Source organism: Pinus tabuliformis, chromosome 6 (assembly GCF_031772625.1).
Source record: "Pinus tabuliformis cultivar Carrire ecotype Pingquan chromosome 6, CPIR1, whole genome shotgun sequence".
In the NCBI taxonomy this organism is placed as follows: domain Eukaryota; kingdom Viridiplantae; phylum Streptophyta; class Pinopsida; order Pinales; family Pinaceae; genus Pinus; species Pinus tabuliformis.
Window position 1 is genome coordinate 17,951,863 of NC_142292.1, and position 144,179 is coordinate 18,096,041.

Consider the following 144,179-nt stretch of genomic DNA (forward strand, 5'->3'; position numbering starts at 1 on the left):
TTCGCATAGATCCTTTGTGCATAAATGCTGCGGAAATTGGTTTCTCTGTTTTGCCAATAGATAATCTGTCTACTATATTTACCAATTCTGTTAATTTACTTGATGTAGAGTCAATATGCTCTACCACTTTGTCTTCTACGTTCTCTACTTTGTCTAGAGATTCTCTCATATAATTCTTGACGACTGAATTATCAAATTGTACTTTATCTAGAGCATTATTTACAGTATTCAGGGAAACTTGTACAGTTTCAAACTGATCTTTGACTACGGAAGCTTTGGAAATATTCATCAAGGCCTTTCAAAGTAGTGTTCATCCAGTTCAACTGCTCTGTTGCTTTCTGAATTCTGCCTTCAGTGCCTATTGCATTATTTATCCTTTAAGACTAAAGGAACTTCTTTGGCAGAACTTTGTCCTTCTCTAGGTACGATTCCCTTATAAGGTGGAAATGTGGTTGGAGTCTGAACCTTAAGGCCATCTAGAGCTTGCCAGAGATGTTGGGATGGAGGAGATGCTGATGAGTCAGTCATTAAAACATTAACAATCTGTCTTCTTTCTAACCAGGTATAAAAAGAAATCCAAGTATTTGTGGATTCCATGTGTTTTTTCCATTCTATAGATAGTGCTATTTTCTGAGGAACAGTATGAATGCTTCCAAATTCTTTAGATTTTGGGTTTGTGAAAATATCCCAATTTAACATTGCTTTCATCCATATTTCTGGGATTTTGGTTTTTGGGAAACCATCCATGAGCATAAAGAACTTATGCATCTCTATTGTACTAAGCTTTTTACAATCTTCTGGAACTCGGCCAAATCTGCAATTTGGGATCAATCCTTTTGATTGTTTAAGATAACCAAGACCATATCTTGGTTTTTCTGGTCTCATATATGTAAACAATTCTGTAAGCCTTGGATCTTCTTCTTCAAAGGTAGGAACTGTATGTATCATGAGAATAGGCTTAGAATCACATGGGGATGGAATTTCAAAGCATTTAGGATTTGGACAGGGAGTAACAGAAGTAGAAGGAGGTGCTTCACCTGTTTTGGGATTATGGTTCTCATTCAGGACTATATTTGCAAGTTGGCTTAAATTGATAATATTTTGACACTTAGGACATTTGACTTCTAAAGAATTAAAATTCACAAGCTGGCCTAACTCAAAAAGAGAAATATGTTTACAAGAATTCACAAAGGAACTGGAGCAAGCAGTATCAGCCAATTCTAGAGAAACATAAAAACGAGACATTCTGCAGTCTTCATCAATTCTTTTTCTATCAATTGTGGATCTATGGGGAAAGGAGAGAATGGCTTTAGATGATTCCTCATGAATATTTACAGAGGTTATTTTCTTGACAGAAGGAGGCTTGGGATTTGAGACAACCCAGTGTTCAAGGAAAGTCAGATCTTCCCATTTGATTGTTTATTGCTCAATCTTCTGGTTTCTTGCATCTGTGAGTACGACAACACTGGCTTTTGAATCCTTTCTTTTGGCATGTAGAACTGCTGGATATAATGTTTTAGTATGTCTAAAACACCCTCGGGTATGGATTTCTATATTATGTCGTTTTCTATTCATGTTAAATCCAGTGGTCTAAATTTGTAATTGAAGGATGTCTTTTATGGTTTCATCAAAGACATAAACAGAGAAATTTGGATAGCAATCAAAATATACTGGCCCATTCGATAGAGGAGCGACTATCCCACCTATCAAGGAATCTGTGTATTTATTATGGGTAAGGTCTCGGACAGTAGCTAATACAAATGTATTTAGACCTTGATGAGTAAGTGCATGTATCCCTATTCTTATACAACCCAGATGAAGATATTGAGATTTTAGCCATTTGGCCTCAGGTCTAAATACATTTGTATTAGCTACTGTCCGAGACCTTACCCATAATAAATACACAGATTCCTTGTTAGTTGGGATAGTCACTCCTCTATTGAACGGGCCAAAAACCAATATCCCAGAAAAATGGATGAAAGCAATGTTGAATTGGGATATTTTCAGAAACCACAAAGCTAATGATTTTGGAAGCAGTCATATTGTTCCTCGAAAAATAGCACTGTCTGTAGAATGGAAAAAACACATGGAATCCACTAATACTTGGATTTCTTTTTAACCTTGGTTAGAAAGAAGATAGACTGCAAATGTTTTAATGACTGACTCATCAGCATCTTCTACATCCCAACATCTCTGGCAAGGTCTAGATGGCCTTAAGGTTCAAACTCCAACCACATTTCCACCTTATAAGAGAATCGTGCTTGGAGAAGGACAAAGTTCTGCCAAAGCAGTTCCTTTAGTCTTAAAGGATGATAATGCAATAGGCACTGAAGGCAGAATTCATAAAATAGCAGAGCAGTTGAACTAGACGAACACTGCTTTAAAAGGCCTTGAAATGAATATTTCCAAAGCTTCTGTAGTCAAAGACCAGTTTGACACTGTATAGGTTTCCCTGAATACTGTAAATAATGCTCTAGATAAAGTATGATTTGATAATTCAGTCGTCAAGGATTATATGAGAGAATCTATAGATAAATTGGAGAATGTAGAAGACAAAGTGGTACAACACATTGAATCTACATCAAGTCAATTAACAAAATTGTTAAATAAAGTAGACAGATTATCTATTGGCAAAATAGAGAAACCAATTCCTGCAGCATTTATGCACAAAGGATTTGTGCGAATACAAGACCTTGTCAAACCCATCAACAAGTTTCCATTCTTACTCCCCAAGGAATCTGCATCCCAAGAAATAAAAAGGGAAACAGACAAAGGAACATCTTCTAAGGTTGCAGAAACACCAAAAGATGAGTATATCTCATTCTCAGCTTTATTTAAAGAAGAAGAAAAGACAAAATTTTTACCTATATATGAGCCCCACTAGGAAGTCAATACACCAGGTGTGTTGCACTTGATATCCGTGGCAAGGGTAAAATTCCAGAAACTCACACATTCTTTGTTGATTCTCACAGAGAATGCTCTATAGACAACCTCAGTGTAGGACAAATCAGAGAATTAATAGATATGATGTACACATAGTATAAACTCATGTGTCTCGGAGGAAAACCTGAGGTAGATGCTTGTAAGACCATTATCCAGTGCTTTACAAGCACACTTCTGAGATGGTGGGAAACAGAATCTTCTCCTGCTTTGATTAAGCAGATGGAAGAGCAATTGCTCAAAGATGAGCAAGGTAACATAATCCACAATCCAGATGGGATGGTACAAAACAATACGATTGGAGCTCTAACTCCATGATCATTGAACATTTTTGTGGTTCAGAAGCTGATATGGCTGACAAAAATGAAGTTGTTCTAATGAACCACAAATGTTACAAGATTTCTCAATGTGAAGACTTCCATAGAGACTGGATGCAGAGGATATATGAGACGAAGGACTCCAAAAATCTGTTATGGAAACAGGTTTACCTGGCAGCACTTCCATCAAAGTTTGTAGACTATCTTTGATTACAAGAAGTCTTCCAGATGCCATTTGAGTCCTATACATGGGGACAGATTTATAGTTTGATTACTAAAACATTGGTTGGCCTTTGTACTAGCAATTAGAAAAGCTGTCGAGATTTCCGGACAACAAATCCTTTTGCAGCAAATATGGCCTATCTCTAGAAGATCCACTAGTTAAGATAAGGAAGCTCAAAAGAAGATCTAAGAAAGAAAAATTGCACACAACCAGAAAAAATTATAATAGATTCAGTAAGAAAAGGCCTCCATCCAGGCCCTATACACAACGGAAAAGAAATGGATATTACAGGTATATCCCAAAAACGCACTATTGTAGGCCATCTGATATCCACTTACATAGTCATAAACAAGAAAAGTGGAACAAACTAACTTGTTGGCTCTGTGGCCAAACAAGACACACTGCAAATAACTATCCTGTAGGAGAAGAGTCGAAAAGAATCGTCGCAAGAAATCTCAGCCACAAAATCAAAAATTAAAACAAGTCAAGACTGAGACCGAATATTTTTGCATGAAATGTGGGTCCAAATCTCATAGGATAGAGCATTGTCCTAATATTACAATTGGTGATCGCCCCCAAATTCAACAACAAGAATTGTTGTACTCATCTGATGAATTCTCAAATTCAAATAATAGTCCTGTCTATTCATCTGAAGAATTTGAAGAAATAAATCTTCATGCTAATGCCTGTAATTGCTCAGATTCAGACAATTGTAAATGCATTTTTACTGACAGTGAATTTGATTCTACAGAATCATCTTCAAAAGAAGAGGCACAATATAAGAAACTCAAAGAAAAAGTTCTTATGGCTCAAACAGAGGAAGATGAAATAAAAATCTTATCTCAGATCCGTGCAATGGAGGATGGAGAAATGAAGACCCGCCTCACAGAAGCCTTCATGGATCAGCTAAAGATTTCAACTAACAGCAAAAATTCTGGAAAGAAGCCACTTTTTATTGATGCCTCATATGCAAGAAATGCAAAATCTTTTCAAAGACAAAGACAACAGGACAAAGTCCACCCACTTACCTTGGGGGAAGTAAGCCATGAAATACACAATCTCAAATCTGAAATTTCCCAGCTAAAAATTCAGGTTCAAGGATTAGAAAAAGGAAAAATACATAAAGAAACAAAACTAGAAGAAGAATCTGATCCAGAAATTACTATAAAGAAAATGTCTAGATCTATGAAGGAATAACAGATAATATTTCTGGTTTTCAAGAAATGCGGATACTCGCAGTCAAGTATCAACAACACCACGTAAAGGTACAAATTTGTATACAGAATGAAATTTTTAATTTGACTACACTTATTGATTCTGGAGCAAATGTGAATATACTCAACAATAAAGTTATCCTAGCAAACGTTTGGATGGCAGCTAAAAGAGAAGTTATTGGTCTAGGCAATAAGACATTGAATTATGAAGTGCCCAAAGCTTCTATATGTTTTGACAGACATTGTATAAAATTGAAATTTGCTATTGCTGACATCCCAGTTGACTGCATCCTAGGAAACATTTCTCTAACCGTTGTAGAACCTCATGGTTCATACAGGACAAAGAACAACAGAGGTGGATATTTTATCAATCTGCCTACTTCTAGTGGCCAATGCAGAAGGATAGAATTGCCATATGTATCAACCCTAAGAATCTCGACAATGGCCCAAACTATGAAAGAACTGGAAAAAGAAGAAGCCAAGTTATCAGACTTAAAAGATTTGAAATCCACTCTCAGCATCTCAAAGCAGTTAACTTCTCCAGCAGTACAGAAAAAGATTTCAGAGCTAAAAGTCAAGATTGAAAATGAATGCTGCGCTAAAGAACCAAATGCATTTTGGCATAGGAAGCAACATTCATTTGAGCTCCCATACAAAGAAGAATACACAAGCAGACCTTGTAAAAGCAAGGCAATCCCAATGAATAAAGAATATAGAGAACTTTGCCGGAAAGAGGTCTAGAACCTGCTAGACAAAAAACTAATCAGAGAATCAACCAGTCCATGGAATTGCTATGGGTTTTATGTCAATAAAAGATCAAAACAAATCAGAGGAATCCCAAGACTGGTCATAAATTACAAGCCTTTGAATGCAGCACTATCAGATGATACATATCCAATCCCCCACAAGGGTGACCTGATCAGTAGAATTGCAGGAGCCAAAGTATTTTCAAAATTTGATCTAAAATCAAGTTTTTGGCAAGTCGTCATTTCGGAGAAAGATAAATTTAAGACCGCCTTCGGTATCCCAACAGGGCACTATGAATGGAATGTTATGCCATTTGGCCTCAAACATGCTCCGTCAAAATTTGAGAAGGTGATGGATAATATTTTTAAGCCATTCTTTGATTAGTTAATCATGTACATAGATGACATTCTGATCTTTTCCAAAAACTTGCAAGATCATTTCAGGCATATCTAGATCTTTGTAAATACCATCAAAAGAAATGGTTTAGTCCTAAGTAAGAAGAAGATTGAGGTTTTCCAAACCTCCATTAAGTTTTTAAGCAACAATATTTTTAATGGCCAAATTTCACTGCAGAAAAATGTTCTTGAATTTTTGAGCAAATTTCTAGATATAATAATCGACAAGACTCAGTTGCAGCGTTTTCTTGGCCACCTCAATTATGTCAGTAATTTCTATCAAGATTGTGCAAAGGACAAAAGTCTATTAAACCAACGTCTACGCAAGAATCCTGAACCCTGGACTCCAACTCATACCAGAGCTGTACAAAATATCAAGTCTAAGATAAAAACTCTCCCCATCTTATACATATCAGATGATGTTGCATTCAAAATCGTGGAGTCAAATGTCAACAATATTGGCTAGGGAGGTATTTTGAAACAAAGAAAAGGGTTAGAAGAGAAAATTATTCAATTTTCTTCAAGAACATGGAACCCTACTGAGAAGAATTATTCCACCATTGAAAAAGAAGTTAAAGCTGCATGGAATTGCATTGATAAATTTGAAATTCATCTTATCAACAGAACATTCCTCCTCAGGACTGATGCATCAGCATTAAAGAAAGTCTTGACAAAAAATATCAAAAAACCTAGGGAAGCTAAATTCGCAAGATGGCAAGCATTGTTTGCAAATTTTTATTTTCAAGTGGAACATATAAAGGGTAATGAAAATTGTCTCCCTAACTTTTTAAATAGGGAACACCTTCAAAACATCCAGGATCAAGAACAAGATCATATTATGGTCATAGTAACTGAATGGGATCCAACTCAAAACCAAGAAGTCCTCAGAACAATAAATGAATATCAAAGTTGGAATGAATACAGAAAAAATTGGAAACAAACATGGCAGCTCCGAAGCACAAAAGTCTTGGATGCTAATCTACAGCCACACACCATTCTCCTTCATCTTGTGCTAGAAATAAGAGTCTTCCCAAAAGGCAATAAATGGATACATGACATGATTTACTCAGATAGTATGGTTAGAGCACAAAGGGTAGAAGAAGTACTACAAAATGTCTTTAAAGATATAACAATGATATGGAATGAAGGAGGTGATAGAAGAAAAATATATCATATATATTTCACTACAAACAGAGCCCAGAATATAGAATGGCCAATTACTAATCCAGTCTTATGGCCCCAAAATGATCCTAAACTTATTTTCCCTGACACAGTCTTTGATTTTGCAGGTTATAAGCAACTATGGTGGGATCTGCCTAATGTAGATGGAAGAAATGAGACGCACTACACTAAGCTTAAGTTTGGAACTATCAGAATTGCACAAAGATCACAACAGTCAAAATGGCTAGAGGATTGGTGGGATGACTATGGTGTTAATCGTACAACCATTGATCCAATCTACTATGAGGCATGTTTCCACTTAAATTGTGATAAATGTTTTCACAAAAATAACATGGAATGTATTCATGAACCATTTAGAGATGTAAGACACATGTATAATTAGACAAACCATCATATCTTACAACAATTCATGTGCTGTCATGATGAATGGTTGGTAATGATAAAGATAAAACACCAATTTGTGTTTAATAAACCTATGATTGTAAGAAGGATCTTTACCAAAGCCTGGGATGGTATATTATATCCCAGAGTTTATCCCGGAATAACGGCCCTTGGTGGCCCCAGTACTTTTGGTTCCCGTGGGCTTATGCCATAAAGTCCCACATTGTACAATGGTCCAGTCATGAGGACTATTCATGACCAATTTTTTTGTGGGCCTTCACTGGTTAAAAGGCATCCAAAGTGTACAAAGTTTTTACGATTGATTCCACAAGTCATGAGACTCGGAGCACTTCTCCGACTTTTGGTGGATATTGAACCTTATCTCATACTGAAAGATTCCTTCGTGCTTCAATTTGTCAGTCCGACTTTTGAATGGTTGTCCCCTCCTTTTGCTATATATGCAAGGAGTATGGGCTCATTCGGGCATCGGTTGTTAGTCATTGTGAGTTTGTAAGTCTTATGTTTTTGGAGTCTAAGCTCCTTACCTTCTCTGCAACTGTGGATGATTTGTCTGATCTGCTTGCATCACATAAAGAACTCGAGCCTTTAGGTGTTTTGAGAAGCATGCGCATCATTGTAACCCACTGGTGAGAACCTAAAGTGGCTAGAATGTTAGAGTGTTGGGGCATTTCTGCGTTGAGTCTTTGTTCACATACAGAGCCTGTGTATTCGCTAGGTAGCCTCCAGTAAAGCTCATTCAATATTGGATAGCTCAAGTATGGTAAACGCAAACATAGTCAAACTCTAGTTTGAACAGATTTGTTATTACTGTAATCCATTTCGAGAACAATAAAGAGTGTTATTTCATTTTCCGCTTCCAAGTACTGTGTGCTTTAATTTGTGCTACTGAGATAATAATTCTTGCATAAAATTTCGTCACTACATCAACTCGCTGAAGGGACGCCAAAGACCGTGGAAGGCCATGGATGCTGTTGTGAAGGTATTAGAGTGCGTGAAAGGTTACTGGTAGTTTTGAGTTCATAACAACAATAAAGAAGAGGCTCAACAAGGCCAAGAGAGAGGAGACTCAGCGAAGCGCACTACTGTAGCACTAATGTAGCACACTGTAGCACTACTATTGCACGCTTCGTTGAAAACCTAGAGCTCCAATCATATTGTTTTGGACTGTCCCATCTAGATTGTGGATTATGTTACCTTTCTCATCTTTGAGCAATTGATCTTCCATCTACTTAATCAAAGCAGGAGAAGATTCTATTTCTCACCATCTCAGGAGTGTGCCTGTAAAGCACTGGATAATAGTATTACAAGCATCTACCTCAACTTTTCCTCTGAGACACATGAGTTTATACTCTGTGTACATCATATCTATTAGTTCTCTGATTTTTCCTACACCGAGGTTGTTTATATACCATTCTTGTGAGAATCAGCAAAGAATGTGTGAGTTTCTGGAATTTTACCCTTGCCACGGATACCAGGCGCAACATACCTGGGGTATTGACTTTCTAGTGGCTCATATATAGGTAAAATTTTTGTCTTTTCTTCTTCTTCTTTAAATAAAGCTGAGAATGAGATATACTCATCTTTTGGTGTTTCTGCAACCTTAGAAGATTCTCCTTTGTCTATTTCCCTTTTTATTCCTTGGGATGCAGATTCCTTGGGGAGTAAGAATGGAAACCTATCGATGGGTTTGACAGGGTCTTGTATTCACACGGATCCTTTGTGCATAAATGCTGCGGGAATTGGTTTCTCTGTTTTTCCAATAGATAATTTGTCTACTTTATTTACCAATTCTATTAATTGACTTGATTTAGAGTCAATGTGCTCTACCACTTTGTCTTCTACGTTCTCTAATTTTTCTAGAGATTCTCTCATATAATTCTTGACGAATGAATTATCAAATCTTACTTTATCTAGAGCATTATTTACAGTATTCAGGGAAACCTGTACAGTGTCAAACTGGTCTTTGACTACGGAAACTTTGGCAATATTCATTTCAAGGCCTTTCAGAGTAGTGTTCGTCTAGTTCAACTACTCTTCTGTTTTCTGAATTCTACCTTTAGTGCCTATTGTACTATCATCCTTTAAGACTAAAGGAACTGCTTTGGCAGAACTTTGTCCTTCTCCAAGCATGATTCCCTTATAAGGTGGAAATGTGGTTATAATCTGAAACTTAAGGCCAACTAAAGCTTGCCATAGATGTTGGGATGGAGAAGATGTTGATGAGTCAGTCATTAAAACATTAGCAGTCTGTATTCCTTCTAACCAGGTATAAAAAGAAATCCAAGTATTAGTGGATTCCATGTGTTTTTTCCATTCTATAGAAAATGCTATTTTTAGAGGAACATTATGACTGCTTCCAAATTCTTTAGCTTTGGGGTTTGTGAAAATATCCCAATTCAACATTGCTTTCATCCATTTTTCTGGGATTTTGGTTTTTGGGCAACCATCCATGAGCGTAAAAAACTTATGCATCTTGTTGTACTAGGATTTTTACAATCTTTTGGAACTCGGCCAAATCTGCGGTTTGAAATCAATCCTTTTGATTGTTTAAGATAACCAAGACCATATCTTGGTTTTGCTGGTCTCATATATGAAAACAATTCTGTAAGCCTTGGATCTTCTTCTTCAAAGGTAGGAACTGTATTTATCATGAGAACATGCTTAGTTTCATGCCGGAATGGAATTTCAGAGCATTTAGGATTTGGACAGGGAGTAACAGAAGTAGAAGGAGGCGCTTCACGTGTTCTGGGATTATGGTTCTCATGCAGGACCAGATTTGCAAGTTGGCTTAAATTAATAATATTTTGACACTTGGGACATTTGACTTCTAAAGAATTAAAATTGACAAGCTGGGATAACTCAAAAAGAGAAATATGCTTACAAGAATTTACAGAGGAACTGGAGCAAGAAATATCAGCCAGTTCTGGAGAAACATAAAAACAAGACATTCTGCAGTCTTCATCAATTCTTTTTCTATCAATTATGGATCTACGGGGAAAGGAGAGAATGGCTTTGGATGATTCTTCATGAATATTTGCAGAGGTTATTTTCTTGACAGAAGGAGGCTTGGGATTCGAGACAACCTAGTGTTCAGGGAAAGTTAGATCTTCCCATTTGATTGTTTGGTGCTCAATCTTTTGGTTTCTTGCATCTGTGAGTACGACAACACTAGCTTTTCAAGCCTTGTTTGGGGCATGCATAACTGCTAGATATAATATATTAGTATGTCTAAAACACCCTCGGGTCTGGATTGCTATATTATGTCATTTTCTATTCACGTCAAATCCAGTGGTCTAAATTTTTAACTGAAGGATGTCTTTTATGGTTTCATCAAAGACATAAACAGAGAAATTTGGATAGCAATCAAAATATACTGGCCCATTCGATAGAGGAGCGATTATCCCACCTATCAAGGAATATGTGTACTTATTATGGGTAAGGTCTTGGACAGTAGCTAATACAAATGTATTTAGACCTTGATGAGTAAGTGCATGTATCCCTATTCTTATAAAAACCAGATGAAGATATTGAGTTTTTAGCCATTTGGCCTCAGCTTGTAATGTTTTGGGATCAAGGAGGGATATACTTTGTACGCAGTCAAAATTTTCCTGTATCTGAATTATTGACTCCTTTATACTAATACACGTAGCAGCAACTAGATGAAATGTTGATAGATCTGCATAGACTTGTGAATCATTAATGATAGGTAACTGCCATCTAGCAGTGGGTTGACTTTCCACATATTCAAGTTTAGCAAAATTAAGAACTCGACTGGAGGCAGTGACGAACATATCCCACAAGGGATTTTCTTGAGAGGATTTTTCATGCTCTTCAATATCTCGGAATGAAATGGATTTGCGGAAGGGATCCATTATAAATTGAAAGATGAAAAGAGTGATATTTATTGAGTACTTACTGGGCGAACTAGAAATTATTGGCTCTGAGTGTCAAAATATTATCAATTTAAGGCAACTTGCAAATCTAGTGTTGCATGAGAACCATAATCCCTGAATAGGTGAAGCACCTCCTTCTACTTCTGTTACTCCCTGTCCAAATCCTAAATTCTCTGAAATTCCATTCCCGCATGAATCTGAGCATCTTCTCATGATACATATAGTTCCTACCTTTAAAGAAGAAGATCCAAGGCTTACATAACTGTTTTAATAAATGAGACCAGCAAAACCAAGATATGGTCTTAGTTATCTTAAACAATCAAAAGGATTGATTCCAAACTGCATATTTGGTTGATTTTTAGAAGATTGTAAAAAGCCTAGTACAACAGAGATGCATAAGTTCTTTATGCTCATGGATGATTGCCCAAAAACCAAAATCCCAAAATTGGGATATTTTCACAAACCCCAAAGATAAAGAATTTGGAAGCAGTCATATTGTTCCTCAGAAAATAGCACTATCTGTAGAATGGAAAAAACACATGGAATCCACTAAGACTTGGATTTCTTTTTATACCTGGTTAGAAGGAATACAGACTGCTAATGTTTTAATGACAGACTCATCAGCATCTCCTCCATCCCAACATCTCTGGCAAGCTCTAGATGGCCTTAAGGTTTTGACTCCAACCACATTTCCACCTTATAAAGGAATCATGCTTGGAGAAGGAAAAAGTTCTGCCAAAGCATTTCCTTTAGTTTTAAAGGATGATAATGCAATAGGCACTGAAGGCAGAATTCAGAAAACACCAGAGTAGTTGAACTAGACAAACACTACTCTGAAAGGCCTTGAAATGAATATTGCCAAAGCTTCCGTAGTCAAAGATTAGTTTGACACTGTACAAGTTTCCCTGAATACTGTAAATAATGCTCTAGATAAAGTACGATTTGATAATTCAGTCGTCAAGAATTATATGAGAGAATCTCTAGACAAATTAGAGAATGTAGAAGACAAAGTGGTAGAGCACATTGACTCTACATCAAGTCAATTAACATAATTGGTAAATAAAGTAGACAAATTATCTATTGGAAAAATAGAGAAACCAATTCCCACAGCATTTATGCACAAAGGATCTGTGTGAATACAAGACCCTGTCAAACCCATCAATAGGTTTCCATTCTTACTCCCCAAGGAATCTTCATCCCAAGAAATAAAAAGGGAAACAGACAAAGGAAAATCTTCTAAGGTTGCAGAAACACCAAAATATGAGTATATCTCATTCTCAACTTTATTTAAAGAAGAAGAAAACACAGAAGTTTTACCTATATATGAGCCACTAGAAAATCAATACACCAGGTATGTTGTGCCTGATATCCGTGGCAAGGGTAAAATTCCATAAACTCACACATTCTTTGCTAATTCTCACAGAGAATGGTCTATAGACAACCTCAGTGTAGGACAAATCAGAGAATTAATAGATATGATGTACACAGAGTATAAACTCATGTGTCTGAGAGGAAAACCTGAGGCAGATGCTTGTAAGAACATTATTCAGTGCTTTACAAGCACACTAATGAGATGATGGGAAACATAATCTTCTCCTGCTTTGATTAAGCAGATGGAATATCAATTGCTCAAATATGAGCAAGGTAACATAATCCACAATCCAGATGGGATGGTCCAAAACAATATGATTGGAGCCCTAACCTCCATGACCATTGAACATTGGTGTGGTTCAGAAGCTGATATAGCTGACAAAAATGAAGTTGTTCTAATGAACCTCAAATGTTAAAAGATTCTCGATATGAAGACTTCCATAGAGACTGGATGCAGAGGATATATGAAACAAAGGATTCCAAAAATATGTTATGGAAACAGGTTTACTTGGCAACACTTCCATCAATGTTTGTAGACTATCTTCGATTACAAGAAGTCTTCCAAATGTCATTTGAGTCCTATACATGGGGACAGATTTACAGTTTGATTACTATAACATTGGTTGGCCTTTGTACTAGTGCAAAGGTAAATAATTCATTAGAAAAGTTGTCCATATTTCCGTACGGAAAATCCTTTTGCAGCAAATATGGCCTATCTCTAGAAGATCCACTAGTTAAGAAAAGGAAGCTCAAAAGAAGAACTAAGAAAGAAAAGCTGCACATAACCAGAAAAATTATAATAGATTCAGTAAGAAAAGGCCTCCATCCAGGCCCCATGCACAACAGAAAATAAAGGGATATTACTGGTATATCCCAAAAACACACTATTACAAGCCATCTGATATCCACTTACCTAGTCATAAACAAGAAAAGTGGAACAAAATGACTTGTTGGCTCTGTGGCCAATTAGGACACACTGCAAATAATTGTCCTGTAGGAGAAGAGTCGAAAAAGAATCGTGGCAAGAAATCTCAGCCACAAAATCAAAAATTAAAACAAGTCAAGACTGAGACCCAATATTTTTGCATGAAATGTGGGTCCAAATCTCATAGGACAGAGCATTGTCCTAATATTACAACTGATGATCGCCCCCAAATTCAACAACAAGAATTGTTGTACTCATTTGATGAATTCTCAAATTCAAATAATAGTCATATCTATTCATTTGAAGAATTTGAAGAAGTAAATCTTCATGCTAATGCTTGTAATTTCTCAGATTCAGACAATTGTAAATGCATTTTTACTGACAGTGAATCTGATTCTACAGAATCATCTTCAAAAGAAGAGGCACAATATAAGAAACTCAAAGAAAAAGTTCTTATGGCTCAAACAGGGGAAGATGAAATAAAAACCTTATCTCAGATTCGTGCAATGGAGGATGGAGAAATGAAGACCCGCCTCATAGAAGCCTTCATGGATCAGCTGAATATTTCAAATAACAACAAAAATTCTGGTAAGAAGCCACTTTTTATTGATGCCTCATATGCAAGAAATGCAAAATCTTTTCAAAGGCAAAGACAACAGGACAAAGTCCCCCCACTTACCTTGGGGGAAGTAAGCCATGAAATACACAATCTCAAATCTGAAATTTCCTAGCTAAAAATTCAGGTTCAAGGATTAGAAAAAGGAAAAATACATAAAGAAACAAAATCAGAAGAAGAATATGATCTAGAAGATTACTATAAAGCAAATGTCCAAATCTATGAAGGAATAAAAGATAATGATTCTGGTTTTCAAGAAATGCAGATACTCGCAGTGGAGTATCAACAACACCACGTACAGGTACAAATTTGTATACAGAATGAAATTTTTAATTTGACTGCACTTATTGATTCTGGAGTAGATGTGAATATACTCAACAATTATCCTAGCAAAATTTTGGATGGTAGCTAAAAGAGAAGTTATTGGTCTAGGCAATAAGACGTTGAATTATGAAGTGACCAAAGCTCCTATATGTTTTGACAGACATTGTATAAAATTGAAATTTGCTATTGCTGACATCCTAGTTGATTGCATCCTAGGAAACATTTTTTTAGCTGCTGTAGAACCTCATGGTTCATACAAGACAAAGAACAACAGAGGTGGATATTTTATCACTCTGCCTACTTCTAGTGGCCAATCCAGAAGGATAGAATTGCCATATGTATCGACCCCAAGAATCTTGACAATGGTCCAAACTATGAAAGAACTGGAAAAAGCAAAAGCCAAGTTATCAGACTTAAAAGATCTGAAATCCACTCTCAGCATCTCAAAGTAGTTAACTTCTCCAGCAGTACAGAAAAAGATTTCAGAGCTAAAAGTCCAGATTGAAAATGAATGCTGCGCTGAAGAACCAAATGCATTTTGGCACAGGAAGCAACATTCAGTTGAGCTCCCATACAAAGCAGAATACACAGGCAGACCTTGTAAAAGCAAGGCAATCCCAATGAATAAAGAATATAGAGAACTTTTCCAGAAAGAGGTCCAAAACCTGCTAGACAAAAAACTAATCAGAGAATCAACCATTCCATGGAACTGCTATGAGTTTTATGTCAATAAAAGATCAGAACAAATCAGACGAATCCCGAGACTGGTCATAAATTACAAGCCTCTGAATGTAGTACTATCAGATGATACATATCCAATCCCCCACAAGGGTGATCTAATAAGTAGAATTGCAAGAGCTAAAGTATTTTCAAAATTTCATCTGAAATCAGGTTTTTGGTAAGTCGCCATTTCGAAGAAAGATAAATTTAAGACCGCCTTCAGTATCCCAGCAGGGTACTATGAATGGAATGTTATGCCATTTGGCCTCAAACATGCTCTGTCAAAATTTCAGAAGGTGATGGATAACATTTTTAAGCGATTCTTTGATTGGTTAATCATGTACATAGATGACATTCTGATCTTTTCCAAGAACTTGCAATATCATTTCAGGCATATCTTGATCTTTGTAAATACCATCAAAAGAAATGGTTTAGTCCTAAGTAAGAAGAAGATTGAGGTTTTCCAAACCTTTATTAAGTTTTTAGGCCACAATATTTTTAATGGCCAAATTTCACTGCAGAAACATGCTCTTGAATTTTCGAGCAAGTTTCTAGATATAATAACCGATAAGAATCAGCTGCATGGTTTTCTTGGTTGCCTCAATTATATCAGTAATTTCTATCAAGATTGCACAAAGGACAGAAGTCTATTGAACCAACGTCTGCACAAGAATCTTAAACCGTGGACTCCAGCTCATACCAGAGATGTACAAAATATCAAGTCTAACGTAAAAACTCTCCCCATCTTATACATATCAGATGATGCTGCATTCAAAATTGTGGAGTCGGATGCCAGCAATATTGGCTGGGGAGGTATTTTGAAACATAGAAAAGGGTCAGAAGAGCAAATTATTCAATTTGCTTCAGGAACGTGGAACCCTACTGAGAAGAATTATTCCACCATTGAAAAAGAAGTTAAAGCTGCATGGAATTGCATTGATAAATTTGAAATTCATCTTATCAACAAAACATTCCTCCTCAAGGCTGATGCATCAGCATTAAAGAAAGTCTTGACAAAAAATATCAAAAAACCTGGGAAGCTAAATTCACAACATGGCAAGCATTGTTTGCAAATTTTTTTTTTCAGGTGGAACATATAAAGGGTAATGAAAATTGTCTCCCTGACTTTTTAAGTAGGGAACACCTTCAATACATCCAGCATTAAGAACAAGATCATATTATGGTCATAGTAACTGAATGGGATCCAACTCAAAACCAAGAAGGAGGAGATGGGTAAGAAGGAGGAGATGGGCAGGTTATATCATGACAACCAAAGTGCCATTCATCTTGCAAAGAACTCAAACAATACATTCCAAGACTAAACATTTACAACTCAAGTACTATTTCATATGGTTAGTGTTGGAAGATGGATAATTGATGCTGGAAAAGATACACACTAGGCAGAATCATGCAGACCTGTTAAAAAAGGTTGTAACCAGGGAGAAACTGTGATTCTACTCAGTTTCACTTGGTCTTCAAGTATGATGATGAAGATGAGAAACAACCAGGTCCAAAGTGGAAGCATTGTCCAACAAATAAAGTTGTGATGGAGTTGCTATAATCTGTCTCCAAGTGGGAGATAGTTGGGTGTGGAGCTTGATTATGTTATTTGTTAAGAGGTATCGCCGTGTTGGACCCCAGTTTAACGGGGTGGTAACGCCGTTCGTTTAATCTTCGTTAAAGGGGGTGACAACAATTTTATGAGGTCCCCCTGGCAGGGATTTGGGGCAATGCCCCCGAAGCTAAAAATAGATGTAAAATTTCCTTGTAAATTATTGTAATTTCATAGTCAATCTAGGTTGTTCATTAGGCAGATGATCTAACGGTAGAAGTTATGTTAATTTAGGAGTTTTTTCTGGAGCCGTTTTGAGGCCCTAAACGACATTTTTTGGGAAAACTGGGAGCAACATGGGTCCATGGACTAATGTTGCTCTTCCCAAAGTTATATTTTTTGGATATATCTTTCTAACGAGCTATTGTACGTGTCAAACGAAGATCGGGTGCGAAAGTTATGACCTCGGGAAATTGATGTACCAATTTACCCAAATGGGGCCCACAATTTGGCATTTCATCTTCTAGGGTTAGGTTTTGGGATGTTAAGGGTTTTCCATTATTTCTAAACAATAAATAGGCCTTCAAGCCTCATTGTAACATAGTTCAGAGGCATGTAGCCACCACATCTCTTCTCAGAGATAAGCTACCATCGCCCTAGTTGGTTTGTTTCCATTTCTGTTTGTAAGCATATTTCAATATTTTACTTTAATGAAATGAAGTATTATTTCCGCTGCATCTTTGTGTATATGGTTATCTCTGTATTTTTTTGCGTTCCTGTTTAAATCCAGATCAGTGGTATCAGAGTGGTCTGCTTTTTCTCTGTTTTTCTTTGCATGTCCCCAACGAGGTCGGGATATAAAGAGTTAGGGCTTGAACTGGTCGAACCTTTACAAGACCAGCCTCGCAAATCCGGATGGCCTCCCATGGCAGATGAAAAGAAAGACGAGGGGTCAGGAGATCCTATCAAAATCTTGCTCGAAGAAGCCCTCGAGTGGCAAAGGAACGTGATGATGGATAGCTTTGCACAGATCCTTCAGCGGCTACCCAGAGAAGATGCATCGGCTTCCAACAGCTACTCTGGAAATGCCACACCGTTTAAGGTACAAGTTAATTTTGAAATCCCCATCTTTGAGGGTCAAATAGATGCAGATGCCATAGATAAATGGTTAAATATGCTAGATGGGTATTTTTATGTTCATGAATTTTCGAGTCGGGAAAAGATTGTTTTCGCTCTTCTCAAAGCAGTCCCCCACGTCAAGGACTGGTGGGAAACATACTACGAGTAGAAGAATGAAAGTACAGGCTCACTATTTTCAGCCGCACCCACTTGGGATTCATTCCGGGATGTCGTCAAGGAGCAGTACAACCCTGTCAAAAGCTATGAGGAAAAATACATCAAATGGACCACATTGCGGCAGCGAAGGGACCAAGATGTGTTGGAGTTCATAAACATTTTTCATACCCTTCACACACAGTTGGGTATCAAGGAATCTGAGCTGCATTTGGTACCCAAATACCGCGGCTTCCTACATAGATACATCCAGGAAGAGATGGAGTTCTTGAACATCTCCTCGCTTAGCATAGCATACTAATACGCTGTTAAAATAGAGAAAAATTTCAAACAAAAGAAGCGAGACTTTGGATCTGCAAATCCGAAGACCAAAGGAAAAAGCCAAGGTGAGGTGACCCAAGACAACTCGTCGAAGCCGCAAGAAAATAACAACACCACGAAATTGAAGAAGGACAGAGGAAAGTGGGGTGAGTTCCACAAGAGTCCCACTCATAACAAAAGTGAGTGTTAGACCAAGCAGTCGTTGGTGGCCAAGTTGAAGGCTTCAAAATCATGTGCATGTTCCGACCTTGAGTCAGAACCTGACAAGGGGAATGGAAAAGGGGAGCAAATCATTGATGCGGAGCCTAGCATCACTGTTGCTATCGCTAAGATCCAGAAGAATGAACTCGAAGATCCAGAGGAGGGGGAACATCTTTTCCACTCACAGATGTGGGTTAAGGGTTCGCTGCTGCAATTCATTGTCGACAGTGGCAGCCAAAAGAGCCTCATTTCAGTAGAGGTCATGAAGCAGTTGGGCCTACCGACTACACCACACCATCAATGGTACAGTATCGGGTGGCTTCATGAAGGACGAGATCTCAAAGTTTGCCAGTAGTGCCGCCTTCCCTACAGCATCAAGCCCTTCACAGATGAGGTATTATGTGATGTTACACCTCTGGATGTTTGTGATGTATTATTATGCCAACCATACTTGTGGAAGTGACATGTTGTGTATGAGTCAAGGCCTTTCATTGTCATTATTTCTTTGGATAATTCATTATATAGGATACCGGAGATAGCCCCACCTACCGCCACCTCTTTGATCTCTATTAAGAAAGGCAACAAGCTCATCTCCCAGACTAGGAAATTCATTTTCTGTCTGATTTGCTCCCAAAGTAAGGGGAAGATCATCACCACATCCATGACCCCTACGAAGGGTTCCTCCACGCAGCAGCAACAGCAAATGAATATGGTCATTCCATAACATAGGAACAACTTCTCCTCACCCATAGGGGTACCACACAATCTTCAGGTGGGCAACAAAGTCTGGTTGCATCTGCAGAAAGAATGCCTTACAAGAGCCCATCAGAAGCTCCGACCACGCCGACATGGTCCTTACACCATTACTAAGGCTGTGGGAAATAATGCTTTGGAGCATAGCATTCCTCCATTCCTTCGCCTGCACCAAATGTTCAATGTGTACCACCCTCGACCATGCTTCCCATAATTATTGGACACATCCGAGATTACAGAACAACTCACCAAGGACGAAGTTCAGCAGATGGAGGAACTCAACACAATGGGGACCATTGCTTCCTAAGGGGGGAGGAATGATCCAGGTGGATGTTGGTGGTCACCCACCTATCCCATTTGGACCCCCACAACTGTCTCTTTCAGTTTTTCAGTTTCCGTAATTTTAGCACAATTTACTATTTTTAGGCGTTTTTCAGGTCCTGAACTTCGAGATCCATTTTGGGGCCCTAAAAGACATTTTTTGGGAAATATGGGTTCCCAAAGTTATATTTCTCCGATATATCTTTCTAACGAGCTATTTTACGTGTCAAACGGAGATCAGGTGCCAAAGTTACGACCCTAGGAAATTGATGTACCAATTTACCCAAATGGGGCCCACGATTTGGCGTTTCATCTTCTAGGGTTAGGTTTTGGGATGTTAAGGGTTTTCCATTGTTTCTCAACAATAAATAGGCCTTTGAGCCTCATTGTAACACAGTTCAGAGGCATGTAGCTGCCACATCTCTTCTTAGAGATAAGCTACCATTGCCCTAGCTGGTTTATTTCCATTTCTGTTTGTAAGCATATTTCAGTATTTTACATTAATGAAGTATTATTTCCAATGCATCTTTGTGTATATGGTTATCTCTGTATTTTATTGCATTCCTGTTTAAATCCAGATCACGCAAGTCGATACATGGATCCAAATGCTCAGGGGGTAAATTAGGCCAACTTCAAAGAGAAATGGCTAGTTCTGGTGGTCGACAGACAATAACAGGAAGCTTTATATTGAAGTTTTATTAAAGGTGGAGAGGAGGAGAAGGAGGGAAATAGATGTTTAGGGTTGTAAACGAACAGAATCCTAAGCAACAATGTTCTGGGAAAAAGGTGGAATTCGATGCATAGGGTTGTTAGCAACACAAAATCCTAAGCCACGATTTTCCAATATAAATATGGAGGAGGGAGGAGATGAAAGAGTAGAAATAGTGGAATGAAAATTAAGGTTTCATGCATATACATCATGGGTACTTCTTTAACCAAACAATGTGAGTAAATATGTGCTCATACAGGTACTGTAGGTTAATCTAATAACACAAGTAAATCTGTAATTACTACAGGTATTGTAGGCTATTGAATAACACAACTAAATCTGTAATATACACAGGTAATGTTCTCTATTTAGCAGCATGGATAAATCCATGAACCAGGGAGAAACTGACAGTTTCATTACACTATTTCAGAGAAGGAAAAACATATATGAGATGATATTACAAAGGGGAAAACATACTACGCATTGATCTGCTTGGAATCACCATAATAGATTCATTAATACTTGAAGGGTCCTAATAATTAGTCCATTACATTCAACAATCTACAACTCAAGTCCCTCACGAACAAGCCTTTAGAACCAAAGTGGAATCACAAAAATTGACCACTATCAGGTGCAAAATTCTAGAACCCGTATTAAGTGTTTCTTCCCCCTATTTATTAGAAGAGGGGGAGATTGGAATACAGTTAAAAAATATCTCAGCCAGAGTCCAGCTATCTTGGCGTGCGAGAACTCTGCTGGCCCAAATGATTACAATCGGGACTTGATTCCATTATTGGAAATAAACCGAAATTATAGAATAATCAGAAATAAAGAAAATTGAAAGATGATGGAGGAAGTATCCCTATGTTGTTCCTGTGATCGCCCTTGATCCGACCACGTCTCTGCCATGAGGTGCATCTCCTGTTGCTCGACAGGTTCCTTTCACTTTCACCTTAACTACTTGAGTCGCTCGTCCTCCAAAGCTGTGAGTGGTTCGATTGTGTTTGTCTGTTACAGACTAGAAGTAGAGTTTATCTGGGTAGTCCTTTACATTTACAACTGAGTGGAGCTTCACGTTGAGGCGTTAAGTCTTCCGAAGCTTCCCATACTGTCATTTACTCACAATGGATGTGTAGTGAAGCAGTCGAATCCATTTTGGCGACCCATGTAGTCCTAGGTTTCTTGTTGCAGGGGCTTCTATAGAATTAACCCATATCGATGTGTCATTGCCTCATGCCTTCATTCAATGTCTCAGCTGCTGACCCATCTGCCTTTAAAGCTTTGTACAATGCTATTAGGATGAGGATATGCCCAGTAACATCGCCTTAACTCTAAATCGAGGGTTCTCGTTATTGGCCTTTTGCACTTAAAAATATTACAAAACTAGCAAGCTTCGATCTTCCTTGTCCCCTTATGATTTAGCCCCTTTCTGTAATTATCTTCATTTGACTGGGGGCTGCGACCAAGCTTTTACTCCTTGGGTTCTAGGACCGTCGGTAGGAGAGACCGTGAGGATGAGTGGTTTTCAGAGGGGGGCATGAGCGATAAGTGTAAAGTGAGGGGGGTGAGTGCGAAATGATATGAGAGGGACATGTAGCGGCGTGGCCCAGTGGGGAAACCATTTTTCGGACCCCCGCCCCGCTGATAAATGGAAACATGTCGGTGGGGGGGGGAGGCGAAAAGGCCAGGGAGCCATCGATCTGGGCGGAGTTGATATGGGTTGTCCAGAGATGGGGGGCGATTAATTAATCTATGACCTTTGAAAAGGGACAGACCTGACAACCGTTTAAATCTATTATATAAAATATTGCATCTGGGAGAGTTCCTGCATCTCCAAATCGCAAGTCGGGAGAGTTTTTGGTGGAAGAGGAACTTTGACCTGTGCGATCACCAATGTGCAGTATTGGCCCCTTTATTGCTTAGCCCTTGGTCATTTGGCCCTCCAAGTGGTCGCAACTAACCCCTATAATAGGGCCCCTTTATCGGCGGTTTCCAATCGGCACATTCCTTATGATGTCCAATGCGTTGATACCTCTGATTGTTGATTTGTGAGATTGATGATGTCATCAGTCTCACGTGGAACTTCTTGAGTGGTGACGTGTATCACCCGGATATGCCCCCATAGGACCCCTAGAAATGCAAAATCTACGTGCCATGTGTCCCCGGTATTGCCACATCATGTTGACATCAACTGCCACATGTCTTTATCGGGACCAATCCTGCTCTACCACATGCCCCCTAGAGGAGAGAGAAAAGGGGCCACCTGCCCTTGGATTTTCACTGATTTTCTTTGTTAATCTTTTTTCAGCCCTCCTGGTGCTTTACACTATCATATCGCAACATTGCGATGTCGCAATGTTTTGGAGTTGTAACCCCGCCGTCACACCAATTCACCGATATGCGATGCCCCAGACCTACCGATCACCAATAAGCCTTAACCTTCAAATCACCAATTACAATTTGTGTTGTGCTCCCGGAGTGTGATATCGACGATCTTTATTTTACCCCACTGATATGTCTTGATTGATGGGACCTATGATCGCCGATTGCGATGAGCCTGGGACCTCTGTCGTTTGTGATCATTGATTGTAAGTTTCTCTGTCATTTCCCCTGCCGCTACTCTTAGGAAACTATGATTGTGATTAGCCTTCCCTTGGTCTCTTCCTCTTTGTTTTCTACATTTCAAAGGGTAGATTTAATCTGCTCTAACGTCTGATCCAGAAGTCCATTTTTGGACTTCCATATACCATTGGAAATATTATCACAAGCGCTATGCAATAGAGAGGGTCCAACTTAGCTTAGAAAGCTTCTATGGCTTGGAAGATGGCTTCAAAATTCATTGTTATTTCTCGCCCTTTTAACAGCTGAAAACACATTTAATAGTGGGTTACAACAGGGTCATTTTTGAGTAATGTTGTAATTGATGTCAAATGCCTAATATTAGGGAGGGTGGCTAGCTTTGGGATGATCAAAGCATGTGATAATAGTTCAAGAAGCCCTAAAGATAAAAAGGGTTTAAGCCCTCAAATGAAAAATTGATAGTCAAAAGAAAATCAAGGAAAGGGTCGTCAAATACAAAGAGAATTGAAGGAAGGACTATATCATCATGTAGCCATCATCATGACCTTCACAATTCTATATGGTACTCCCTCTAATACTCACGGTTGAAGAGAAATGATTTTTGGATTGTTTATGCTCAATTTGTATACCCTACCTTTGAATGAAATTTTTACTTCGTTTCCCTAGATCAAATGGAAGTATAACATATATGGTTAGAAAAATATTTTGAGGCCTTTCCAATGGTATATGGATCTCCCCTTAACTCCTCATAGTTGAGGAGATATGCTTTTCTAAATATTCATTATACATTCTACTAGTTGCACAAGCTAGTTCAGCTAGGGGACAAGTTGTCCTAGTTTAGACCCCAAATGCACTATATATAGGTGTGGGGAGGACGCATTTTAGCAATTCACTCAAGAAAAATTCAGATTTGTTGAAAGAAGTTAAGAAAATAAGTGTTTTTAGGGTTCATATCTTATCAAATGAAAGTAAAGAGATGCTGGATTGGGGAGGCTATCTATGTAAAGAATTTTAACACATTTTTAAAGGATTTTGGCATGGCTTTTCAAGTCATTTTTGGAATCATTCTTATAGGATTTTGGATTAGATCTTAAAGTTATGCTTGTTGAAGTTTGGAGCTATCCCTGATATCGTCCTTGTAGAAGTCTTAAAACATATTCAAGTTACATTTTCAAGGCAAATCAATAGTTTTTTTCTGACGCAGACATTTTGAGGGAGATTTGAGCTACTAAAAGCACAATTTGTGGTCTATTCTAAGGCATATATAATGCAGTTGATTCAAGGTATAATTAGAATCTATTTTGTTGCATTGGAGTTCAAAGTTACAATTGCATACTTAATGGAGTAGATCTCAAGTTAAATATGTTTAGGAAGAGGTAGTAGTGATTGTATATTGTTGTATTTGGGTCACTATCCCTGGTACAGGAGCCCAAGAATTTTTTATTTTATATTTTATTCTAGAGGGTGGCAGGGTGGTGCTAGGCAACGAATTTGTAGCTTCCTTCAGGAGGTTGTTGCCTCCTTCCAGTAGGAGATGGTAAATCTTGGGTTTGTAGCCCTTCTAGTTTTAGTTGGTAAATGAGAAGTTGTAGCTTCCCTTGTAATATAAATATATTGTTCATATATATCTTGTGTTCCTTTGATGTAATGTTATTTGTAATTGTTTTAATGCTTAAAATTTTGAAAATTTTGAAATACTGATTTACCCCCCTCTCAATATTTCCAACAATTGGTATCAAAGCAAGTTACCCTCTAACATTATCTTGGAGCATTTCATGGGTTGTAGTCACATCCAATATCATTTTTGGAAGGGACTAAGCTCCAATTTAGTAATGTAGCTTTTAGTAAGGTAAGGTAGGTTATGAAATCGCAAGGAAACCCGTGATATGGTAAAAATAATTTAGAAATAAATTCAAGGTGGGGAATAAATAGACTTGGAAAAAAACACGATAAAGGAAAAGTAATAAAAATGGTTGTTTTTTTAAACCATGAAAATTGATAACTTATTGGAGTGATCTAGGCTAGGCTTGAGATCAAACCTACATGTTTCCACTATAACCCAAGAGTTTATCCAACAAGGCACATTGGAGTGGACATCTAACCAAAGGATCATCTACCCATCTAGCCTTATGAAAACATGTCAACATTTGAGAATTGAACCTATGTGGGGAGGAGAATGATGAGTCAACCCAACCACCCTAGTTATGAACCCTAAATAATTAATTTAACAACTTAAATTTTGATTGAAATAAGGAAATATGGATGCAAAAGAGTTCAAAAATGAATATGTAACAATTAGAAGCACAAAATCCAAAAATGATTATGTAAATTTATGTCAACCTTAAATCTACTAAACATTAATAAAAATTAAAATCTAAAATTATTTTATCAAAATTGAAATAATGATAATAACAACAACTATTATTATTTTCCAAGTGATTTATTAACTTCACATATATGAGGTTTTCATTTAGTCATATAGTGTCAAAATGAGCTAAACAAAGCATCATCATAAAATTGTTGATGATTATTCTGAAAATGACAAATGAGAATTTTAATTTTATTCTGCAATAACTCAACTACATAGAGAATCTATTGGGCATGTTGCATAGGCCATAAACTTAAACTAATCCAGTGATTTTTGATATTTGTGACAACTCTTAGTGAGTCATTCTTGATTGTAATGAGGGAAAGGTTATGCAATTGGAAAGGCCTCAACATAAGATATCATCTAAAATGTCTAATTTTCGATTATGGTTAAAAATAAATAATGTTTTTAACTTGTGAAACTCTATTATTAAACTACTATACTACAACTAATCATGATTTTGTGAAAGTTCATTATTAAGTCAATAATTGAGGGTAGAAATTACATATATCATATACCATTTCACCACCATGCCTAATGTTTCCTTTGAGTTTGATTTAAAACAATATGTGTTCAAAGAAGTCATAACTATGAAATTGGGCCACGGAGAAACACATTATTTGTGCACTTTGTAGATTAGGCATACAAACTCAAATTTTGGCAAATGATGGTTTCTTGAAAATCTTCCTATAAATTCTTAAAAGGAAACTAAATTCCTTTTATATTCTATGCACAGCCTAGCTCATATGGATCTTGCCTAGTGAAAAGTGAAATGGGTCAAGATCAAATGTTTTTCACACTGCACTCACATTCGAAAAAATATATTCTAATCATGGTAGAAAATTATTTTTCTAAAATGGGAGTGTTTCAAACATACAAGATAAGTTTGGTATGAGCTCCCAAAAGGCTAAAATATTGGAATCCTAAAAAAATCCAAACAAAATTGAATTCAATCTAGTTGTGTGTTAACAATATCTTGTTGGGCCCTCTAGTTTTAATGGGTGACTAGGAAAAATTTTGGTGGGTGATAATAGGCCAGGTCAAACTATAAATTTGGAAATAAATTAGCCCTACCAATCAAAATTAAATGAGGAAGGCCTAACCAATACGAATACTAAAACACTATATCCATTTTCAACTAAAGTCAAGTGAAGTAATATTAATGACAAATACTCTTCTAATATTTGATAAGTCACTATGAACCTGTTGATGCCTCAAAAATCACTGCAGCAACAATGGGGGATAACCACCCGGTCCGGACCTTAAAGCAGCTCCTTTTCCGTTTGGTGTGGTGGCTCCAACTGGTTTAACTAGGTCCAGTTACCTTCTCCCTATAGCTATTGGTTTATGATATATCTTTCACTACCAATAGTTAGGGATAAGGTAACTGGACCTAGTTAAACCAGTCGGAGCCACCACACCAAACGAAAAAGGAGCTGCTTTAAGGTCCGGACCGGGTGGTTATCCCCCATTGTTGCTGCAGCGATTTTCGAGGCATCAACAATTTTGGCGCTAGAAGGAGGGCCTGAGATTTTTGTCTATTGGAGTCTTTTCAATTTTAATATTTTATTTATTGTGATGGCTCCTCTTAAACTTCCAATTTGGAGTTGCATCCATGGACGTGCATCCTCCAATACTCCACCCGAAGTGGTAAGACTCTTGTCTTAGGCAAAGTTTAATGGTAAGGGAAATTCTTCTGCTTTTAACCATGTCTTTCAGTTTACTCAAAATGTTTCAAAATATGATTTTCAAGGAATTGATGAAGGCATTTTATATAGGATTTTTACTCTCACATTTGCGGCAAAAGCCAGAAGCTGGTGTAGAACTCTTCCAGTTGCTTCAATCCACAGCTGGGATCAATTTGTTACAATTTTCATATGTAAATTTGACGGCTATAATTATGAACAGGTATGTGAAGAAATTGAATATCTACGAAAGTTTGAAAATGAATTTGTTAATGATTTTAATATTCGATTTCATTTGAATTGCTTAAGATTTAAAGACGAAGATAAACCTACGGAAGAAGAATCATTAGATTGGTTTGAATATATTTGTTCTCTTCCAACCATTCCCAATCCATATGAAATTAATTCGAGCTTTGTTCCATCCCCTTCTAATATAAATGAGAATCCCAATTTGGATGTGCAAATAAATTGTGATGAAGTGGTTTCACAAAGCTTGTAAAATATTTCCATTCAAATGCAAGAAGACAACAACAACAATTTTGGAGAAAAAGCCGCCTCGAAATCTGAAAGCTACTTTGAAGTAAATTCAGAAAATCAAATCGTAAATCAGCAAGTACAAGCAGCAATCAAAATGAAAACTGCTGTACAAATTTCTGAATTTCTCCATGATGAGCAAATGCCAAAATCAGAGCAGCAAAGCAGCGTTCTTCAAGAAAGCATACGCATGCAAAGGAATGATCTGCAATCTGAAATTTACAATGAGCATAATGCACAAGAATTCTCAAACAGAGACAGTTTTAAATGCATTGTTTCAGGTTCACATTTTTCCCTTTATCCTGATATTTTTAATGATGGTAATTTTTTTCCTCTTGGTATTAATGATATTTCAGAAATTAAAGAGGATGATTTAAATGAATTGCCAATAAATTTTTATCAAGATAGAGAAACAATGATTGATCATTCTTTTGCCATTGATGAATATGAAATTCTTGTTCCTCCTTGTCTGGATATATTGGATGAGATAGAAGGGAATTCTAGAGAATATTGTGAAGTTATTTATGATGATTACTCTGACATTGAGGATGTTGATTTCTATTCTTTTCAAGAGAATCCTCATGATAAATTTCAAATAACATCTGAGGATGAGGAACGCTTCAATTTAGGAATTATCCCAACTAATCCTCATTTTAGAGCAGCAAATTATCTTCATGATTTCACCATTCAAGAAAACATTCCAATTTATGATTCATATGAGGATCAAACTCCCATTCCTATTCATAATCATAATTCGTTTTCTATTTCACAAGTTGGAATTCGAAATTACCCAAATTTCATAATTCTAGCCAATCCTTGTGAAAGAGAAATTATTTCAAAACAATCCCAATTGTGCTGTAACATTAGTTGTACAAATAGTGATTTCATTTTAGTTTTTCTTTCACGGTTATTTTGTTTAAATTTAGATTTATTTTCTGATTTTATTTTGCAAAATTTTCACACTTTTTGCTGGCATATTGAACACCTTACTATCAAACACTCAATTGATGCATTGCCCGATTGGGAAATTGAAGTTTCATATTATAATCATGAGCATCAAAAGATATTAATATTTCAATTTCAATCAATGCTAATGTTTCATCAAAAGCTTCTATTTTTTCAAAGGCAATGTCAACAAGAGAATGTATTTTTGCAATCTGGCCAGCAATTCAATTCAATTAATAATTTTCCATTTCATTTGAAAGATTTCCATCCATTTTTCATTAATTCATTTGAAAAATATTTGGAAATTTTTCTCTCAAAGGAGATTGTTAATAGCTTAACATTTGTACATAACGCTAACAATTTTTTCCAGGTCTTTGAATTTGAAAACTCATATCCACAATTCGGCCTATCATCTCCTCTTTTGAACGTTTCCCAATCATTAATGGAAATCCATCCAGTTTTTTGTGATTCAATTGGTATTGAATTGGAAAGCAAATTTCAAGAGAAAGAGATTTTAATCAACTTACTAACAATAACTGTACATTCTGATTTCATATTTAATTTTCTTAGTTTAATTAGATTTGTATTTTTATTACTAACATTTGAACTGTACATACATGCAGCGATTAAAATGAGAAAATGGCTACACTGGAAATATGACTATACCTAGTCATTTCCATGTATATGGTTAGAATAGGAGTAGAATTAATTTAGTTAGTTTTATGTAGATAATTTATTTTCAACAGTTCTATAGATTAAAAATAAAACAAAGCAATCAGCCATTCTCATACATGTTCAGGGAAAACATTTTTCTCCTTATCAGAAAGTTTTAATTCTTGCTTTCCTTTTAAAATTTCTTGCAGCAATACCTCTAGTCTGCTTATTTTGAATAATGTCTTGATTAAATTCAATTGATGTTGCACTTGGCATCGATCGCCTCAAAGCCACTTTCTTCATTTCGAGATATCCTTCTAAGATTTTCTTTTGGAATTTATATGATAAAGGTTGAGGATATAAGAGCTTCATGATCTCATTATCCCATGAAATGTATGACTGTCTATCATAAGCTTAATTCTAATTCAATCATTATTAGTCAGTCTAACCTTTCACGGTAATCATATGAAGTTCATATTATCTTCCTCGAAATTTGTTAAGAATGTCCATTCTGCTGTGTGCACACTTTCAAAACTGTTTTGATATTTTTCCACAAGTTGTGGCTTTATCCCATTCTGATCTTTAGTTTATTATTTGATGCTACAAAACGCATCATATTCATTTACTAAAGGTATTACTGAATAGTCGTTATAACAATAGAGATTCTTCTCAAGTTATTCAGAATAAGTAGAGATAATAAATTGTTGTTTCAATTCAAAAGGGGAGCCTATTTTTATATTTATTTCTGGTAAATTTTATATTTCCTGAACATGAATAAGCAGATTTTATTTAGGCTGATTGCACACTTAGATTTAGAATAAATGATGAGATGATTTTTGAACAAAGTCGAAATTTTGATAAATCAAAGGAAGAATTTGAAGATTCATAAGGTAAAATTTGCAGACAATTTCCTTCCAGGTACGCATTTGCAAGTTCGTTCTCATCTCTTATTAGTTTCTCTTTTCCTTAGTTTATTTTTTTTTATTTGTGTTCTATTTTATTTACAGGTTTTCATTTGTTTTCGAAACTTGAGGTAAGCAGCAAATCCATTTCAAATTTGCAACAGGTTCAAGGAAATTTTAGTTTTGATTCATTAGAATTTAAACATTTTTTAACTTTGCTTTTATTCACTTAGAAAACCCATTTGAAATTTCATCGGAAGTAGTTCTTAGCATTTATTTTGATAAAAAATTGTTCATCAAAGATCTCCAATGTATTATCTTACTCATATGCCATATCACATTTTGCATATCGGAGCTTTGCAGTTGAAGTATATTTCCATTATCATGAATCGCCGATCTCTGATAATCAACTTTACCAATATTGCGATAAACACATAATTCTGGACCCGATATGAAATTCAAATCAAAGTCATAAAATTATCGTGTCCGTTTAATCGCAATAATGGTAAGAGCATAACTTTTAAAGGGTCGATGTCTCGGATCCGATATGTTATCAAATTTTCATCATAAAATTATCGGGTCCACTTTTCATCGCATATCGGCGTATTGAGAATTGTTACATCATGCACTTAAGATTGCCGATCACGATTGCCGATTAGCCACGTCATTCATCGCATATCGGCATCGCAAGAATCATATTGTGTTACATCGGGTACCAAAAGTCCGCTCATCGCCGATTAGCAATCGCCGATATCGCAATCATCTCATCGCATTTTTATTTATGCTCATATCATATCTCTGAATCTGCGATGTGCGATGTGGGAAGCACAGTGTAAATATGCCCCGACCCCCGATATAATATTTCTTTAATGATGCGATCGCTTCATCTCATAGCACAACTTCTCATCGCATGTTTTCATATCAGCGATTTGCCATTGCAACCTTTGATGCGAGAACTTCCAATGCATGCCTCTAAGCCATTAACATTTAATAAATATATGGCATAGCAATAAAGTTGAAGTCTTGCAAATTAAACTTGAAGCATGGTGAAGAAACATGTTATGCGAATCATCCAATACGGTAATATGTTATTTTAAAGCAAGCTTCGATGGTAAGAAAGCAGTTAATGACCAATTTGCAGTATATTTAAACCATTTTGATTTCTCATACATTTCAGTTTTAAATATATAATTCCATAATTAAAAATGGAATTCAAGACCTCTCTATCTTCATATTTAAATTTTATTATCTTAGATTTGGTCTTGATTCTGGACAATTTATAAAATCATGGAATTTATATGAAACTTATAATATTTTGAGAAACAGTCATTACTGCAAATTTTCATTCTCATTTTTGATGTATTTGTTTTAATTTCAACTCCCTTGAGCACTAAGCATTCTATTTTTACATTTTACTGCTTTCTTTAGTTTAAATAAAATAAATAATGATTTTGGGTTATAGGATTTTGGTTAGTGTGACTTCTTCATGTTTTTAATGTTAATTAAAATAATAAGTCAGCTAGCTTGGAGAAACTGATACCTTTCAGGTAAGATCAATAGAAATTATCCAATGGTAAGATTCATGTACCCACTTTCATTAATTTCCATTTCGCTACTTTAGTTTCAGTTTTGTTTTTGCTGATATAAAAATCTGTTTTGCAGTTCTCCATTTGAAGCTTTCAATCCTCGGCCAGATCATATTTTCGAAGTCCATACTCTTCTCCTGGCTTAATTTCATGAAGCAGCGATGATCTTCGTTGAAACAACTACACCAGGAAGTTTCTGAACCTTTAGTTTGTTTCTTTAAGCATTCCTTTTTAGAAAATGATTAAGATGATGCTTGGAAACAAGAAGATTCATATCAAACAGAAAGTATTCATTGTGGCTGAATTTTACAATCACTGTTATCTAAAAGCCTAAAGCATTCACAACTCTGCAAGGTATGTTTTTCTAGATCTCAACATAAGAAGGAATGATTACATGCTTATTTTCTTTTTCTTCATATTGTTGGAGACATTGGTATAAACATTCTTGTTTGAGTTTATCTTGCGAAACTTGGATTTTCCTTTCCATTTTTAGAGATTTCTTTGTTTTTATTTTTGTTTGCTGATTTCTTTTCTCATTTTAGCATAAGAATTCTTTTTCTTTGGATTTTAATTTTGATTTTGGTGACTTTGTCATTATTTATATGGAAGGCCTATTTGTTACCTAACAATTGTCAGGATACGTGGAGAAAAATTGTTAATAGTCATCTATTAGCTTTTTCTTAAATCTCCTAGTAGAGTTTGATTTTCTTATTATAAAGGTAAACATATTTAAGGAAGAGATTACCACTCAAGAGAAGTTGGCAAAGTATCATAAAATCTGAAAATTTCTTTTTCATTAAATTGTAATCATTTTGAGATTTCAAAATTTTATTAAGATCTTTCAAAGTTTTATTATCAGTCAAGAAAAGTTATTTTTAACCAAGTAAAGTCACTTTACAGCAAAGCACCTTCAACTCTGAAATTGTCATTCTTAACTCTTAAGGAGTCAATGGTTCTCCCCGTCCCAAAGGGTTTTATTTTTCTAGAGTATAATCCAGAAATATATTTAAATTTAAAAGATAAGAGGTCTCATCATGAGCCTGCTTACCATGATCATAGGGGAAAAATAGGCTGACATTACCAACACTGCTAAACAAACCATGGTAATGGATTATGATTGCAAACAATTATAAGACAAGGGGTTTCATCACGAGCCAGCTTGTTCAGCCCAATTTTAACTAGTGAATGGCATTGTCAACTATCTGGCTACCATACCAGGACAATGGCTTTTAAGATTTACTTAAAAAATAAAAATAAAAAATAAAATTATATATATATATATATATATATATATATATATATATATATATGAATGGATTTATCTCTAGGTCAATAATTCTTGAAGAGATGGGATTCGGAATCATTGATGATTAAAAGGTAACCCTGTTGAGACTATAGATGTTTGATGGCAGCAGTGGCTCTACCTGTGACAAACGAGTATATTTTTAAAGCTAAGCTGTAAAGTGACCCCTGCTTTATCTATACAACTAATTAAGAACTGATATAGAGTTTTGAAATATTTTAATTTATGAGAAGTTTTAAGAAAAATTACAGTTAGATGATTCTTATTTTTATTCAGATTAATGAACCTGGTCAAGTATTCCAAAAATAATTTTCTCTTCTTTAATTATTTTTACTTTAATTTTAGGAAAATCTCATTCATATCAAAGAGAGATAACTGGTTCTTCTCCCGTGTGTCGCCATTGTTGTGGTGAAAACACAACCCCCCATTATTGACTTGCTCAACTCAAATAATGGGGACCCTTTCTATAAAATTTTGGCTAAACACCTTTTTGGATTTTTATTTAGTTGATTGCCATACGCATTTGTTAATTTTTCATTTTCTTTGAATTCTTGTTTTGATTGCTTTGTTAGAATCGATTTTTTATAAGCTTCACATTGACGCTTGTTTCGCCTCATTTGGTCAACTGGTTTGAAAATGACACTCCTTTTAAAGTCTGATTATTTATGTAGCCTGGGTTAAAATTGCATAAAATGTACAAATATTGCATTTTGTAAATAAATTAGTTCAATAATGCATTCATTTCAAATATTAACCCATAGTGAGCTTTTACTAACATTTTTCCATTTTTAGTTATGCAACCAAATCATTAATTATAGGGATTTTAAAAAATATACTCCAATTTCCAAATCAATTACTAATCTTAAAAACCCATAACATTCAAGTGGCTCTAGTTTATTTTTATTCTTTTTATTTATTTATTTTTTAAGTGGCTGTAGTTTTAATAATTTCACAACTTAACTCAAATAAAACCAAAATAAAAAATAATATTAAATCTTAATTTAATTAAATTAATATATAATTAATTTAATTAAATTAAAATTTAATATATAAAAAAATATATATATAAAACTTATTTCGCAATCGAAAATTCGCATCGGAAATTTTGATCGCACATATTAACAAATCCCGATACTTTCCAAACCCCCGATCGCCAATAAACATAAGTTAGAAGGCATCGCATCGGGGCTTTTCAATGCATACATCATTTAAGGACCCCGAGGACCTCTCTTCTCCCGATCCCCGATAAGCATAACTCAATGGGGCATTAACTTAGGTTAAAAAGTTTATAGTCCATTTGTTTTTCTTAACTTTCACTCATACGTGAGTGGAGCATATAAAACAAAGTTAGGTTAGTTAGTTTTATTAATTTAGATAGTTTAAATATTTAATAATAAATTTTAAATTAATTAATATATAAAATTTAATTAATTTAATTAAATTAAAATTTAATTTTTATTTAGTATTAATTAGTTTATAAATAGATTATATTAATTAGTTATATTAAGATTAATTAATAATAGTTTATTAATTAATTAGTTTAGTTCATAATTAAGAATTAAATTAGAATTCTAATTTAGGAGTAGATTTTTAATTAAAAATTATGATTTTTAGCCCAGCAATAGAATTTCCAGATTCATGCCATATTTGACCCATCAACTTTGGAGGCTCATAGATTGGGTTATACTTGGCCAAATGAGGCCCAGGACGGCTCATTGGAAAGAGAAAATCAAGGAGAACATTTTTGAGGAGGTTTCACTAACAGATTTAATCATTTATTGGGTCAAAAATCAGGCAGAAGATCAAGCTCCGAATTTTGAAAACAAAATCAATTTTCTGAGTTATTTTCTTCATTTTCATTTGTCCAAACCTCTTCTAATTGCAGATCCATTGGTTAATAATATCTTTGGCCAATCAAACCATCCCATGCATCAATTGAAAGCTTACATTTTATTTTCAAGTATTTATTTAAATAGAATTTGATTGGATTTGATTTAATTGCCAGAAATGATATTTTGATTGTATCTTAATTTATTTTGATTTCTTTTGCAGGAAAACAGTGGAAGAAATATGGAGAAAAAGATTTCAATCAATGAGAAGGCTCCAACAATTAAAGATTGGAATTTCAAACAAATAAAATCGTATTTGGCAGATTTCTCTTCAACAAACTCTCCTCTCCAAAATTCCTTTGCAAATAGTATAAATAATAGATTGCAGAATGTAATTAGGGGCTGCTCTCCTCTGCAATTCTAGACTTCTAAAAGCACTACTGTAATAGGAATTTAGAGTTGTAGGAGAGAGGAGAGAAAATCTCAGATCTGGGGATTATTGAGGATTTTTCCTTTGTATCTTGAATTATGTATGAGGGGCAAAGTTTGCACTATTGTGGCTCTAGTTTTGAAGGCAGAAGTTCAAGCAATGTAAAGGACTGTTGGAGACCAAGATCAGAGAAATGGATGCAATAAATTGGTATTTCTAATACTATTGTTTCAAATATCAGTTTCATTTTATGGTAACAGGAATGTCTCATTTTATTCATGTTTGCGCATCATTGTCAATATGGGTAATTTGTCTCAATATTGTTATTAGGTATCTCTATTCCTATGAATTAAAATCTGATTTCTGAGTAACTATTTACTCAGAAATCTGTCTTATAAAACTGATTTATTGAATGGTAATGTGTTGTGAACCATTTCCACATATTATCGTTTAATTATTGGATTTACTGATATGATAATCAATATCATTCATGTGAACTACTTCCTGAGTGTTGTTGGTTTATTATTTCAGTTAGAGGTCTCAATATGATTTGTTTTGATATCCATAATATCAATTAATTGAACTACTTCATTAACTTGATATTCATCATAAGCAAGACATGTTTAAATCCCAATACTTTAATTATCTTGCTCTTAGTTGGGTTAGATCTATATCTGCCTAATTAAGATAGGATTTAGATTAGTTTCTTTTGCTTGCATCATATAATAAGCTTGCATTTAGAGTAAATTCTACATTCTTTTAAGTCCTCTCCTCAAAGAGGCAAAACTTTAGTTGTGGCTTGGCTGAACCCAAATCAGCTTAAGGGTCATTCTCTTGCCTGATCAACAAGAAGTGATCTGATATCCCTGTCTATTGGTAGATAAAGATACATCATAAACCAATAGCAATAGGGAGAAGGTAACTGGACCTAGTTAAACCAGTCGGAGCCACCACACCAAACGGAAAAGGAGCTGCTTTAAGGTCCGGACCGGGTGGTTATCCCCCATTGTTGTTGCAGCGATTTTCGAGGCATCAACAGAACCTAAAATAACCACTCACTTTGTCTCTCTAATACTCTTTGAAATGGTAAGAGCAATACTCTTAGTGACTCCTCTAGTCTTCTTTGATTGAAATGATTGTTTGAAAGGTTTCTTAAAGAAATTTTTTTATTTTCATAGGAAGCCATGTAATGTGAAATTTCATGCTGAATAGAAATCATATTTTTTTGTCAACAATCATATCAAGTCAAAATTATATAACTAATAATGAATAGAAAAATACAATGAGTCCCCAACAACAAAGCTTTAAAATTATGTCCGTGGAGTGAGACAATCTAGCATGGGAGGATAAATTAAAGTGAGATAATATCAAGGAAATAAGTAAGGCCATAGGAGAGGGTTCCTAAAAGTTATAAAATGAACTAACCAAGTCCAAATACCAAGATCGTGTTGACGGTGATGGACCCACCAACAAAGGGATCTCCCCGGTATGAAGTCGCAACTAGATCTCACACCATTTTTGTATGAATACCATCTGGTACAATGGCTTGGTTGTCATTATCTTAGAGATTTTCCTTAGCTCTTGATGTTCAACAAATGAGAGTGTTATGATTGTAACTTCAAAAAGCAAGGTGAGTATGCCTGGTGAGTGTGTAATGTAACTTGTGTCCGAGTTCTCCTACTATAAAGGGAGAGAGTAAAGTGAGCCTCTAGATGAGAGCTAGTAGTACCACCCATGGAGAGACACATGTGAACCAACAAGGGTCTATCTGACATCCATCAGAGTAGTTAACAACAGATGCGGTAGTCGTTAAAGCTAAGGTGAAGGGGACAACATGTACACCACCTGGTGGATTAGTCCACACAGATGTAACGGTCGTTATTACCAGACAACAATGATAAAAATACAACACATCTTCAACAATATAAGTACCAAAATAACTGAAGTAGTTCAACTATATTAGTACAAGTTAAGCAAACATGCATTACAAATGTTTAAAGAATAGTCTTATAAATGGATACAAAACATGTGTTAAAACGTGCTAGCTTAAGATAGGCTTCTGAATTAAGCAAAAGTCCCAAGACACATCGATACACCATACATCACTAGCCCCAATAGTGGGACATTGGAGCCACTCCTCGTTCCTTAAAGAACAGACTACACACTCTCAAGACTATGTGGGACGACCCAAGGTGAAAAGTCCTTTTCTCATACTATGAGGGGGTATATATAGCCAAGGGGAATAATTGACCCTTGTGACCCTTTGACTTCCCTCATGACTATTTGAATTCCTATGACTTTTCGACTTACATGACTCTTCAACTTCATATGTGCGTCTCTTAGACTTTCACATTACATTACATTTTATTACAACAAGTATGGCCCATAATAGTGATGTGGCCAAGACAACTCATGACACAACTTGACATGACACTAGTGACATGTATTGGTTTATTGTGGTGCCTGTGTCGAGTTGTTATGCTATTGAGTAATGGGTGTGCTCTCGATGTATGATGTCTTCACCTCCGCATGGAAAAGTGTGTGGGGTCTTCGATGGTCTTGGTCTTTTCCTGATGGTGCATGTGTAAGTGTCCCTTTCGTTTTCTACTCCTTGTGCTTCGTACATTCATTCAACTGCGAGCAAGTCTTCTAGCATGTGCTCCTTCTTCATCTCGTTCATCATCACGCCATGTTTCATCAATGTACCTATTCCTGTAATCACTCATGATGAGACGATGTCAAATCCAAGATTCTCCTAGTCTAACATGATGCATTTCTTTGAGTTTCGGGTGCAGGTGGCCAGGAGGGAGGACAAGGCACTGAAAATGCACAAAGCACAGCTCAGGCCGGGAGGAGAGGCTAGAGAGCAGTGACGAGAAAAACTATGCAGATGTCACTGGGAGGCAGAGTTGCACAATCTAAGACAAAAGTGACAACTGTAAGGTATAACATAGTTGGGTAAAACTGCGTAGTTCCTGGGAGGAAGACAAGGCAATTGTTGGGCAATTCTGTGTAGTTTTCAAGATGAGGACTGGACATGCCATCTAGAGGTCCAACTGGGAATCTATGCATTTTCTCTGAGGAAGACAGAGTAGGAAATAGGAGGCATTGGCAGACATTTCTGCGTAGTTTTTAAGAGTAAGGTTGGGTCAGGCTGTGAGGAGTTGTTGATCACAACTACGCAGTTTTGAGGGATAGTGTCGGACAGGAAAAAAGGGTCTTCTCAACACAACTACGTAGTTTCTAGGATGAGTGCAAAGTGGGGTAGTAGGGAGATTTCCAGTCAAAACTATGCAATTTTTAGGGACAAAGAACAGCAAGCCAACAGGGGGGCCTAACAATCAAATCCACGCAATTTATTGGAACAATGTAGTGCCAGGAAGCAGAGGCCTGACTCACATGACTGTGGAATTTATGTAGGCAATGCAAGGCAGGAAGTTGGGCATGTCTGCGAAGTTTTGGAGAGTAGTGTAACCCAGGGTCACAATGCAGTTTAGGTTTCCAGTAGACCAGAGGGAGGCTTGATGAGTGATCATGCGAGAAGCAGAGATTGAATCAGGCTTGGGGACAACTTCTACGTAGTTCTAAGAGACAACCATCTTATTCACTTCCAGGATTGCACAGTGCAGGCTGCCCTGGAGGAAAACCTCAAGCTTTGCGTAGTTCTGGGCAGCAAAGTAGGGTCACTGAGAGATGAGACTGTGTAGTGCAGCTCAATCGAGGTCTGGTTGAAGAAGGGTTGTCCGGTAGAAATATTTTTAGGAAAAATGGCTAAGTGTGAGAGCAACTGAACTTATGCATACATGACATTGTGATCACACACTTAGCACGACTCGATGACAAGACACCTCAAACCAAAAATACAAACATGTGATCAGTGAGACTATCTTAAAGGTTAAGAGCGACAAGTGTGACAGTTGAGATAGATCTTCGAACAAGTGTGACAACACTTGCGCGACAGTGCTTGAAACTTTGTGTGTGAGTACGATTGATGTTCACGGAGTGAAAAAAACTCATGCACACAAAGAAAAACCTTCAAAATTTCCAGAACAAGATCACAAGCATGACATAGAAATAAACATGCCAAAAGACAACCAATGGTCAATCAAGCAAGAATGGTGTAAAGATTCAACAAGAGCTCATGGAATGAGCCCAGGTATTTGCAACAATCATGGGAAAAAACAAGGAAGGCTTCAAAATTTGGATGCAGGCCAAAATTTTGGAGGGTGTTTGTTACAGGGAAAAGTGTTTATATAGAACTGCTCTATCCCACTAAGGTGTGACAGCTGCCTTAGAAACAAACAGAGTAAAGCTACTTTCATTTTTCCTTTATGAATTATAAATAGAGAGGAACAAGAAGACCAACCTCTGTCTTGCGCTAATCTTCGGATTTGATTACTCTCTTCTTTAATAGTCTTTCGCTACCTGCTCCCTTGCACGCCCAGCTTCTCAGAGTACCTGTAAGATCACAGTAGCATAGTACTATACAAAGACATGGATCTATAATCATAAACAATCTAGGATCAGATGTAAATTGACCATACAAATGCAACAAATATCAGTGACACAAGAGTATGGAGGAAAACTAGAATAGCTTTTTATTGATAAACAAGAAAGAGCCAAGAGGAGTTACAACCAGTTGTTCTGACCCAGCATCAACCTCTCAACAAAGAAGTCCCTCTTCACCTCATACAAAGCTTAGATCACCCAACAATCTGATGTTTGTCTCAAGAAACCAACAACAATTCCTTACAATATGCAAAATTCCAACCTCTGGATCTCTGGGATGAGGGATCCATATATAGATATCTATAATGGAAATGAGTCAGCTCATGATTTGATTAGTGTCTTCCCTCTGATAGTTCTTGCTTCCACTTGGAGATTGATGATCTCTTACTCATCCTTGGTCGAATTCAGTGAGGCAAGTGTCAGAGGAGAAGTTTCTGGAAGCTTCCATTAACTCTCCACCTCGGGGAATGACACTGCCATTTGTCATTTCTCACCCATCGCACCCCATAGAAGGGATTTTTGAAATGCAACGCACCCACATAGTGTATTTAGGTGAGATGCAACGCACTTGGCCAGTGGAGCACCTGAAATGACCCTGTTTTGACCAATTCTGAGCAGTTTTTCATGGAGAACTTCTGGGAGAAGTTGTAATATGTTGACCTTGTTCCTTTAGGGGTTAGAACAACACTTTTAGGGACTTATGAGCCCTTGGTTTATGGACATTTCATGCTTGGGGTTGTAGTGCCCAAAAATGTCTATAACAGTTGCCCCCTAAAGTATGAGGTCATTAATCTTTTGATGTCGGGTGAAATGCTTTATTATGAGGATCCGAAGTTCTTTCAATATTGGGAGGAGACCTGTAATAAGATACAATACAATACATTATCTTCATAATATTTTCATGATATAGCTGAGGTGGGCATTCCCATGCTCAGATTTATAAATTCATTTTCATGTACATAGGACAGACAATCGTCTGAGTGAAGACTGATGATTCTGATAGAGCCATCATCCCTTCAATGATTGGATGATTATCTGTGCAGCCATGATGTACATTTGATGTTTTTATTTTCCTGAATGTATATCACAGCCCGGATGGATGAAACTAGATCCGGGGTCTTCAATCTTGTTCGATCTTCACTCGAAGTACAAGCCTATCCATGTGAGAAATGTTCTGAAGTCGAACATGGAAAGACATCGCTTGTTTACCAGACAATGATGTAAGCTGTTAACAAGCGCGAGAGGAATCACCGATAATGATAATGACCCTCAAGGTACTGCAGCACAATTCACGTGGTGTGAATAAAGGACTTGGCATCGAACACCACACAAAATCTCTCGGTCGAAGGTCATTGATGTAAACCTGTCGCCGGAAGTGAGAAACTTGCCATTGAGGCATGCAAGCTTCAAAGTACTGAATGGGGTGTTCCTAGATCAACTTCTTGGATAATGAGCTGATGTCGACAAGAAGTGATCCGTCATAGGAGGGCCTTAATGAATCCCACATCAATGACACGGAATGGAGCAAATGATTTTAATGGAGGTGAAAACGATCTGGTGATATAAGGTTCAGGGTGGCGGTCATGAAAGAATGGAGTATAAATGTATTGTAGTGGGTGAGACACAGGTGAATTCTCTGAATGACTTCTCTTGAACATATCTGCGACACTGACATGATGGATTGGTAGCATTACCCCAAATGTGGATGTGTGAGGGGACCATGGTGATGTGACCGATGAATGAAACAACCCAACCCGACTTGGATGCGGAGCGAAATTCTCATGTTCAAGAGCGACTTGCTACCAACAAAGTTTCTTCAAGTTTTCTTCCCAATTTTCCCCAGTCATTGCTGACCAGTACCTCTTTATTTTTATCAAGCTTGAGGAGGATAACATATGCTTGTTCTATAGTTTGCCCTTCGGGCAAACCCATCGCTATGTTTTAATGAGCCTAGCGATAGTGAAACTCATTCTCGTCTATAGACAAGTTTGTCGCTATTAAAATTTTAACGAGTTTAACGACAAAGATAACTCGGTCCTTTTCAATTTTAGAGAGTCTGAAAAGGAACATAAAGATAACTCCAAAATTCCTTTTTCGTCATCTAATCCCTTAAGTCCGAAAAAGTATAAAACAATACAGAAGGGATGAATTTTCAATAGTTTTAACGAGCCGAACAAAACAAGCGCTCGATCTTTTTCTGTAATAATTGTAGGAATTTACAGGGTAAGTTCCTCAGAAAGAACACCAAAAGGACACCGCTCACAACCAGATCTCAAATCAATACACTAGTATTTTTGACGTGGTTAAAACCCTCAAAGTGCAAGGAGGGAAACAGTCCACGGCCTGTCCCAACGTGGGTACTACAGGCAATTTATTAATCAAAGAATGAAAATTTACATAAGCTTCTCTCATGCACGGATTACACGAACAATGACCCTCCATGCGCTTTAAATAGAACTCATGGACCAATCGGGTGTCAAGCCACAGATCAAGTGTCGGTAATACCGAGGTGAGAGTGAACCATCGGATCACTTCATATCGTGACCGTCGAATTGTAAGTTACAAAATGTACAACGGTAAAGAAACACACTTTACCTAACTCTAACCTAACTCTATACTAGACCAAGTTGAACTTAACTATATCCTATGTGTCGGAATATCCTAACATCCCCCCTTAAGAACAACTTGGGATAGGATTGAAGGATTTACAAATATGACACAATAGGAGAAGGAAGGAGGCACTAGAGCCTATCCCCCCTTAGTGACAACTTCCTGAACTCCAAGCATATATCGAAGTTTAGTGAACTTCGCCTCTGTGAGAGCCTTTGTGAAGATGTCTGCAACCTGATCATCTGTTGGACAATATTGCACTTCAAGAACATGGTCATGAATGAGCTTTCTGATGAAGTGCATGTGTAGTTCAATGTGTTTGCTGCGCTGATGCTGGACTGGATCTTTGCATAGCTGAATGGCACTTTGATTATCACACCAAAGTGTGGTTGGATGCTGCTGCTCAAAGCCAAACTCTGATAGGATCTGACGAAGCCACAAGGCTTCCTTACTAGCTTCCACGGCCCCACGATACTCTGCTTTTGCTGACGAAAGAGAAATGGCAGCCTGTTTCTTACAAGCCCATGTAATAGGTCCTGAACCAAGAGTGAAGACATAATCGGCAGTAGACTTCCGATCATCAGGGTCACCAGCCCAATCAGAATCAGTGAAACCAACTAACAGAGGAGCTGCTTTGGCACTGTAATGAATCCCAAACTGCACTGTACCTCGAACATAACGAAGTATTCTTTTAGCTGCTTTCCAATGACTTTCACGGGGGTTTTGCATAAAACGAGCAACAAGGCCAACAACAAAGGAAAGATCAGGACGAGTATGGGTTAAATACAAGAGTTTTCCGACAAGTTGACGGTATAAGGTAGCATCAACTTCAGGAGAAGTACAAGAGACTGAAAGTTTGACTCCAGACTGAAAGGGAGAAGGGGCTGGCTTACAGTCTTCCATATGAAAAAGACGAAGAATATCACAAGCATACTTGGACTGGGAAAGGAAAATACCCTCTTGAGATTGCAAGACTTGAAGACCGAGAAAATAGTGTAAGTGTCCTAAGTCTGTCATTTCAAATTTCTTTTTAAGGCTGGACTTCACATGGTTTATAAGGTTGGGATCACTACCAGTAAGAATAAGATCATCAACATAAAGAACAAGGATGATAAGAGAGTTGCCCACTTTCTTGGTGTAGACAGTATTGTCAGAATGACACCTAGAAAAGCCAGATTCTAAAAGAAAGCTATCCATTTTGGCATACCAAGCCCGAGGAGCTTGCTTGAGGCCATAAAGGGATTTCTTAAGTCGACAAACAAGGCTGGAGTCTGTTTGTATGAAGCCAATGGGTTGTTCCATATAGATTTCTTCCTGCAAGTCCCCATGCAAGAAGGTAGATTTAACATCCATCTGATGGATTTCCCATTTTAAAGAGGCAGCAAGGGAAAGAACAAGGCGGATAGAGTTCATTTTGGCAACGGGGGAGAAGGTTTCAGTGTAGTCAATGCCTTCATCCTGTGAAAAGCCCTTAGCAACGAGACGAGCTTTATGTTTATCAACTTTCCCATCTGGTCCATACTTGGTTCTGTAAACCCATTTACATCTAACAAGTTTGCGTCCCTTTGGTAGAGGAACAAGATCCCATGTATCATTTGTCATCAATGAATGATATTCTTCATTCATAGCTGCTTCCCAATGTGGATGGCCTAAAGCTTCTGTAAAAGTGTCAGGATCATGATTTACTGGAGCTTGAGCCAGTAAAGAAGAGGCTCTTTCAAACTGAGAACGTGTACGTCGCTGATCTGTAGGATCACCGGCAAGATCACCTGCTGCATCCCGAGTAGTACGGACCCATCGTGGAAGTTGAGGATCCTGAGAAGGTGGGGGAGGATTATCATCCTCGCTTTCATCATCTGAAGAAGAAATGTTTTCAAAAGTAGAAGAGATAGGAAAAGGTGGCACATCCGCCGGACTAGGCTCGCAGGCCGATTTATTTTCATCAAACTTTACATCTCTTCTAATGATAACATTTTTGGACTTAAATGGAATAAGTCTATAACCTTTTACATCTTCAGAATATCCAACAAAAGTACATTTCTCACTCTTAGGTTCTAAAGCTTTATGCTTTTCATCTGGAATATGGGCCCATGCTTCACTTCCAAACACACAAAAGTGACTTACATCTGGTTTAATGGAACTCCAAGCTTCTTCTAGAGTGATATTCTCTAGAACCTTAGTAGGAGTGCGATTGATTATATAATTTGCACAATTAATTGCTTCGGCCCAAAAACTAAGACCGAGTCCTTTAGATTGCAGCATACAATTAGCCATTTCCTTTAAGGTGCAATTTTTCCTTTCAGCTACACCATTTTGTTGTGGAGTGTATGGAACAGTATGTTGCATTTGAATTCCATTTTCGGTGCAAAAGTTGATGAATGTGTTTTTAACATATTCTCCACCATTATCAGTTCTTAGCTTAAGAATTTGATGTCCAGATTGTTTTTCAACAAAGGCTTTGAAGGCCAAAAAGGTGTTAAATACTTCGCTCTTGAGTTTTAAGAAGTATACCCAAGTGCGTCTGGAGAAATCATCAATGAAAGTTAAGAAGTACTTGCAGCCAGAGAATGAAGCAACAGGAAGAGGACCACATAAATCACTGTGCACAAGCTGTAAAGGGGCTGAGGCGTGCCAAGAGGCACGTTTGTCAAAACTGTCCCGATGATGTTTTCCGAGTACACATCCGGAACAAACACCATCTCTGCAAGATACCATAGGAAGACCTGTCACCATATTTTCTTTACATAGATGCTGAAGGGAGCGATAGTTTAAGTGACCAAATCGCTCATGCCAAAGTTTGCTCACTTCATCATTATGAGCAATAAATACTGAGGGAAGATTTGATGACCCAAAGTTGTGAAACTTATACAACCTTTTGGAATCATCAGCAAGACCAGTAGCTAGAATCTGTTTAGGATCTTTTAGATCCTTGATTACAACATCATGAGGTGAAAATTCAACAATTTTACCTTCACCTGAATGAGTTATCTGATAGACAGATAGAAGGTTGCAGGATAAGGTTGGAACACATAATACATCATTAAACTGACCATTGTCTAGATGAACAGTTCCAGTCCCTACAACATTAAGAGATCTATCATCACCAACATATATATTTTTGGTGTTACAATCATTTAAAGAAGAAAACATGGCTTGGTTTTTGGCCATGTGACAAGAGGCTCCAGAATCAATGAGCCACTCATGAGAATGAGAAGAAGAAGAAGATACATTTAATGCATAACCAGACTGAGATGATTGATAATGACATGCAGAAAGTGCCATTCCGGAAGTTGAAGTTGAAGTAGGCTCCACATGGATGTTATGTTTCTTCATTGCGGCTTCCAAGGCTTCCATCTTCTTAAAGCATTTAGATTCTAAGTGGCCATCTCGATTACAAAAGTTACAATGTCTATCAGTCTTCTTCCATTTGTTTTTATTGGTCTTATCATTTTGCTGAAATGATCTTTCATTTTGAGGCTGAGATGGTTTAGGACCATTCTTTTGAGGATATGACTTCTTAGGATTCTTTGAATTTGGTTGCTGCTGGGTGGCTAACGCTTTCGTGGAAGAGTTTCCAAGATTAAGAAGACCAAGGTGTAAGAGTTTTTCTTGTTCTCTTATTAAGGAATCACAAAAGGAGTCAAAGGAAGGGGTCTTGTATTCTTGTCCTTAACAAATGAAAGCTTCCCTTGTAGAATGGAAAGTGGAAACAAATACAGAGTAGGCTGGTCCCAACTTAGTAAGGATGGAATAAATAAGGTTACCATCTTCTTTCTTAACTTTAACACCTTCCAAGAGATATCTAAGGGTCTTGAATTTGGACAAGAAATCTTCAATGCAAGAAAAATTATTAGGATCCAAAGTAAGCAGCTCATTTTCAAGTTGATGGGCTCTAATTTCATTTTTAATCCCAAAAACTTTAGCGAGTTTTTCTAATACTTCATGAGGAGTCTCAAGTTCTGCAATGTGGAATCTAAGATCAGGAGAAATAGACATCCCTATCAAACCACGTGCTTGATCTTGTCTATTTTCCCATTTTGCAGCCTTGTCTTCATCTTTTGGTTTCTTCTCTTGGTCTGTGGCTATTCTGTAGAGACCTTTACTTCTAAGTAAATCTTCCATGTAGGCTACCCATTGGAAGTAGTTAGTGCTGTCAAGAATGACTTGGCATGGACTTTCCATTTTAAAAAAAAACTGAAGCTGAAGATGCTAAAAGTAAGTGTTCCAATGGATAGATCTCGAAAAAATAGGCGGTTTTAAAAAAAACGGCTCTGAAAAAGGCTTCCGGATGAAGAAGTTATGGCTTTTTGAAAAACAATTGTTGACGTTGCCGGCAAAGTGCGCGAATGTGCGGGAATGAAAAAATCCGCCCCCACAAAATGGAGACTTGAACCCAAGACCTCTACTCTCTTAAAATAGCTTTGAACCAATTGATCTATACAAAAAATTTGAGAGAGAGAGAGAGAGAGAGAGAGGGGGGGGGGGGGGGGGGGGCCTTGGTTTGCGTGCTTGCCTTGAGAAAGCTCTTTTTTCCTACAAAACACAAAACACAAAACCCAACACGAATATGCAAAAAAAAACGAACCTTGCGGCTCAAAGTTAGCTTTAGCCAAAAAACTAGAAATTTTAAAAAAAAATCTCAAAGTTAGGTTTAGCCGAAAAACTAAATATTTTTCTCAATGTTTCTGATTTTCCAAGATCACACTATGGTGTAGGGAAAAGAGCATACGCATGAGAAAAATCTTTCCTTTCTGTTTCTGATTTGCCCAGATCGCACAGAGTCGCAGGGCAAAGAGCATACGTAGAAATGAAAGGTATAGATCCGGTTAAAAAAAAAGGCTAAATAATCTGAGACCGAAATAAGCAGAGAGAAAATAACAGTAAACTGCAAAAAAAACACTGTATACCTCCCGATCTGAAAAATGACGCAGCTAGGGCTACCGGAAACCTTTTTGCGTGAAACGAAAGGGGTTCCTCACTGGAACAGATGCTCCGAACGCAACAGAGCAGTCCTCTCGGCCCGAAAGCAGTCAGAAACAGTAGATCTAGGAAACAACAGCCGCATGCAGTTCTACCGGCTTCAGATTTGGATCACCAACGGACGCGACCCTCAAATAGCTCTGATACCATGTAGGAATTTACAGGGTAAGTTCCTCAGAAAGAACACCAAAAGGACACTGCTCACAACCAGATCTCAAATCAATACACTAGTATTTTTGACGTGGTTAAAACCCTCAAAGTGCAAGGAGGGAAACAGTCCACGGCCTGTCCCAACGTGGGTACTACAGGCAATTTATTAATCAAAGAATAAAAATTTACATAAGCTTCTCTCATGCACGGATTACACGAAAAATGACCCTCCATGCGCTTTAAATAGAACTCATGGACCAATCGGGTGTCAAGCCACGGATTAAGTGTCGGTAATACCGAGGTGAGAGTGAACCGTCGGATCACTTCATATCGTGACCGTCGGATTGTAAGTTACAAAATGTACAACGGTAAAGAAACACACTTTACCTAACTCTAACCTAACTCTATACTAGACCAAGTTGAACTTAACTATATCCTATGTGTCGGAATATCCTAACAATAATCCCTCAGGTCCAAAAAGATTAAAATTTAGAGGAGGGATAGCACTTCCGGTCCCTTTAATGAGCTGGAGAGGCTAATGGCTCGGCAATCTTTTCATATTTTACGAGTCAGTTGAAAAGAGATTAAAGGAGACTCGTCTTTTGAGGAACGAGTGATAAAATGGGTAGCAACTGATTCTAGGTAAGGTTTGGAATTTTCCAATCACGGCAGTGTTACAAGGATGGCTAGTGAGATCACTCTTCGCAGTTGTTCCTCAAAATGGGTAAATAATCAAATGGAGGTGAATGATCGGCCAAAGCAAAAGTGGAGGTGACGATGCAAACACGACCAAGGATTTAAAGGCTGAAGTATTACATTCACGATGGTTATTTACCAGAAATTGGTTCATTTTTTAATGAGCTTAAACTCTGGGGAACATGTGCTCATTGCTTATGTTTATTTTTTAACGAGCATGAACTCCGCGCTAAAACTGCTCGATTGAATGGTCCCTTTTTGACTTTTACCATAAATAGCTTTGTTCTTTCAAAGATTGTACTGTATTTTCAAATGCTTCATCAAACTAGTCAGAAATGAACCATATATGCTTGAAAAATGAGTTAGAACACTAATATTTTACTTCGAACTACGTAAAAAGTAATGAAAAGTGTTTTTACCTCTCATTTTACCATTTCATTTGAACTTTGGTTTGTTGGAGCTTTGGAGGTGCTTTCCCCCTTTGATTTTCATCAGCTGATTTCGGGAGATTCTGTGGACGATTCTCGGCACCGTCTGGACCAGGTAGGAGCTAAACCTGAGCTCTTTCATTTCATGCTTTCCATTTTGCATTCTGAGCTTGATTCCTGGTTTTTCTGGGCCTCTGGGGTTTGAAAAACTCGTTCTTCCTTCAGCGCACCCTCTGTGTATCGAAAGGTGCGTTGGATGTTGGCCTGTCTAATGGCCATCTGACATGCAACGCACCCAGAGCACTACTGTAGGTGCGATGGGCGCAGAGAAGGAATTTTATGCACAGTTTTTTATGGAAATTTTGCCTGTTTCTTACCAAAATCAGGATCTAACTCTTCTCTTGTTTGTTTTTCAGAGATATTTGGAGTAAGATGACCATTACATGGCGAGAATGTGAGCATGAAGAAGAGGACATGCTTGCCCTACATGATCCGGTTACAGTAAACGCACTGCGGAACTGTGGCTTGCTGAAGTTTTTCTGCATTTCTAGCATGAGACAACAGATCAACTTACTGCAGTATTTGCTCGATGCTTGGGATCCTACCAACCAGGTGTTCCAGATTAGGGGAAAATCTATCCCCTTGACTGTAGTAGACATCTATTTCTTGACTGGCTTGTCGAGGCGGGGTGCCCCCATCTCTTTATCAGGTTCGGCCCGAGGAGGTGAATCTGTGAGAGATTATGTTCGCCAGTATTGTAGAGAGGGATCTCAGCCGAGTAAAGACGGCAAGATCATCATCCGTGATGTCACTGACAGGTCCCTCAGGACTATTCTGTTTACTTTTGGTAGGATGGCCGGTGGTGCGGCTCTTCATGTAGCCAACCGATCTTATATGCAGTATGCCTTGGAATGCCTCCAACCGAAGGTGTTCAACTGGTGCAACGCAATACTTCTTGTGATGAAAGAACAGTTGACCAAGATAAAGAGCGGGAGGTTGAAGAACTTTGGGTATGGTTCTATTTTGACCGCCTTTGCCTTGGAGAAGATACCACTGATGCAACCGCAGTATATTGCACTCGATTTACCTTCACCTACTTAACCACGTATGTAGAGATGGGTTGACCATATTTCTAGGCATGCTGGTCAGTCTCAGATTTCATTTTCTGATACCTTCTTCAGGTGGTTTTATCGTCAGGAGATGGTTTATTCCGAGTATCCATATGCTGGCATGGACTTCCGCGGTGATCCAGATTTAGTACTGCCGGATGGCGAATAGTGGGGCGCCATTGGTAAAATCCTTGACCATATTCCTGTTTATCGTTTTTCATTTATAATGTCCTTGTGCTCTATTCTATCAAGACTTTAATCAAACTCATGTGTTCATGCAGATGTTGGTCCTGTTCAGCCAGTAGTACGCCTGAGAGTGCCAGCTACTGCCCCAGCAGGAGAGGCTGTTGGAAGGGCTATCCTTCGTGACCTCGATGTGGCCGAGACTCTCACAGCGTTACAGGAGCAGGTTGAGGGCCTCACTCTTGGTATTCCAGATGTGAGGACTGACGAGCTGCCCTTGAGGTTGCAGCGGCATACTACTGGTGTGCCAAGACGATGGACTCGTCTCTTACGCATGATCACACAGGCTGTGACTTGCTATCACGAGCATCATTAGACTAGGGTGCCCCCTAGCATTTTGAGTTTTTGGTCACTTGACCGATTTTGTCTTGGTTACAGAACATTATGTGTAAACCATAAACAGTTATATATATTTTTGATTTTCGGAGTTTTATTTTGGTTAAGTTACATGATCCAAATGCAAACATTGATGGTATGCTTCTCTTTATAAATGTTGCAAATGTCTATCTAACACATAATTTGTCAATGAGTCAGTTAATGTGTTTAAGTTTCTGGAAATATTTTGATATTGAATAAAATCAAATCGTCTTTCCAAAATCTTAACTCTTAGGAACATGCGATAAATAGCTGGATTTCGGACAGAATAGATACCAGTGAGTTGTAGTATGACGAGCTGTGAGTCTAGCCTGACAATCAGTCGGCGTATACCATGTGTGATGGCATCAGAGAGAAGTTCTATCAACGCACTACATTCAGCGATGTTATTTGTTAATCGACCAATACATACCCCTCTAAAACTTATTAACTCGCCGCTTGGATCAAAAATGGCCCAGGCCGCGGAAGATAGGTTCCGCGAACTACGACTCGCTCGGTCGGCATATCCAACACATGACTCCAATAGGTTTGACATCTGCAATAAATGTAAAAAGTGGATTACTTGACCAAAATAAACACTTTAGCGAAAACAAAAACATAACAAAAGCATACAGGTTACCATTACGCATAGTAACGCTTGAGGTACAACCTGTTATGAGGTTGCGCCAGTGGAATTCCGTCATAATCCATTAACTCATAGGCTCCTTTTGCTAACACTCGTTTAACAATATAGGGGCCCATCCATAAAGACTTAAATTTACCTACTCCCAATTTATCGGATTCTTGGTCATAAAGCAAGACCAAGTCACCTTCTCAGAAGACACGGGGTTTGACATTTTTGTCGAACTGTGCTTTGACTCGTTTCTTATGGGCTTCCTTAGCCAAAGCGGCATCACGACGGGTTTCATCCAATTAGTTCTAAGAAACGAGCTTCTTCTTATGAAGTTCCGGGGAGGAGATCAATTGCGAGTTTGAGAGATGAGATTTCGCACTGGATTGGTAAGACTGCTTCCAGGCCATATACCAGTTGGAAAGGTGCAAACCCGGTTGCATTCCTTAACGATTTTCAGTAAGCCCACAAAGCTGAGTACAGGATTAGGTGCCATCTTCTTTTGTGCACTCCAATCATCCTTTGCAACATGCATTTCAGGACCTTGTTGATTGCTTCAACTTGTCTGTTGGCTTGTGGATAATACGGAGTAGAGCTATCGTGAGACAACCCTAGTTTGGCAGCTAACTCGATCATCATGTGATTGCGAAAATGCGATCCATGATCTGTGACTATAGCTTGTGGTACGCCGAATCTGGCGACTACATGATTGAAAAAGAAGAGGGTAGCTATTTCACCAGTATTATCTAATGTAGGCATCGCCTAGGCCCATTTGGTAAAATAGTCAACAGCAACTATGATATATCCATGCCCCCCGGTCGAGGGGGGGTTACATGTCAGAATGGCCCGACAGCAACTATTGGCTGCAGAGGTGCGGGTGGTCTTCTGGTTTTGCTATCGAAAATTTGACAAGCATGGCAACTTCTGACTGCGTTTATGCAATCTTTAAACATTGTTGGCCAGAATTATCCTGCTCATAAGATTTTCTGTGCTGTAGCATAACTGGATTGATGCCCCCCACACGTGCCTGAATGGCAATCATTCAGGGCTTTTTCGGCCTCCTCATGCGTGAGGCACCTTCTCAGAATTGTATCGATATCGCGACGGTAAAGTGTATCACCGACGATCATGTAGTCTTTTGCTTGGTATCGAATACGTTTTTGTTCGGAGCAGGAGGTGTTTGGCCTATATTTTTGGGTTTGGAGATAAATTATTATATCTCCATACCACTCATTTCTTGAAGATATCAAAAACAAACTTTCGTCCACGATTGTTTCTTCGGATGTTTCATCGTTGGACGACGATGGGAGATCGCATAATAATTCTGCGAAAACCAGAGCTTTCTTTGACTTGGATTTTACAAATTCCATATCAAACTCTTGTAGGATTGCTATCCATTTTGAATATTTGCCCCCCAGCAACTGTCGCGACAATATATAAGTCATGGGGTTGCAATCTGACAGAATGGTAGTTTTTCGAAAGAGGACATAGTGTCGAAATCTCTGTATCGCTTGAACAACTGCGAGCGATAGCTTTTCAACATAAGAATATTTGCTTTCTGTATCATTTAAGTTCTTACTTAAATAATATATAGGATGTTTGATTTCGTCATCTTCTTGAACTAAAACCATTGCGATGGTCGTATCTGCTGCAGCTAGATACAGGTTAAAGTCTTTTTGATAATCGGGGGCGTACATTAATGATGCTTTCATTAGGGAATCTTTTAAAGCATCAAAGGAAGCTTGCGCAACCTGATCCCAGACAAAGGGTACTTCCTTTTTCAAAAGATACGTATATCCTTTAGCAAGTTCGGCGTAATTTGGAATGAACCTCCTTAGAAAGTTTGCTTTCCCTTGGAGTTTCTGAATCTGAAGCAAATTCGAAGGTGGAGGCAAATTTATGATTGCCTGAACCTTACATGGGTCGAGACAAATCCCGTCCTTTGAGACTACAAAGCCAAGTAAACGACCAGAACTGATGCAAAATACACATTTGTGTGGATTGAGTCGTATCTTGTAGTGTCGGCAACGTATAAATATCGCTCTTAAATGCTGTAGGTGATCAGTCTGCTTTCGCGAATGAGTCGGAAGGTCGTCGAGGTATGGTTGAACGATGTTTTTGATGTCATGGAAGGCATAATTCATTTCCCTCTGAAACGTCACCCCTGCGTTCTTTAAACCAAAGGGTAATTTTCGATATGCGAATGTGCCCCATGGACAAATAAATGCAGTCTTTGACTGGTCCTGTGGGTGGATATTTATTTGATTATACCCGGAGAATCCATCCATGAATGAAAATATTTCGCATCCGGCGCATTCATCAATTATCTGGTCGATGAAGGGTGTAGGGTAGTTGTCTTTTGGACAAGCTTGATTTACATCCCTATAATCAATGCACACTCTAATTGTCCCTTGTTTTTTCATAACAGGGACAATATTCGATACCCAATCGGTTAGAGGAACCGGGTAAATGAAACCAACATGGAGAAGTTTCTCAACTTTTGCTTTAATGGCAGCGGCTTTCTTGGGGTGCACCTGCCGTAGCCGTTGTCGTACTGGTTTGACATCTGGATACATCTTAATTTCGTGTTCAACGATACTCGAGTCAATGCCTGGCATTTCACTATATGACCAAGCAAAGACATCTCTGAATTCACGAAAAAGAGCGTCATATATTTCCAGTTCTGAAGGAGAACAAAATTTGCCAACATAAATATTCTCTACAACATCTGTTTTGGTCGAGATATTTATGGCGATAGTCTCTTCAATGTTGGACAAGTTTTTCTTGGAATCCACCGTGTTTACAGTATTTGATAGAAAATCAAAAACTGAAGGATGATAAAGGTCATCTGGGGTATCTTCTCCACAATCTGGAAGAAGGGAACGATGGTGGGAATCATTCCATGGTGCTCCTTCAATTACCATTGATTGAACAATTCCTTCGTCGGTGATATGCACTCGCGACCAAGGATCTGAAGGGGTACCATATTCCTCAGACCTGTCTATCCAAACGCTTGATGAGCGTTGATTTGGGTTTGCCTCCCATGCTAGGAACATTGATTGCTACAATATTTCCGTTGGGCTTGGAGGCAAAACCATTGCATGATCCATGTCGATATCGTTTTCTGAGATCTTTTTAGAAGATATCATATTGCAGGTTCCTACCGATGCTACTTCCGCCAGATTGATTGGAGGTGGAAGGGTGAAAGTTCCCATTAATATAGGATCTTTTAGTAGGCCTACTCCGATATTTTGAAGCGAATGGGGGCTTCCATGGATCATAGGAATGCTTCCCGTAACTTGAGAACCATTGGGGAGGAAGTTTTGTTGATCGACGATTGTAATCCCTCCTTGGAAGGGAAATGCAATCTTCCTAAAATAGGTCGACACAACGGCAGCCATAGCATATATCCATGGTCTTCCTAGTAGGATGTTGTAATCGAGATTTCCATCGATTACTTCAACATCTATTTCTACTTTTTTCCCTCCTAGTTCAACCTTCAAGTTACTTAAAATACCATATGGGGTATATGTCCTTCCGTCGAATGCTTTTAATGTCGTCGAAGATCGCGACAAGGTTGGAGATCCTAAATTTTTCCAGCAACTCATCGACATAATGCATGTAGATGCCCCCTCATCAATAATTGTTCGATGAACAGTTTTGTTGAGGGCTTTCACTTGAACAAGGAAAGCTAGTTGAGCTGGTAATTGAATCCTTTATGATCGAAGGATACAAGATTGGAATCCTTTGGGTCTATCCCACCAATGGCTGATAATAAAGCCTGCTTTTGGCGATTGGGCCAAATCTTCCATTATATTATAATGCTGTGCCACTCTAGCGCAAGAATTAAACGTCGAGTTGTGTACTAATCCCTTTAGTGGTTTTATTGTCAATTCAGGAATGATGGGTGGCACAACTTCTATCGAAGTTGTTGTCGAACAACTAGGTTGATCTTTATCCTTGTTGTTCGACAGCTGTGGATTCCCATAATCTTTGTTCCTTGTCGATATCAAAGCATCATTTTGTTGTTTTGAAACCGACAACATTAGCACTTGAGATGGGGAAGCACTTCCACTTTCAACCAGATTTGTTCCTAGATTTGGAAACGGATCAGTTAACACTGCGAAGGTTTTTGAATTCTTGAAGAATTTTTTAAGCTCAGCTCTGTGTGGACAATATGCAGTCCAATGATCCTCATCGCATATAAAGCATGGACTTTTTGGTTTCCTATTTCCAGGAGGGTTTGCAGAAGATTTTTCAGGTGACGATTCTTCGTATTTCTTCTTCTTCCCTTTGCCTTTCTTCTTGCCCCCTGGTTGATTGGTTTCTTTTCCTTTATCTATCGATATGGCATTTACTTCCGAGGCAAGAAGTTCATCTTTTACATTTTGACCTGAAATCTTACGGGCCTTTTTGGATGTAGCCTTTGTCGATTTCGTGTCTGGTGAGCCAATCACGCCATCGCCAGCATGAGAGTCATTGTTTGATTTAGGAGGAGGAGGAACTGAGAATTCTGGTCTAGGGGCGTCAGGTATTTTATCATAGAGCGTGCCGAACTGAGTGTAAATCAAGTCCAAATATTTCGCACGAGCGATAACTTTCTCTTCTGTTACGACTCCCCCTTTTGCCACATCTTCCGTGATGGAAGGTAGTAATGACTTGATAAACCATTCAGCTAAGAGCTGATCGGGAACATATGTTTTTACCATTCTACGACGACGTCGCCACTCATGTATATGATCATATATGTGAGTGGCCGTTGTCTGTTTGAAGTTGGTAAGGAGTTCTGTTCCTGTTTCATACCTTATTGGTAATTGAAAATGGGTTAGAAAGGTTGTGGATAGGGTACTGAAGTTGTCGAATGAAGCTCTAGGCAATTCGATATACCATTTTGCCGCCGAACCAGTTAACGTCCTCTAAAAAAGGCAAAGCCTAATCGAATCATCATTTAGGGTGTTTGATGAACACCACAGATGAAAGGTCATCACATGATTCGATGGATCTTCACCCGAATTTCCATTAAATTTAGGAATATCTGATGGAAGTTTATGCGGAATCGCTGGCCACCAAGGGGCGTAAGCGATTGGATCGTTTGTTAACTGATTTAAATCAGGTAACTCTAAAGTTGCCACGAAGGGTAACTGTTGATTCAGGTTAGGTGAAACATACCCAGGATAAGATGGGATTGCCTGAGCAGTTGGTCTTTGCATACCGGTATAATGCATTTGATGCTGGTAAATTTGGTAAGGTTGGTGGGCATGACCATTGTAAAATGGTTGATTTTGACCGTTTTGAATATACAGCTGTCCACTATTTGCAAAGATTTGTTGCTCAGAACCTTGGTATACTTGTTGGAATTGCGTTGTTGGTATTGTACTAGCCATGGTTGTGAAGCCATGTGTTGTTGCCCGATACTAACAGTTTGACCAAGATGAGGAGTAATTGTACCCGTCTGAACCTATGTCATTCCACCAGTCAGTGATTGTGGTTGAGTTGCAGGGTCAAGGGGCTATTGCATTACAACCTGAGAGACCTGAGGTTGGCATACAACAGGCAGCGCTTGAACTTGCGACACCGTCACAATAGCTGGCGTAGTTGGTATATTTGACATAGGTAAGCATTGTTGCATCGAATATACAACTCTTGGTTGTTGAGGTAGTATCAGTACCCAACCGCTTGAGGTAATTCCAGTATAACCCGAATGTTGTTGTGAACTCCCGTATGGATATCCTCCCGGAGGGGATAATGAAAGGGTATACTGCCCCCCATACGGTGGTAATCCAGAACTCAAGGGAATGGTTTTCCCTTGAGGGTCGGACTGCCCAAATTGACCTCCAAATGGATCAATTTGTTGACACTCAACATAAGAGTTTCCGGATATTATTCCGGATGAACAAACAAGAATAGACTATACTGTCGAAATGGCCCCTGAGTGGGCTCCTTCTAGCGGTTGAGAGCTAGTTGGGACAGATGGTATACTGGCGAACATTGTTGGAGTGATAGCAGGGAGTTCTGCCATCGCTGTGTCAGATGACACAATCCTAGATGTTGACGGTTGTTCAGACATTTCTAGTCTATCCAAAAGATTACTTAGCGATTCTACAGGAGCTTCCGCTAGCGGTAGACTAACTTTTGATGAAGAAGGATACAGAGCGATCCCCACTCCAAATTGTGATGGAGTACTAATTGGAGGATCTTCCACAATATCTTCTATGGCAATCAGACCAGGTGGAAGGGGTAGACCGTCAGGTCCATAGAATATTTCTGGTGCCGAAGAAGGTATGGAATCGGCAGCAACAGATGTTTGAGGGGCAAGACTCTTCGAACCGGTTGTAAATGGAACTAGTTCGTTAACACAAGTGCTTACCCTCAGACTAGGAACAATACTACTGTCCTTCTGTGGTTGCTGAACTTCTGTAGAGGCAGGGATTCCAGAAATGTTTGGAGTAACCGGAGTCTCTGATGTTGTTGGAACACTTGTTCTAAAGTTAACAGGAGATTTGGAACCGGTTAAACGAGTTCGCTTTGTCCGTACTAGCTTCGATTCCAGAGACAAAGACAGTTGACTCGTAAGCCTTCGCGAACGACGGGGTTTCAATTGACTTTCTTCCACAATTGCGGATTACTCGATCAACTAAAAATAAAGGGGAAGTATGTTTCCAAATTAAATGAATTTTAGACGCTTTGACACAACTTGTTTTTTCAATTTTTAAGAGTCGAGAAAAAACAAAAGATGACTCTAGTCTCCTTTGATTTGTAATGAGCCTGAAGTGACAAGTGCTTAGATGGACCTTTTCTGTTAAAGAGTCTGAAAAGGAACGAAAGGGATTGCTCTGGAAATCTAGTTAGAGGGATTACCAAACCAATCGCAAAACTGCAGAATACTTTTTATGGTACGGCAGTCAATCTTCCCGAATGTTGTGTTTAGTGCATTGTGATCGATAGGGCGACAGACACGGCTTCCTATGGATAAAGGATTAAGCCTATTGGGGTCTCCTAAAATATACTCAATGGTACATGGGAGCACAAGTCCGTACTGGCACTTATCGTCTCAAAGTGGAGGAATCACCCAACCATTAGTGAGAACAACAGTTACCAGGCTTTACGACGCCGGAATACGTCTCTAGCCTAGACTTCTAAATGTTGTGCGTTAAGTTCCAAAGTGTTGTTAGATTCATTGAATTTATTTTATAGTTGATCTTGTTTATGAAGTTTGCCTTTCAGGTTCACCGCAAGATGTAGATGTAATTCCTAAAGTGCAATCTAAGATGATAAACAATCTTTTTATCTTATTTGTGCAATGAAAATCCTAGCTACTAAGGAAAGAAAGACAGATTCTTTTCACAAAGATCAAAGAGCACACTCTAAATGCACATTCCTAAATCAAACCAATCAGACTGTCTATATGCAAATGCACATGCATGTATTTGTTTTCGACTTTCCCAGAATATGAATGATAAAAAGAAAGTTGATGCACAAATTTGAATTTCTTTTCAAGCGACAAATATCAACAAGTTTCTTTTCGAAATAAAAAATGGAGACGATCACAACACCTTACGATTTTGAAATGAATACTTGTTCTTGACACTAGAAAATTACAAATTCAGACCAAAAGCAATAGTAATAGGATAATCGACCATCAACAGCAATCAAACTCTTTCCTACGATTGAAATCGACACTTGCGACAGTTTCAAATCAAAGGACGACAGTACGATTATGCTACTTTTGCAAAGGAGAATTGAAAATGACTCAAAAAACACACAAAAACATTTACAGTTCTTTTGTACAAAGGAGGCGGAATAACAGCAAGGAAAAGGGGTTTCAAACAGACATATACTGATCAAAGGCAGCAAAATTCAGGAATAGAATTGGAAAGAATGAATCACAGAAACCAACACTGCATAAAGCCTAGTCTGATCAGCGCACCTGCAACACAGAGAATTTGAAATGCAGCGCACCTTCTCCACTCATGAAGTGCGCTGAAGTTCAGATTCTCTAAACAGTACCTACGTTGGGCCAGAAACGAGACTCTGTTTGGGTTCCGGGTCACAGTTTGCAGTTCAGTTCAAGGGTTTTGGCCGAGCAAAAGGTAATCAGTAATGCAACAATCAGGGGTAGATCTAAGGAGGATCTAAGAGCTATCACAAGGGCAATCAGAGAGTTTCTGAATCAGTTGTTTAAATCATAAACAGATCCAGTAGATGGACTGAAGTAGCAGTTATCTACTTTGCATTTGCTATGGAAAATGCAGTTCGAATGCTACCTGTAAGTTTATGAAATAGACAACAAAGAATGATAAACAAACAAACTAATATCTCCCCAACGGAGTCGCCATTTTGTTGTAGGGAAAAGTGTCTATATAGAACTGCTCTATCCCACTAAGGTGTGACAGCTGCCTTAGAAACAAACAGAGTAAAGCTCCTTTCGTTTTTCCTTTATGAATTATAAATAGAGAGGAACAATAAGACCAACCTCTGTCTTGCGCTAATCTTCTGATTTGATTCCTCTCTTCTTTGATAGTCTTTTGCTACCTGCTCCCTTGCACGCCCAGCTTCTCAAAGTACCTGTAAGATCACAGTAGCATAGTACTATACAAAGACATGGATCTATAATCATAAACAATCTAGGATCAGATGTAATTTGACCATACAAATGCAACAAATATCAGTGACACAAGAGTATGGAGGAAAACTAGAATATATTTTTATTGATAAACAAGAAAGAGCCAAGAGGAGTTACAACCAGTTGTTCTGACCCAACATCAACCACTCAGCAAAGAAGCCCCTCTTCACCTCATACAAAGCTTAGATCACCCAACAATCTGATGTTTTTCTCAAGAAACCAACAACAATTCCTTACAATATGCAAAATTCCAGCCTCTGGATCTCTGGGATGAGGGATCCATATATAGATATCTGTAATGGAGATGAGTCAGCTCATGATTTGACTAGTGTCTTCCCTCTGATAGTTCTTGCTTCCACTTGGAGATTGATGATCTCTTACTCATCCTTGGTCGAATTCAGTGAGGCAAGTGTCACAGGAGAAGTTTCTGGAAGCTTCCATTGCCTCTCCACCTCGCGGAATGACACTGCCATTTGTCATTTCTCGCCCATCACACCCCATAGAAGGATTTTTGAAATGCAACGCACCCACACAATGTATTTAGGTGAGATGCAATGCACTTGGCCAGTGGAGCAGCTGAAATGATCCTGTTTTGACCAATTCTGAGCAGTTTTTCATGGAGAACTTCTGGGAGAAGCTGTAATCTGTTGACCTTGTTCCTTTAGGGTTTAGAACAACACTTTTAGGGACTTAGGAGCCCTTCGTTTATGGACATTTCATGCTTGGGGTTGTAGTGCCCAAAAATGTCTATAACAGTGTTGCAGCCGCTACAACAGATGGTAAAGGTAAGGGTGACATGAGAAGAAATAATTTTCCTAGAGAGGTGAGAGAAGAAGGAAATAATCCCTTCAATATGTCAGATTGGTATGAGTGATATTTGAAACAAGAGGATATAATATGGCAAAGGCACATGAATCATGAGAAACTTACCATTCATATCTCATTGAAAGGTCAAAAAAATATAGAGGCAATGAAGATCAAAAAATAATAAAAACTTGTGTATAAAAGGTGGGAATTAGGGATAATGGAAAATCATTATTATCTTGTGTCAAGAAAGAAGATGTAGGCCATGACACCACAAAAGATAAATTGCATTTTTCCTTTATCAAGCAGGAAGACATAAACCTTGACATCACAAAAGGTAAAATCGTTTTTTTCCTTTACATATGAAGATATGACCTCGATGTCACAAATTCATTGAATATTATAAAATTTGGCATGCACTATGGATTTCTGGGTGATTGTTTTGAGGGAATTCCTACACTATTAATTTTCTCTTATATTTGTGTGAAAAAATGACAATGAAACTAGTACTAGATGATTCCGTGTGAAGAAACATCCGTGATGAAGGGGAGATTTTTGAATTTTAATGAAGAAAAATGCAGAAAATGAAAAGACGTGGATGATCCTAACATTATCTTGGAGCATTCCATGGGTTGAAGGTGCAACCAATTTAAATTTTGGAGGAGGCTATGCTCCCATTTAGTAATGTGGCTCTTAATGAAAGGTAAGGTAGGTTATGAAATCACAAGGGAACCCATGATATGGTAAAAATATTTTAGAAATAAACTTAAGGCAAGGAATACATTAATCTAGATTTGAAAAAAAACATGATAAAAGAAAATTAAAATAAATGGTTATTTTTTTAAACCATAGAAATCAAGCTAGCACTAAGATCAAACCTATATGTTTCCACTATAACACAAGAGTATATCCAACAACCACTATAACACAACAGTATATCCAATAAGTCATATTGGAGTTGACCTATATATATATATAAGAAAAAGTGGAACAAAAATTGTCAAATCTGATACCAATAGAAACATTAGGATTTATTTAGTTGTGTTGTTTCCATTGCACAACAACCCACTATTTAATATTCTTGTACAAAAATTTCATATTTGCAACAATAAGTAAGCTAAATCATAATGCTAACTCCTTATACTAGCGAGAAAAGAAGCAACTGTCTATAACCGTAATAAAAATAAAAAATTATGAGTTAAATGTTGACGTTGGATATATATGTAGTTTTAGGGTGCCAGTTCTATGGAATCAGGTTATTTGTGATGATCACTTTATCGTTGCAAGGAACATCCACTACTTCACATGGTTGGCATGAATTGCACTTGCTTTGGCATCTTGGCAGCCTGGATATTATTTGAGACTTCATTTTCATAAGCTAATTTCATTCATATGTTGTCTTCTGCACATGCATGACACAATAGGTAATTATGGATTCAATACTTTACATCTATGGAACGAAATGCTTAATTGAATTTACCAATTAAAATGAACATTTTGTTTTATAGTAAAAAGGTCAGACTTATATCATTTTCAAAATTTAAGATTTTAAAAAATGCAATAAGATTCATAACTTTACTGGTGAATCCTTAGTGTTAAGCTTATTCAAATTATAGGAATATCTAGGAATCTTAAGAATAGTAGTTAATTCCACCCTATCACTAAATTGAAGATCCTAGACTTGAAATGTATACCTTGTTGTGAAGATGTTTAGATTGGCATTGAAAATATCTATTATGTATAGAATTATGGTTTTGGTATTCAATATTACTTCCATGTATAGGTGAGGACAATCTTGTAGAGAATAAAAATTGCTATGTGAAATGGAGAAATGATTCATGACATTCAAAGAAAAATCGTCCTTTTTTCAAAGATAAGTGCTCACCATCTACAATATGGAAAGTAGAACAAATTATTAGTAGCCAAATGAGGATAGATATAAGGCAAACTTTAGCTAGGATGACTCCTCTTGGTATAAAATTCAGAGGCCTTGTGCCAAACAACCTTTTGTATTGAGACTTGCAATATGTTTTATACACTAGATAGGATTTGTAATAATGTTCATAATTCTTAAAAATGAACCAAGCTTATGTAGGAACTAATGGAAAACTTGTAGAGGAGAAAAATCCAATCGAAAAATTAAATGTCGCATGGGGTTTCTAAAGATGTTAATGGATAGGCCTTTAAAAAACAATTGTACTCACATGAAATTATTGATACTTCATGCTCACACCATCTATTGCATTTGAGCATGGTTTTTCTAAATATTATGAATATCAATGAACTCCATTCCTCCTCACTACTCATGCATTTTTGTCTGTACATACTACAATATTACTCTTCAAACAACACAAAAGGTGAGGTTGGAAAGCAGGATGTTGGTATTAGGTAGGCTCCTGATACTGCAAAGACTTGTTTTTTCAATACCTGGCAAACTAATAGAGGTGAAAGAATCAAAGGTTTGGAGAGTGGGGTGACTAGAAAAGAAGGAATGCCTACAATTGTACTTGATCAACAAGAGAAGGAGATGTGCTTCCTCAAACTTTCAGATGAGATTTTTGATATTTCACAATTCACATGCATGAAGCATAGTTAGCTTAATTGTTTTGGCAGATGAAATGTAGACTTGAGGCCCATAATCAATTAGTTAGGAGTATCTAATTGGTCCATTTTAAAGGAAAAATCCTGGTCACTCACTCACGGATTACTTAACAAGGCACTCACAGGTCTTAAAACTTAACCAATTGGGATTAAATTGGGAGCGGTGACACTAGAGATGTTAGTAAGAGCTAAGATATTTTTAAAATCATGGTGAAAATAAATTTTTAAGGTTGAATTTTGAAAACATTATTTAATGGTATAATTGTAACGGTTCTCAAAATTATTTGTAAAAAACTAGCGAGACCTGTATTTGTTGTAATTGTTTCAAAAAATTATTGTCAAAAAATTGTGAAACATATATTAGTTGTAACTATTTTTTAAAATAATTGCAAAATATTAGTCAGACAATTATCCACATGGTGAATTCTTAGACTTAGAAGAGTTTTTTGGTGAGAATGAGACAAATGGTGTTAAGGCTGAAATAAGACATTAAACTTTTGGTCCAATCAAGTGTCTACAAATTAATTTTTAAGATTATAATAAAAAAACATTATTTAGTTCTAAAGTTTAACATTAGGTTTTGCATAAGTCGTTAAACTAATTGCAATCAAACTGCAAATCAATTGTTAGAGTCATGACTGGGTAGGGACTAATAATTAAAAATTAGAAACACAAAATCCAATAATGATCATGTAAATTTATCTCAATCTTAAATTTATTAAACATTAATAAATAAATATAATACTTTAACAAAATTGAAAATATTGAAATAAGATAAATAATAATAATATCCCATTAGGTTAGGCCAAACATACGTTCTGCACTAGGAGGCATTTTCAACCAATATAAGAGCCCTGCCTGTTGGATGTGGAGCCTGATTATCTTCTTTATTCAGAGGAATCGTCGCGTTGGACCCCAATTTGTAACGGGGCGGAAATACCACCCATTTAATCGCAATTAGGTAGGTTTGGGAGGGGAGGGAGGTGGGGGTGACAACAATTTTATGAACCCCCCCCCCCCGCCCCCCACCCCCCCCCCCCCCTCCCCCTTGTGGGGGTTTAGGGGAAGCGCCCCCAAAGCTAAAAATAGATGTAAAATTTCCTTGTAAAATATTGTAATTTCATAGTCAATGCGGGTCATTCATTAGGTGGATGATTTGACGGTAGAAGTTGTGTTAATTTAGGGGTTTTTTCCCTAGAAGGTAACCCTCAGTTTATATGAGGGAACTGTATTACGGCTGTATATGTGTATTCTAAGCAAGAAAGAGAGAGGAAACTGTGTGAGAGTGAAGAGGAAATTACAACGAATCTGTTGTAGGTTGTATCTCTTCATTTTGTTGGATAATATAAAGGGAATGAATGGTTGTTTCTCCATTGGACCCATCCCAAACTGGGTGAATCACGTATATCTATGTCTCTCTTATTTTATGCATTTTTTGTGTTTTTGTTTCTACAATATTTTATGTGTACCATTGCTCTGTAATATATATAATTTTCAAACAACTGGTGTCAAAGTCGAAGGCCTATTTGGTTGATAAAATCGCATGAGAGAAGGGTTCCTGGTTTGAGTGGGAGAAATGACAGAAGATGGTATGTTTAGGGTTGAGAAATTTAACAACCAAAACTACTAGCTGTGGAAGATGCAGATGGAATATTGTCTATATCAAAAAGATATGTACCTACCATTGAGTGAAAAAAAATCCGACGAGTATGACAAACACATAATGGGAGATTCTCGGTAGAAAGACACTTGGAACAATATGATTACGCCTGGGGGCATCGATAGCCTTTAATATTTCAAAGGAAATGACAACAGAGAGCTTAATGATGACATTGACCAAACTATATGAAAAACCCTCGGCCTCAAACAAGGTATTTCTTATGAAGTCTTTATTTAATATGAAGATATTAGAAGGTGGATCTGTTGCTGATCATTGAAATGAATTTGATACGGTTACATTCAATTAAGTTCTGTAGGGGTAAATTTTCATGATGAAGTTAGGGCTCTATTATTTATGTGCTCATTTCTAGAAAGTTGGAATGGTTTAGTTATGGCCATTAGTAACTATGTCTCTAGATCTAGTACTTTAAAGTTTGATGATGTTGTCAGTGCAATCCTTAATGAGGAAATGCGACAGAAAAGCTCCGGTGAGACATCAGGTAATTCTTTGACTACATATACTAGGGGAAAGAAAAATGGAAAGAGGAAAGAGCCCAAGATATCACAATAAGTCAAGGAAAGGAAGATCCAAGTCCAAATCGGGGATAGTGTGTTAGACATGTGGGAAGAAAGGACACATGAAGAAAGATTATAAGTCTCAAAAGGGAAAAGAAGGAGATGCACAACAAGAAAAAATCATGAAGTGAATGTGTTGCAAGATGCTTTGATTCTTTCATTAGAAAATATTATTGATGCATGGGTGGTATATTTAAGGGCCTCATTCCATGCCACACTTCTTACGAAACATTTTCATGATTATGTTTGAGGAGATTTTGGGCAGGTTCGTTTGGGTGATGATAAACCCTATGAAATCATTGGAATGGGTAAAGATTTCATTAAGCAATAAAATGAAAACCAATGGATATTGAAGGAGGTAAGGCATGTTCCATATTTGAAGAAAAATTTAATTTCAACAAGGCTATTGCGAGGTGAAGGTTGTGTAACTACTTTTACAGATAAACTAGAAGGTCACTAAAGGAGCACTGGTAATAGCAAAAGGATAAAAGGTTGGTACATTGTATTTATGTAATGGTATTTCCAATTTTTTTAATGCTTTAACCTCTACAAGAGGAGATACAACATTGTGGAATCATAGGCTCGGGCACATGAGTGAGAAGGGGATGTAGATTCTTCACTCAAGAAATTTGTTGCCAGGTTTGAAGCATGTTGATTTGGATTTCTATGAGAATTGTGTTTATGGAAACAAAAGAGAGTCATATTCTCAAAGTTGGAAAAGAAAAGAAGAGCAAAAAATAAGATCTTTTGCATACGGATGTATGGGGACTTGCTAAGGTATCATCTCTCGGTGGCTTTCGCTATTATGCTACTTTTATTGATGATGCAATCAAGAAAACATGGATTTATTATATTTGAAATAAATATGATGTATTTGATACTTTCAAGAAATGGAAAGCTAAGGTTTAGAATGAGGCAGGAAAAAAATTGAAGTGTCTTAGATTAGACAATGGAGGTGAATATTACAGCAAAGAGTTTGATAAGTACTGTTCAGAGCATGGAATTCGCAAAGAGAAGACGGTTCCAGGAACCCCACAAGAAAATGGTGTGTCAGAAAGGATGAACAAGAAAATCATGAAGTGTGCAAGGTGCATGAGATTGCATGCATGATTTCCTTTAAAATTTTGGGTAGGTGTTGTAGATATTGTTTTTTATCTAATAAGCAAAGGGCCTTAAGTTCCTTGGATGGTGGTATTCCATGGGAGGCATGGACAGGTAAAAAGGTAAACTACTCATTTTTAAAGACTTTCGGTTGTGAAGCTTTTGTCCACATTAATAAAGAAAATAGAATAAAGCTTAAGACAAAATCAAATAAATGTACCTTTATTGGATATTGTTGAAATTTGGTACCGGAGGACAGGTGGTTCCCTTAGGCTTTGATCTTTGGCCTAGGGAAAAGTGTCCAAAATAATTTAATTTTTCTCCTAAAGTGACTTTATAATTTTATAAAGTTAAATCTAATTTAAAAGTGACTTTAAGTGATAAAGTTACTAAGTCTAATTTTAAAGTGACTTTTATAAAGTCAATGAAAATTAGAAAGGAAAAGTGACTTTGGAAATAAATGACTAAGTGGGTCTTTATTAAAGTGGGGTGAATTAAAAAATAAAAAGTGAGAGTTAAATGAACATTTAATCTCAGCCTTAGATCTCAATCTATTTCATCCATTGGATTTAGGGATCACCCAAAAGTCACTTGGATTACCCAAAAGTCACTTGGGGTTAGATTAAAGGAGGAAAAGGTCATTCATTCTTTCATGAGCAGATTGGGAGAAGGAGAGCAAGAGAGCAAGAGAGATTTCTGAGCAGGGAGAAGAAGGAGACAGCAGCTTGGCACACATTCCAAGGCAGCAGTTGAGTAGATTTGTACAGCTGGTTCAGCACACAGTGAAAGACAAATTTTGGCACGATTTTCGAGGAGTGGTTTGCACAAAAATCGAGGAGCAGTTTGCTGATTTTTCTGCATGCAAAACGAGGGCCGTACAGCTAATTTATTGCAGTCCGTACAATGCATTTAATGTTGGTCATACAATAGCATTTAATGTTGAAAGTGGGCACGAAAATCGAGGAGGTCGTACAACATTTATTTCTGTCCTGTTTGCTGTGAGGCATGGGAAAAGAGATAAGTTGTAAATTTGCTTGCTAATTTTTTTGCTGAATATTTCTCATTGTGAAAAAGGCAATTTTCAGAAATAAAGAAGAGCTCTCAAACTGGTTTTCCCCAAGAGTTGTAGGGGGTTTTTCAGGGTCAAGTTGACCAAAAATCTCAGTGTTTAAATGTGTTTTAATAGTTGTTTATTACTGCTGATTTTTATTTCTGCAATTTCCAGCATTCTGTAAAATTTCCAGAATTTGTGTTTTCAGCAATATTTATTTTTTTCAGCTTGTTAAATGTATGGTTATGGGAAAGGGCATTTAACTACATGGAAGAAATAAGGTGAAACTGAAAACCAAGGTGGGAAAACAGAAATTTCTACATGGTATCAGAGCTTGAGTGCTGAAGGACAGTTTGGGATAGCAAAAGGAAAAATTACAATTGCTGATTTTTCACTCAGAAAATTCCAACAAGCTGATTTTTTCATAAACAACAGTTTTACCTTTATTACAGCGGTGTTATTTTCCAGTTTTAGGACAACAGGATGTCATTGGGATTGAGGGTGGAGGATAGGTTGGTTGGGCATACAAATTACAGCGTTTGGAAGGAGAGAATGCAGAGTATCTTTGAGGAGGCAGAAGTCTGGGATATCATGGTGCATACCACACAGAACCCTGTTGTTGTGCCTACTGATGCTACTCAGTTGACAACTTATAATAAAAAGAACAACAAGGGTAAGAGGCTGATTCTAGACGGAATCAAAGACCATTGCATTCCTCATGTGAGAGGAAAGAGCAATGCCCATGAGATGTAGACAGCATTGTCCAATCTCTACCAGAGTACCAATGAGAATCGGAAGATGGTCCTGAAGGAAAAGCTGAAGAACATTAAGATGGGTAATGATAGTGCAGCTGAATATCTCACAAAGATTACTAATGTGAGAGATGAGTTGGCAGCGATTGGAGAGGCCATTCCACCCACTGAGTTGGTGCGGATTACAGTGAATGGCCTCCCCCATTCATGGTTGAACTTTGCTCATGGGGTTCGTGCACATGAGACCCTTCCCACATGGGAGAGGTTTTGGGATGATTGCATTCAGACAGAGATCAGGAAAGGTCAGCTTGGGGCAGCCAAGCCAGTTGACCAGGATGAGGATGTAGCACTGGTGGCAGGAGGCAAGAAAAGCAAAGGGAAGAAGCAGGCTTCCACAAGTAGTGGTGGGGGCAAAGGCAAAGGTAAAGGTAAACAGGGGAACACATAGAAGGACTATTCCAAGGTGAAGTGTTGGAATTGTCAAAAGATGGGACACTATGCAGTTGTGTGTCCGGAGAAGAAGAAGAAGAAGAAGAAGAAGGGGAAGAACCAGGACGTGGCAGCTTCAGCAAATATTGAGGACTTTGCAGGTCGTTTTGACCAGGAGTTTGCGTTCACTACGTGTAAGTCGTCTAGTGCAGGATCACCTACCACATAGGTTCAGAGGGAGCATGCTTTTCCCTCGATTAGCGGAGCATCTTCAGGTATCTGGTATGTGGACAGTGGGGCTTCACGTCACATGACAAGAGTCTGTGAGTAATTCTCAGAGCTTTCAGAGAGTGGCACTGATATAGAGGTAGTACTCGGTGATGACAGAGTTGTTAGAGCAGTCGGGGTGGGGACACTGACATTTCAGAGGGAGTCCAAACCTCCCTTGAAAGTGTCAAATGTTCTTTATGTGCCAGGGATGAGGAAGAACCTCATATCCGTCTCAGCTTTGGAGGACAGAGGATCTGAGGTACTGTTCAGGGGAGGACAGGTGTTGATGTATCCCAGGGGCACTCCAGCTGATTCAGCTAGAGTGATAGGTGTACGCCATGCAAAGGTGTACAAGTTTGCATTCCAGCCCCTTTTGGAATTGAGCAGTAGTAATGACAGCAGAGCTAGCAATTCTGAGCTGTGTGAGATTTGGCACCGCAGGATGGGACATATGTATCATGGAGCCTTGAGGACATTGCGAGAGATCACTACAGGTGTGCCAGATTTCAGTACTGATCACTTTGATACTTGTAAAGGTTGTGCGATGGTCAAGTTTGCCAAATCCCCTTTTCCCAGCAGTGACAGTAGAGCGACTGGGATACTTGATTTGATTCATTCCGATGTGAGCGGTCGGATGTCTCATGTTTCCTTGAGTGGATATGAGTACTATGTTTTATTCATTGATGATCACACCAGGAGGACCTGGATTTATTTTTTGAAGACCAAGAGTGAGGTCTTCAAGCGGTTTCAGGAGCTCAGAGCTCTTGTGGAGACACAGACAGGTCGGAAGATCAAGTCCCTAAGGTCGGACAATGGAGGGGAGTACACCCTTGGAGAGTTTGTTGATTATTGTGCGGAGGCAGGCATTAGGAGGGAGTTCACTATTCCTTACAACCCCCAGTAGAACGGGGTTGCAGAGAGGAAGAACAGATCCATCATAGGGGCTGCCAAAGCCATGTTACATGATCAGGGGTTGCCATTGTTCTTGTGGGCAGAGGCCTGCAACACAGCTATTTATTTGCAGAACAGGAGTCCGCATCGTGCCTTGGGGCACATGACTCCGGAGGAGTATTTCTCTAGGAAGAAGCCTGATATTGGTCATCTTCATATCTTTGGATGCATTACATACTCCTATATACCCAAGGAGAAGAGGACCAAACTAGAGCCCACTGCAGAGAAGGGTATCTTTGTGGGCTACAGTGAGACCTCAAAGGCCTTTTGGATTTACATTCCTGAACAGAGGAGAGTTCTTGTCAGACGGGATGTGAAGTTCGAGGAGGACAAGGGCTTTAGGAGGTCACGGGAGTTAGAGTATCTGGATCAGCCAGACCCTCAGCAGCAGTTGAGTCAGTCGCAGGGATCCAGTGGGCAAGGATCAGGAGGATCAGGAGGTACATCTATGAGGATGTCAGGTCCATCAGTGAGTAGTGGCTCACCGAGCCAGAGGGGTGGTGCTCCGGGAAGCATGCAGAGCAGTTCACTAGGGAGTCCACTGATGGACAGTTCACACGGTACCTCAGCTTCTAAAGGTTCAGGTGCAGGCAGGAGGACAACAGACAGACAGTCAGGAGTTCAGGCTCCTGATGATGATGATGAGGAGGAGTTTCATTCTCCGGTGGGAGAAGTGTGCTCAGGGAAGAGGAAGCCCAAGTGGCTTCAGGACACCTTGAGAGATGCCACATCTGTTGCTGAGCCAAAGAGGCCGGTCAGAGAGAGTAGACCACCTGAGAGGTTTTGTAGCTATATGGCGATGGTTACCAGCATCCTTGACTCTGAGCCTTCTAGCTATGAGGAGGCAGCTAGCCAGCAGATCTGGAGAGAGGCCATGCAGGAGGAGTATTCTTCTATCATGAAGAATGATGTTTGGGAGGTGGTGCCGAAGCCTGAGGGCAAATCCGTGGTTACTTCCAGATGGCTTTACAAGGTAAAGCATGCTGCAGATGGCAGCATTGAGAAATTCAAAGCAAGATTTGTGGCTAGAGGGTTCTCCCAGGTAGAGGGAGTTGATTATGAGGAGACCTTCACTCCCGTGGCCCGATATACTTCGATCTGCTCCATTATATCGATAGCAGCAGAGAAGGGTTGGAAGATCCACCAGATGGATGTGAAGACTGCATTTCTCAATGGCTTCATACAGGAGGAGGTGTACATTGAGCAGTCACAGGGCTTTGAGGTGCATGGGAAGGAGTCCCATGTGTGCAGACTGAAGAAGGTCCTTTATGGCCTGAAGCAAGCTCCCAGAGCTTGGTACTCTAGGATAGATACATATTTGCAGGGGATGGGTTTCACAAAGAGTGAGGCAGATCCGAACCTTTACTTTATTGTGATTGGTGAGGAGCCTCTAATTTTGGTGTTTTATGTGGATGACTTGGTCATTACAGGTGCAGAGAGACTCATAGAGCATTGCAAGAGAGATCTTGCGACGGAGTTTGAGATGAAGGACATCTGCTTGATGCATTACTTTTTGGGCTTGGAGGTGTGGCAGGAGGAGGGGCATTTCTTCCTGGGGCAGGGGAAGTATATTGTGGACATCCTTAGCAGATTCCACATGGAGGATTGTAGACCCATGTCGACACCGATGATCACCAACTGGAAGAAGCTTCATGCTTCAGATTCCGAGTTGGTGGATCCCACATTGTACAGGAAGCTGATTGGTTCCTTCATGTATTTGGTCAACACTAGACCAGATATCTGTTTTGCAGTCAACACGATGAGTCAGTTTATGTGTGAGCCTAGGAAGGTTCACTGGGTGGCTGCAAAACACATTTTGCGGTACTTGCAGGGGACAGTGGATTATGGTCTGGACTACAGGCAGGGAGATGGAGTGAGATTGGCAGGATACACTGATTCTGATTGGGCAGGTTGTGCTTCTGATAGTAAGAGCACTTCAGGATGTTGTTTTGGGTTGGGTTCAGCAGTAGTGTCATGGTTCAGCCGGAAGCAGCAGTCAGTAGCACTGAGTTCAGCAGAAGCAAAGTATATGGCAGCCAGTCTAGCTAGTTGTGAGGCTATCTGGCTTCGCAAGATATTGTTTGGCTTATTTGGTCAGCCGTTGAGACCTTCAGTGATTTACTGTGATAATCAGAGTTGCATTAAACTCACGAAGAATCCAGTATTTCATGATAGGTCAAAGCATATCGGGATCATATATCATTTCATCAGAGACTATGTTCAAAAGGGAGCTGTGAAGCTTGAGCATATTTCCACTGATGAGCAGGTTGCAGATATTCTTACCAAAGCCTTAAAACGGAGCAAGCATGTCTACTTCAGAGACAAGATGGGTGTGGTGAGGAACACCTTCCTCGGTAAGAGGGAGTGTTGAAATTTGGTACCGGAGGACAAGTGGTTCCCTTAGGCTTTGATCTTTGGCATAAGGAAAAGTGTCCAAAAGAATTTAATCTTTCTCCTAAAGTGACTTTATAATTTTATAAAGTTAAATCTAATTTAAAAGTGACTTTAAGTGATAAAGTTACTAAGTCTAATTTTAAAGTGACTTTTATAAAGTCAATGAAAATTAGAAAGGAAAAGTGACTTTGGAAATAAATGACTAAGTGGGTCTTTATTAAAGTGGGGTGAATTAAAAAATAAAAAGTGAGATTTAAATGAGCATTTAATCTCAACCTTAGATCTCAGTCTATTTCAGCCATTGGATTTAAGGATCACCCAAAAGTCACTTGGATCACCCAAAAGTCACTTGGGGTTAGATTAAAGGAGGAAAAGGTCATTCATTCTTTCATGAGCAGATTGGGAGAAGGAGAGCAAGAGAGAAAGAGAGATTTCTGAGCAGGGAGAAGAAGGAGACAATAGCTTGGCACACATTCCAAGGCAGCAGTTGAGTAGATTTGTACAGTTGGTTCAGCACACAGTGAAAGGCAGATTTTGGCACGATTTTCGAGGAGTGGTTTACACAAAAATCGAGGAGCAGTTTGCTAATTTTTCTGCATGCAAAACGAGGGTCGTACAATGCATTTATTGTAGTCCATACAATGCATTTAATGCTGGTTGTACAACAGCATTTAATGTTGAAAGTGGGCACGAAAATCGAGGAGGCCTTACAACATTTATTGCTGTCCTGTTTGCTGTAATTTCCAGTTTGCTGTGAGGCATGGGAAAAGAGATAAGTTGTAAATTTGCTTGCTGATTCTTTTGCTGAATATTTCTCACTGTGAAAAAGGCAATTTTCAGAAATAAAGAAGAGCTCTCAAACTGGTTTTCCCCAAGAGTTGTAGGGGGCCTTTCCAGGGTCAAGTTGACCAAAAATCTCAGTGTTTAAATGTGTTTTAATGGCTGTTTATTACTGCTGATTTTTATTTCTGCAATTTCCAGCACTTTGTAAAATTTCCAGAATTTGTGTTTTCAGCAATATTTATTTTTTTCAGCTTGTTAAATGTATGGTTATGGGAAAGGGCATTTAACTACATGGGAGAAATAAGGTTTTTTTCAAAACCGGGGTGGGAAAACAGAAATTTCTACAGATATGTTGTTAATGATTTTGGTTATCGCTTATATGATTATGAAAATCACAAAATCATTAGGAGTAGAGATGTCATATTCAATGAAAGGGTCTTGTATAAGGATCAAATGTAGGAAAAGAAAATGGAGAATACACAGTGTTTGATGAGATCACAAAAAATGTAAAGGTGTCTGAAAATCAAAATGATCAACAACCACAACAACAACATGCACCTCAAACACCTAAAAGTGGTCTTAGAAAATTTATCAAGATAAGTAGACCCCTTGAACAATACTCTCCTTCATTATATTATGTATTTTTGATTGATTCTGGTGAATGAGAATATTATGAAGAAGCAATGCAGGTAGAAACCAAGAAGAAGTGGGATCTAGCCATGAAAAAAAAGATGGACTCCTTAGTACATAACCAAACTTTGGACTTAGTCAAGTTGCCTACAGGTAAAATAACATTTTAGAATAAATGGTTTAGAAGTTGAAGGAAGAAGATGGAGGTATAAAAATGTATAAAGATAGAATTGTGGTGAAGGGGTTTGCATAGAAGAAATGTATAGACTTTCATGAAATATTTTCTTCTGTTGTTAAAATGACTTCAATTAGAACTATTTTAAGTCTAGTAGCAGCACAATATTTCCATCTTGAGCAGTTGGATGTAAATATGGACTTTCTCCATGGGGATTTGGAGGAAGAGATCTATATGCAGCGACCGCAAGTATATGAGGTCAAAGAGAAGGAGAAACTAGTGTGCAGGTTGAAGAAGAGCTCATATGGCTTAAAATAGGCTCCAAGGCAGTGGGATCTAAAATTTGATAGGTTTATGTATGAACAAGGTTATACTAGATGTCACTTTGATCATTGTGTTTATCTCAAAACGCAAAATGGTGGCAGCTATATTATATTGTTATTGTATGTAGACGACATGCTTGTTGCAAGGTCTAACATGCAGGAAATAAATGTGCTCAAAGGAAACTTGGCAAACTCATTTGCAATGAATAATTTGTGTGTTGCAAAATAAATCCTTGGTATGAGAATAACTAGAGACAGGAAAAATCGCAAATTAACATTGTCTCAAAGTGAGTACATAAAAAAGGCGTTGGAAAGATTTAAAACCAGTTTGTACACCTTTGGCTCGCCATTTCAAATTAAGTAAAGAGATGTGTCCCAAGATTGGGGAAGAGATGGATAACGTCTAAAGTTCTACATGCATCAGTAATTGGAAGTTTAATGTATGTAATGGTCTATACAAGGCCTGATATTGCACATGTAGTGGGAGTTGTAAGAAGGTACATGAACAATCCAAGAAAAGAACATTGGATGGAAGTGAAGTAGATTCTCAGGTATTTGAGAGGTACCACAAATCAAGCATTATGCTTTGGTGGTTCAAACATTACTCTATAGGGATATGTTAATGTAGATATGGAAGGTGATAGAGATAACAGGAGGAGTACCACAGGGTATGTGTTTACTGTAGGTGGAATGGTTGTCAGTTGGGTTTCAAAAATTCAAAGTGTTGTTTCACTTTCAAACAGGAAAGTGGAGTATGTTTCTGCTAAAGAGGATAGTAAAGGAATGATTTGGTTGCAAAGGTTTAAGGATGAATTGGGTAAGAAGGAGGAGATGGGCAGGTTATATAGTGACAACCAGAGTGCCATTCATCTTCTAAAGAACTCAACAATACATTCCAAGACTAAACATTTACAACTCAAGTACTATTTCATATGGTCAGTGTTGGAAGATGGACAGTTGATGCTGGAAAAGATACACACTAGGCAGAATCCTACAGACCTGTTAAAAAAAGTTGTAATCGGGGAGAAACTGCGATTCTACTCAGTTTCAATTGGTCTTCAAGTATGATGATGAAGATGAGAAAGAACCAGGTCCAAAGTGGAAGCATTGTCCAACAAATAAAGCTGTGATGGAGTTGCTATAATCTGTCTCCAAGTGGGAGATAGTTGGGTGTTGAGCTTGATTATCTTCTTTGTTAAGAGGTATCACCTTGTTGGACCCCAGTTTGTAACGGGGTGGCAACACCATCCGTTTAGTCTTCGTCAAAGGGGTCCAAGGGGGCCGGCAACAATTTTATGAGGCCCCCCTAGTGGGGATTCGGGGCAACGCCCCCGAAGCTAAAAATAGATGTAAAATTGCCTTGTAAAATATTGTAATTTCATTGTCAATCTAGGTCATTCATTAGGCGGATAACCTGACGGTAGAAGTTATGTTAATTTAGGGTTTTTTCCCTAGAAGGCAACCCTTAGTTTATATGAGGGAATTGTATTATTATTGTATATCTGTATTCAAAGTGAGAAAGAGAAAGGAGACTGTATGAGAATGAAGAGGAAATTACAACGAATTTATTGTAGGTTGTATCTCTTCATTTTACTGGATAATATAAAAAGAAGGATTGACTGTTTCACCGTGAACGCAACCCAAACTGGGTGAACCACGTATATTGTGTCTCTCTTGTTTTATGCATTTTTGTGTTTGTGTTTCTATAATATTTTATTTGTACCATTACTATGTAGTCTTTATAATTTTCTGACACCGCCAAGGTGAAAACTTCATTTACTTTTCTAACAAGTCAATGACAATACCAATAACTCAATCCAAAATATTATGAGTTACAAACTATAAATCCTTAATAAATAAACAATTATTGTTATTATTTGTCCTAAATAAAAAATAAAAAATATTATTATTATTTATGTAATGTGACGAAAATGCAATGGCAAGTCAGTTTTCTATACAAGATTCCAAGAGTCACAAGCCTCCATTGTTCCCTCAACCAGGCTAATAAGATTCAAGGGTTCAAAAGGCTTCAATGTTACCTCAACTAGGGTCATTCAATGAACCTTTTTAGGAATCGAAAGTGTTGAAAAACCTTGGGAACTTTTTGTCAAAAAGAAATTATTTCGAATTTGTTAGGTCTATAATGATATTACTTATTTGACTGACTTTTTGGAACTTATTTGAGTCCATATATATGTCATCTACCTTATGGAATAATATTTCATTGACCAAAAGAGTTCAAGAATCTTGCCACTCTGACTCAGCCTCAATCACGTATTAATGTCATAGAATTTAGGGTTTTTATCATATGCGATAAAAGATGAAAAGACTCATCACTCATGAGCTCATTGCTAAAGTTCAAGGAACACCACAAAAAATGGTGTGTCAGAAAGGATGAACAGGAAAATCATGAAGTGTGCAAGGTGCATGATATTGCATGCATGATTTCCTTTAAAATTTTGGGCAGGTGTTGTAGATATTGTTGTTTATCTAATAAAAAAAGGGCCTTCAAGTTCCTTGGATGGTGGTATTCCATGGGAGGCATGGATAGGTAGAAAGGTAAACTACTCATTTTTAAAGACTTTCGGTTGTAAAGCCTTTGTCCACATTAATAAAGAAAATAGAACAAAGCTTGAGGCAAAATCAAAGAAATATACCTTTATTGGATATGTTGTTAATGATTTTGGTTATCGCTTATATGATTATGAAAATCACAAAATCATTAGGAGTAGAGATGTCATATTCAATGAAAGGGTCTTGTATAAGGATCAGATGTAGGAAAAGAAAATAGAGATTACACAATGTTTGATGAGATCACAAAAAATGTAAAGGTGTCTGAAAATCAAAATGATCAACAACCACAACAACAACATGCACCTCAAACACCTAAAAGTGGTCTTAGAAAATCTATCAAGATAAGTAGACTCCCTAAACAATACTCTCCTTCATTATATTATGTATTTTTGATTGATTCTGGTGATTGAGAATATTATGAAGAAGCAAGAAACCAAGAAGAAGTGGGATCTAGCCATGAAAAAAAAGATGGACTCCTTAGTACATAACCAGACTTGGGACTTAGTCAGGTTGCCTGCAGGTAAAATAACATTGCAGAATAAATGCGTTTACAAGTTGAAGGAAGAAGTTGGAGGTAGAAAAAGGTATAAAGATAGAATTGTGGTGAAGGGGTTTGCATAGAAGAAAGGTATAGACTTTCATGAAATATTTTCTTCTGTTGTTAAAATGGCTTCAATTAGAACTATTTTAAGTCTAGTAGCAGCACAAGATTTCCATCTTGAGCAGTTAGATGTAAATATGGTCTTTCTCCATGGGGATTTGGAGGAAGAGATCTATATGCAGCGGCCGCAAGGATATGAGGTCAAAGGGAAGGAGAAACTAGTGTGCAGGTTGAAGAAGAGCTCATATGGCTTAAAATAGGCTCCAAGGTAGTGGTATCTAAAATTTGACAGGTTTATGTATGAACAAGGTTATACTAGATGTCACTTTGATCATTGTGTTTATCTCAAAACGCAAAATGGTGGCAGCTATATTATATTGTTATTGTATGTAGATGACATGCTTGTTGCAGGGTCTAACATGCAGGAAATAAATGTGCTCAAAAGAAACTTGCCAAACTCATTTGCAATGAAGGATTTGTGTGTTGCAAAATAAATCCTTGGTATGAGAATAACTAGAGACAGGAAAAATTGCAAATTAACATTGTCTCAAAGTGAGTACATAGAAAAGGCGTTGGAAAGATTTAAAACCAGTTTGTACACCTTTGGCTAGCCATTTCAAATTAAGTAAAGAGATGTGTCCCAAGACTGGAGAAGAGATGGATAACGTCTAAAGTTCCATATGCATCAATAATTGGAAGTTTAATGTATGCAATGGTCTATACAAGGCCTGATATTGCACATGTAGTGGGAGTTGTAAGAGTTGTAAGAAGGTACATGAACAATCCAAGAAAAGAACATTGGATGGAAGTGAAGTGGATTCTTAGGTATTTGAGAGGTACCACAAATCAAGCATTATGCTTTGGTGGTTCAAACATTACTCTACAGGGATATGTTAATGGAGATATGGAAGGTGATAGAGATAACAAGAGGAGTACCACAAGGTATGTGTTTACTGTAGGTGGAATGGCTGTCAGTTGGGTTTCAAAAATGCAAAGTGTTGTTTCACTTTCAAACAGGGAAGTGGAGTATGTTTCTGCTAAAGAGGATAGTAAAGGAACGATTTGGTTGCAAAGGTTTAAGGATGAATTGGGTAAGAAGGAGGAGATGGGCAGGTTATATAATGACAACCAGAGTGCCATTCATCTTACAAAGAACTCAACAATACATTCCAAGACTAAACATTTACAACTCAAGTACTATTTCATATGGTCAGTGTTGGAAGATGGACAGTTGATGCTGGAAAAGATACACACTAGGCAGAATCCTATAGACCTGTTAAAAAAAGTTGTAACCAAGGAGAAACTGAGATTCTACTCAGTTTCAATTGGTCTTCAAGTATGATGATGAAGATGAGAAACAACCAAGTCGAAAGTGGAAGCATTGTCCAACAAATAAAGTTGTGATAAAGTTGCTATAATTTGTCTCCAAGTGGGAGATAGTTGGGTGTTGAGCTTGATTATCTTCTTTGTTAAGAGGTATCGGTGTGTTGGACCCCAGTTTGTAATGGGGTGGCAACGCCATCTGTTTAATCTTCGTCAAAGGGGTCCAAGGGGGGCAGCAACAATTTTATGAGGCCCCCGTGGTGGGTATTCGGGGCAATGCCCCTGAAGCTAAAAATAGATGTAAAATTGCCTTGTAAAATATTGTAATTTCATAGTCAATCTAGGCCGTTCATTAGACAGATGATCTGACGGTAGAATTTATGTTAATTTAGGGTTTTTTTCCCTAGAAGGCAACCCTCGATTTATATGAGGGAATTGTATTATGATTGTATATGTGTATTCAGAGTGAGAAAGAAAGAGAAAGGAGACTATATGAGAATGAAGAGGAAATTGCAACGAATTTGTTGTAGGTTGTATCTCTTCATTTTACTAGATAATATAAAAAGAAGAATTGGCTGTTTCACTGTGAACGTAGCCCAAACTAGGTGAACCACGTATGTTTGTGTCTTTCTTGTTTTATGTATTTTTGTTTGTGTTTCTATAATATTTTATTTGTACCATTACTCTGTAATCTTTATAAAAAACTTCATTTACTTTTCTAACAAGTCAATGATAATACCACTAACTCAATCCAAAATATAATGAGTTACAAATTATAAATCCTTAATAAATAAACAATTATTGTTATTATTTGTCGTAAATAAGAAATATAAATATTATTATTAATATTTTTTTAAATGTAACGTGACGAAAATTCAATGACAAGTGAGTGTTCTCTACAAGATTCCAAGAGTCCCATGCCTCCATTGTTCCCTCAACTAGGGTCATTGGATGAACCTTTCTAGGAATCGAAAGTGTTGAAAAACCTTGGGAACTTTTTGTCAAAAAGAAATTAGTTCGAATTTGTTAGGTCTATAATGATATTACTTATTTTGACTGAGTTTTTGGAACTTATGTGAGTCCATATATGTCATCTAACTTATGGAATAATATTTCATTGACCAAAAGAGTTCAAGAATCTTGCCACTCTGACGCAGCCTCAATCACGTATTAATGTCATGGAATTTAGGGTTTTTATCATATGCGATAAAAGATGAAAAGACTCATCACTCATGAGCTCATTGCTAAAGTTCAAATATTGGAAAATATCGTTTGACAATAACCCGGCTGCAAAGCTTTAAATTCTCTGCATCATCGGGTGTCGTATCCAACGGCCCACACCCGAGCATGCCGGGAATATTTGAAGCTCTGCAGCCACGAGCATTACGGTTCGAATCTCAAATCTCCGAATATTCACCTGATGCCTATTGCTAGTAAGGATTCCGTGATAATTTGTTTGTATTCACCTGATGCCTATCGCTAGTAAGCGAGCCAGTTGTATTGCAATGGCAAGTATCGGGCGGACCACCGCGTTTCGTTTAAAGGAAATGCCTGCCCGTGAGCACCAACATGCCCTCCTACGGCTACACTGTACGTTGTTGTCTATGCTTCATGTAACATACAACATTTCGAGTAATATGGCCTTTCGAGTAATATGGCCTCTTCCTCCGCCTCTGGGGATTCCGCTACATCAAATTTTAATTTCAAACTTCTGTGATTGCAGGAGGAAGTGAAGCAATCCTAAACATATCTACTAATTAAGTTCACTAATACGCTGATTCAAATTTTTGAATGTCAATTCAACAGCCACATTATGTAATTATTGAGACTCAATATTGTCCATACATCCCCAACAGCTCTAAAAAGGAGACTGGAATTGAAATTACACAGATGTAGACCATTCGGATCTTCTGCATCTTACAGTATATTCATTAGTTGCTTGAGATTGACAGGTCTTATGAATTGAGGTGAACCAGCATATTGAGTTGCAGCCAGAATGGCATTAAGGGCTTCCGTGGGATGAAAAGCGTCCCAGAAGACATAGTCTCCACGGTGGAAACACAATCCTGAAATTGGACTACAAGGGAACTCCGCTCTCAAGTGTCACCTATTTGAATCCTGCATTCACATATTTGAATCCTGCATTCACCACAATCTCATAAATATGACATCTAATAAGAAAACAAATTAGAGAGTGGAGAAGCATATAATATAGACCCACCATGTGCAGATGGATTGTTGATTATTTCACTGAAGATGGCGTAGTTGTCGCTCAGAACAAATCGTGCGTCAGAAAACTGATTCTGCAATTTATTTCTCACCATATTTTCCAAGCCTCTGTTGAAATCTGAGATGATGCCATTGGCGTAACCGACGCAGCTACCATTATCGAGATTTTCTAAACTAATCATCAAAGGTGTGCAGCCTAAAGGACCTAGATTCGATATTAGAAATTTTCTCGCTCCCAATTCATATATTTTCTGCACCCAAATATTCCATATTTAGTAAGTTAGGGTTTTATAGACAGGTGGTTGGGTTATTCTGAGAATATATATGTAGGTGAGAAAAAGTTTTTTCATCGTTATAAAATTTACATTTTATATCAGAAATATTTAGTTGGTAATTATGCTATAAAGTATTGGGTAAACAATGAAATTCAACATTCACATTCGACCAATAAAATTAAAAGTCGAGACCAAAAAAATTAAAGAACCTACCTTGAACTGATCTCCAAACCTTCTGAGGAGCAGCTGTTGATATTCGGCAGCGCTATAGAGCTGAGAAACTTTGGAGTCGTGGAGAAAGTAGTTAGAAATGTAATCCAAGCTTCCAATGTTGATGTAAAAGAGAGCTTCAGATATAAATTGATGATAACTTTCGGCTTGAGGATCCATCATGGAAGCCAACTTTGTCTTAATGTCTTCAAAATATTCGATCTGCCTGTCGAAAGGAGTTCTACCAATCTGCAAACCAGTATTGCATCAGAGTTTTTACATTTACAGTACTTGCAGGAACATAAACATGAGTTACAGAAGTAGTCTAGACTCGACTCTACTCACATATTTGTAGCCAGTGGATGGAAGAATTCCAGAACCTCCGGAAGCAAAGTTAACCCCTCCGAGTAAGTTGGTCCCATTTGCCTGGGGATCTAAATAGGGAATTGGAATTGATAACCCCATGATTTGGGCTGCAACCAAAATGAAAACACAGTTATTCGATTGACTGCAGAGATGAAATTTCACAGAACAAGAAAGAATGGAACGAAAATATATGAAGGTTCAAACTTCATACCGAGAAAATCAGGAACAGTTCTACCATTGCAGAACCTGCCAGTGGGGAAGCGATTAGCGAAGTCGATGCCATTGTACCAGATGTCGGCCCTGGCAAGCGTGGTGATGTGGTTGTTGTTGCCTGTGTCCACAAGCGAATCTCCGAAGATGAAAATGCAAGATGCAGAAACAGCAATTAATGAGTGCATCATCACCACCACTGTAACAAAAATTGCAGATGGAAAACATGCCATACTTTTGTTATCTGTTATCACTCGAATTATGGAAGGAGCACTCGACAGAGAAATGCAAACAAAGACTCACGAGAAACTGTCTACTAAATTACTAATCTCGTAGGTGCTGTCATTTGTTGAGGTATGATTGCTTTAATAGATGCTAGTGCAGAAAAAGGTTGCCTTCGAGACTGTGATTATCAGAGTCACGTGAATGCCGGTCTTCTAATTACGATGGATTATGATTCGTAAAAATATTAATTTATGCAATGCGTCTATCATGCCCTAAAATTATAAGCGGTGCATTTCCAGTCAGCCATCACGTGGTTCATATGATTATAAATTTAAATGGAATAAACTTTCACATCGACCATAGGAATAATTAAATTATTCAATTTAAATGCCGATAATTTAATATTTTAATTATGTTGTTATGCCATTCAAATGGTCTGGTAACTTAGAATTTTGGGTAAATATTAATTCCTAAAAATATTATTATTTTATTTTTAAAAAATCAGTATAATCAAATCACATTTATTTATTTATTATTTATATATATTTTTTAAAATTTGGTATAATTTTTTTGGGTTAGTCAAAAGGACATTATATTATTATGAGTAATATAAGTTGCACGAACTTCTTAGCTTCGTTACATTTAGAGGGGAGAGTAAGGGGGAGAATAAGGGGTGTCACAGATAACAAAAGATGTAACTATTATTTCTGATAGGCTTACTAGCCTTACATAACAAAAAGATGACAAAAAAGACCAAGAACCTGAGATAATAATGTCATGGAGGGTTGTCATGGAGGGTTGTGAGGCAGGTAAGCCGACCCACTCATGCATATGGAAATTGATGTGTTCCACTTAGGTCCCCAAATCACTGAGGCAATCATTGAGGCGTATCTAGTTTCAGCGGATACTCTCGAGCAGCTCAAGAGTCTCATTGAGGCAAAATTGGATGTCATTAAAGTAGGCCACCAATTTGTTCCAGTCTTCATAACAATGCTCTCTCATGATGTCCAGGTTGGCATCGATGCCTCTCAATTGATTTGTAATGGTTCCCAGTGAGGTTGGAGCCTCCACTCTACCTGGCAAATGCTCGTGAGCTCGAGCGGCCTCATCCACCCGTTCTCTGTTGACCGCATCCTCAAAAGCTAAGCTCAAATCGCTAATTTGTCGTCTAACATGGCCCTAATGCCCAACTCCATGACAGGGATGCCCACGCTGGCAGTCCATGGCTAGCCACTCCTGAATACTGCCAATTAGAATGACCATAGAGGATACAACCTCCTAGAAGGAAACAACCACCTACACACACCCGAGAAACCACAAATAATGCCACACTCGCCTCGCTTTGGCCTTACAACTTTGACCAAGTAAGGCCACCCAACAAGTCTGCACAATTACCACTTCGCTGAACCCCCTGGATGACCCTATTCCTCTATCAATCCTCAGCCATAATAGGGGAAGGCTAGCTATAATTCTATACCCAAAAGCACACAACCACATTCCCGATAGCTCACTCAATACCTCAACATACACAACCAGAAGATAGATAACAAGGAAATTATAAACTACCCCACTACTAGAAACACCCCCTCCTTCGTGGAATTTGCTAGAGGGACACGGCAAAAGTTGGTGCCACTGTAGACCCTAATTGTATGTAAGAAATTTGTCTTCAGATAGAAAGTGTTGCCACAGACAAGGCTACTTCCTCCATAGGGAAATGGGGAACATCGACTTACTATCCACCATCGACAACAACAGCACAGGGGAAGGCCATAACCAAATGTGTACAATAACCTTAAGACCGTCGAGTACCCACCAGCTTAGAGCAGTCTTCCTTTGGCAGCACCCAAGGTTCCACCTTGCATAACCAACCTTAATGCCCCAGAGAGGAAAGAAACCTCCAAATGAACCAAGATCCCATATAAATGCACAAAAGCCCATCAGAGAAGCCACAGTACCACAGTCCAAACAGTCCATAGAAGTCCAACTACCCCATGGCCCTCACAATCTTGCTTGGCCTTTAACACTCTTGTCCACCACCCTACACGAAGAGTTCATCACCCAAGGTACAACAATCGTTACATTGTCACCGCTACATAATATAACAACCAGAGGTGGGTATAGAGAGTTCAACTGACTGCCGACTCGTCACATCACCTTATGCTTCATAATGCCTTCACCTACTGCGTGCCTCGTGAGGCAAACTCCGAGGTGGTTAGTCGTAGTGTTTGTGCACCCACATCGGGGTAAAATATTAATATAATTAAATTACATATGTTTATTTATTATTTATGAATATAAAATTTATGTGAAAAAATTAAATATTTTTACAATTTTTAATTAATAAAAAGTTAAATTTTTTTAATGAAATTTTAATTTATGGAAATGATTCAAGTATCTTAAATTAATTATCTTTATTTTTATTAGGTTTTTCTCATCCTTTTTTATTAGGTTTTTTTTTTATAATAGTTGGTAATTATCTTGTTTTCTTAACTTTTTTGTCTTAGTGACATTTTTATTCAATCTTTTATTACTCATTCTTGCTTCTATTTTTATTTTCCTTCCTAAGTAGTCAACATTGACAGTAATATATAGTCTTTATGTATAAATACTATGCCATGGTGGAGTAGACCTTGCCTAACCTTCATAATTCCTTGGACTACATTGTTATAAGATGAATTCTGGATTGACATGGGTGGAAAGGCCACTTATCCCACCAACATTCATCTTTTGTGGAAGGGTGAGGAGAAAGCCTCAACATTTGATTTACCTATGAGCATTAGTCCTACATTATTTTCTCTACCACTTGCAATGAGTTCAATGGATGATATGGGTAATAGGATAATGACGTTAGGGTAGAGTTCAATACTCTCATGTTAATAAGAGCCCTTCTATATAACTTAGATTGGACATACAACACAACTCAAAGGTTTGACAATTCTCACTACATCAAGGAAGTGATTGTCAATTTTGAAGTGATTGAATTGTGAACACAAAATTTATTTGACTCCCCTCCACATAAGGACTTTGTGATACACCCATTTATGTGTCCAAAATTGATCCAGGTGGATCTTGGTGGGCACCTGCCAAGCGCACCTAGACACCCACCATTGTTCTTCTCAGCATTTTCATTTTCCTTAATTGTAGCACAACTTACTATTTTTAGCAGTTTTTCGGGTCCTGAACTTCCGGAGCCGTTTTGAGGCCCTAAACGATGTTTTTTGGGGAATCCGGGGGCAACATGGGTCCATGGCATGGACTGATGTTGCCCATTCCAACAATGATAGTTCTCGGATAGATCTTTCTAACGAGCTATTGTATGCGTCAAACGGAGATCGTATGCCAAAGTTACGACCCCGGGAAGTTGATGTACCAACTTACCCCAAACGGGGCCCATAGTTTGGCGTTTCATCTTCTAGGGTTAGGTTTTGGAATGTTAAGGGTTTTTCCACTGTTTCTCAACAATCAATAGGCCTTCGAGCCTCATTGTAAGACAGTTCAGAGGCATGTAGCCACCACATCTCTTCTCAGAGATAAGCTACCATCGCCCTAGCTGGGTTTTTTTTCCATTACTGTTTGTAAGCATATTTCAGTATTCTACATTAATGAAGTAAAGTGTTATTTCCGATGCATATTTGTGTTTATGGTTATCTCTGCTTTTATGGTTATCGCATCTCTGTATTTATGGTTATCTCTGTAATCTATTGCGTTCCTGCTTAAATCCGGATCAGTGGTATCAGAGCGGTCTGCTTCTTCTCTGTTTTTCTTTGCATGTCCCCAACGAGGTTGGGATATAAGGAGTTAGGGCTTGAACTGGTCGAACCTTTACAAGACTAGCCTCGCAAATCCCGACGGCCTCCCATGGCAGACGAGAAGAAAGACGAGGGGGCAGGAGATCCTATCAAAATCTTGCTCGAAGAAGCCCTCGAGCGACAACGGAACGCGATGATGGACAGTTTCGCCCAGATCCTTCAGCGGCTACCCAGAAGCGACGCTTCAGCTTCTAGCAGCTACTCTGGAAATGCCACGCCCTTTAAGGTACAAGTTAATTTTGAAATCCCCATCTTCGAGGGCAAAATAGACGCATATGCGGTAGATAAATGGTTAAATCTGCTAGAAGGGTATTTTTCTGTTCATGAATTTTCAAGTCGAGAAAGGATTGTTTTCGCTCTTCTCAAAGCAGCCCCCCACGTCAAGGACTGGTGGGAAACCTACTGCGAGCAGAAGGATGAAACTACCGGCTCGCTATTTTCAGCCGCACCCACTTGGGATTCATTCCGCGATGCCATCAAGGAGCAGTACTACCCTGTCGGAAGCTATGAGGATGAATACATAAAATGGACCACGCTGCAGCAGGGAAGGGACCAAGACGTGTCGGAGTTCACCAATCTCTTCCATAACCTTCGCACAAAGTTGGGTATCAAGGATACGGAGCAGCATTTGATACTCAAATACCGCGGCTGCCTGCACAAGTACATTCAGGAAGAAATACAATTCCTGAACATCCCCTCGCTCGGCACAGCATACCGATATGCCGTCAAGGTCGAGCAGAAGTTTAAACAAAAGAAGCGAGACTTTGGATCTGCGACTCCGAAGCAAGGGAAAGGTGCCCCTAAAATGCAGAACAAAGGGCAAAGCCAAGGCGAGGCAGCCCAAGACAACCCGCCAAAGTTGCAGACAAAGAACGGCACCGCGAAGACGAAAAAGGACACGGGAAAATGGTGTGAGTTCCATAAGAGCTCCACTCACAACACCAGTGAGTGTCGGGCCAAGCAGTCACTGGTGGTCGAGCTAAAGGGTCCAGAATCAAATACATATTCCGACTCTGAGTCAGAACTCGACAAGGGGAATGAAAAAGGGAAACAGATCATTGACGCGGATCCCAATGCCACTGTTGCTACCGCCAAGATCCAGAAAAGTGAACCCGAAGATCCAGAGGAGGAGGAGCGTCTCTTCCACTCCCAGATGTGGGTAAAGGGCTCCCCGCTACAGTTCATTATCGATAGCGGGAGCCAAAAGAACCTCATTTCGGCGGAGGTCATGAAGCGGTTGGGCTTACCGACCATAGCACACCCACAACCATACACCATCGGGTGGCTTCACCAAGGACGGGATCTTCGCGTGAGCCAACAATGTCGCCTTCCGTACAACATCAAGCCCTTCACGGATGAGGTATTGTGTGACATCGCTCCCCTTGAAGTTTGTGATGTATTATTAGGACAACCATACTTGTGGAAGCGACATGCTGTGTATGAATCAAGGCCCCGGGCTGTTATTGTTACATTGGGGAATAAGTTGTACAGGATACCAGAGGTAGCACCGCCTACCGCCATCTCCTTGATTACTGCAAAACAATGTAGTAAGCTCATTTCCAAGACTGGGAAGTTTGTTTTCCTAATGATACGCCCTCAAGGAAAGAAGAAGCTGGTGGCCACGACCTCCAGACAGGGCCCCTCCACACGGCAACTACAGATGGATAAGGTCGTGAAGGAGTACAAGGATATCTTCACCTCCCCCGCAGGGGTTCCTCTGCACTGTCAGGTCAAGCACTCCATCGATCTAACCCCAGGTGCGTCGCTACCCAATGGACCAATTTATCGGCGTTTGGTTCTAGAGAACGATGAAATCAAGCGGCAGATTCAGGAGTTGCTGCAGAAAGGTCACATCCGTCCGAGCTCATCGCCTTGTGGGAGCCCGATCGTGTTGGTACAGAAGAAGGATGGGACTTGGAGACTCTGTATTGACTATCGGGCGTTGAACAAGATCACTGTTCGTAATAGGTACCCGATCCCACGGATTGATGACCTCTTGGATCAACTAAAGGGGGCAAAGTACTTCAGCAAGATCGATCTGAAGTCAGGATATCACCAGGTACCGATCGAACCCTCTGATGTGTGGAAGACTGCCTTCAAATCCAAGGAGGGCCTCTTCGAATGGTTGGTCATGCCTTTCGGATTGACGAATGCTCCTGCAACCTTCATGAGGCTAATGGATGACATCTTGCGGCCATTTACCAACTCATTTGTCATGGTATACTTGGATGACATTCTGATCTTCAGCCAGAGTTGGGAAGAGCACCTCCACCACATCCGACAGGTTCTTCAAACATTGTGACAACACAAGCTGTGTGCCAATTTGGAGAAATGCACTTTTGGCATGACCCAGGTTCAGTATCTGGGATACATTATTGATGAACAGGGGGTGCATGTGGATTCGGCCAAGATCCAAGTCATTCGGGATTGGCCAGCCCCGACCACTCTAACAGAGCTCCGCAGCTTTCTAGGCCTTGCCAACTTCTATCGCAGGTTCGTGTTGGGGTTTTCTCATATCGCTTGGCCCTTGAGTCAAGTCACCAAGGGAGGAGCGAAAGCGAAATTCTTTTGGTCTGAATCTCAACAGAAGGCATTCATAGAATTGAAAGATCGCCTTTGCACGGCACCAGTGCTCACGTTACCAGATTTACAACAACCATTTGAGGTCGAGACGGATGCCTCTGACTATGCTATTGGGGCAGTCCTTACTCAACACGGGCATCCAATGGCATATCACAGTGAAACACTTTCAGACACAGTCCAGAAGTATCCAACCTATGATAAAGAGATGTACTCCATTGTGTAGGCCTGTCGACAATGGAACCATTACATTTTGGGGAAGGAAACAGTCATCCACACAGACCACCGACCCCTGCAGTTCATACAGACCCAAGGGAAATTGCAGAATGATCGCCATCAGAAGTGGTCTACATATCTGCAACAGTTCCATCTGAACATCAAGTACAAGAAGGGCAGCACCAATCATGTTGCAGATTGCCTCAGTCAACCACCAATCATGGCGTTAACCACTGTGCTCAACTCTTGTGGGCACGAGACTTCTGATTGGCCACTTCTCTACAAAAGCGACCGAGAATTTGGCCACACATACCAGACACTCTTGGGGGGTCAGCATGTTCCAGATTTCCACCTCCAAGGTGCACTATTATGCCACCTGGGTCATCTTTGTGTTCCTTCAAGCGAGCGTGCTAAGATGATTTGGGAAGCACACTACAGTCGGGCTGCTGGACATTTCAGGGTTGAGAAAACAGTGGCAGTACTACAAAAGTATTTCTATTGGCCAAATCTTCGACAGGATGTCGGGAAGTACATCAGATCATGTACTGCCTGTGCCATTGCCAAACCAACCATCAAGAAGCAAGGCCTCTATACCCCGTTGCCTACCCCTAGTCGACCTTGGGAATCCATCTCCATGGATTACATGTCAGGGCTTCCTTCCACCAAGCATGGAAATGATTGTGTTTTTGTGGTCGTCGATAGGTTCTCGAAGATGGCCATTATGGCGGCCTGCAAGAAGAATATCACAGCAGAAGCCACTGCTAAACTCTTCTTTGAACAAGTGCGGGTGCACTTTGGGATCCCACAGTCTATCATCTCAGATCGGGACAGCCGGTTCCTCAGTACATTTTGGTCCAGTCTCTGGTCAATGCTGGACACCAAACTCACTAAGTCCACAGCCTTCCATCCTCAAACTGATGGCCATACCGAGGTTGTCAATCGAATGATTGTACACATTCTGCGCATGTACAACTCAAAGCATCCACGCACATGGGATGAGAGCCTCCCCTATGTTCAACACAGCTACAACCGAGCTCTTCACAGCTCGACTGGCCACAACCCTTTTCAGGTGGGCTTGGGATTCCAACCACTATGCCCCATTGATGTGGCCCTGCCACTTGCAACTACTCACACAGCTTCAGCTCGTGTCCAGTCCGAAATAGATAAGGCAACCAGCTTCATTGAGCACATCCAACATATTCGCCAGCAGGTCCATGACATTCTGGAGAAATCAAATGCCAAGTAAAAGTAGCGACATGATCAACACCGGGTGCCACACAAGTTTCAGGTGGGCGACAAAGTCTGGTTGCATTTGCAAAAGGAACGCCTTACTGGAGCCTATCGGAAACTGAGACCACTCCGATATGGTCCTTACACCATTACTAAGGCTGTGGGGGACAATTCATTTGAGCTCAGCATTCCCCCATTCCTTAGCCTACACCCATTGTTCAATGTGGATCGCCTTCGGCCATACTTTCCACCATTGCTAGACACATCCGACATTGCAGAGCAGCTCACACCCACAGAATTAAACCCAGATTGCATGGAACAGTCTGCAACTGATCGGATCATGGACACACAGATCAAGAACACTCGCCAACAGAATATCCAACTATATCGAGTTGTCAAAGCAGGCCAATTCCTTCACCAGGGCAAGTGGTTCACTAGGGACCAATTTCAGCAAAAGTTTCCTCATCTCATGGAGGAACTCAACGCAATGGGGACCATTGCTTCCTAAGGGGGGAGGAATGATCCAGGTGGATCTTGGTGGCCACCTGCCAAGCCCACCTGGACCCCCACCATTGTTCTTCTCAGCATTTTCATTTTCCTTAATTGTAGCACAACTTACTATTTTTAGCAGTTTTTCGGGTCCTGAACTTCCGTAGCCGTTTTGAGGCCCTAAACGACGTTTTTTGGGGAATCCGGGGGCAACATGGGTCCATGGAATGGACCCCATGGACCCATGTTGCCCGTTCCAACAATGATAGTGCTCAGATAGATCTTTCTAACGAGCTATTGTATGCGTCAAACGGAGATCGTATGCCAAAGTTACGACCCCGGGAAGTTGATGTACCAACTTACCCCAAACGGGGCCCATAGTTTGGCGTTTCATCTTCTAGGGTTAGGTTTTGGAATGTTAAGGGTTTTTCCACTGTTTCTCAACAATAAATAGGCCTTCGAGCCTCATTGTAAGACAGTTCAGAGGCATGTAGCCACCACATCTCTTCTCAGAGATAAGCTACCATCGCCCTAGCTGGGTTTTTTTTCCATTACTGTTTGTAAGCATATTTCAGTATTCTACATTAATGAAGTAAATTTTTATTTCCGCTGCATATCTATGTTTATGGTTATCTCTGCTTTTATGGTTATCGCATCTCTGTATTTATGGTTATCTCTGTAATCTATTGCGTTCCTGCTTAAATCCGGATCAAAAATTTCCATATGTCTTCTTCAATGAAACTTTGTAGGTTTAGCATATGCATTGTGGGTTTAGTTTGGGACCATACATTTTCCACACCACCAATGTTAAGGACTTTCAAACATGGTTCTAAGATCCCCTGTCTCCATTCAAACTTACTTAATCATGGGTTAACCGAACTGCCCGATTTCTTCTAAAACCATTGATTTAAATTGGATCTTTTCACCTTGCATTATTACTTCATTTCTTCATCTGTCCATTTAGATCACACATCTCGAATGGTAGGATTTTGGTCCCAAAACCTATTGGAAGGATGTGAGGTAACACTTCACAAATTTGTTATTGTGATACTACTTTTTCAAAGTTCTAGCTGAACTCTATGAGTTGTTCGAACCTTCTTCTACAACATCATATCCTTCTACAATTGTCCAAATGCATTTGGTGTCACATAGTTAACTAATGATAGTCCTTTCTCTTCTTCTCCATCCAATGATGATGATCCATACATGGAGATGTGCTTGACATGGATGAGTTGTCACTATGTAGTGATTTCAAATGGTCCTTATATAAACGAATTCAATGTCTTGGTTTCCCCTTGCGATTACTCGCCACTACCCCAACTTTATCTATGACATAGAGTTTGTAATGAATTGGTCATGGTGAATTTTTATGTTTCTTGATTCTTCTTGAACTACTCCTCCACCTTTACATGAATTTGCACCATGTTATTTCATATTCATACTTTTTTGCCTATACTTCCTTTTCAACTCCTAAACAATTGAACTAATTTCACGACGACATGAATTGATATCTCCTTCTATAAGAACTAATGTTTCCATTTCTTCAATCCTTGTGCTTTCACAAAGACATACAATTCTTAATGACACAAGGTATTTCAACATTTTTCATAAAACAACTTGAAGTAACAAGGGAAATAGCCATATAATGACGAATCCTTACCTTAAATATAATGTGCTTTGATCTATATAATAAAAAGATTGAGAAAAACAAACAACACTTTATTTTTCAAATGAGTTAAACACATAATATTGTTATTATTAAATATTATCATATCTAATAAGATGAACAAAGAATGACTTTATCATATGTAATGCAAAATTTAATGAAAATTTTTTTAACTAAAAATAAAAATAAGTAAAGATAAATTTAGTTAAAACAGATAAATATCTAAAACCTCCCATCCTCTAACATAACCAGCCTCTAACCACTGTACAAATATGGCCAACGAAGAAAAGCATGCCCACTTAGTTTACTCACAACTTAGTTTTCATCGGACATATTCAGTAATCGGGCGTAAAGGCTGGTTAGGAGTGAAGTTGGATAAAAAAATTTATCATATATTTAAGAATCTATGGCTATGAAATTTATTTTTAATAATAAAAAAGAAAAGTTAATTTATCATATATCTAAGAATAGATCCCTATGAAACATATTTTTAATAATAAAAAATAAGAGTTATGAGTTATATATTATGGTTGCCTTCCATTCAATATAAATTGAAAGCAACTGTAAAAAAAAAGTTGAAGAAAAAGTAGAGGCTAATGGAATCTGTCTGTCTTATGAATTCGAGACAATTCCATCACAACTTTTTGGATGGGTGACTACTAGCCTGTCCAACTCCCCGGAACATGTATGGAATAAAATGCACATTTTATTCAATATCAACTTGAGAATTCAGCATGAACAACGGGTTTACCTGCTCGTTAGAGGAGGATGTGAGGAAAGGTAAATGATTTGTTTTTTTTTTTTTTTTTTCACAGTTTTAATAAATATATAATTACCCACGTACTTTAGATTAATTTTTTGAATTTTAATTTAATTATATAAATATGGTTGATAAATATTTATAAGTATCAAAAGACTTGGTTTATTTAAAGTGGATTTGAATAACTAAGTCATAATTATATATGTAAATATTTATAAACTTATTTGTAGGTATTTTTTACTTATAAATGGTTTATATAGGCTTATATCTTATTACTTTTATTTATTTTTTATCTTGACAATTTAGATAATTAAGTCTTTGGGGTATATGGCGTTGATAAATTATAGTATTGTCCCATGATATTGTAGCAAAACTTATTTAATGGTTAAACATCTCCATAGTAATGTGAGTTTGAAAATTCATAAATAAGAATTTTGTTACATGCTTTTCAAAAATGTATATACATTGAACTCATATATTATTTCTTTTGAGAATTAATAATAATAATAAATTTAAAATAAAGTTATACTTCAGTTAATTTTTATGATCTTTATAATCTTGACAATTTGAGATGTATTATGAAATAAATGTTTTGATCCCTATGATGGATTAATCATTTAACTTATATGGTTAAGCTAGTTTTTTTTTTTCAAACGAAAAAAATCCTTGTAATCTCTCTTATTTATTTAATTAAAACATTAGAGAAATATTTGGGTAATACAGTGTGTAATTTTATCTAGAAGTTACACTCCACAAATCACTGATAAAATTAAGGAATCTGAAATCCCCCATACTAAAAGGCTTTAGGCTCTTGTTGTGTTGTAATCCTAGCTAGAAGTGTTTTCTTACAAATTTCCCACTGGATAGGGTAACGACTCATAATCTCCTATTAGTCTAACTTCCATGGACTTCTGCCACAGGTTGTGTCAATGGTACCCAGAAGACCAATTTGCTTGTCGAAAGGAGTTCTGCCAATCTGCAAACCAGTATTGTATCAGAGTTCTTACATTTACAGTGCTTGCAGGCGCATAAACATGAGTTCCAGAAATAGTCTAGACTCTACTCTACTCACATATTTGTAGCTTGTGGATGGAAGAATTCCAGAACCTCCGGAAGCAAAGTTAACCCCTCCCAGTAAGTTGGTCCCGTTTGCATGGGGATCTAAATATGGAATCGGAATTGATAACCCCATGATTTGGGCTACAACCAAAATGGAAACACAGTAATTCGATTGACTACAGAGATGGAATTTCACATAGCAAGAAAGAATGGAAGGAATATATATGAAGGTTCATACCGAGAAAATCTGGAACAGTTATACCATTGCAAAACCTGCCAGTGGGGAAATGATTAGCGAAGTCGATGCCATTGTACCAGATGTCGGCCCTGGCAAGTGTGGTGATGTGGTTGTTGTTGTCGGTGTCCGCAAGCGAATCGCCGAAGATGAAAATGCAGTATGCAGAAACAACAATTAATGAATGCATCATTACCACCGCTGTAACAGAACTTGAAGATGGAAAATGTGCCATACTTTTATTATCTGCGTAGTCTAACGAGGCTGAGGAGTTCCTGGAAAGTTATAGAAATTGTTGGAAATTTCTGGTAATTTCAAACACAAAAGATTGAATAGAGAAAATGCTCTGTTTTCTCCACAGGATCTTTAACACAGGGAAGCAAAAAATTTGTGAGCAGAGCAGAGTTTCTCAACCAAAATAAACTTGTGTTCATTAATCAAACAACAGCTGATACAAATATATTATTCCTCTGCCTGAGGGATTACACCAAGAACATTTCAACAAAAATTACTCTGTCTCTGCAACAGAGAGTAATACTCTGTTTCATGAAAATTAACACACTGCTATAAAATGAAGCATTTCTTACATTTACTGTTGTAAATGTAATTCCTTCACATTTTACATTCAACAAAAAAAACCTTTACGCTGCCGCGTTTTTACATTTCATCAAAAAAAAAATTCATTTCAACACTATCTCTGCAATATATATTTACACTGTTGTGTAAATATTTCCTCATTCATATGCACTGCTGCATATTTCAAATATGTCTTCACTAGGAAAAATTAACCCTGCCCTCTTTTTTTTTTCCTTCTCTCACACTGCTGTGCGTTTCGTTGCTAATACAATGAACAAAAAACATTACTCTTTACATACTGCATATATTTTTAACAATAAAAAAATGCCCATACCTTTCTTTTACTCATCCCATACTTCCCATACATAATAAACTAAAGCCTTTTACCTATATTTACGACCATAGTAAATATTCATTAAATGCCTTACTAATAAAACCGGTGGTCGAACCAAAATTTTACTCCACGCAAGTTCTCATCATGCAGGTTCGTTGATTTAATCGAACGCCTATCATTAATTCCCCGGGAGCCCCTTTTACACGAACTTTACGTTCCGGGGGATTGGTGGTTTTGAAACCTACTGTGGACACGCGTCAACAGGGCGCACTGATCAGAGCCCCCTCCAAAAATACCACGCTCGGCAAAAGGCGGTGCGATATAAAACTGGTGGTTTTGCTAAACAGCGCTGCAATAAATGCGCAGTTGAAATTAATAATATTTCAACACTCCCCTTTAATTTCAACTGCTGGGTTATCAGTCATACCTAGAAATTTCCTCAAAAATTCAAAACTTTTCTGGTCCAATGGCTTGGTCAGAATGTCTGCAACCTGTCTCTGAGTCCTACAATGTTGTAGGACAATTTCTCCATTGTTCACCAATTCCCTGATGTAGTGAAACTGTGTGTCAATGTGTTTCGTTCTCTTATGAAACACAGAATTCTTGGATAATGCAATAGTTGAGCTATTGTCACAAAAAATCACTGTTGCTTTTGCCTGCTCTTGGCCTAAGCTCCTTAACATTCTTCTCATCCAAACTGCTTGACATGCTGCTGTTGTAGCTGCCACATATTCTGCCTCTGCTGTAGACAACGCCACAATAGGCTGGTTCTTAGAAGCCCATGAAATGGCTCCTGAACCCATGTGAAAAACATAACCAGATGTGCTTTTCCGATCATCTACACTTCCAGCCCAATCACTATCAGTGTATTCAATTAAATCTGAACATTCTGAAGTAGTATATAAAATGCCAAACCTTTTAGTACCTTTGACATACCTCAGAATCATTTTTGTTGCCTACCAATGTGCTTCTTTTGGCCTCTCCATGAATCTGGAAATTAAACTAACAACAAACATTATATCCGGCCTAGTTGCAGTTAAATACATAAGGCTGCCAACTATGCTCTTGTACAAACTAGGATCAAAATCCTTGTTGCTGTCCTCTTTGCTGAGTTTTAATCCCATCACTGTGGGAGTGTTTGCTGCCTTGCACTCCTGCATATGGAATCTTTCCAACACTTCATTTACATATTTTTCTTGTGAGATAAAAATTCCATTTTCATTTTGATCTACTTCTATTCCTAAGAAGTATCTCAGCAAACCCATGTCAGTCATTTCAAATTCTTCTTTCATGACTGTTTTGAAATTTTCAATGAAGTAATCATCATTACCTATAAAAATAACATCATCAACATATAACACAACAATTAGCATTTTACCATCCTTTTCTTTGATGTAGAGGGTGGGTTCTCTCTCACAGTTCTCAAATAATTTTTCCAGTAGATAGGAATCTATTCTATTGTACCACGTTCTTGGTGCTTGCTTTAGCCCATAAAGAGCTTTCTTCAATCTGCACACTTTGTGCTCTTGGCCTTTCTTCTCATAGCCTGGAGGTTCAATGTAAACCTCTTCCATTAACACTCCATTTAGGAATGCTGACTTCACGTCCATTTGGTAAACTTTCCACTTGTTTTGTGCTGCTATGGACAACACTGCTCTCACTGTTTCCATTCTAGCAACCGGTGCAAAATTTTCCTCATAGTCTCTCCCATACTGCTGCTTATATCCTTTGACAACCAACCTTGCCTTGTGTCTTTCTATTTTGCCTTCAGCATTACTCTTGGTCTTGTAGACCCATTTAACTCCAATGACTTCTTCACCTTTTGGTAGCTCAACTAAATCCCATGTCTTGTTTCTTTCTATGGCATTAATCTCTTCATCCATAGCTTCTATCCATTTCCTATCCTTAATTGCTTCTTCGAAATGAATAGGGTCATCAACATGACAATATAATGCAAACAAAGAATTCATACCTTCATCATAAATGTCACTTAAATTTTTGAACTTATTACCTCTTTAATTTGGTGTACAAATGCTTGAAGAAGCACTTGAATTTCCTCCTTGTGGTGTGCTTGGAGAAGCACTTTCATTTCTCCTCAAGGGTGTCCCTTACTGTCCTTGTGTTGGCGCTGCTGTTTGGGGATGTATTTCAGCTATCTCCTCATCATCTTCATCATGAGACAAACAGTTTTTAACATTCACTGTTTTCTCTATGCTTCCATCCCAAGCTTCCTCCTCAATGAACTGAACATCTCTGCTCACAAAAAACTTCTTGGTAGATGGGATATACAACCTGCAAGCTTTGGATTCCTCACTGTATCCAATGAAAATACATTTCTCCCCTTTGTTGTTCAACCTCTTCCTTAGCTGATCTGGAATGTGTGCATAAGCCACACATCCAAAAACTTTCATGTGGGTGACTCCTTGCTTTCTCTCACTCCATGCTTCTTCCGACACTCTGTTCATGACTGCTTTTGTAGGACATCTATTCAGAATATACACTGCACAATGTACAACTTCAGCCCAATAATCATTTGGCAAATGCTTTGCCTTTAGCATACTCCTCGCCATATCCATGATTGTCCTATTCTTCCTTTCGACAACTCCATTTTGCTGCGGGGTGTACCTAGCTGTAAATTGCTTATGAATTCCATTTTCTCTACAAAACCGTGGGAATTCCTTGGAGATATACTCACCTCCTTTGTCAGTTCTTAGAACTTTGATATGCAGCCTGCTTTGGGTTTCTACAAGTGCTTTGAAATTTTGAAAATTTTCAAACACTTCACTTTTGTTCTTTAGAAAATAAACCCAAGTTTTTCTGGTGAAATCATCAATGAATGTTAGAAAATATTGGTTGCCTACAAGTGATGGAGTTTGCATTGGTCCACATAAATATGAGTGGACAATTTCTAAGGGTGCTTTTGCCCTTATGCTTTTCCCCGATGGAAAACTTTCTATGTGTTGTTTCCCCAAGATACAACCTTCACAAAGGCTGTCCAGTTTGTCTATCAATGGTAATCCTCTTACCATCCGTTTTTTACTCAACAAGTTAAGACCTCCAAAGTTGAGATGTCCAAATCTCAAGTGCCACAACCAATTTTCATCCTTTGGTACGCTTTGGAAAGCTTCTTGTGTCACTGCTGCTATTACTTCTTTATTTTTCAAATCTGCTCTTATTCTGAGAGGGAACATCATGTTCCTCGTCATCTTCACTTCAGCAATACATCGTTTGTTGGGTGCTCTATCTGTAGGAATTTACAGGGTAAGTTCCTCAGACAGAACACCAAAGGACACCGCTCACAAACAGATCACAGATCAATACACCAGTAATTTTGACATGGCTAAAACCCTCAAAGAGGGAAACATTCCACGGCCTGAGCCAACGCGGCCACTTCAGGCAATTTATTAATAAAAGAATGAAAAATTTACATAAGCTTCTCTCATGAACGGTTAACCTACAAATGACCCTCCATGCTCTTTAAATAGAGATCATGGACCAATCGGGTGTTAAGCCACGGATCAAGTGTCGGTAATACCGAGGAGAGAATGAATCATCGGATCACTACATATCGTGACCGTCGGATTGTAAGTTACAAAATGTACATAGTAAAGAAACACACTTTACCTAACTCTATACTAGACCAAGTTACACTTAACTATTTCCTATGTGTCGGAATATCCTAACATCCCCCCTTAAGAACAACTTGGGATAGGATTGAAGGATTTACAAATATGACACAATAGGAGAAGGAAGGAGGCACTAGAGCCTATCCCCCCTTAGTGACAACTTCCTGAACTCCAACCATAAATCGAAGTTTAGTGAACTTCGCCTCTGTGAGAGCCTTTGTAAAGATGTCTGCAACTTGTTCATCTGTTGAGCAATATTGCACTTCAAGAACATGGTCATGAATGAGCTTTCTGATGAAGTGCATGTGTAGTTCAATGTGTTTGCTACGCTGATGTTGGACTGGATCTTTGCATAGTTGAATGGCACTTTGATTATCACACCAAAGTATAGTCGGATGCTACTGCTGAAAGCCAAACTCTGATAGGATCTGACGAAGCCACAAGGCTTCCTTACTAGCTTCTTCGGCACCATGATACTGTGCCTCTGCTGAAGAAAGAGAAATGGCACCTTGTTTCTTGCAAGCCCATGTAATAGGTCCTGAACCAAGAGTGAACACATAACCTGCAGTAGACTTCCGATCATCAGGGTCACCAGCCCAATTGGAATTAGTGAAACCAACCAATAGAGGAGATGCTTCGGCACTGTAATGAATCCCAAACTGAACTGTACCTCGAACATAATGAAGTATTCTTTTAGCTGCTTTCCAATGACTTTCACATGGGTTTTGCATAAACTGAGCAACAAGGCCAACAGCAAAGGAAAGGTCAAGACGAGTATGGGTTAGATACAAAAGTTTTCCTACAAGTTGACGGTATAAGGTAGCATCAACTTCAGGAGAAGTACAAGTGACTGAAAGCTTGACTCCAGACTGAAAGGGAGAAGGGGCTGGCTTACAGTCTTCCATGTGAAAATGGCATAGAATATCACAGGCATACTTGGACTGGGAAAGGGAAATACCTTCCTTGGATTGCAAGACTTGAAGACCAAGAAAATAATGTAAGTGTCCTAAGTCTGTCATTTCAAACTTCCTTTTAAGGCTAGACTTCACATGGTTTATAAGGTTGGGATCACTACCAGTCAGGATAAGATCATCAACATAAAGAACAAGAATGATAAGAGACTTTCCCACTTTCTTGGTGTAGACAGTATTGTCAGAATGACACCTAGAAAAGCCATTTTCTAAAATAAAGTTATCCATTTTGGCATACCAAGCTCGAGGAGCTTGCTTGAGACCATAAAGGGATTTCTTAAGCCGACATACAAGGCTGGAGTCTGTTTGTATAAAGCCAATAGGTTGTTCCATATAGATTTCTTCATGCAAGTCCCCATGCAAGAAGGCAGATTTAACATCCATCTGATGGACTTCCCATTTGAAAGAGGCAGCAAGGGAAAGAACAAGGCGGATAGAGTTCATTTTGGCAACAGGGAGAAGGTTTCAATGTAGTCAATGCCTTCAACTTGTGAAAAACCCTTAGCAACAAGACGAGCTTTATGTTTATCAACTTTCCCATCTGGTCCATACTTGGTTCTGTAAACCCATTTGCATCTAACAAGTTTTTGTCCCTTTGGTAGAGGAACAAGATCCCATGTATCATTTGCCAATAATGAATGATATTCTTCATTCATAGCTGCTTCCCAATCTGGATGGCCTGAAGCTTCTGCAAAGGTGTCAGGATCATAATTCACTGAAGCTTGAGCCAGTAAAGAAGAGGCTCTATCAAACTGAGAACGTGTACGTCGCTGATCTGTAGGATCACCGGCAAGATCACCTGCTGCATCCCGAGTAGCACAGACCCATTTTAAGCTGAGGAGCTGAAGGAGGATCCTGAGAAGGTGGGGGAAGATTTTCATCCTCGCTTTCATCATCTGAAGAAGAAATATTTTCAAAAGTAGAAGAGATAGGGAGAGGTGGCACATCCGCCGAACTAGGCTCGCAGGCCAATATATTTTCAACAAACTTTACATCTCTTCTAATGATAACATTTTTGGACTTAAGTGGAATAAGTCTATATCCTTTGACATCTTCAGAATATCCAACAAAAATACAATTTTCACTCTTAGGTTCTAAAGCTTTATGTTTATCATCTGGAATATGGGCCCATGCTTCACTTCCAAAAACACGAAAGTGACTTACATCTGGTTTAATTGAGCTCCATGCTTCTTCTGGAGTGATATTCTTTAAAACCTTAGTAGGAGTGCGATTTATTATGTAATTTGCATAGTTAATTGCTTCTGCCCAATAATTAAGACTAAGTCCTTTAGATTGAAGCATACAATTAGCCATTTCCTTTAAGGTGTGATTCTTCCTTTCAGCTACACCATTTTGTTGTGGAGTATATGGAACAGTATGTTGCATTTGAATTCCATTCTCAGTGCAAAAGTTGATGAATTTGTTGTTAACATATTCTCCGCCATTATCAGATCTTAGCTTAAGAATTTGATGTCCAGATTGTTTTTCAACAAAGGCCTTAAAGGCCAAGAACATGTTAAATACTTCACTCTTGAGTTTTAAGAAGTATACCCAAGTGCGTCTGGAGAAATCATCAATGAAAGTTAAGAAATACTTGTAGCCAGAGAATGAAACAACTGGAAGTGGACCACATAAATCACTATGCACAAGCTGTAAAGGGGCTAAGGCGTGCCAAGAGGCACGTTTTTCAAAACTGTCCCGATGATGTTTTTCGAGTACACATCCGGAACAAACACCATCTCTGCAAGATACCATTGGAAGACCTATCACCATATTTTCTTTACATAGATTCTGAAGAGAGCGATAGTTTAAGTGACCAAATCGCTCATGCCAAAGTTTGCTCACTTCATCATTATGAGCAACAAATACCGAGGGAAGATTTGATGACCCAAAGTTGTGAAACTTATACAACCTTGTAGAATCATCAGCAATGCCAGTAGCTAAAATCTGTCTAGGATCTCTTAGGTCCTTAATTACAACATCGTGAGGTGAAAATTCAACGATTTTACCTTCACCTGAATGAGTTATCTGATATACAGATAGAAGGTTGCAGGATAAGATTGGAACACATAATACATCATTAAACTGACTATTGTCTATATGAACAGTTCCAGTCCCTACAACACTAAGAGATATATCATCACCAACATATATATTTTTGGTGTTACAATCATTTAAAGAAGAAAACATGGCTTTGTTTTTGGCCATGTGATAAGAAGCTCCAGAATCAATGAGCCACTCATGAGAATGAGAAGAAGAAGATACATTTAGTGCATAGCCAGACCGAGATGCTTGACAACCACATGCAGAAAGTGCCATTCCTGAAGATGAAGTTGAAGTTGAAGAGTGCTCCAAATGGATGTTATGCTTCTTCATTGCTGCTTCCAAGGCTTCCATCTTCTTAAAGCATTTGGATTCTAAGTGGCCATCTCGATTACAAAAGTTGCAATGTCTATCAGTCTTCTTTCCTTTGTTTTATTTGTCTTATCATTTTGTTGAAATGATTTTTCATTTTGAGGCTGAAATTGCTTAGGACCCTTGTTTGGTTTAGGACCATTCTTTTTAGGATACAACTTCTTAGGATTCTTTGGATTTGGTTGCTGCTGGGCGGCTAACGCTTTCTTAGAAGAGTTTCCAAGATTAAGAAGACCAATGTGTAAGAGTTTTTCTTGTTCTCTTATTAAAGAATCACAAAAAGAATCAAAGGAAGGGGACTTGTAGTCTTGTCCTTGAGAAATGAAGGCTTCTCTTGTAGAATGGAAGGTGGAAACAAACACAGAGTAGGCTGGTCCCAACTTAGTAAGAATGGAATAGATAAGGTTACTATCTTCTTTCTTAACCTTAACACCTTCCAAGAGAAGTCTAAGGGTCTTGAACTTGGACAAGAAATCTTCAATGCAAGAAAAATTATTGGGGTCCAATGTAAGCAACTCATTTTCAAGTTGATGGGCTCTAAGTTCATTTTTAATTCCAAAGACTTTAGTAATTTGTTTCATTGCTTCATCAGGAGCATCAAGTTCTGCAATATGGAATCTAAGATCTGGAGAAATAGACATCCCTATCAACCCACGTGCTTGATCTTGCCTATTTTCCCATTTAGCTGCCTTATCTTCATCTTTCGGTTTGGTTTCTTGGCCTGTGGCCATTCTGTAGAGACCTTTACTTCTAAGTAAATCCACAATGTAGGACCACCATTGGAAGTAGTTGGTGTTGTCAAGAATAACTTGGCATGGACTTTCCATTTTAACAGAAACTGAAGCTATAGATGCTGAAACTAAGTGTTCCAGTGGAAAGATCTCGAAAAATTAGGCTGTTTCAAAAAAAACGGTTCTGAAAACGGCTTCAGGATGAAGAAGTTATGGCTTTTTGAAGAAAATTTGATGAAGTCACCGACGAAGTGCGGGAATGTGCGGAAATGAAAAATCTGCCCCCACAAAAAGGAGACTTGAACTCAAGACCTCTACTCTCATAAATTAGCTTTGGACCAATTGAGCTATATAAAAAGTTTGAGAGAGAGAGAGAGGGGGGGTTGAAGCTTTGGGTTGCATGCTTGCCTTGAGAAAGCTCTTTTTTCCTACAAAACAAAAAACACAAAACCCAACACGGACATACAAAAAAAAAAGAACCTTATGGCTCGAAGTTACCTTTAGCCGGAAACTAAATATTTTCCTCTATGTTTCTGATTTTCCGAGATCACACTAAGGCGTAGCGGAAAAGAGCATACACATGAGAAAAATCCTTCCTTTCTGTTTCTGATTTGCCCAGATCGCACAGAGTCGCGGGGCAAAGAGCATACGCAGAAATGAAAGGTATAGATCCGGTAATAAAAAGCTAAATAAACCGAAACCGAAATAAACAGAGAGAAAATAACTGTAAACTGCAAATAAACACTGTATACCTCCAGATCTAAAAAATGACGCAGCTAGGGCTACCAGAAACCTTTTCACGTGAAACGAAAGGGGTTCCTCACTGGAACAGATGCTCCCAACACAACAGAGCAGTCCTCTCGGCCCGAAAGCAGTCAGAAACAGTAGATCTAGGAAACAATAGTCGGATGCAGTTCTACCGGCTTCAGATTTGGATCACCAACGGACGCGGCCCTCAAATAGCTCTGATACCATGTAGGAATTTACAGGATAAGTTTCTCAGACAGAACACCAAAGGACACCGCTCACAAACAGATCACAAATCAATACACCAGTACTTTTGACGTGGTTAAAACCCTCAAAGAGGGAAACAGTCCACGACCTGAGCCAACGCGGCCACTTCAGGAAATTTATTAATAAAAGAATGAAAAATTTATATAAGCTTCTCTCATGAACGGTTAACCTACAAATGACCCTCCATGCTTTTTAAATAGAGATCATGGACCAATCGGGTGTTAAGCCACGGATCAAGTGTCGGTAATACCGAGGAGAGAATGAACCGTCGGATCACTACATATCGTGACCGTCGGATTGTAAGTTACAAAATGTACATAGTAAAGAAACACACTTTACCTAACTCTATACTAGACCAAGTTATACTTAACTATTTCCTATGTGTCGAAATATCCTAACACTATCCATGATGGTGCATACATCATTCTCAAAGAAAACATTGTACCCTTTTTGAACAAGCTGTCCAATACTTAAGAGGTTACACTTCATTCCAGGAACATAATAGACATCTGCTATGGTTTTCTTTTCACTTTTTTTTATAAATATTTTTACTTCTCCTTTTCCCATAACAGAAATTTTACTATCAGTCCCAAGTGTGACTTATGACTTCACACTCTGATCTAAATTGGAAAACAAGGCTATGTTTCCTATCATATGGTTGCTGCAACCGGAGTCTAGAAACCATATATCATCACTTGTTTGTTTCAGCCATGTTACAAGCTAAAAGCACATTATCTTGGCTGATATTTTCTCTAGTGATATTTGCACTAGATCTATTGTTCATATCATGTTGTTTCTTCCTACATTCATTGGCATAATGCCCATATTTTTTACAATAATAACATTGGACATTGGATTTTTCATACCTTAGTCCTTCAGCATGATGTTGTCCACTTTGTTGACTGTTGCCTTGGCCTTGGTTCTGATTTGGATTGTTTCCTCTTCCTTGAGCATTTGCTGGACTGTTTCTTCCACCTCTGTTTTGGCTTCTGCCTCTTTCTCTCTTATTTCCTCTGCCTTGACCTCTTCCTCTTCCAAAGGACATCTGGGTCTTGAAGGCTTGCTCTAGAGACGAGTTTTCATTTCTACTCAACCTCTGCTCATGTGTTATCAGTGATGCATGAAGTTCATCAACTGAAATGTTTGTGAGATCCTTTGTCTCTTCTATGGTGGTGAACATCACATCAAACTTTGAGGGTAAGACTCTTAATAGTTTCTCCACAATCCTCCTTTATTCAAGAACTTCTCCATGAGTCCTTATCTGTGTGACCTGACCAATTACTTGTGTGAAGAATGAGTCAATATTATCTGACTCCTTCATGCATAAATTCTGAAAATCTCTCCTCAGCAACTGTACTTTTGCTGTCTTCACTTTCTCCATGCCTTGATAGGCTGTCTTGAGAGTTTTCCATGCTTCTTTGGATGTCTTTGCTGCTGCTATCCTTGGAAACACACTCTCATGCACTGCTTGATACAAAAATACGAGGGCTTTTGAATCCTTCTTCCTATTGCTCTTCAACAGGTCTTTCTCTGCCTATGTCAAGAAATTAAACTCTTCTTCATCTCCTAGTTCTTCAAACCCATATTCAACAAGTTCCCATAAATCTTGTGAGACAAATAGGGCTCTCATGGTTATTGCCCAATAGTCATAGTTTTTTCCATTAAACTGTGGGAGCTGGGTATTAAAGATACCCATGCTAGTGCTGGTGCTGGAGCCAGCCATTCTTGCAATACTTGACTGTGTATTAAAAATCACTGATTGTCTTCAATAGCAACACAAAAAAAAACTTTGAGAAATACCTTGGATTCTTTTGCCTGAGACTTCACTCTGCTGGAGAAGTTGTTGCAGAAAAAAAAACTCCTTCCTTCAGCTTCTTTGACACCTTCAAAGAGCCTAGATCTGCTCTGATACCATGTTGGAAATTTCTGGTAGTTTCAAACACAAAAGACTGAACAGAGAAAATGCTCTGTTTTCTCCACAGGATCTTTAACACGGGGAAGCAAAAAATTTCTGAGCAGAGCAGAGTTTCTCAACCAAAATAAACTTGTATTCATTAATCAAACAACAGCTGATACAAATATATTCTTCCTCTGCCTGAGGGATTACACCAAGAACATTTCAACAAAAATTACTTTGTCTTTGTAAGAGAGAGTAATACTCTCTTTCATGAAATTTAACACACTGTTGTAAAATGAAACATTTCTTACATTTACTGTTGTAAATGTAATTCCTTCACATTTTACATTCAACAAAAAACCTTTACGCTGTTGCATTTTTACATTTCATAAAAAAAAAAACATTTCATTTCAACACTATCTCTGCAATATATATTTACATTGCTGTGTAAATATTTCCTTATTCATATGCGCTGCTGCATATTTCAAATATGTCTTCACTGGGAAAAATTAACCCTGCCCTCTTTTTTTTTCTTCTCTCGCACTGCTGTGCCTTTCGTTGCTAATACAATGAACAAAAAACATTACTCTTTACATATTGCATATATTTTTAACAATAAAAAAAATATGCCCATACCTTTCTTTTACTCATCCCATACTTCACGTACATAATAAACTAAAGCCTTTTACCTATATTTACGACCATAGTAAATATTCACTAAATGCCTTATTAATAAAACCGGCGGTCAAACCAAAATTTTACTCCACGCAAGTTCTCATCATGCAGGTCCATTGATTTAATCGAACGGCTATCATTAATTCTCCAGGAGCCCCTTTTACACGAACTTTACGTTTAGGGGATTGGTGGTTTTGAAACCGTACTGTGGACACGCGTCAACAGGTCGCACTAATAGGAGCCCCCTCCAAAAATACCACGCTCGGAAAAAGGCGGTGTGATATAAAACTAGTGGTTTTGCCAAACAACGCTGCAATAAATGCGCAGTTGAAATTATTAATATTTCAACAGAAATTCCGGTCATATTTAGAGAAAATTTGGTAAGGATTTTTGTAAATCCAAGTTATAGTTGTTAAACTTCAAAATTTTAGGTGTCCTAGATGTTTTTGATGGCACTGAATCCATTTCCACCATCAAAAACACGATTCAAAGACTGCCTCTACAAGATTTTTTGAAATTTTTTTACACAGATTCCGACCACTTTTTACCGTCCGGTCGATTCGTTTGCCTCTAGACGACTCCACCCAAATCATGGAAGGAACACTCATGAGGGAAATGTGAACAAAGACTCATGGGAAACTGTCTACTCATCGGTGCTGATATGTGTTGTGGTAGGCTTGCTTCTACATAGATGCTATCGCAAGGAAAAGTTGTATTGGAGACTTTGCATATAAGACTCTCGTGAATGCCACTCTTCTAATTACGATGGATTATGATTCGTAAAAATATTAATTTATGCAATGCGTCTATCGGGCCCAAAAAGGTATAAGCTGTGCTTTTCCACTCGGCCAATGATGATTATTTAATATAATTTTTAATATTTTGGTTATTATTTAAATATATTATGTAAAATAAACATTTAAATATTAATTGGGTTTAAGTGGGAAAGAGTGTTGTGATACCATTCACTTGGTTTAGTAACTTCAGGCTCCAACGTAAATACTAATTTTTCCGAAAATGTTAAATTTTTATTAAAATAATTCGTATAATTAAATAATATTTATTTATAAATATAAAATTTTATTAGAAAAATTTATTATATATATATATAAAGATTATTGAAATTTTAATTTATGGAAATGATTAAGCATTTTTATGAGTTAGTTTTTTTATTTTATATATATATGTGTGTGTGTAGGTGCTAATAACATTGTTTTTTTATTTTATTTTTTCTTTATCAATCTCTTAATCACATTTCTATTCAATTTTTTAATTGCTCATTCATGTTATCATTTTCATTCTCCTCCATGCGAACTTAACAATGACACCAATAAATAGTCATTACGTATAAGTATTATATCATAGTAAGTAAATGCTTAATCTTCATAATTCCCCTTGGACTCTATTGTGATAGGATGAATTCTTAATTGACATGGATGGAAAGGTCACTTGTCCCACCAATGTGGTTCTTTATGTAAGGGCAAGGAGCAAGCCTCATTATTTGAATCACCTAGAGCATTAGTTTTATAGTTTTTCCCCACCACTTGTGATGAGTTTAATGGATGCAAGAATAATTGGCTAATAATATTAGGGTAGAGCTCAATACCCTCATGTTAACATAACTCTTTTATTTAAGTTAGCTTGTACATATGGCACAACTCAATGGTTCCACAACTCTCACTACATCGAGGAAGCACATAGATTGTCAATTTTGAAGTGATCTCATTGTGAACACAACTTGTTTGCCTCTCTTTCACATAAGGACTCTGTGACAACCCATTCACTTGTCCAATAATTTATGTGTTTTCTTCAATGAAGCTTTGCAGGTTTACCATGTGCATTTTGGATTTAGTTTTGGATTGTTATAGATCTGACCTGCAAATATATGAAAATACAAATATACCCATAAATAATAAGATAGAAATAGATAGAAATGTTTCTTTATTGATCAAACCCTTAAGATAGGGCAACACCATACATTCAATCCTTAAGGAAGGAGAACACTCCACAAGCCATATGCATGTTCATACAATAATCCTTGACATCTCTCAATGCGGAGTCTCTAGCCTCTATATGGGCCTCATACATACAATACCATGGGTCATTACCATGGTTCCCTCAATAACATCTATCTAATACCATGAACTTATTACATTATTGCTAACTACTTGTGGTCCCTTACATGATACAGGTTAACCACCTTATTTATTACTATGGCCCATCCTATTATTACATTATTCCCTTGGGTACCTCATTCTGTACCCCATATTATTCCCGTTAGGTACACTACATTCCACCCCTTTAACATGTTTCATCCCCGAAACATAAGAAGAACACAAATAATAAGATCTACTCAAAAGAGTAGTCCACTTGTACCATGCACATGCATCTAGTCGTCCTAGAGAAAGGTGAACCCTCGATCTAGTTGATGCCTCGCTCACTTGGGATAGAAGTTGACCCGGGCGGCTCTTTTGTGTTGATGTGTTGTAGGTGGATCAGTGCCCCTCTCTATCTGTCATGTGTGGTTTGTTGTCCTTGTGGCTAATTCGTTGTCATCTTTTTGGTTGTTTTCTTGTGGGGTGATGTGGGTGGTGATATGCTAAAGTGTTAGCCAACGGTGTATCTTTCCTTAATTCACCACCTAATGGAGGCTGATTGGTATCTTGTACATGTTGTGGTGCCTGTTGTTGTTTCTTATCTTCCAATATTACTTCAACCACTGAGTCCTCATCTGATGTATCAGTACTTGTAACATTTTTTGCTTCAACCTCCTTGGATTCTCCGTGTTTTTCTGGTACCTACTTCGATGTTTGTGTTTGGTTTTCGACCATTAAAGGCTCATCATCTGATGTGTCAATGCCATTAGAGCTTTGTGCTTCTGTCTCCATAATCTCTGCTTGGGTCTTAATGGAAATATCCTGCAATGTAATTTTCTTCTTTTTATACCAAAGCTTCAGGAATTTCTTCTGCACATTAATATTGACAGTACCCACAGATTCCATCCAAGGATATCCCAAAACAACATCCATGTTATCCATATCTGAAGTATAAAGATCACAATGCAACACATACTTATCCATAGAGAGCTTCAAATCTTTATAAACTTGAACATCCTCATTATCAACCTGTGTGTTTTCAATGTGTTTTGTTAGAACTTGCATTTTTTTTCCAAATAAACATTGATAAAATTATGCTTGCAACTAGGATTTATAGACACAATGATCTTCTCCTTCTGAATCAATCCATGAACCTGCAATAAGGACAAGACTGACCTCCCTAGTATCTAATGATATCTAGCGACAAGCAAACCAAACAAATTCTATCTTTCTCTAAATATGTACTTTATAAATAAAGGCTAATAGATGTTTTAGGCCTACCTCGGGTCCAGTGCTAGTTTGTGGAAGCCACGCTCCGTTGATCCAAATGAGCTCCCTTCTAAAGAATCTGCAAACACAAACAAGCACACATATTAAATAGCACCTGCATAGCCAATATAATAAAGCATATTTATCATGATGATCAAGGAATTCATGAAATAAATCATAGAAGACAATTTATTGAGAAAAATGAATCTGATTGTATTAACTTTCATCAAAGAATAACTTTACAACCTTGGTGCCGTGATGTTGTACAAGCTCCTCCCAGGGTCCAGCAAGAATCTCCTCTACTTTGACAAGTTTCACTCTCTTCATATAGAAGCCAAAAGGTATGTAATCTCTCCTCTCAAGCTTAACTAGGAAGTCTCAATTCCAACATCATTTACCCTAAAAAATGTTCAGCTTTCAACCTCCCTAGCAACCAGCCCAATGCCTCAATTTATAGTGCAAAAGAGGGAAGTTACTAGGTCCACCTTCAAAGGGATAGAGCCCTCCTTCAAAGGGATAAGCTCCTCTCATCAAGGGGTTAGCTCCTTTAGTTATGGGATGCATGAACCACCTAGGAGCGAACCAACCACGTCAAGATTCCTTCTAGAAGCGTCTAGAATTAACCCAAAGTGAGTTTTTAAGAATAAACTTGTGCCTTTTTGACTTTACAGGGGTTCGCACCCACTCCTTTAGAGACAGAGTGGGCAGGTCCGCAAGTAACATGACCAAGGGATGCGGGACTGCAGGTAATGGTAAGAGAAAGTGCGGAACCAGAGGTTTATAGATTTTCAAAGACTTTCTCTCATTTTTAAAGCTTGACATGAAGAGCTGAGGTTTGAGACTTGCAAAGGAGGACAGTATGAGTGGTGATAGACTCACACTGACTGCAAAAAGTCATGGTGACAATATTTTGTGTAACAGATTGCCCCCTAAAGTGCGAAGTCTGTAGTAGATGAGGATTTCATTTATCATCTAAGAAGAGTGAAGTACTTTATCATTTCGAGGATCATCTTGTGGAGAGCCTGGTTGGAACCTGTAAAAACATTCAATACAAAATATATATATGAGATCATATCATCGCTGAGGTAGGCATTCCCATACTCAGATCAAAACTGACTAGAAAACTAACTAAACTGCTCTGATATAGGAATGATCTTGCAATACATCACAAGTATAGACACATGTAGACACAGTATGGACGCAGCCATCTGTTTATGAATAGTCCACTGTATAATGAATACAAAATTCCTCGCAGCCTGGATGGTGGAAACTAGATCCAGGGTCTTGATTTCTACTTCCCGAAATAGTACGATTCTATCCATGTGAATGAATTTCGAAGTCAAACATGGTAGAAACCACTTGATTACTAGTCAATGATGTAAACTGTTAACAAGTGTGAGAGAAACCACGAGTAATTTCAATGGCTCTCAAAGTACTCAGTACAATCCATGAAATGTGAATAGATGTGTTGATGTCGAACATGTCACGAAATCCTTTGATCGAAGGTCAATGATGCAACCTATCGTCGAAGGCGAGAAACCTGCCATTGAGGCATGCAGTCCAAGGTACTGACGATTTCTAGATCATCTTTCTAGATAATGAGCTAAAGTCGATAGAAAGTGATCCGTCGCAGGCAAGCCCACAACACGAAATCATAGATCAAGTTTGAAGAAATATAGTTGCAAGGACTGACTCAGGGATGGTCAAGATGGATGACAGATATTTTGCAGATGAATGGTTTATTTGCAATGACCTCTTGAGCACATAACGACACTGCAGATGGTTTGGTGACAATTTACCTAAAGCTAATACCCAGAAACCGGCTGAAGACTTTCAATATGGTTTGATTAACTGTCAGGAAAAAATTTCCCAACCCAGGTGAACAAAAAGTGTCATGTTCAAGAGTGGTTACATGTTTTTCTGAGACACAAAGTATGACAAACAGGTTCATTTTTCTCTCTTTTCCCCCACCATTTCTGGCAAGTACCTCTTTATTTTTGACAAGCTTGAGGAGGATAACATTTGCTTAATTATAAGCTCATCCTTCGGATGAGTCCAACTTAGTTTAAATTTGAACCCTAAGAAGGAGTGGTCCATTCCTGTTTGTAATTGAACAGGTCCTTTACTGTTAAATTTTAACGAGTCCAGTATAGGAGAAACTCAGCATTTTTCAATTTTAGGGAGTCTGAAAAAACTTAAGAAAACTCCATGGTTGTCCTTTTTCCTAAATTTGTGTCTCCCAAGTCCGAAAAAGTATAAAATAATACTTGAGAGAACCGCTTGATCATTACGACCAAGGAGTACTTTTCATAATTAGTGCCTCTGATCCAAAAAAGTAAAAAAGCGATCAATGACACGTCGTTTTATAACCAATATCGAATTTGAAACGACAAAAATCCGACAATCTTTTCATGTTTTTATGGTAAGAAAAGAGCTGTAAGTGGACTGTCTTTTTAATTCCGTTTTAACGAGCTTAAAAAGAAAAACTCAGCAATCTTTTCATTTTTTAGGAGTCGAAAAAGAGCTTAAAGGTGACTCTAATGTTTTTTGTCAAAAATAATCAATTTTGCCTGAAAAATCTGTTATCCTGCACAAAAACTCAAACATTACTCATACCTGTTTAAAATAAATAAAAATGCTTCAAAAGTTACCTCTTTAAAGTGAAAAATAAACAAATTAAAAATTCATTTATTCAAAAAAGCTTATAAAAAGGGCTTTTGTAAATTCATTTTTACCGTTTGACTTCAGAGTGAGAAAAGAGAGCTTTTGGTAAGAAACTTCCCGTGAAGATTGCAGAAAATCCATCCGTTGGAATCGAACACCGTCACCTCCAGGTAATCCACATCATCTTACTCTTGCATTTCATCCGTTTGAAATTTGTTTTTAGGGTTTTATTTTGATTTTTAGGAAATATTTAGGTTAAAAGACTGCGCGTGGGGGTCCGCAGGCGCAGCATAGGAAACCTGCGAACCCCGACTTTTTCACATGCAGAAAAAAGTCAAGGGCCCGCACCTACTGTATAGCCAGAGTGCGGACCTACGCACTATCTCTAACATAGAGGGTGTGGTCCCTACAACATAGGTTTTCAAACTTAAATTTTTCAAATTCCACCCCAAAAACTTTGATTTAAATGTTTTAATCCGCCTTTTTATTGAATGTAGGATATGCACCATGCTTGACTGGTGGGAACGGGAGCACGAGGATGTGGACCTCGCCGTGATTAATCATCAACCTTCGATTGATGCATTGAAGGCATGTGGTTTATTCAAATTCTGGGCCATACCTGGCATGAGGGCCCAGGTGGACTTTTTGCAGTGGCTGGTAGACAAGTGGAATGTACAGGACCAGTGTTTCTTTATTGGTGGCCACCAGCTCGAAATGGAGCTGGAAGACATTTACTTTTTGACTGGTTTGCCTAAGAGAGGTGAACAATTGACTCTATTCGGGGCTAGGCCAGGTGGCCAGTCTGTCGATAGCCTCTAGCTAGAGTTTTGTAACGACCAAACCAAGGACAAAGGGATTGATATCAAAACCATCTCCCGTCCTGAACTCAAAGTGATTGCATTTACTGTCACCAGGCTCTGCGGAAGCGCAACACTACATATGGCCACTGGATCCCAAATGCGGATGGCAGTAGACTGCTTTTGGGGCACCATCTTCAACTGGTGCGAAGCTGTGTTGGCTAATGTAAAAGGCCAACTGACTAGAGCAAAGAATGGACAACTGAAAAACTTTGGATATGGTTTCTTAGTTGTGAGCTTTGGTCTAGAGAGGGTCCCAATGTTGGTCCCACAACATCTTTCTGTTGGAGCTGGACTTCCCGAGAGCCCAAACTGATGTGTTGGGTTGCAGTTATGGCCTGTCATCCTGAGGAGGGTTCAGAAGTTGTTCGATTTCCTCCTGAGTATTTTCATTGGTTGGAGAACCAAGTTTTTGCTATTCAGGATTTTCCTTATTCTAGGATGGATTATCGTGGTGACCATGACATGGCTCTTCCACCAGGAGAGCAATGGGATGACTCAGGTAAAATCATTTTCAACATTTTCTAATTTAATATTTTTTTTTTTGTTTTTAAATCGTCCCAAAATTGATAGTAAAAAGTTTCAAATTTAGATGTAGGTCCATGGTGACCAGCCACTCTCCGGCCCTATGAGAGGAAACAACCAGCTGCAACAACACCAGCCCCACAGGACGAATCTATAGAGACCCTGGCCGAATTGGAAAACCATCTAGAGCGCTTGACAGTAGACATTCCAGAGACTAGCATAGATGACATTCCTCTTAGGCTACAACGCTATGTGAATGGGGTCCCAGGACCTTTCAGAAGGTTCCTTTGTAGGGTGGCCCGTACAGTGGTTTCTTATCGTGATCATCACCAGTGATAGGATGATCGCCTGTTGTAGACTCATATGACATTTTTACTTTTTGTATTATCATTTCGCCGATCATAAGGTGTTTTTCAACCAATGATTGAAGACGATGTATATTTGACACACTCCTATGCTATGCTATATCACTATTACCGGCTATCTTGTAAAACATGTTATGGGATGTTTTTAAATTTACTTGCTTGATTACTGCAAATGTCTACTTAACATTCGAGAAGCAATTGTATCTGCTAATGTATTTAAATATCTTGGAATATGTTGATATTCAATATAGTCAAATTCACGTTCCAAGAGATGAACTCTCAAAAATAATCTCAATAACACTAGATTTCTAATGGCATATACTCTATTAAGCTGCAATAAAACGAGTTCAGAATCTAACCTCACAATCAAACTCCGAATCCCAAATGAGATGGATTCAGATAATAACTCAATCACTGCACTGTATTCTGCAATGTTATTCGTTGTTTAACCGAGGCTTACCCCATGCATAGATACCAACTCATTAGAGGGCGAATAGATAACCCAAGTTGCGGAAGAAATATTCTGTGTATTACGACAAGCACCATCAGCAAAACCAATGTATGTTTGGAGAGACGTCGACATCTGCAATATCAAGAGTAAAATCAAGATAATCAGGAATAATGACAAAAAAACTCTCTAAGCTAAGCACAATTTTTAATCTAAAACACACCAGCTAGAAAGAAAACTAACCTAACTAACATCTCCACACCCAGATTTAAGCATAATATCTCTTCAGGTAAAGACCATTTCTGGGTTTACCTAAAGAGACTTCGTCAAAGTCTACCAATTCATAGGCCCCTTTTGCCAGCTTTCGCTTAACAACATAAGGACCATGCCACATGGGTACGAATTTTCCAGCACCTAATTTATCATTTGATTGATCATACAGTAAGACTAGGTCTCCTTCCAAAAAATTACGAAGTGTAACATTTCGATCATACTGAGCTTTAATACATTTGGCATGAGCTTCGATTGCTAGTGCATCATCATGTCGTTTCTCATCTAGCTAAGCCAAGTACATCAAACATTTTTCCTCTTCAGAAGTGGCTGGAAGTAATTCTATGGCCATTTGCAATGATGGGATTTCGCATTCAATGGGTAACACAGCTTCCAAACTGTAAACTAGTTGGAGAGGAGTGAAACCAATTGATGTTTTTACTGAGGTTCGATACGCCCAAAGCGCTGAAAATAACATGTTATGCCAATTTGACCTATGAATCCCAATGATTCGTTGAATCATGATGCCTATAATTTTGTTGATGGCTTCAACCAGACCATTAGCTTGTGGATAATATGGAGTTGAACTATCGTGACGCAGGCCAAGTTGGTCTGTTAGTTCAGTCATCATAATATTTCGAAAATGGCACCCATGATCAGTAATAATCGCTTGTGGAACACCGAACCTAGCAATTATATGATTGAAAATGAAAATCGCAGCAGTTTTGCCGTCTGCTCAAATGTAGGCATCGCCTCGGCCCACTTGGTAAAATAATCTACTGCAAGGATGATATACGCATGCCCCCGGCCGAGTGAGGGTTACATGTAATAAAATCGATACCCCATTTCGCAAAAGGACCAACGGTAATTATAGGGTGGAGAGGAGCAGGTGGAGCGCGCATCTTTCGATCAAAAATTTGGCAGTTGTGGCATTTTCAGACCGCGTTAATACAATCTTTAAACAAAGACGGCCAGAAATAGCCAGCGCGCAATATCTTTTGGGCTGTGGCAAACCCAGACATATGACCGCCACACGCTCCAGAGTGACAGTCATTTAGAACCCTTTCAGCTTCCTCATGAGTTAAACAACGTCGGAAAACAGAGTCCGCCCCACGACGATAAAGTGTATCTCCAATAATTTTGAATTGTTGGGATTGGAATCGTATTTTCCGACGCTGGGATTTTGAAATTTCAGGCCGAAAGGATTGGGTTTGGAGATAAACTATGATATCCCCATACCATGGATCAAGAGTGTTGATTAGAAACAAGGATTCATCCGCAATGGGCTCTTCCGACACAGTTTCAGTATCAGCACGCGGGAAGTCACACATCAACTCCGCAAAAACTAAAGATTTCTTTGACTTAGAATTTTCAAACTCCAAGTCAAATTCTTGCAGGATAACAATCCATTTGGAATACTTGCCCCCTAGCAATTGTTTAGTCAAAATATAGATCATAGGGTTGCAATCGGAAATTACTGTAGTTTTGCGTAGTAAAATGTAATGACGAAAACGTTGGACAACTTGAACAGCTGCCAAGGCCAATTTCTCCACATGTGAATATTTTAGCTTAGTTGGATTTAAGGTTCGACTAAGGTAATATATCACATGTTCACTACTGAATTCATCTTCCTAAACTAGTACCATTCCGATGGTGGAATGCGAGGCGGCGAGATATAAAAAGTAGTCCTGGTTGTAGTTGGGAGGATGCAATAACGGTGCATGGGTCAACGCGTGTTTTAGTGCATCAAAAGATTTGTCAGCTATCTCATCCCAAAAGAATGGAGTATTCTGTTTCAACAACCTGGTAAAACCCTTTGTTATCTCGGCGTAGTTAGGAATGAATCGACGTAAAAAGTTTGCTTTCCCTTGCAAACTTTGGAGTTGGCGAAGAGTCGAAGGAGGAGGCAATTTGACAATAGCTTCAACCTTCGAGGGATCGACGCAAATGTCGGCTTTCGAAACAACAAACCCCATTAACCGACCCGTTTCTATACAGAAAACACACTTGTGTGGATTCAACCTAATTCGATAATGCCTACACCTCATAAAGATTGCTCGTAAATGGATGAGATGATCGGCTCGATGTAATGAATGAGCAGGTAAATCATCGAGATAGGGTTACACAATGTGCTTGATGTCATGAAACGTGTAAGACATGGCTCTTTGAAAAGTTGCACTGGCGTTCTTGAGCCCAAAAGGTAATTTGCAATAAGCAAATGTCCCCCATGGACAAATGAAAGCCGTTTTTGGTTGATCAGTAGGTCGAATATTTATTTGATTATATCCGGAAAAACCATCCATAAAGGAGAATATTTCACTGCCAGCACAATCATCAATGATTTGATCGATATAGGGAGTTGGATAATTGTATTTTGGATAGGCTCGATTTACATCCCTATAATCGATATATATTCTTATTGTCCCTTGCTTTTTATTAACAGGAACAATATTCGATACCCAATCCGTTAAGGGAATTGGATAAATGAAACCTGCTTTAAGTAATTTTTCAACTTCTGCTTTAATAGCAGCAGCTTTTCGTCGGTGGATCTGACGCAAACGTTACCGGACGGGTTTAGCATCCGGGTAAGTTTTCATTTCATGAACAACAATTGCTGGGTCAATTCCTGGCATTTCCTCATATGACCAGGCAAACACGTCATAGAATTCTTGAAATAGGGCCTTATATGTTTGAATTTCATCTTCCGTACAAGAGGCACCTATATGAATGTTTTCAACAATTCCAGGCTTAACCGAAATGTCAATAGGAATAGTTCGAGAAATATTTCCCAAATTTAACTCAGAATCAGGATTTTTCAATGGATTCTGAGGTTCCTTGACATAATCAGTTGTAAAAATAGATGAAAAATCATTTTCAAAGTGATCAATCTCAGGTAAAAACGAAGATCTATGATGAAGATCTTCCCATGGTAAATCATCAACAGACAAGATTTCACGAATTTGCTCATCAGTGTGAACAAGTTCGGAAAAAGTTGTTGAATCTGAGTTTGATGTTGAAAGTGATTCTTCATGGACTACATTCATTAAGTCAATTTCGGTTGAAGAAGGGTCGGAAAACGACTGTACGGCCTGATACGCAATTTCATATGGACTCAAAGGCATAGCATCACCAAATGAATCTATCTCAGATTCGGAAGGTACGATCCAAGGATCATCATAAACAATAGTGTCTGATGAAATCATATGAATGGTTGCAGTAGAAGGTGATACGTTGGGAGGAGGAAAGGAAAAAGTTCCTAGTAAACCAGAATCTTTAACTAGTCCTACTCCAACATCCTTATAAGGGATAGTTGTTTTGCCGACATGCTGGATACTTTCAGAAGAGGCTGGGTCAGATGAAAAGTAAGTTAGCTGGTCTATAGTTACGATCTTTCCATTATGAGGAAAATTTATAAGCCGAAAGACCGATGAAACAACAACAGTCATAGCGTAAGACCAACTACGACCCAAGAGAAGGTTGTAATCTAGAGGGGCATCAACCACCTCCACATCTAGATTAACAATTTTGCCTTCAACCCCTATAGGTAAATCCTATAGAATGCCAAAAGGATGGAACCCACGGCCATCAAAAGCCTTTAGAATCGTCAGGGATTGATTAAGTGTAGGAGAACCAAGCGATCTCCAACACTGAATCGACATAATACACGTTGAAGCTCCCTCATCAATCACAATCCTATAACAAGGTCTGTTTTTTACTAACACTGGAATCTGGAAAGCCATTTGATGAGGTAAGCGAGGTGTACTATTTTCTAGATCGAAAATTATAAGGTTCAAGTCCTGAATATCAACAGCTCCTATAGCCGACAATAGTAATTTACGTTGTGCTGGACATGATTGCAGCACCTCCAAAGCCGACATTGCTAAAGGTGAAATAGCCAAATATTCAACAATGTTATAGTTCTGAGCAGCTCTCGCATGTGGATTGAAAGCTGACTTTTGAAGTATACCCTTGGTGGGCGGTTTGATTACTAAGTCTGGGTTAGGTTTCTTGATCTGTAGTGGATCGGAACCGGGAGTTGAAGTTGATGGGTTCAAATTAGAAGATTCTGCTTCCTTACCACCAACAAGACTTTTACTTCCATAATCTTGCGATCGTGTCGCAATCCTAACATGGGACATCATCATTATGGGTTTTTCTGAGGCATTTGAGGAAGAACCTATCATCTTACTGTCTTGACCAGGAAAAGGGTCCTTCAAAACAGCAGGAATTTGAGAACCTTTGACGATTTTCGTAACCTCAGCGCGATGAGGGCAGTCTCTTGTAAAATGCTCTTCGTCACAAATGAGACAAGGATAATGAGGTTTGCGTTTCTCATCAGTAGATTCTGTTTTTTCTGGTTTCTCTTTCGAATTTTTATCTGTTTTATTTTTCTTCTTCCCTTTCTTTTTACCGCCGGATTTTGATTTGGCTGTAGATGACTCTACAACATGAATATCGGCAGAAATTTCTGCGGAAGAGTCTCCTGTCGGGGAATCTGGTAAAGTTATGATAGGAGAAGAATTCTTGGAAGATTTCTTCTTACTTTTGGTATTAACCGTACCAATCATACCATCAGCAGCATGAGACCCTGAAGGAGCTGCAGTTATTTGATTTTGTTTAGGAAGATCAGGGATTTTCTCGTGTAACGTACTTGACTGCGTATAAACGAGGTCAAAGTACTGAGCTTGAGAAATTACTTGCTCTTCAGTAACGACTCCTGCCTTAGCTACATCCTCAGTGATTTTTGGTAATAAAGATTTGACAAACCATTATGCTAAGATCTGATCCAGAATAAAAACTTTCACTAAACGCCGTCGACGTCTCCATTCATGAATGTGAGCTGAAATGTAAGTGCACGTTGACTGTTTTAATGAAGTTAATAATTCCGTGCCATTGTCATATCTGGCAGGCAACTGAAAATGAGTTAAAAATGAAGTAGCTAACTGACTAAAATTATAAAAAGTGGCTTGCGGTAACTCAATGTACCACTTGGCCGCAAGACCAATTAGAGTGCATTGAAAAAGCCATAAATGAATTGAATCATCTGAAATGGAGTTAGACGCACACCAGAGGTGATAAGTCATCACATGGTTCGACGGATCCTCTCCTGATTTACCTTCAAACTTAGGAATATCACTAGGCAACTTATTCGGCATTTGCGGCCAAAATGGAAGATAATTTATTGGATCGTTCGTAAGGCGTGAAAAATCAGGCAAGTCCAAAGTTGCAATGAACGGTAACTGACGATTAGGGTCTCTGAAACCCTGGGTCATGAGACCAGCCCTAGGAGGAGGATATCCAGGATAACTAGGAATTGGAATTGCATTTGGGATATTATATCCTCCCGGAAAACCAGGATTAACCGGACCGTACTGGGGTTGTTGAGGTTGCTGATAAGTATATCTAGGGTACGGTTGATACTGATAGACTGGGTTCTGCACAGCAGAACCGAATTAATACTGTCCCTGGTACGGTTGATAAGTAAATTGAGGTTGATTTGTGACAACCGTACTTGGACCAGGTTGTCCTACAGGCATTTGAACCAAAGTTTGAATTGTGGGTCCAGACTGAGGTAAAGATGCTTGAGGAATTGATGCAGGAACAGTAGAAACCAGAGCTGTCGATACTCCAGAAGTAGGTGGGGTAGATGGAACAGATGTTGCAGCAGTCGTTTGAGGTGGAGTTCGAGGCGAACTAGGCCCAAGCTGAGAAACTACAGAAGGTGTAGAAGTTTGAATAGTAGGCTGGACAGGTTGCTGGGTTGAACCAGAAACCAAGGGTTGTCCAGATTGAGATGACAACTGCACATTTGGTTGTAAGATCTGTTGAGATTGAGATGGATCCCACACTAAGTTCATTCCGGGGTATGGACCCATAGAAGGTTGAGCATATTGAGGACCATAACCGAGTTGAAGGTAGGGTTGATAATTCAAAGGTACATTTCCAGCTCCTTGGACAAATGATTGACCGGAAGGTGGTTGGAAACCTTGGGTTGGGTACTGACTTTGAGGTTGATAACCTTGAGGCACGTATTGATACTGGGGTTGACCTTGAGGTACATATTGATACTGGGGTTGACCTTGAGGTACATACTGAGTCTAGGGTTGACCTTGAGGAATGTACTGTCCTTGAGGTTGCCCCCCAGGCGGTAATTGGGTACCTTGAGGTTGCCCCCCAGGCGATAATTGAGGACCTTGAGGCTGCCCCCCAAGCGGTAACTGGCCACCTTGAGGTTGCGGATTTGGAATGGTACCTGACATCATAAGAATATCTTCTACACTCAACGGCTTAGTTCCATTATTACCAGTTAATAACCCTTGTTCAATAGGTTGAGGAGATGCTCCCGAAAAAGTACCAGTAAGTGACTGATACCTAGAGGGAACAGAAGGACCACCATATAAAAAAATTTCTGGAGATTGAGAAAACATGGATGACTGTCTCGACATATTCAAAGGAGGATAATAACCCCTAGGTGTTGGATGAAAAGGAATGCGAGGTGGTGAAAAACTTAGTCCCGGGTTTTCCAAAAAATTGGTCAATGAAAGATACCAAGCGTCCCTCCTAAGTGGATTGTAAAAGATTGATTCATGCTCCCTAAGTTCTATAGCTGGTTGATTTTTAGGGATAGGTATACCTTCTTCCAGAGTAACAAGTTCTTCAATAGCAATAAGTCCTATAGCTGGTTGATTTTCAGGGATAGGTATACCTTCTTCCATAGTAACAAGTTCTTCAATAGCAATAAGTCCAGAAGGAAGATTTTGGGTAATGACTCTTTCTACCCTGGGTGAACCAGGACCACTGGAAGTTGGAGAGGCAAATCCTGATGTTGGAGTAGCAGCAGGTTCAGTTTCAGGTTCAGATATTTCAGGTTCCTCAGCTAATTCACTAGTAGAAGAAAAACTACCAGTAACTTCGGAAAAAGAAACAAGTTCAATAATATACTCTGGTGCTTGCACTTGATAATCATGATGTACAACTAAAGAAGACTCTCCTTCTTCAGGTGACCCAACTCTACTGTCACTAGGAGTTACAAGGGCTCGTAGCCCTTCAAGCTGGCTTGGTGAAAACTCAGGAGGTTGGCCCCAAAGTCTACGGGACTTCCTCGGTAATTCAGCCACAATTAAATATTTTAACTACTTCACACGCAAATAAAGAAAAATCTCAATGAAAACCACTTAAAGTCTCTGAAGAACCAAACAATTTTGAATCACACGCCTAAAGAATCTAGGAGGTCAAACCACACACAAACAGTAACTTTCTGTACCGAAAACACTAGTTGGTGATGAAATCCAACGTCGCAGAATTCAATACAGAAATGGTGGTTGGAACAGTTACCCCGACAACCTGCTTAATGAATAGATTGGCACAAGTTTCTCCACTAAACCGTCTCGAGTGAAGAGAACCCCCCAGAATATCCAAGTGAGTCTAGCCGACATCTGCTCCAGGTACAGTGGGATCTTCCCTCCACCGTCACCTTAGGAAAGAACCCTATAGATTATGGTCACTATGGTTACCAACATAAACAAATATACCTGGGGGAACAGTCTGTGATCCGATACACATGCAAGGGCAGAGTAGCAAGCTCAATCCCCTTGAAGGCTCCTTGACATAATCCAAGGTTTACCAACAAGTGACCCCAGGCTCCTCGACAATGGTTCATCCAAGGTTTACCGTTTTTAATACGTGTATATCTTGTATCGTTCCCAATGAGGAAGGATTGATTACCCCATTGGTTCAGACACGATCTCGTGCTTGACTCCTTTAAGAGGAGCTTCCCAGAGCATAGATGTAACAATCAGAATTTATCCCCTACCGCAAGATACAACTACTTGTTTGTTTTACTATCTTGGAGAGTTAATTACTCCCTACTCCAAGATACTAGCCTAAGCTATGTTGGTGATAAAGAGCCCTAGGAATAAAAATATTACTAGATAGATTTTACTTTAAGCATTATTTTTATTGGTTTTTTCTTAAGTCAAAAGGTGCGGAGATGAAACTTTATGGTGTGAAGACTCGACTCCAAATCACTAAAAATGCACTTAAGATGAAAAACAATCCTTTTTCTTCAATGAATTTCTAGCTAAAGAAAGAGTTGAGAATGCAAGTGCTTGTAAAAACAAATCTTTCCTTAACAATTAAATGAAAAGAAGAACTTTTTGTCTTTTCCAATAAACTCAAAAACGAGACAGCTAGTTATGCTCACGAAAATTTGCCTTTCTTTTCAAACACTCAAATACTACAAAACAAACTTTTTCAAAAGAGATTTTTTCTTTTAATTTTATAAAACACTCAAAACTATTGGAAAACCTAATCTTGAAATCTATAAATTCTAAAAAGCTAATTGAAGTAAAAGCTTACAAGATTTCTTTTCAAGGATGTTTTACTTAGTTATGAGCAAACTAAGGACTAATTTGTCCAGAATCACAAATTAATCAAAAAACAACCAGCTTTTGTTTTCTTTTTTAAAAAATGAAATCCAAAACTTTCAACACAAGTTCTTTCGAAGCTTCGCAAAGAGAAAAACCAAATGTATTCCTCAACAAAGACAGATTTTACAAATCGGTCAGACTCATAAGAAGACCAGCAAAAACCAGGGTGATCTGAGGTTTCTAAGGCTTCTAAGCTCTGAGTTACTACAAAGACCAAACGAAAATCAAGCCCAGCAGACAAAGCTTCTAGAAATTTCACATAAAACCTAAATGCCAATGGAATTAACCTACGAAAAGTTTCTGACAAGACACGTGCAGATCTGGGCAGAGGCTAAAAACACATAAACAAATCCTAAGCTGACTGAATGAAAATATTTCAAGTTTTTCAAAATTTTGACAGGGTCCGCAGGCCCCCAGTATACCCAGGTGCGGTACCGCTCTGTGTGTAAAGAAAAAGTGCGGGGATGTCTGCACTGTGTTACAAACAGAGGGTGCGGTCCTCTTCCAAAAGCGTGAAAAACAAAAAATAATTCAAGATCTACAGAACCTACCCAATCCCACACAGCAAGCAAAAACCAGAAATAGAGAAACAGTTTCTCAAGTCAAAGTAAAAGCAAAGGAAAAAACCAAAAATTCAAGTCCCCAGTGGAGTCGCCATTTTGTCAGGCGGATGAGTCGTTCTTGCGGACAAGACCAACCTCCCTAGTATCTAATGATATCTAGCGACAAGCAAACCAAACAAATTCTATCTTTCTCTAAATATGCAATTTATAAATAAAGGCTAATAGATGTTTTAGGCCTACCTCGAGTCCAGTGCTACTTTGTGGAAGCCACGCTCCGTTGATCCAAATGAGCTCCCTTCTAAAGAATCTGCAAACACAAACAAGCACACATATTAAATGGCACCTGCATAGCCAATATAATAAAGCATATTTATCATGATGATCAAGGAATTCATGAAATAAATCATAGAAGACAATTTATTGAGAAAAATGAATCTGATTGTATTAACTTTAATCAAAGAAGAACTTTACAACCTTGGTGCCTTGATGCTGTACAAGCTCCTCCCAGGGTCCAGCAAAAATCTCCTCTACTTCGACAAGTTTCACTCTCTTTCCAAAGAAGCCAAAAGGTATGTAATCTCTTCTCTCAAGCTTAACTAGGAAGTCTCAATTCCAACAGCATTTACCCTAAAAAATGTTCAGCTTTCAACCTCCCTAGCAACCAGCCCAATGCCTCAATTTATAGTGCAAAAGAGGGAAGTTACTAGGTCCACCTTCAAAGGGATAGAGCCCTCCTTCAAAGGGAAAAGCTCCTCTCATCAAGGGTTAGCTCCTTTAGTTATGGGATGCATGAACCACCTAGGAGCGAACCAACCACGTCAAGATTCCTTTTAGAAGCGTCCAGAATTAACCCAAAGTGAGTTTTTAAGAATAAACTTGTGCCTTTTTGACTTTTACAGGGGTCCGCACCCACTCCTTTAGAGACAGAGTGGGCAGGTCCGCAGGTAACATGACCAAAGGGGTGCGGGACCACAGCTAATGGTAAGAGAAAGTGCGGAACCAGAGGTCTATAGATTTTTAAAGACTTTCTCTCATTTTTAAAGCTTGACATGAAGAGTTGAGGTTTGAGACTTGCAAAGGAGGACAATATGAGTGGTGATAGATTCACACTGACTGCAGAAAGTCATGGTGAAAATATTTTGTGTAACATAACCCTTTAGGTTTTTTGGTTTCCTTATTTCCTACAAAAATAATATCTTTGCTAGGTTGTGTCCCTGTCTATCTGAGCTTAGTAAGAGGACCCAAAAAATTAGATTTACGGTTAAAGTGGTCACAAATGGATTTTTCGAACATCTGCCGAGCAATTGTCTTTGGATAGCATTTAGAATGTGACTACCACCATTGCCATCTTTCTTGGTCCATGTAAATGGCTGCTACATGTAGTTTAGTTCTATCATCTACGATGTGATTCAAAGTGAAATATTGTTCCATTTGTGCTACCCATATTTCCGGTTTAGAGCCATCAAATTTGTACATCTTCATCAAATTTTGATCTAGGCACTAGAATTTCAGATTCATGCTTCAGTTATCCCGTTGTCACAAAAATTTCTGAAAAAGGAGCTGATTTTAAATCAGCGAGATCTCCCTCATCCAGAATCTGATTCGATTGATTTTTTTTTTTTTAAATTGGGTGTTTTTTTGCAAAGAACCCAGATCTGCAATTAGATTATGAAAATTTTGCCACAACACATATAGATCTGATCTGCAAACTCGCCGCCCCAAAAAATATCTGCAACACAGTTCATTTTTAAATCAGTGATATCTCCCTCATCTGAACTCCGATTCGGCTGATTTTTTTTCAAATTGGGTATTTTTTCACAAAAAACTCAAATCTACAATTAGATTCTGCAAATGTTGCCCCAAAACGTACAGACTAGATCTACAAACGTTTCGCCCCGAAAAATGTCTACAACACAGCTGATTTTTAAATTAGCGCTATCTCCCTCATTCAGACTCCGATTTGGTTGATTTTTTTTTCAAATTGGGTATTTTTTTCGTCAAAAAACCCAGATATGCAATTAGATTCTGCAAATTTTTCACTAAAGTGTACAGATCGGATCTACAAACTCGCCACTCAAAAAATTCCTGCAAAAAAAAAAAAAAAAAAAAAAACAATTCTTCGTTTTGCCCAAGAAAGTGCTTTGATACCGCTTTTTATGCTCTTGACCTGCGAGAAGATACTAGAATACCAAATATGCAAAGAAATATACCCAGAACATAGAACAATAAGAAATAACATCATGTATTTTTATTATTCAGAAAGGAAAGCAACGTTCACTTGCCTCTTCGAGGGGGAAACCTCCAATAGAGCTGGGCTTAATTACAAAATAAAACACCACGCTCCTCATGGGGAGTCTCTATCCTTTAAATGGGCCTCATACATACAATACCATGGGTCATTACCATGGTTCCCTCAATACCATCTATCTAATGCCATGGGCTTATTACATTATTGCTAACTACTTGTGGTCCCTTACATGATATGGGTTAAACACCTTATTCATTACTATGGCCCATCCCATTATTACATTATTCCCTTGGGTACCTCCCACTGTACCCCATATTACCCCCCCTAGGTATACTACAAGGACCATAGATTCTCCACACCACCAGTGTTAGAGACTTTCAAGCTTGGTTCTAAAGTCCCTTGTCTCCATGCAAGCTTACTTACTCATTGGTTAGCACAATTTCCTATTTATTCTCAAATAATTGATTACCTTTTTTTTTTCATTAGTCCATTTAGATCACATCCCTAGTGGAAGGATTTTGGTCCCAAATCCTATTGCAAGGATGTAAGATAGAACTTCACAAATTTGTTACTATCATACCACTTTTCCATATTTCTTGCTAACCTCTATGAGTTGTTTGAACCTTCTTCTACAAGAAGTTCTTGCTGGCCTCTATGAGTTGTTCAAACCTTCTTCTACAAGATCATATCATTCTCCAATTTTTCAAGTGCTTTGTTAGATGACCCAAAAATAAATTATTATCATAGGTTATAAAGTTGGAATAAATAATTATTAATTTAATTTTTTAAATTAATAATAATTATTATTAATTTCTTAAATTAATAATTATTATTCTAGAATGTTTAATTATTTAATGGAGACATTTAGAATTAGTATATTGTTGTAACAAGATATGACTCTCCAAATGTGTCGTATCTTAGGCTCTATTTTAGGAGATTTTTTAGCTAGTTGGTTTGAATAGCATTTATTGTAAATGGACACTTGCTATTTTACAAGTGATCCATCATTAGAGGTAGTTAGGACATTGAGCTTATAAATAGCTCATTGCAAGAGTGTTTGGTTGTTCAGGTGTAAACTCTTGCAAAATCAAATTATGTAATTATTTTTTCTGATTACTAAAATTACATGTCTGAGGACACTTCTGCCATTATTGTGGTATCAGAGCTCCAGTAATGCTGCAGTGGATGTGAAGAGGAGATTCCAGCTCTACAGGCACATGGAAAACTCCATTAATTTGGTCAGTTAATATTTGGTATGCAATCTATTGATTTGGTATCTATGTTTTTCTGGAAAAGAACTTTTATTATATAATTGATTTTAGATTTTTAAATCTAAAAATCATTTTCTTTATTATCCCCCCTACTTTTCATGAAAATTTATATCAGCGATTCACACTTATGGCCTGTGTTTGCTCCTTCGCCTCCTGCTGGCTGAACTCCCCGTATTTTCTCTAGCATCGCTGCTGCTAGACATATTACTCTCTGTGTCAGCTTCAAAACTCTCTCCGCAGAACGCTATTTGCATCCCTACTCCGCAGAACGCTATTTGCAGCCTCTACGCGACAATTAGTACTGTAGCCTATATCTTAGAACCCAATTTCAAAGCTATGACTGAAGACTGCTCTTTGTATTTTATCGACGGAATTCCTTCACAGTTTTCCCGTAAAGGTTGAATTTATATCTTTTGGCCACTTTGTTGTATTTTAGCAATTTGCTCGCTAACTGTGGTATATAATGCCCTGTGTAGCTTTCGCCAGTTAAGAATAAATCTCTGGATGCATATTCAGGAAACCTTTTAATCCACCTAGAAAGAAACACAAGCATATTCTTTGTTGTAGATCCATCACCGCATGTGTAGTCTGCAGTGGTATTTGAATACGACCAACCAACTCCAGCAGGTGATTCTACAAAAAGGAGGTTTGATGCTTTGTTCCAGGATTGTAAATTTTTTAAATTCCTCGGCCATTGTCTTGCGGATAAAATGAGCCTAGCTCCATAAATGCACCACCCCCAAGTGAAGAACAACTTGAACCTCCATTGAACCATAAAGCAAAGGGCCTTGCAGCACCAGATCAAACTTCTTGCAGGTTTTTTTAACTGAAAATTCATGTGTCAGCATTCCATTCAGGAAGTCCAGTTTTGCAGCAAATCCACCACCAAAAGTCTGGAGATGTATTTTTACTGACGTTTTTAGTACTTCAGCGCACCTCATTTCTTGTAAACAATCATCACACAATTTGATACGATCCAATTATCATCAAACTGGGAATTGAACACGCAACTAGTCCTTCCCCATATGGATCCAAACCAAAACGGATCCGCCTTCCAAGAAAATGACTCTCTTGCTTTCAGTTTTCTCATCTGCATTTTGTTTGCTTAATGTGGATCTGCAGAACTGTAAATAGCGAATGTTTGTACAATAGCCATGGTAGCAGTGACTGGTGACATTTCTACTGCGACTGAAATACAAGACTATCATCAACTCCAACGTCTTAGAAACCCGAGGAGATCTCCATCATGAAAAGTACAAGTAATTCAACAGCAGCCATGACGAAAATGACATGCAACACGATGTTTCAAGTATTCCTCCCAATACTGGATAAACGATTATGTTTTTCAGCGAAACCAGCCAGCGTTAGCCAGCCTACCAGCAACAAGTCAGCGTGCCAGCAATAAGAATTATTTTTTAATTTTGTAATGTTAATGGAGTGATAAGGTTTTTCAGTTGTTTTTAATTTTTGTGGAGAGATAAGGAATATTATATTTTTGGAGAGATCTGGTAATTTTTTAATTTTGGAATTTATGGTTTGTAAAGTAATAAGGTGATTTCTAAATTTTTGGAGTAATAAGGGGATTTTAATTGTAAATTTTTAAAGGGATAAGTGTAACTCAAAGTAATTTTACTTTGAGGGGGGGTAATTTTTTTTACCAAGTTTTGCAAGAGCATCATTGTAAAAGTCAAATTTTGAAAGTTACCTTGTAATTTTTGAGAAATTGACTAGAGCCAAGTGCAAAGCTCAGTCATTTTTCTCCTGCTTCAATGACTATACGAGGGTCAAGGCCAAGCCCCGATAGATCGTGTTTTTTGCGTGGTGTGTTGTGTTGCCCATCTTGACATTTTTGTTCTGATTCTTGGTGCAAAGCTTCAACGCTACAATGTCTAAGTTGATTAATTTTTTTTCTGATACCGACAAACTTGAAGGCACAAAATCTTATAAAACATGGCATCGTCTCATCGAAAGCACTCTCATTTACAATGAATTATGGCAGGGTATATGTGATGGAGATATTAAGCTGAATAAACCCACAGATGCAGCTGCACTAGCAAAATGGGAAGTTAAGAATGCCAAAGCCTTAGCTCTTATTAAATCTTCTATGAACGATGAAATGTATGTCCATATAGAAAATGCTACAGATGCATGGTCTGCTTTGAAAACTTTTAAAGACCTCTTTGATACTTAGCCTGAATCAAAGAAAGTTGATCTACAATTAGAATTGTTACAACAAAAATTGACTGAAGGAGGTGATGTTCTTGAATATATCTCAAGACTTAAGAATATTAGGCAGTAAATCATTAATGCTAGTTTTCTAGCAATAGATGATAGTTTTATGGTAACAATTGTAATTGCTGGACTTCCTTCTTCCTACACACATTTTTTGGAGACTTTACAATTAACTAGGAAATTAGAGAAACTAAAATTTGATGATCTCTGTGAAATGTTGACCCGAAATGATAAAACCTTTGGGAAGAAGAAGAAAGTTGGTGAAGCTGTTTTTCTCACAGAGGCCAGCACTAGTAAATCATCAGCAGATAGTTCTCGAGGTAGAGGCAGAGGCAATCAGAATCAAGTAGCACAAAGTTGAGGTCGAAGCCAAAGCAGAGGAAACAACTTTAATAGAGGCAACAGTTCAGGAAGGAGTAAATTTAAAGGTAGAGGAAACAACCAAGGAAGAGGCAATTTTCAGGGACAAGGAAATAACAATCAAGGTAGAGGACAATCTCAACATAGAAGTCAAAGCAGAGGCAAAGGACACTCTTCAGGAAGAGGAAGAGACTTAAGTCAAATTGTGTGTCGAAGATGTAATAAAGTTGGCCATTATGCTGAAGATTGTCGAACATCTCTTAATAAAATTCCCAAGTTTCAGCAGCACTCGGCGCAATTTGCAAATGATCAAGATGACGGTAACTCAGAATATGTTTTTACTTCCTCACCAGTATCACAACTTTCATCCCATCTTAGAAGTGATTATGAAGATGCCTGGATCTTGTATTCCGGGGAAACTCAGCACATGACTTGTTTACGTGACTTTTTTTGGAATTTTCAAGATTGCCAACTTAATTCCATTTTTCTTGCTGATGATACAAAACATAATCCTTACGGAAAAGGAGAAATTAAAGTTTTTCTCCCTGGCATTGGAGAAAAAATGATTTCCAATGTATGGTATGTACCAGCTTTTAAGAAACGTTTTCTCTCTTTAGTCACGATTCGACAAGCTGGACATCAGGTGATTATGGAAGATGGTTTAGTCAAGATTAATTCAGTCAAACAAAGCTTGAAAACAGTCATGACAGGTTATGAAGATGGAAAACTGTTACAGATGAAAGGGACAATTATTCCAAGGTATTTTGATTTTGTAGGGGTAGTTACTATAGGTATTTCACCTGTAAGACTATGACATGCAAGATGTGGACATTTAAATTTTGAGAGTCTTTCTTAGTTGCAGAAACAAGGAATGGTTAAAGGACTTCCCACTTTCAAAAGGGAAAATGAAAAATGTGAAGCTTGCATTTATGGCAAAAAAAGTTGAGAAAGTTTTCCAACAAGTTCATGGCGTGCAAATAGGCGGATACAACTAGTTCACAGTGATGTTTGTGGACCACTACAAACTTCCTTTGGTGGTTGCAAATATTTCGTACTATTCATTGATGATTACAGTAGAATGACTTGGGTTTACTTCTTGAAGAACAAGTCAAAAGCATTTGAGAAGTTTAAATTTTTCACCAACTTGTTGAAAAATGAAGTCAAAGAAAAGATAGGTACTCTTAGGACAAATAATGGGGGAGAATTCACTTCAAATGAATTCAAAATTTATTGTAGTGAAAATGCCATAAGACGACATCTTGCTAATATTTACACTCCACAACAAAATGGAGTAGTTGAAAGAATGAATCGCACCTTGTTAGGAATGGCGAGATCCATGTTAACTTTCAAGAGGTTAAGTCCCACATTTGGGCAAACGCAATACATACAGCTGTCTACTTAAGAAACAGATCTCCAACTGCTTCCTTAGATGGAATCACACCTTATGAAGCTTGGTTTGGTTTCAAACCTTGAGTTAAACATCTTAAAGTTTTTGGATCAGTATGTTATTCCTTAGTTCCGAAAGAAAAACGAACTAAGCTTGACTCAAGAAGTTTAAAATGCACAATGATTGGCTATTCTGATGAGAAGAAAGGGTATCACCTTTTGACCAATGGAAAATTCATTATGAGCAGGGATGTCATTTTTTATTAAATTGAGAGTAAGAGTGTTAAAGAAATTGAAAATATTCTTCACAAGTTAGAAACTAAGGGAAGTAAAAGAAATGGAAAAATACAAAGTCAACCAACTTCACCAAATTGGTATGAACTTGATTTTCCTTCCTCTGAAGATGACTCATCCAATCCATCTACATCAACAACATCATCTGGGTCTTCTAGCAGTTCATCCGCATCTCCAAGCAGTAGCAATTCTTCTGACAGTGATTCTCTAGACTCTTCACCTGAACAAAGAACATCAGTTTCTATTAATCCTCTTTACAATGATGGAGACTTTACAGAAGCGCAAACAAGTGAGCACCAACTACCGAAATGGGTAGTTCAACTTTTGAAAGATGTATAACCTGATGAGCAGAATAAAACAGGCACTAGAAGGACACATAGAAGTGAAAGCAATTTTGTCTTGTTAGCAAATGATTTTACTGAACCTTCCACATACAAAGAAGCGGTAAAATATAAATAATGGCAACATGCTATGGTTGAAGAATATCAAGCAGTAATTGATAACAACACTTGGAAACCTATTGATTGTCCATCAAATGTTAAACCCATATCATGCAAATGGGTTTACAAAATTAAGTATAATCAAAAGGGAGAACTTGAAAAGTATAAAGCACGACTTGTCACAAAAGGTTTTGTGCAGCAGGAAGGCATTGATTATGAGGAAACATTTTCTCCTACAGCTAAATGGAACACCATCTGATTAACACTTGCATTGGCCACTCAGAAATGATGGAAAGTTCATCAAATGGATGTGAAAAGTGCTTTTCTCAATGGGGATTTACAGGAGGAAGTGTATATGACCCAACCGCCAGGTTTTGAAGTTGAAGGACAAGAACATAAATTCTGCAAATTGATCAAGGCTTTATATGGATTAAAACAAGCTCCCTGAGCTTGGTATGCAAAGATGGATGAATACCTTAAGAAAGTTGGTTTTCAACGAAGTGAATCTGATGATACTTTATATGTGTGACAACATGGAAAATATCTGGTAATTCTTGTTATGTAGGTAGATGATTTTATCATTACTGGCAACCATGATATTGCACAGGTGAAAAAGGAGTTACATGCAGGTTTTAAAATGATAGATTTGGGACTACTTCACTACTATCTTGGAGTTGAAGCTTTCCAACATCCACATCTTATTTCTCAGAGTAAGTATGCAGCAAAGGTTCTTCAGCAATTTGGCATGTAGGATTGCAAGCCCATTTTGACCCCCATGGAGCAAAACTTGAAACTTTCAAAATTTGAAGGGGGGGGGAAGGTGGACAGTACTACTTACAGACATTTGATTGGCAGATTGATTTATTTGACAAATACTCACCGTAATCTATCTTATGCAGTCAATATTCTTTCATGTTTTATGCAAGAACCACGAGATAGCCACTAGAGTGCAACCAAAAGAGATCTTTGATATATCCAAGGAACAAAATATTTTGGTCTTCTTTACACAAAGACTAAAAACTTTGTAGTTGGTGGATATTCCAATGCCGACTTTGCTGGAAGTATTGATGATCAAGCATCAACATCAAGTTATTAATGAATATGGGGTCAGCAACAATATCTTGGAGTTGTAAGAAGTAAGCTACAGTGGCCACTTCTTCAGTAGAAGCAGAATATATTTCAGCATGGCAAGCAGCATGTGAAATTGTTTGGTTGCGCAAAATTTTGCAGGACTTGGGCATTTCTCAGGCAAAAGCTACATCATTATTCATTGATAGCCAGTCATCCATCAAACTTTCCAAGAACCCAGTTTTTCATTCAAAGACAGAGCATGTGGACACCAAGTATCATCATATCAGATCTCTCATTGCCAAAGATGTCCTCAAGCCAGCTTATTGTCCTTCCGAAGATCAGATCTCCCAAATTTTCACGAAACCTCTTGGCAGAATATAATTTACTAAGTTCATGGATGAACTTGGTATCTGTTGTAATGTATCTTTGGATCATAGGGGGGAATGTTAGATGATCCAAAAATAAATTATTATCATAGGTTATAAAGTTGGAATAAAATAATTATTAATTTAAGAAATTAAATTAATAACTATTAATTATTTAATGGAGACATTTAGAATTAGTATATTGTTGTAACAAGATATGACTCTCCCAATGTGTCATATCTTAGGCTCTATTTTAGGAGATTTTTTAGCTAATTGGTTTGAATAGCATTTATTGTAAATGGACACTTGTTATTTTACAAGTGATCCATAATTAGAGGTAGTTAGGACATTGAGCTTATAAATAGCTCATTGCAAGAGTGTTTGGTTGTTCGGGTGTAAACTCTTGCAAAATCAAATTATGTAATTATCTTTTCTGATTAATAAAATTACGTGTCTGAGGACACTTCGGCCATTATGCTTTTGTTGTGAAATAATCAAATACTAATAGTTCCTTCTCTTCTTCTCCATCAAATGAAGATGATTCATACAAGTATTAGTTATTCATAAAAGTATTAGTTTTCCACATTGCTTATTGAATACATCCCTTGTATGGAGGTAAAATTGACACAAATGCATTGTCACTATGTAGTGATTTTGAATGGTCCATATCTCAATAACTTCAACATCTTGGATGCCCCTGTAACAACCCTGGTAAAAATTCATGTAAAAAAATATAAGACCACGGTCATGGGACACATATTCCAAGATGAATGGTGGTAAAAAACATCCTAGTGGGTGTTCATTTGGTTTATTATGGCTAAGGAAATTGACAAAAGGTAATGACAAAGGATTTGAAAAGGCAAATGGAATGTTTTGCACTTTTATTTATGAAAATAATAGAAATTAGGAGAAAAGGAAGGTGAAAGGTCACAGGTTGCATGTGAGGAGGAAAATGAACGAAAATAATAGAAGTTGAAGAAAATAGAGGCCTCATTTATAAAAGAAGGCTTCTAAGGATCAGTTGACAAGCTTTTGCTTAGGCTTGGTCAATGTATTTGTTTGTCAGTTTAGTTTTGGAGCTCTCATTCTATTATCTCTCTCTCATACTCTTGGACACTTAGAGTTTCTTGGAGCACTCTTGGAGAGTGTGACATACTTGGATGCTTGGAGCAAGAAGGAAAGGGAAGATCATCAAAATGCAAGAGGACATTGGGATCAACAACTACATCAAGTTTTGCTTGTAGATTTTCTGATCCAGGTGGATATTGGTGGCCACCTGCCTATTCCACTTGGACCCCCACCATTGTTTCTTTGAGTTTTTCAGTTTCCTTATTTGTAGCACAATTTACTATTTTTGGTAGTTTTTCAGGTACTAAACTTTCAGAGCCATTTTGAGGCCTTAAACGAGGTTTTTTTTGGGAAACCTGGGAGCAACATGAGTCATGTACCAATGTTTCTCACTCAAAAGTTGTAGTCCTCAAATTTTCTAACAAGGTATTGTGCGCATCAAACAGAGATCATATGCCAAAGTTACGACCCCGGGAAGTTGATGTACCAATTTATCCAAACGGGGCCCATAGTTTGGCACTTCATCTCTTAGGATTAGGTTTTTGGATATTTAGGGTTTTCCATTGTTTCTCGACAATAAATAGGCCTTCAAGCCTCATTGTAACATAGTTCAGAGGCATGTAGCCGTCACATCTCTTCTCAGAGATAAGCTACCATCGCCCGAGCTAGCCTTATTTCCACTATGTTTGTAAGAATATTTTAGTATTTGATATTAATGAAATGAAGTGTTATTTCTACTACATCTTTGTATTTATGGTTATATATGTAATTTGTTGTGTTCCTGTTTAAATCCGAATCATTTTCCTCACTAGTTTTGGCATGCATGGCATATGCATGTGGTTTATTGGTCATGATCAGTCATTAACATGGATGATTCCTTGGATTGATAGTGGATTTTCCTAGCCTTGCCATTTCCTGGATAGCCATGGTGTTGTGGGTTCATTTCTTTGTTTTTTTCTGGTTGGTTCTCATGTTTCCTTTAGCTTGGATTTAGTTATTATTTCCTGGAGCCTTGGTTGAAAAAACGCTATGGAAGCCCTGTAACAGCTTGGGTTGAGTTACTAGTCCTAGAGCCTTAGTTGGACAAACACTTTGGAGCCTTGTAATAGCTTGGGTTGAGTTATTAGTTGTGGAGCCTTGGTTGGAAAAATGCCTTGGAGGCCTTGGTGGGTTGAGTTACTAGTCCTGGAGGCTTGGTTGGACAAACGCTTTGGAGCCCGACAATAGTTGTGGGTTGAGTTACTAGTCCTAGAAGTCGAGTTCAAACAAACGCTATGAAGCCCTGTAAGGCTTGGGTGGAGACCAATCTCGTGATAGTTTGTCATGTCCGACCGTGAGGTGGAATCACTGTTTAATGGGTTGAGGTGGTTTGGCCTCTAGAAGCCCTAGTTCAGTTTTGATGGATTATTCCATGAGATCCCACATTCATGCTTGGAATATCGCATAAGGGTGAATAGTGGAAGAGATATTTGGCTCAACTATGTCTATGGTCAGGTGGTATGTGGAAGTCCCAAACATTGTTGCATATTGCATATGTTAATAAGAGATATTTTCCTCTTATAATTGATGGGTAAGTGTACTTGTTATTATGTGATTCTTGATGGTTGTTTTATCATTGCTATGCTACTAGTTATATGTTGGTTGTGAGCATGTATTATGGCAGTGATGATGTATGCCTCTCCTCATGTTTTGATTTGTAAGTGAATGAACAATGTATCTATGACCTAATAGGTGTTAATCCAATTAAAGTGATAAGGAAACAATGCCTCATAGTGAATCTCAGATAAGTATGAGACCCCTATGCTCAAATATGTTGTTTAAACCTGTAGATTACATATTTGTGACATGTTTGACGAAATTCATGTCACGGATAGTAAGGGTCTAATCAAGTTCTTGTTCAAGTGATTGTATGTATATCATTATTATGTTGTTATCTTGCAATTTTGAAAGTGTTATTGAGTTATGGGCAATGACCTGGGCTTTGGGCCTGAAAATGTGGCTCAAATCCTGAAGACGCAAGCATAACACTAGGTAGAAAATTCTCTGGACACATGCATACCCAGGTCGTGGGAGTGTCTAGAGCCTCTTGGATGCATGCATGCCCATATCAAGAGAGAGTCCGAGAGTTTAATGGTCAAAAAGCTTAGTGGGACCCAAGGATAGGTTACCTAAGAGGTTGGGATGGCTCCTGGGAGTTCTGTTGCTGGTGTGGAAGGTCTGAATGGTGTATTTACATTGGTTCCACTTCCTTAAGGTAACTTAGGAGGTCGAATCATATCATAGTAATTTCTCATCACATGTTTACCCTAGTTGGTTGGTTACTTGGCTAGATGTGTAAGGAGGGTGTTATAGTCCCTTACGGTTATAGGCTTATTAAGAATCAAAATTTATCTTTAATATGGAGTTTGTGATAAGTGCAATGTTACTTATGGGGAATTTTTATGTTTCTTAACTCTTATTGAATTTCTCCTACACTTCTAAATGTATTTGCACAATTTTATTTACTTTTCATACCACCCTTTTGCTAATTCTTGTTTTTCTGCTTCTAAACAATTGAAATAACATGTTGGCAATATGAATTGATATTTTTTAATTGAAATGTATTGTTTTCATTTTTTCAATTCTTGTGCTTTGAGAAATGCATATAATTCTTAATTAAATACATAAGATATTTCAACATTCTTCATGATACAACTTGAAGTAACAAGGAAAATAACCATAAGATCCATCTTAACCACACAATAAATCTCATTATAGGCAAACCTTTTCTTAGAAAGCAAAACTTGAAAAAAAAAAAGATTTACATGTGAAGAGATTTAATCCTTTTAGTGCTTGATAAATCTATGATTTAGATTGATCTATAATGGTTTTTTTATCTCCTTACCATGTGTAATTTTTTATTGTTCAAATTGTATTTTTAAATAATTTATTATTAATAATATTAATAATTGAATTAACTACACATTTATCTCTTATTAAGAAATAATAATTGTTTTTTCCTTTAGGGTATTGAAAATATTTTACTAAAGTCAATATTAACACACATACTCTCTACTTACCTTTTTTTTTTATCTCTCTTTACATATTTTTCATATTGAAATATATTAATTAATATGGATATACAAACAATTTATTTAAGTTTTATATTGAAATATTTATACGCGTGAGGCAGAGGAGTTGCCCGAAAAAATATGGTAATTCCAGTTATATTTAGAGAAAATCCAGCAAGGATTTTTGTAAATCCATGTTATAGTTGCTAAACTTCAAAATTTTAGGTGTTTTAGATGTTTTTGATGATGCTGAATCCATTTCCACCATCAAAAACACAATTCAAACACTTCCTCTACAAGATTTTTTGTAATTTTTTTTACCCGGATTCCAACCTCTTTTGGTCGTCTGAGCAATTCCTCTGCCTCATTAGACAACTCCATATTTATATATTTTTCATATTGAAATATATTAGTTAATGATGATGATGATGATTAACGTCCACCGAGACCAAACTTTGGTCTATCAGACCTAAAGAAATGAATTATTTAGTTTGATTTAAGACTTTATTCCTATCCTCAAAAAGCTTGGAGAGAAGCCTTCCGAGCTCACTATAATTTTGACATCATAAAAGGCTAGGAAGGTCAATATTCCAATAGATATTTTGAAACTGAGATCTAATGTGGTTGTACGCGGGGCACTCTAAGGGGAAGTGATTTTCATCCCAGATGTTTGTATTCTCACATAGATGATAGAACCTTTCCATCCATGGTGTTTTAGGAATTGCCCAATTACCCGTTTCACTATGGAGCTCATGAGAGTTCGTTCTAATCTTGGCTATATTAACAGAGATACTTTTGATCTTCTAAGGTGGGGTTGATGACCTCCTTAATATGGATATACAAACAATTTATTTAAGTCTTATATTGAAATTTTTATAAAATGAATAGAAGTTTTTTTTACATTATTTATATAAATTTATATTTTTAACATAAACATGGAAATATTTTATAGATAAGTCCAAAAGTGAAAATGAAGTATTTTTACCACATATTTTTCATACTAGATTGTAATATTAACAAGTGAGGTCAATGAGAGTGAGATTATTGATATTTTGATGATGATGATGATGATGATGGTTAACGTCCACTGAGACCAAATTGGTCTATCGGACCTACAATTTTCTTAATTTTTACTTGTCTGGCTCCTCGTCTTTCTTGGCGAGATTGGTGTTGTAGCTTTCTTTCTTTTCTCTACGGTCTTCCAACTTCCTTTGTCTTGCATCTCCTTCATCTCTTCTGGTTCTTGGGACATTGGTGTCTTAGCTTCGCGATCTATTGTGTTCGTTCTTTTGAAAATAGTCGGAGAAGAAGTTTGGTTTAGGAGATCTGCTTTGCTGTTAAATGAAGATTTATTTTCCGCGGTATTCAAATCCTCATAACTGTTGATTTGTTGGGGCGGGCTTTCTCCTTGCTTGTTTTGAGAGTTGTTTCCTTCTTCCTTGATTTCTTGTGACTCATTTTCTCTAGAATATTCTTCTTCTTTGATGACAGTGTAGTGTTCTTTTTGTGCTCCTTCCCACCATGTAGATCTGTGGTGGTTTTTTCTAGCAAAATTTTTCTCAGAGGCTTTTGGGCAATTTTTGGCTAGATGCCCCGTCTCAAAGCACGATCGACATCTGAAGAGGACACTTTCATAATCAAGCTTCTGGTTCCACACATAGTCTTTACTTGTTAGGTTTATTCCAGCTGGGAATCCGGTGCTGAAATCCATTTCCACACAGATGCGTGCATAGGTGGTTCTGGCATATTCCTCTGTTTCTGGGCACCTGCAGTAAAATTTCCCAATTAGATTTCCGATGGCTTTTAGCGAGGAGAGATTCCAGAGATGCAAGGGTAGGCTTGGCAATCTCACCCAAACTGGTGCTGAGGTTATCACTGCTGTAGAGGGATCGAATGATGGGTTCCATGGCTTCATGAATAGGCCTGATTTTTCCCAAAACCAAGGGCCGGAATCTAGAATACATTGTCTGCTTTCAGGATTTTCGAAATCTACTATAAAGAAACCTCTAGCACAGGGTAGATATTAATTTCATCAGAAATGATAGGCTTCCATACCTCCGAGATCCAATTGTGGAGTGCTATCAGCCGCGGCCAAAAACCATTGAACCGGCAAATTAGGGCACTTTCGGAGAACTTCAAAGCTTCATCGAGTGAGTCCTGGACCACTTGGATAGTGGGAGCTGGGGCTTCACTCACGATATGGGTAGGAGATTGCCCTCCAGAGGCGGATGAGCCACCAGTTATTTTTGCGAAGCTCGGAGCCATATTTTACTTGCTCGTAGAACCCAGCCGCAGACAAATAAGACAGAAGATAAGATTAGATCTAGATCTGACCGCAGAAATTAGCCGCCTAGATCTAGCCTCAGATCTAAAACCTAGCCGTGAAATAAACTGTAAATGCGAGCAGACCCCAGATCTATATCGCAGATCTGCACCAGATCTATACTGCAGATTCAATTCAATGCCGCAGATCTATACCGAAAGCTAACTCCACAATAGATCTGATCAAGAGAAGATCTGATCAAGAGATATGAAGTTTCGCCCAGCTCAACAATAGATCTGATCCAGAGATATGAAGTTTCGCCCAGCTCATCAAGAGATATGAAATTCCGCGCAGCTTAACAAAAGATCTGATCAAAAGAATGATCACCGAAGAAGCACAGATGAAGAGAATTCACCGAAGAACCGCAGATAAGAACTGCAGATCTGAATATGGGAATAAATTTAAGGTTACGAAGAACCGAATTCACCGAAGAACCGCAGAACCGCAGTTCGGAATTCACTGAAGAACCGCAGATCAGAATTCACCGAAGATTATATTTTATTGTAGTCTCATATAAGAACCGCAGATCTGAATGTGGGAATAAATTTAAGGTTACGAAGAACCGAATTCACCGAAGAACCGCAGAGCCGCAGATCAGAATTCACCGAAGAACCGCCTTTAATTAAAACTAATCAAATATGTATAATCATTTACATTAACATTTTCTTATTTGAAGTATTTTTTTAAGAAACACATGTCAACTCCAAGTTGAGTATGCACATAATTCTGCACCACCCTCATCTTACTCCTTCTAGACTCATGTATTATCAATAAATTTAATCCCTTTTAGTGCTTGATAAATCTATGATTTTTTTCTTTCTATATTATCCAAGTGTAACTTTTCATTGTTCAAATTGTATTTTTGAATATTTAATATACTTAATATATTATATTAAAGATTAAATGACCTACACATTTATAGATTTTTAAAAAATAACTAATTATTTTACTTTTATTTCCTTTTTCCTTTCGAGTATTTCATATTGAAATATTTATTAAAGAAATAGATTTTTTTTTTAATTTACTCTATCTCTATAAATTTATATTATTTAATATAGATATGGACACATTTTATTTATAACTTTAAAAGTGGAAGTGAATTATTTTATCACATTTTTTTCACATTAGATTTTAATGTTAACAACAAACGAAGTGAGCCCATAATTTTTTCACATTGGATTTTAATATGAAAAACAAACTAAGTGAGCCCAATGAGAACACGATTATTGATGTTTTATAATGTTTTTAATTAAAACTAATCAAATACTTATAATCATTTAAGGGACATTTTTTTATGTAAAGTATTTTTTAAGAGACATAAATGGAAAAAAAAACACACTCCAAATATTAATGAAGGACTCATTCTGAGCGGTTTAATTAAATGAATATAATAGATCACTAAAACATGTAAACATAGAGAACCTCCAATCTTCTAACATATGCTCTAACAACCCTAGAAGAATGCCCAACCAAGCAAAGCATGCTGATAATCCTCTTGCAAGGGCAATAAGACTCGTTTTCCTTGTTTATACATGACTTCGCTTTCATTGAAGATATTTATGATGCCCGCATCAACGCTGCTTAGGAGTGAAGTTAGATTTAAAAATTTATCAGATATTTAAAGAATCTATGCCCAGGAAACCTATTTTTAGTAATAGAAAAGAAAGTCCTGAGTTATTTATTATTGTTGCCTTCCATTCAATTTATATTGAAAGTAACTGTAAAAAAGGTCGAAGAAAAGTAGAGGCCAAATGGAATCTGTATTATGAATCCTAGACAATTCCATCTCAACTTTTGGAAGGTTGGCCTGTCGAACTCCCTGAATGACCAATTTTTCTCCGAATATCGAATAAAATGCACCTTTTTGATAAAAATTGATGTTCTATTAATTAAGTGGCTTTCTAGGTAAGATACCTGGAGAGTGCCCAAGAACTACACACAATACACACTTGTTCAATCAGGAGAACAACCTAGTACATATAGGCTTTCTCACAATCAGGGTGGTTTTAACCACTCCCTAGATAGTAGGATCTATAGTCTCAATCCTATCATCATCATAACAGTAATCTAACTTTAGCTTTCTCCAATAATTCCAACACTCCTATTTAATGGAGAAAGGGTACTAAACAATAACATATGCCTGTTGGTTTGAGTCTCAGCTAGGCTTACAATTAAAACATGAAATAACTTGGTAACAGAGGTTTTCATTTTTGTCTTCTTGTAGCAGAGCCCATGCTTGTTCATCTTGAGTTGAGGCTCCATCTTTTCTTTCCTCAGCATGAGGTAGTGAATTCTTATTCTCGCCCTTCTCAAGATTATGACAGGCTGGATAGGATAATTTTCCCTCTCACTATTTCTGGTGTCAACCATATGAAAGTCAACTATGATGTCTTCATCATTCATTGATGTAACGACTGCACAGACATAAATATTAATGAGATCATCACAATTTAAATTTAAATTTTCTCCAGCTTTGTCTTCTTCTGCCACGTCTTTGTAATCTGCTCCATGTGGCTCGTCCAATTGATCTTCAACACTTTGTTCCTCTTCACACCCTTCCTGAAGATCAACTCGTGTGTCTTCAATCTCAGGATTTTGCACAATAGATTGTGCCTCTTGATTCTTGTGGTCATCAACAGAACCACATTGTTTTTCTTAAATTTCTTCTAACTCGAATATACTACCCATGTTAATGCCAAATGCCCACATGAGAAAAAAATCATCAGAATTAAAAATATCTTCAAATAAAGACATGTTGTTAAAGTATAGCTTATCTCACTTCGAGATTCCTTTTTGACTCCACATGGTCCTCTAACAAGCTCCAACAACCCTATTACCACGCAGGCAGGAAACTTCTCCCTTTGGAAGCTCTTCAACTGTAGAACCTTGTAGACTGTGGCTTTTGTGCCATGCAGGTCTTAGTGCCCTCGGCTCTAGCGATGAGTGACTAAACGACCTCTCACAAGCTGGAAACACTATCAATATCTAATTTTGATGCACATATTTCTAAACATGGGTTTAAAACAGCAAAAAAAAATTCATTTTCTGTGACATAATAATTTAGAAGAAAATTTTCCAAATTTTTTTTCAAATCTCCACAACCTGCACCTTCTAGGTTCCTCAAACAATAAAATTTCCAAAAAGAAATGATAATTAAAAGTGGCACAAGCATCAGACGAATTCAATCCACCATTGAATGTTGCCTTTGCAGCAACGCCTCAAGACCCACACCAATGTTCCATGTATCTTCCAACCACAACCCAGAAGGAGCTACATATATGTTTAGGTTTCGATGGTTATTTCTATCACCCTCTTCACCGAGTTAAGCACGTGAATTCAATGCAAGAAGCAACAAGAAAGTCTCCACAGAGTAAAATCCCTTGTCAACAAAGTCACTTAAAAAAGAAAAAACAAATAATAAGTCTACGGACAGATTCGTCCCTCTTCCACTGACTCTGTGATAGGCCCAAGGAGACCTGCTGAACAATCATCGGATCTCTGTAGCTTCACAACGCTCACTACGCTCGGTGGTCCTTTCCTTGCCAGCGGTCAGTTGAACAAAATTTTGTTTTCCACATCGGGCCACCGATGGGCTGTTGCAACCATTGCATTAAGTTCAATTTAGTGTGATCACAATGGCAAAAAATCCCTTTGTAACGGAACCATGCCCAGTCAAATATGATGCACACTCCACCAACAATTACTCAACAATTCTGCACTCACTCCAGGTATTCCTCCTCGGCGGTCCGCAAAAACCTGCTCGGCTCTACACACTCACCGCACCAATCACCTTCCTCCACAGACTTTCTCTGTCTACTTGTATGCATACCATTGTGTGAATAATAAACAAAATACCACTAAGCCTTTTCGCACAAAGATTTACTCTATCGAGGGTCAACACGATTTCACACCACGCATTCGCGAAGATCATCACGCATGTACACTTGATAGCTCCGAAGACTGACGAGATAAAAAAAGTGTGTAGTCCCACAGTGGGGTCGGTGTGCTTATGCATCTAAAACATGCGACGCCTTCACTCGTGCTCTCCACTCGCGCTCTCCACTCAGCTTACATGATGGACAAACCTGAAGCTCTGATACCATGATAAAAATGCAATGTTATGTATTAAATAAAATGAAACCCACTGGTCAGCTCTACGAAAGAGAGTTTGAACCGGGAGAGTTTGGCTCTGCAGAATGCTCTACATTGTTCATGTACATCA

At 38.1% G+C, this 144,179-nt stretch overlaps 1 protein-coding gene across 1 annotated transcript; it reads right to left on the reverse strand.

Moving 5' to 3' along the window:
- Positions 1 to 80,672: 80,672 nt before the first annotated feature.
- On the reverse strand, positions 80,673 to 82,182 carry LOC149257001 (GDSL esterase/lipase 7-like). The gene is made up of 5 exons (XM_089434401.1): positions 81,857 to 82,182; positions 81,625 to 81,752; positions 81,283 to 81,528; positions 80,787 to 81,045; positions 80,673 to 80,704 (listed from the first exon to the last, which is right to left on the reverse strand). The coding sequence occupies exons 1-5, from the start codon at positions 82,086 to 82,088 to the stop codon at positions 80,673 to 80,675; spliced, it is 897 nt and encodes a 298-aa protein (XP_089290527.1). The 5' UTR covers positions 82,089 to 82,182.
- Positions 82,183 to 144,179: the final 61,997 nt, after the last annotated feature.

What these genes read in the sequence shown, in the direction of transcription:
- LOC149257001 (XM_089434401.1), bottom strand. Translation starts at nt 82,088, where the DNA reads ATGGCATGTTTTCCATCTGCAATTTTTGTTACAGTGGTGGTGATGATG. An exon ending in CATCCACTGGCTACAAATAT is followed by an intron (nt 81,529 to 81,624) that starts GTGAGTAGAGTC and finishes ACTGGTTTGCAG; the next exon opens with ATTGGTAGAACTCCTTTCGA. An exon ending in CAACAATCCATCTGCACATG is followed by an intron (nt 80,705 to 80,786) that starts GTGGGTCTATAT and finishes TGGTGAATGCAG; the next exon opens with GATTCAAATATGTGAATGCA.